This window comes from Seriola aureovittata, chromosome 18 (assembly GCF_021018895.1).
Source record: "Seriola aureovittata isolate HTS-2021-v1 ecotype China chromosome 18, ASM2101889v1, whole genome shotgun sequence".
Lineage (NCBI taxonomy): Eukaryota > Metazoa > Chordata > Actinopteri > Carangiformes > Carangidae > Seriola > Seriola aureovittata.
Window position 1 is genome coordinate 22,706,075 of NC_079381.1, and position 140,934 is coordinate 22,847,008.

At 42.6% G+C, this 140,934-nt stretch overlaps 10 protein-coding genes across 14 annotated transcripts in view; 8 read left to right on the forward strand and 2 right to left on the reverse strand.

Moving 5' to 3' along the window:
• naa25 (N-alpha-acetyltransferase 25, NatB auxiliary subunit) overlaps nt 1-1,918 on the forward strand; it is a 15,784-nt gene extending 13,866 nt beyond the window's left edge. Inside the window, exon 24 of the mRNA XM_056404070.1 lies at nt 1-1,918. This exon is cut by the window's left edge and continues 547 nt beyond it. The gene's annotated coding sequence lies outside the window, so the exon portion shown is untranslated.
• Nucleotides 1,919-3,055: 1,137 nt separating this feature from the next.
• Nucleotides 3,056-16,631, forward strand: brap (BRCA1 associated protein). The gene is made up of 13 exons (XM_056404026.1): nt 3,056-3,403; nt 3,665-3,826; nt 5,123-5,339; nt 5,429-5,618; nt 5,993-6,106; nt 6,393-6,541; nt 7,066-7,141; nt 7,285-7,423; nt 8,789-8,898; nt 8,980-9,069; nt 9,189-9,292; nt 10,207-10,346; nt 13,611-16,631. Exons 1-13 carry the CDS (start codon nt 3,325-3,327, stop codon nt 13,838-13,840), a joined length of 1,800 nt encoding a protein of 599 aa, XP_056260001.1. The 5' UTR covers nt 3,056-3,324; the 3' UTR covers nt 13,841-16,631.
• Nucleotides 16,632-18,335: 1,704 nt separating this feature from the next.
• tor4aa (torsin family 4, member Aa) lies at nt 18,336-25,106 on the forward strand. The gene is given in 4 exon segments (XM_056403494.1): nt 18,336-18,843; nt 20,921-21,230; nt 21,233-21,405; nt 22,831-25,106. Coding segments are annotated over 3 exon segments (1,341 nt in total). The 5' UTR covers nt 18,336-18,843; the 3' UTR covers nt 23,689-25,106.
• A 543-nt stretch (nt 25,107-25,649) lies between these two features.
• Nucleotides 25,650-34,484, reverse strand: zgc:56235 (Voltage-dependent anion-selective channel protein 2-like). The gene is made up of 9 exons (XM_056403495.1): nt 34,338-34,484; nt 32,525-32,595; nt 31,935-31,984; nt 28,901-29,053; nt 28,736-28,788; nt 27,932-28,153; nt 27,330-27,480; nt 27,185-27,242; nt 25,650-27,079 (listed from the first exon to the last, which is right to left on the reverse strand). Exons 2-9 carry the CDS (start codon nt 32,589-32,591, stop codon nt 26,988-26,990), a joined length of 846 nt encoding a protein of 281 aa, XP_056259470.1. The 5' UTR covers nt 32,592-32,595; nt 34,338-34,484; the 3' UTR covers nt 25,650-26,987.
• Nucleotides 34,485-36,185: 1,701 nt separating this feature from the next.
• On the forward strand, nt 36,186-46,128 carry slc25a1b (slc25a1 solute carrier family 25 member 1b). The gene is made up of 9 exons (XM_056404177.1): nt 36,186-36,564; nt 40,621-40,728; nt 41,946-42,045; nt 42,337-42,475; nt 42,706-42,790; nt 42,981-43,085; nt 43,187-43,302; nt 43,392-43,465; nt 44,401-46,128. Exons 1-9 carry the CDS (start codon nt 36,447-36,449, stop codon nt 44,513-44,515), a joined length of 960 nt encoding a protein of 319 aa, XP_056260152.1. The 5' UTR covers nt 36,186-36,446; the 3' UTR covers nt 44,516-46,128.
• Nucleotides 46,129-47,263: 1,135 nt separating this feature from the next.
• pi4kaa (phosphatidylinositol 4-kinase, catalytic, alpha a) lies at nt 47,264-72,040 on the forward strand. Of its 2 annotated transcripts, none has more exons than XM_056403581.1 (54): nt 47,264-47,426; nt 49,672-49,788; nt 49,880-49,973; nt 50,088-50,176; nt 50,847-50,919; nt 51,012-51,274; nt 51,375-51,441; nt 51,529-51,677; nt 51,786-51,851; nt 51,941-52,037; nt 52,137-52,328; nt 52,425-52,525; nt 53,628-53,757; nt 53,841-53,970; nt 54,059-54,154; nt 54,233-54,416; nt 54,876-54,976; nt 55,111-55,279; nt 55,811-55,861; nt 56,060-56,168; nt 56,305-56,441; nt 56,529-56,662; nt 56,750-56,832; nt 56,927-56,997; nt 57,092-57,216; nt 57,318-57,399; nt 58,247-58,330; nt 58,433-58,522; nt 58,631-58,750; nt 59,010-59,102; nt 59,397-59,553; nt 59,643-59,770; nt 59,853-60,011; nt 60,098-60,249; nt 60,339-60,446; nt 60,995-61,215; nt 62,194-62,349; nt 62,648-62,727; nt 62,852-63,051; nt 63,561-63,648; nt 63,737-63,904; nt 63,990-64,043; nt 64,214-64,334; nt 64,898-65,027; nt 65,116-65,186; nt 65,674-65,746; nt 65,835-66,015; nt 66,108-66,212; nt 66,525-66,650; nt 67,079-67,199; nt 67,306-67,465; nt 67,610-67,699; nt 68,449-68,532; nt 68,674-72,040. In XM_056403581.1, exons 1-54 carry the CDS (start codon nt 47,328-47,330, stop codon nt 68,723-68,725), a joined length of 6,381 nt encoding a protein of 2,126 aa, XP_056259556.1. In that variant the 5' UTR covers nt 47,264-47,327; the 3' UTR covers nt 68,726-72,040. The 2 variants fall into 2 exon arrangements, with proteins under 2 accessions (XP_056259556.1, XP_056259557.1); XM_056403582.1 differs by having other exon boundaries at nt 60,995-61,122.
• A 684-nt stretch (nt 72,041-72,724) lies between these two features.
• Nucleotides 72,725-84,166, forward strand: marveld2a (MARVEL domain containing 2a). 3 transcript variants are annotated; one of them, XM_056403704.1, is made up of 9 exons: nt 72,725-72,789; nt 75,434-75,492; nt 76,467-77,435; nt 78,225-78,445; nt 79,380-79,415; nt 79,572-79,732; nt 80,269-80,440; nt 81,355-81,405; nt 82,092-84,166. In XM_056403704.1, exons 3-9 carry the CDS (start codon nt 76,484-76,486, stop codon nt 82,209-82,211), a joined length of 1,713 nt encoding a protein of 570 aa, XP_056259679.1. In that variant the 5' UTR covers nt 72,725-72,789; nt 75,434-75,492; nt 76,467-76,483; the 3' UTR covers nt 82,212-84,166. The 3 variants fall into 3 exon arrangements, with proteins under 3 accessions (XP_056259679.1, XP_056259680.1, XP_056259678.1); XM_056403705.1 differs by having other exon boundaries at nt 72,734-72,789; nt 75,434-75,525; XM_056403703.1 differs by lacking the exon at nt 72,725-72,789 and adding an exon at nt 74,406-74,680.
• Nucleotides 84,167-85,181: 1,015 nt separating this feature from the next.
• On the forward strand, nt 85,182-91,342 carry oclna (occludin a). Its single transcript, XM_056403706.1, has 9 exons — nt 85,182-85,329; nt 86,051-86,153; nt 86,693-87,350; nt 87,452-87,616; nt 89,652-89,782; nt 90,449-90,634; nt 90,777-90,948; nt 91,044-91,085; nt 91,174-91,342. Exons 2-9 carry the CDS (start codon nt 86,104-86,106, stop codon nt 91,270-91,272), a joined length of 1,503 nt encoding a protein of 500 aa, XP_056259681.1. The 5' UTR covers nt 85,182-85,329; nt 86,051-86,103; the 3' UTR covers nt 91,273-91,342.
• Nucleotides 91,343-101,493: 10,151 nt separating this feature from the next.
• On the reverse strand, nt 101,494-108,496 carry ankrd34ba (ankyrin repeat domain 34Ba). Of its 2 annotated transcripts, XR_008830313.1 has the most exons (3): nt 108,228-108,496; nt 102,547-104,334; nt 101,494-102,013 (listed from the first exon to the last, which is right to left on the reverse strand). XR_008830313.1 is itself a non-coding variant. In XM_056403818.1 (2 exons), the coding sequence occupies exon 2, from the start codon at nt 104,284-104,286 to the stop codon at nt 102,706-102,708; it is 1,581 nt and encodes a 526-aa protein (XP_056259793.1). In that variant the 5' UTR covers nt 104,287-104,334; nt 108,228-108,496; the 3' UTR covers nt 101,494-102,705. The 2 variants fall into 2 exon arrangements, 1 of the variants encoding a protein (XP_056259793.1); XM_056403818.1 differs by having other exon boundaries at nt 101,494-104,334.
• Nucleotides 108,497-117,033: 8,537 nt separating this feature from the next.
• rasgrf2a (Ras protein-specific guanine nucleotide-releasing factor 2a) overlaps nt 117,034-140,934 on the forward strand; it is a 31,426-nt gene continuing 7,525 nt past the window's right edge. Inside the window, exons 1-19 of the mRNA XM_056404418.1 lie at nt 117,034-117,898; nt 131,014-131,120; nt 132,188-132,335; nt 132,637-132,726; nt 132,823-133,076; nt 133,156-133,235; nt 134,090-134,283; nt 134,719-134,828; nt 134,945-135,063; nt 135,177-135,340; nt 136,148-136,214; nt 136,295-136,431; nt 136,542-136,624; nt 137,550-137,798; nt 137,960-138,052; nt 138,355-138,863; nt 139,978-140,103; nt 140,186-140,275; nt 140,378-140,484. Of these exons, the coding sequence (XP_056260393.1) occupies nt 117,620-117,898; nt 131,014-131,120; nt 132,188-132,335; nt 132,637-132,726; nt 132,823-133,076; nt 133,156-133,235; nt 134,090-134,283; nt 134,719-134,828; nt 134,945-135,063; nt 135,177-135,340; nt 136,148-136,214; nt 136,295-136,431; nt 136,542-136,624; nt 137,550-137,798; nt 137,960-138,052; nt 138,355-138,863; nt 139,978-140,103; nt 140,186-140,275; nt 140,378-140,484 (3,006 nt within the window). The 5' untranslated portion in view covers nt 117,034-117,619. The remainder of the gene's footprint in view (nt 117,899-131,013; nt 131,121-132,187; nt 132,336-132,636; nt 132,727-132,822; nt 133,077-133,155; nt 133,236-134,089; nt 134,284-134,718; nt 134,829-134,944; nt 135,064-135,176; nt 135,341-136,147; nt 136,215-136,294; nt 136,432-136,541; nt 136,625-137,549; nt 137,799-137,959; nt 138,053-138,354; nt 138,864-139,977; nt 140,104-140,185; nt 140,276-140,377; nt 140,485-140,934) is intronic.

A 140,934-nucleotide genomic window follows, 5' to 3' on the forward strand; every position in this document is an offset into this window, starting at 1 on the left:
TTGTACATAGTAAAGAGCAACTACCACAATTCATTGACTAAATGAGAATATAAGACACAATAAACCACTATACTGTTTGTTGGTCAGTTACGTTTCATCTTTATTCCTCACTTTTGTTTTTGGGTTTTTGTTTTTTTTCCTCCGGTGACTGACAACAATCGAAGTAAAACACAGAGACTCACACACACACGCACACACACACACACACACACACACACTCACACACACACACACACACTTCACTCTGAGGAGGAAAGTTCTTTCAATGTGCTGCTTTTCCAGCTGTTTCTCTCTTTAAAGAGCAAACAGGCACAATTTTCATTAAACTGATGATGCGCTCTGTGGAGACATGGACACCTGGCTACCAGCAGAAAGCCTTCGGATTGAAGTTTCTCATTCAACAATTATTTTTGTCTCGTGTGTGTGTGTTTTTTTTTTTTTTTTTCCTGTGTGTATCTTGTGTGTCGCTTTTGGTATTGAAAGTGAAGCCACCTCTGTAGTCGCAGTATTATAATGAGCAATGTTGGTATGAGTTCAATAACCAGGACATTTTTTTTTTAAAATTTGAATTGTCTGCCACCGTTTCCTTTCCCGTTCCCTTTTCCTCTTTCCTTTCCTTTCCTTTCCTTTCCTTTCCTCTCCCACCAGTAGAAGTGTTGCTTGTGAACACGTCTGTGTGAATGAGGTTGTTCCAGCACAAAGAAGAAAAAATGAATAAATCAGGCATGGATCAAAGAAGCAGAATCCTTTACGACTGGACTGACGATAGATATTTAAGAGACCGTATGTGATTTATTTAAACGTGACTGTTCACCAGATTCCCCCTCGACACACGTGCAACGTCTTAGTAGCAGTGTGATAAATACATCAGTGTGCAACCACTTTATTTCATTCGAGTAAAAAGGAAAAACCCCGATTAGAAATTTGTGTGTGTGTGTGTGTGTGTGTGTGTGTGTGTTTTGACAAAATGACAAATACAAAGGCGCCAATGGACACAATTGGCCGGATGCTAAAGTGTATATTTTGGCACGTGAGTTCTGGTTCAGTCCGGATGATTGAGAGGATTTTGGCGACTTTGACCCAGATCTGATTGTACAGCAGACAGTTATTTTCAGCCAGCGAGCAGTTTTTGTAGGATATTATGTTGGGGGGGGGGGGGGCGGGGGGGGGGGGGCGGCTCTTCCCTTCGGTCGTTAGCAGCTCAAACCCAGAGAGGTGCGTTTCACAGACAGACATTGGACCTAATTGTAAATAAAAGTGGAGGCAGCCTTTTCAAAGAACAGCGTGTGCGAGGACATTAGTGAGTTTTAAGAGCAGCTGCAGTAGATACTATCACATTTGTCCTGTGTTCATGTTTTTTGTCATTCCCACCAACTCTTCCCCCTCTGGGGAAAAGAAAAAAAAAAAAAAAGACTCGTGAACCAAAACAACATCATCAGCTTCAGCGTCTTCTCAGTTTGTGGAAAAAACGATCATCTTCTACTGTTATCAATAACCAGTGAGATATAATGACCCGGAGAGAAAAGGAGGAGATGCTGACAGGTGACTGCCGCCGCTGCAGCTCGTGTGCAGTTGGGTTTTTCTTTTTGTTTTACGGTTTTAACAATTTGGCAGAGCAATGTGAAAATGTGAGGACATGGTGAATCCTCCCCTTCCAGTCAGTCGTGTATATCACATACACATCTGCTAATAAATGCCTTTTTCTTCTTTCTTTCCTTTTTTCTTTTTTTGTTTTTGAATTGTTGAACCCATCTGTTTGAATGGAGAAGATGTCTGTGATCTGACCACATGTGTTGTTGAGGTTCAGAATAATGGTTGACAATCTGGAGTGTCATCTCACCACCCTCTTTTGTTAGAAAATGGAAAACAGAAACACTGGAATGTCAAAGATTTTTTAAATAAAAAAAGGTAAATGTGAGATGTGTCTACCTTTCTTTTCTTTTTCTTTCTTTTCTTAAATCATTAGATAGTTGTTGCTCCCCACAAAGAAATAAAGTTTTGATATCATTTTACTGTAAAAAAAAAAAAAATGTCACCATAATAGTTTTTATAATTGATGGTATGATTAAGTGAAAATACATTGTCATTGAGTGGATAAGATGAACAAGATACGAATGTTTTATTGTATTTTATTATGTGCCTGCAATGCAAAGGTATAATCTGACATGTGCAGACATTGCAGCTGGAGCCGTGTTTAGTGAGGAGGAAGGTGGCGTGGAAGGAGATGATGAAGTCTATGAGACCGTTTCACTCTGACAGCATTTGCAACTGGGCCTTACACTTCAGCATTTCTTTGGTTGCTTTGACAGCACTATTGGCCATATGTCAAATTTTCCATCCTGATCTTCCAAAGGATGCAGGGACCCTCCTCAGGACTAAGACAAAAATACTCAATTCAGGAAAGGGCTGGGGGACAGAACAACTATTTTGGTATTCAAACATAGATGGACTTCCTTTGTTCAAGAGCTCTAGTCTGCAACTGTGGCCCATCCTTGGTTCTGCTGCTGAGTGTTCCCATGAAAGAACCTGTAGTGATCGGCTTGTTCTGTGGACCAAAGAAACCCAGCTCAGCAAAAGAGTTCCTTGGAGATTTTTGTTTCTGAGTTACAACAGCTTGAAAAGGGTTTTGAGTCTGAGGGGAAGAAAATTGAAGCTGATGTTCAGTCATTTGTGACGCACCAGCCAGGTCCTTTGTTAAAAACACAAAGACCCACAATGGTATTGCTTTATTACAGATCTGTTAGAGTGTGTGTGTGTGTGTGTGTGTGTGTGTGTGTGTGTACATGTCTTGCAGTGGTTGTGGGGACACATTTGTGTTTGAAACCAGCAGTGTGAGGTTATTTTGCCCAGTCGTGACAGCTTTAAAAAGGCTCTTTGAGTGACACCTGTTCACGTTCAAAATTTCTACAGGGATTTTTTTTTTTTTTGTATTTTTATTGTACTGTATTTTACATAAACCTGTGTAACGGCTCCCGCAGTACCGGGTTACTTCCTGTAGGTGGCAGCAACACACCTCTGGTTCATGCCCGCTCCTTATTTTTGTGTGTGAAGAAGAGCGTCATAGAGACAGCTGTGAACACACAGTTAGGAGCTAGCTTAAGTCATAGCTAGCTAATGTGGCTTAGCTTTAAGACAGAAAATGTGTTTACGGGCGGCGAAGACAAAAACAGTATGACTAACACGCTGTTGTAACTTAAGGGCTTTTTTCTTCGGCTGGTTAAACTTAGCTAATCAGCGCGTTAGCTGTGTGGACCTGCTTTAGCTTAGCTAACTGTCACCGGGTTGTTTTGTTCTCCGTGAAAGTGGCAGTTTCCGTCATAACACATGAGTGTGTCGCTGGTTGTTATCCGTTTGGAGTTAGCCGACCAGTCTCCCTTTCCACAGGGGTTCCAGTACTCAGCCGGTGAGTCACGTTAACATTATAAAGTCGCTGCTTTTGTGTGGAGTTAGCCGGGCTAAGCTAACCATGATGACAGACACTGATATCTACTGTTAGCCAATTCAGTAGCTATTGAACCAATCTAAACTAGAGCTGCATGACAACACAGGTGTGAGTAAAGGTGTGTCCGTGGTGCTGGGACACTCTATGGTCCAGTTTGTCAGTGAGAGCTCAGAGAAAACCACCGGTCTGACTCTGTTTTTTTTTTTTTTTTTTGTCTTACAGTTGAAGGCATGTCAGAGGAGGAGCTGCAGGACAGAGCTCTGGGTTTAGCCAGACACACTCTCAGTGGAAAGACCGAGCTGGAAAGAGCAGCTGTACTGCACCAACACATTGGCAGCAGAGCCATGGGGGACATGGTTATAGAAACCTTTGAACCCAGCCCAGGTAAGACACACATGTTGCAGGATGCTCTGAAACCAAGCCTTATAGAAAAAAGGGGTGAGGAGCTCAGACATCCAGGGGGAGTGAGGAGCGAAGCCACTGCTTTACGAAAAGAAAGAGGAGCCAGTTGAGGTGGTTCAGGCATCTGATCAGAATCTGATCAGGCTGGAAGGAGACCCCAGGGTAGACCCACAACACACTGGAGAGTTTACAATATCTCATCTTGCTTGTGAAAGCCTCAGGAGCTGGAATTACCAGGAACAAACCGAATATTTTATATGAAATGTAATTAAGATGCAGATATATTTATTTATTGAACTCAACACTAATATACATATAAAACAACGCAAATTTCCTACAGTTCTCCGTGGATGCACCTCATGTCCCTGAGCCAGGAACCACCAGCTCACTGAGCATAACAGCCTGGTTATGTAGGCGTTAAAAGATGAGGTGAACATTTGCAAATTTAATGAAATGATCAAAACGTAAGATATTTAATTTCTGAAGAACATGGCAGTGGTGAGATTTTATCGTCTTCCTGTCCAAAACTTTAATTCCTTGATTATATGATCATAAGAGGGGCGATTGTTGTAGATTATGTTTATGGCACGATAATGTGAAGATGAACACGCACACTGGAGTTTATTTTGTCTCTATTCCATATACACTGCAGTGTTCTTTTTGGCATCTGGTTTTAAGTCTGTCTTTTTAACTAAAATGAGTGTTAGTTTAATCCGCCATTGAAAATAGTCCCCAACAAATGCCCAATTTACACCTGTTTAAGAAACTTTTGCTAAAAACTGCAGCGGTCAGCTGTTTGAGGAGATTACTGAGCCATAGCTGTGTTCTGTGATTTAGTCTGTGTCGTATGTCTCTTCATGTGATCCCACACTGACCCCATGATGTTGGAGCTAGACCGTCTTTTTACGACTCCTTGCTCTTCTCTGAAGATATTTCTCTGTGACTGTTTGTTTGGACTCAGCTGCAGAATGAACCTGCAGCTGATCAGACGCCTCTTTGATTCTCCAGTGTGATAAAGAAGAATCTAAACATCTAAAGTCCCTAAAACTTCAACACGCTGCTGTATTTGTGACAGTACATTTACACTATTTAAGGAAGGAACCAATACATTTGGAGCTGAGAGCCGCAGTGAAGATAGAGAAGTCAAAGTATTGTGAAACTATCACATTGTGGGTTTTGGTGTTTTCATGTCTTTTCAAAGATATGACATATATTACCATGTTTACCCTTTTTAAAGACGAGAATTACAGATGTGAAACTACTGAACTTCTCCTCCAGATAAAGGAGGAGGTGAAGCGGAGCAGACGGAGCAGACCAGTGAACTTCAGGCTGTAAAGACTGAAGCAGACGGTCAGGAGGCTTCACAGGACGACAGTGCAGCGACGGGCGCTGCTCCAGACTCCCCCTCCAAACAGCTCCCAGACCAGATCTCGTTCTTCAGTGGAAACCCCTCTGTGGAGATCATCTATGGCATCATGCACCTCTACAAGACCAAGTGAGCCACACCTCACATGTATATTCATCACTCCAGAAGTCCGCAGCTGCTTTGACGTGGGATGTATATTTGTTTTTCTCTTGTTGCAGCAAAATGACGTCACTGACTGAAGATGTGAGACGCAGCGCCATGGTCTGTATCCTGACTGTCCCGGCGACCATGACCAGCCATGACCTCATGAAGCTCCTCGCGCCGTTTAATGATGTTATGGAGCATATGAAGATCATAAGGGACTCCACTCCGAACCAGTACATGGTGCTGATTAAGTTTTGTACTCAGGTAAGGTCCAACACAACCTCACTGACAAGATTAAAGAAAGAGTGGGTTTATCGTCTGTTCTCAGCATCAGGCGCCAGAGTTTGTCAGAGAGTGAGTTGCACATGATGGAAGTAAAAAACATTTGGTGGTCGTCTTGGCGAGATGAGGAGGAGGAAACTAAATAAATGTGAACTACATAGAATGAGGACCAATGAAGCCCATGGACCAAAAGCTGGATCTGTTACTGAAGGGACCAATTATTCGTTCTTAGATTGACGAGCAGGCTGTGGGATTTCAGCTGTTGTGTTGTATGTGCGGGTTCTTGCCTCTAAAGCTGCTGTAGTTATAACATAACGTGTCATAACGCTGCTGTTTTCCTCCCTGTCTCTGTTTAGGCAGACGCAGACAGTTTCTACACAGCGTGTAATGGCCGCCAGTTCAACTCCATAGAGGACGCAGTGTGCCAACTGGTCTATGTGGAGCGGGCAGAGGTTATAAAGTCTGACGAGGTAATGGCTCCATTATTCTGTCGTTAGATACAGATCACATGATTTATTCTCAAGATGTGATCCGTGTCTTAAACTTACAGTTATCTCTGGTAACAGGTGCATTGTGGGTCCAAAGCAGGTTCCAGTTTCTATATTAATACTAATCAAAATGCATTTTCAGCCAGAGCAAAGGAAGAACTCAGTGGAGTCGATCCTGCAGTGTTTGTTCAGGATTGAAAATCTTTGACCTTTGACCCCACGTAGCACATGGTTTACTTCCTCTAACCCCCCCCCCCCTCCTCCTCAGGGAGCCAGTCTGCCGGTGATGGAGCTGACGGAGCTGCCGAAGTGCACCGTGTGCCTGGAGAGAATGGACGAGTCGGTCAACGGCATCCTCACCACTCTCTGTAACCACAGCTTTCACAGCCAGTGTCTCCAGCGGTGGGAAGATGCCTCGTGAGTTACACAAACACACACACTCACACACACACTTACACACACACACACACACACACACACCCCCGGGATCACCAAGAAACCCTGTGTTTCCTACATACTGTTAAATTCTCCCACGTTATTCTGGCCGCTCCCAGTCATTTACTCTACTTGATATTTGCTTTCTGGAATTACTATCGGCAGAAATATGTGGAGAAAACAGGACTTTAGAGATGAGCCTGATTCTGACCTTATTTTAACAGGAAATGTGACTAAAAATCAGCTCTGACCTTCATCTGTGACACTCTTTGTATCCGTGTGATGTTCAGTTTAAAAATAAGACTGATCTACAACCACGTAGCTAAAGGGACCTCCTCACTAATGACAGTCACATGCTGCGTCACCTGATTCTCCGTCCACTGGTTATTTCTCCAGGCTTCACGTCATGTGTTGTTTGTTTTTGTCCTCCTCCTCCTCACATGTGTTCTGACAAAGGACGAGCGCGCACACGTGTGACAATAGAGAGATGTGTGCTCTGTTTCCAGGTGTCCCGTGTGCAGGTACTGCCAAACACCAGAGCCGGTTGAAGAGAACAAGTGCTTCGAGTGTGGCGTGCAGGAGGTAAGTGACATCAGTCTCTGTCTGCTGGTCGTCTGTGGATTCACTTTTCATTTTGTAAAGTTCAGTTTAAACTCTCGTCACACTTTTGCTGTTCTCTCTCTCTCTCTCCTTCTCTCTCTCTCTCTCTCTCTCTCTCTCTGCAGAACCTGTGGATTTGTTTGATCTGCGGCCACATCGGTTGCGGCCGCTACGTCAGCCGGCATGCCTACAAGCACTTTGAGGAAACGCAGCACACCTACGCAATGCAGCTCACCAACCACCGTGTGTGGGACTACGCAGGAGGTATGAATCTGTTTTAGATTAGTACCTCTTCACAATAAGACTTAATCTGTACTGTTAAACCTCATATCTCATTAGTTACTGAGTTTTCTTTGTTTTCTCCATCATCCAGTGTTTATTAATGAGTTATTATTATTTATAACTAGTAAAAGGAGCCTTCTAGTAACTCATTAATAAATGCTGAGGTGTTTTACACTTCACAATAAGGCTCCTTTTAACAGTTATAAATGGTAGTAATTTGTTAGTCAGATTAAAAAACTGCTATAACTTGTTTATCATTGTTTTTATTTATAAAGTGTTAACAGTGAATTTATAACCTAATTATAAACCATTTGTAAATCCTTTATAAGGGTCGTTTTATTGTAAAGTTTTACCAAAAAATCACATTGTGATTATTTTCGACAGATGTTTTAATATAATTCATGATGAATTTTTTTTTCCTTTCATTTTCACTGGAAAAAAATATATAAAAATGATGATGATGTAATTTTTGTTGAGGTCTGTACCAAACAAACATATGACCTGTAGACCTGGGCGTCTCTGTAGCAACACTATAGTTCATTTATGGTCTGTATTGACCCTGTGATAGTTAATTACAAGATTACAGTTGTTACTGAGAATTTATAGCTGTTATTGTTGCTTTAAGCAACTGTGGCCACTAGAGGGCAGAAAGATACCAACAACAAAAAAAGGCAGAGACAGTCTAGTGAACTATAACCTGACACAGCTGCTGTGGCTAACCTGTTAGCAAGCTGTTGTCTACTAGCACATCCAGCAGACACAGTCAGCAGTAAATCAGTCTCACCTCTTGATTCGTTCTGGAGCTTCGATAATATCAGACGATCTTGATGAACAGATGGAGACGCTGAGCTGTCATGGATTTGATTCCCATTAGGACTTTAATAATAATAATAATAATAATAATAATAATGATAATTGCAGCTCAAAGTGCTTCACAGAAGAATTAAAATCAAAAACATTGGTAATAGCAGAAGAAACAAGGGGCAATATAACCTAATAAATAAAAGGGCAATAAAACAATATTAAAAACAGTTTTAAAAAACAGAAAAAGAATAAAAGGAATAAAAACTATATCAAGTAAAAGCAAAGTATAGTTAATATAAAGCAAGATCATAAAAATAGACAGAAGCTGCTCGTCTGATTTGTGCTGGACTGTGTTGAAGGACTCGTCCGTGTTTCAAGATGAGATTCAAAGTTGATTGCATAAAAAAAAAAAAAAAAAAACAGCAACACAATTAACCTATTTTTAAAATGCCAGTTAAATTTCAGTTGATTGATTGATGTTTGTGGAGTGTTTTAAGACGCTGACTCAGCTGCCCGTGTCTGATCTGCTGCGTGTCACGGTAGATAACTACGTGCATCGGCTGGTGGCCAGTAAGACTGATGGGAAGATGGTGCAGTATGAATGTGAGGGAGACATATGTCAAGCTGAGAAAATTGATGCACTCCAACTAGAGGTGAGTATTTTCCTCCTCGTTGCTTTCGTTTGCTGGGTCAACACCGAACCGCTGTGACTAACGCTCCGTGTGTGTGTGCAGTACTCGTACCTGCTGACGAGTCAGCTGGAGTCTCAGAGGATTTACTGGGAGAATAAGATCGTTCACCTGGAGAAGGAGACGGCCGAGGAGGTACCGACTGACAGCACATTAACCAGCTGATTTCATCTCGTCATGTCATCCTGTGCACACATGTGTTTCCTCTGACTTTTCCGTGTGTGTGTGTGTGTGTGTGTGTGTGTTCCCCTCAGATAAACAACATGAAGGCGAAATTTAAAGAAACCTTGGAGCGCTGTGATAACTTGGAGCAGCGGTTGGGAGAAATAACCAAAGAGAAGCAGGTCATGGAGAAAAAGTAGGTGCCGACCGACGTTACATCTTCCGTGTAGGTTTGTGAGCATGTTGTGGGTTCATCGGTAAACCACCGAGTGAGCAATATTCTTCCTTCCAGGAAATGTAACACCCCTTCCTCTGCATTATGAATTACGTTTGTTAACAATGACTCGGTAAAACTTACTGAGTAAGTCATTCCAGTGAAAACTACAGACAGAAAACCAGTCACTTACATCTTTTCTTGCTACGAGAAGCCGAAATGTCTGTGAAGAAATTGGATGTGTTGTGCTGCAATTTCTGATTAAGCCACATGCAAAATTTACATTTACAAATTTATGCTTCATTTACCTGATGTAAAAAAACAAACACCTAAACAGTAACAGAAAAGTTGTGGTAAGAAACTAAGAAAATTAACGTCGGACTATACCTGCAAACGTTAATGAGTTTTGTTTTTAATAATGATAATTAACTTTATTTGTGAGGCACCAAAAGAGGAGGGAGGGTCGTCCCCGTGGCTGATGGTTAGGGTTCGGCCGGATCCTTGACTGTGCATGCAGAAATCATCATCTTAATTCCCAGTATTCAACACTGTTACAGACCGGTGCATCATTTCAGAATCACTGCAGCTTTTTAACTGGGACGGCGAAGCACAGGTCCTCAAGTGACATAAAACAATATCTCATAAAAACAATATAAAACAATTATAAAACACAGTCACAGCCACTAAAGTCGCATTATTACCAGTCAGACACCTAAACATCTAAAACCTTAGCACAGCGCTGTGTCCAGCAGTCGTAATGTTCAGCCTGGTTCACCACACCGACGTTATTAGTTCCACCTGTTCTCGTCCTGTTGTGACGAGTCCAAATACCTCCTGTCAAAACGGAAAGTTACGGTTCTGGTGAAATCACGGCTCCATTGTGTTTGTGTGTTGAGGTACACTCAGCTTAACGGCCGAGTGGTGAAGCTGAGCCAGGAGCTGAAGGAGGAGCAGGAGATGAACCGCTGTCTGAGAGCCAATCAGACGCAGCTGCAGTCCCAGCTGGCGGAGGAGGAGCGCAAAGGAAAAGAGAGCGGTGAGTGTGTGTGTGTGTGTGTGTGTGTGTGGGGGGGGGGGGGGGGGTTGTACAGCTGTACAGCTTTCATGATGACAGAGTCATGTGTTCTCAGGGATCTGATCCTGGTTCCTGTCCAGGTTGATCCTGTCGATCACAACATGAATCTGACATAAATAACAAGTGTAGAAATCTGACGCAGCGCACCTCCAACACCTCCAACACCTCCCGCACCTCCAACACCTCCACCACCTCCCGCACCTCCAACACCTCCAACACCTCCCACACCTTACGTAATCCAAACGCTCACGATTCATAACTAATAACGTTTGATTATCAGAGGCTGCGACTCCTGAATTGAACGTGACGTGATCAGTCGCATCGTTTTTCCCTCCACACGTTGCACAGCTTATTTTCAAACAACCTTCGGTGGAGTTCATACTGCAGAGAGCACTTCACTCCAGACCACAGATGAGTTCCATTTTGTGCCGTCATGAAGTTACTGATCGATTTTTGACATTGATCAGAGAACAGCTGATTTGACCCGCTGCAGCTGACGTTTGGCTTTATAACTGCCGACTGTCGGCGCCGGCTAAACACGAGAAGCTGCTGCTGAAAGTTTTTGTACAGAACAGCAGAAGTTTGTTAATGTAAGAGTTTAACAAAATATGTGAATGAAGGAAGGAAGGAAGGAAGGAAGGAAGGAAGGAAGGAAGGAGGGAGGGAGGGAGGGAGGGAGGGAGGGAGGGAGGGAGCTAGGGAGCTACTTCACATCAATGACAAAAACTGCTGGTTAGGTAACAAGCAATGCAGCCGAGATACCGCTCCTCTACTCGGGACATTTCCTGTCTCAATCAGCTCGTCTGTCGCTGGTTTCCAATCAGCTGCTCATTGACACGTTTGTGTCACCTATTGTTGCTGACGCCAAACAAATAGGTCGCCACACTGAAGGATCCACAACAACAGGAAGAATGGGCCACAGTAACGTGCACAATGCTTTGGAAACATGTCGATACTGCCAAAGAGAAAAGAGCCTGAAGCTGGAAGGGTCGGGTCCCGCAGTTAGAGAGTAGTTCCTCATTCAGACAGTAACATTTGCAAATCATAAACAAATTGCAGCTCCACAGAACGCCGTGTCTGTAGCTGAGAGAAGTGACTTTCTGCAGGTAAACAGGAACTGCATGGAGGGTTATACAGCTGTTTATACAGGAGGCGGACAGAATAAAAGAAACACGAAAACAAGATCATGAAGTTGTGAGAGGAGCCTTTGAATCGGCTTCAGTCCATTAATCCTGTCGCTTAATCAACAAAACCCCAGTTTCTCTAATTGTGTGTGTGTGTGTGTGTGTGTGTCTGTGTGTTTAAAACGTGGTGAAGCTCTGCGTGTTTCCATCACCACTTGGCCTGAGGGCGACGTAAATGTCAGGTTTGAGTTTTGAATGGAAATCCTGCGTCTGCAGTTTAGACATACCTGTATTTTCCCTGAGCTTCAGTCGGCTCCGAGGATGAGGATTGTCTAAACAGACTGGTGCATGTGCGCTGTGTTTATGTGGAAGAAACACACACACCCACACACACACACACACACACACATACTGTACCATTTCCCTTGTTTTGATAAGAGGGGTTTGAAAGTTTAACCCCCAGCCTTTGCAGAAATGTTAGAAGATTAATTTCTAAATTTACTGTCGGAGCAGAAGCGAAGCAGCTTATAATTAGCGCTGGTTTCCTGTTGTTCACATCAACATGAACTCGACTGATCTAATTGAAAGCGACTGTAGGTTGAGGCGAGCGATGTTATGGTTACACTCATGGGTCAGACATTTTTCAGCTCGAGTCAACACGACGAGCGATTAATCATTGTTGTTTGTATCACGTTGACTGTAAAGAAAAGGAAGTGATTCTCCAGATGTTTTTGTTTCTTTAAAGCCGGTTTTTATTTTGTGCATCATTCGACACTCGGAGCTCAGAAACGTCCGGTTCTCATTTGTCACCAGCTTCACAGTTCTCGCACGTTTTTCCTCACAGTTCAGCTTCTTATTATTTGAATCCAGGGAGCTTTTCTTGGCCGAGGGACAGCGATTCTTTTGTCTAGATGTTTGGGTTTTGAGGCTGATGCTGATATTTGAGAGGAGAAGAAACATTTCTAATTCACTGTTGATCCTTGTTAAAGAAAACAAAAAGACAAACAGACGTCATGAACCAACAGTGTTGTTAAAGCCCCGAGATGTCTCAGTCTAACGTGTTAGCAGGGTTTCACGTTGCTTATCAGCTGACACACGCGCCGATATTTATCCTATCAGTGATTAGCTTCAATCTGTCAATGATCTCAGCCGGACACAGACTCCGACACGGCGGCTTCAGCGGCCTCTGGTTTTCTGTGGTGTTGAGTATTTTTGTGTAAGTTCTCAGAGTTTGCATCACTTGGAGTGTTTCACCATCTCGGGTGTTGCTACACAGAAGCAGAAGAAGTACAACTTTATCATGTGTGTTTCTGTGTCTCTGCAGCCGTGGTGACGCCTTCTCTGTCGGTGTAGATCCACCGGCCGATCATAGCTGTCTAAAAACAAAATCAAGCAGTGCGTTAGAAACTCTACACCAGCTCGGTCATGAGATGGATGATTTCATATTTCACAGTTTCACACCTTTTTGATATTTATGTTGTATAGGTTTCCTCAGGCTTTGTGCAGCTTATCTCATGTCTAAATGTTTATCTCAGGCTGTTGCATAGACAGGAAATTGACACAGCTGTGTAGAGGCACGACCCGGAGGCCGGCAGGATGGGTTGTACAAATTCTGTAAAATTTCAAGCAAGTTTTTAGAAGCTGAGGGAGCCGACTGCATCCGTCAGTAACTGGGTGATTTTTCTTTATGAGGCATTAAAGCGGCTGGAATCGATGCGTGGAAACAGTGAGTGGTCGTGATGAACCGACGGAGAATCATCAGCTGAACCTGCAGCTCAGCCTCACGGCGCTTTACAGGGAGTTTCAGCTCATGGTTCATCTGTCCGGACACAACGTGACTGTTCTGGTCACTGCTGTAAAACCTCTGAAAACTTCCTGCTCAGCAGCAAACAGCAGACACTCAGTCAGAGAGCAGCTGAACACAGTGCAGCATTTAGCAGCTAAAGAGACAGAGATTTCCCTCAGGAGCTGGTGGAGACCAAACACAGAGCTCAGAGAGAGGGAGCAGTGGCTGAGGTTCATCAGGTGACACAAACACACAACGTCATCGTTAACTCTACTTCTTTATAATATATCATACACGTGTTTGTTTGGTCTATAGGAGACCGTAAGGACGAGACGATAGGAGAACTGCAGGAGCAGCTCAGAGACGTCATGTTTTATCTGGAGACGCAGCAGCAGATCGAACACCTTCCTCCGGAGGCTCGCAGCGAGATCCAGGAAGGACAGATCAACATCGCAGCCAGCCCGGCGGACGGCGCTCTGGGCTCGGCGGGGGCGGGCCCTTCCTCCGGCAGAGGCAGGAGAGGCCGCGGCAGGAAGAGGAAGTAGGCGGCGTTTAAAGTCTGCAGGAAAGCACTAGAAAACTACGGCCACCTCTCGGTGTGGGCACATGTCCACGGCCGTTCATTGATTAACATGTGTCTGCTTGTTCGTGGTTCACCAGAAAGCTCTCGGAGGACAAACGAAGACTTGACATTTCACACTCGACTTGTTGAAGAGTAAACAGTGCTGATATTTACCTGCTCAGTTTTACACCTTTTAACTTAATGTCGCTCCTACGAGAGGAGAGAAGTGGATTTCTCACTCATTAAAGACACGACGACCCTTTGTGGTTCCCAAACATATTCAACATCTACGTGATTATAAATATATTCTGCTGTTTCCACATTTGAAGAGTATCTATTTTGGTCATAATTGTTATTTATCTGATCAGAATTGATCATTTGTGCCCAGTCTGACTCCGTGTGATGGTTGTTGTTAACAAAGTCTGTTCGCCATCTTTATATTTCCTCTTTTTACATGTGAGCGCTGGGCAGAGAGAAGCTGGGAGGTTAATGAGTTTTGCTTTGTGTAAAGTTTTGTTTTGTTTTTCCCAGAATCCTTTTAGGCTCATCTCATTTTTTTTTGTTTTTTTTTTGTGTCTGTGCTTAAGTAAAATGCTGAATTTTTTGTTTTTGTTCTTTTCAACATCATTTTTAATAGTTTCCATTGAAAACTACTCAGGATGTCAAAGGTTGAAGAGATGGAGGAGAAACGTGGATTTGCCATGTGGCGTTTTACTTTTCAGTGCAGTTTACTCGACCCTGGAAAGTCCAGGAGCAGAAGCTGGTGCTCACTGCCAGGAAGCTTTGTTAGGTGGTAAAAAAAAAAAAAAAAGGTAAATATACTTCCTGTTCCTCCTAAGTCAGTGATTCCCAACCAGGGGAGAGTCAACCGCAGGGAGTGCTACAGCCAGGAAGTATCTGAGAGGACAGTGGAGTAAAAAGTTCACGCATTTGTGAATAGGAGGAAGAAAAACACCCAATTTGAATTGTAAATGTGTTTGAAGCTGATCTTAGAATACGAATCATCAAAATGACCAATAAACTATCGGCTTTGATGAGGCTGACTGCACAGGACACGCCCCCTACACACCTCAGTTGTAACACCTGAACGCAACCGGCTGCAATTAGGTTTTTGTGAAAACTCTCAATAAGTTGTTTAAGTTCTGCTCTTCAGCGTCAGTCTGAGGTTCTTGTACTTGAATATTTTTTTGCTGCGTTTCAGTGAAAATACGTCGTTCCTCTCACTCCATTACATTCACTAATTCATTCATTAACAGTTGTCGTTACTTTACAGATTACATACAGTTTACATACAAAATATACACTCAGTGGCCTTTTTATTAGGTACACCTGTACAATGTTGAGTTGTTTTTATCTTGATCACTGAGGTTCACAGCTGCTGATGCTGTTGTACTGGACTGGATTATAATCAGGTGTTTTCTAATGTGGATGTAAAGGACCAAAAAACAACAACACCACCATCTTTAACTGTGACCTCTGTAATAATTTACACATTTACACATAAACTTATGGCGGAGCTGTTGTGTGGAATTACATTACACTGCACAGGTGTACCTAATAAAGTGACCACTGAGTTGTACGTTCACTTTTTCTCTATACGTGACACATGCTTATAGCTAGAGCTGCAACAATTGGTCAATTAATCAATTAGTAACTTGACAAAATCACGCATTAATTGTTCTTGTTAATTGAATCATTTTTTTTAAGTAAAAAAAATAATAATCTGAACATTTTCTTGTCTGAACGTCTCACATGTAAAAACTTCTGTTGCAATGATCCTAAACTGAATATTTAGTGAGACGAACAGAGACCACAGTTGTAAATGTTCTCTGATCTTTCGCTTTTGCTCCTGAAACCTTCGTACTCTCTCTCTGACTTGTGATGGTTCTGTTTTGAGGTTGTGGTGTTGTTAATCATAAATAATGAACGGATGTTTCGGTTGAAAGGTTATTCCCCGCTGTGTGAGGTGTGAACCTGCACATCTGTCCTGTGTACAAAGCACCGGCCTCGCAACTTATTTAGAAAACACTGGCGTGACCTCTGACCTTGAAGATACGACCCTTTGTGAAGGAGGGGAGGAAGTGAGCGAAGGGTCGGCGTGTAGACGAAGCAGCATGTCACGTGATGAAGTGGCTCTGTTCACTCCTTTTAAAGTATTTTGTGCTTTTATTTTTTATTTTTTTTTTGTTAGTTTAACATTTCAAATAGCATGTAAAAGCTTTAGATGGATCCGAAAGGCCTTAATTAAGATGTACGGTGTTGAATGTTAAATAACTTGGCTCAAAAGACCAGTTCCACTCCAGAGGTAGAATTTGCAAGAGGTTCTTTTAGCTTGAAGAGATGCTAAACATCTGGGCACATGTGCTTATTAGCTAAAAGTTAGAGAATCACTCGCTCTGTTTCCAGTCGTTATGATGTGCTGAGCTAATAATCTCCAGGATGAAGCTTCGTATTTAACGTGCAGACATGAGAGTTTTTAGCGAGAAAGCTCATGAGCAGATTTCCCCGAATGATGAACTACTTGGTAAAGAGGACGGTGGGAGGGAGCTGAAGTTTATATCCAACGTGCCAGAGAGCAGCTGTCACTTTATACTACCTGGAAAGAACTGATTTGTAGTTTCTTAGTGTAGTTTGTACTGTTACACTGCCTACATCAATAAACAAGAAAAAGAAGATGTGGCTTGTGTCTGAGAACACGTGTGTACATGTGTTTTGGTCATAGTACTGCTCAGTTTTCATGCTCCAGAATTCAATAAAATGTTTTCTAAAAGTTGTTTAAATTACTCTGTAGTTTAATAGTTGAACTGATGAGGTGTAAAAGTGAAACGGATGCAAATCACATTGTGGTTTAGAGACGTACTAGCTGTGGGAAACAGACTTAACACCCCGTGCATCAAGCTAGGATGAATTAATTCCTTTCTGCAGCGTCAGCGTGCAGCTTTCATCATCGCTGTAGCGGTTCAGACAACTGAGGCCTGATTTACTTTTTACCGCCGGTAACAAGCGTGTTGTCATACATGACTAATTCCTCCTCTCCTCACTACAACATTAACAGTTTACTTCCAGCAGCTCGTTCAAAGTAAACTGTGTTGGGGGGGAACTGCACCTTCCCCTCCAGACAGCTCTGACAAATACACTGAAAGATGAGAAAAAGTTCAGGCCTCCTTTTTTGACACAATCTGATAACTGCCTTTTCACACCATCTACTCACAGTAACTCTTCTCTGAAGCATTACTCACTGTGATCTGCAAACCGTAACCAGACGGTCAGGTTTTATGAATGTGACGGTCCCTTAAAACCAAATACTAGGTGAAGTTATCAGCTCAAGCATGCATGATACAGAAAGCTTTATTTTTAGATGTGTCATCGCAGGCAAATCGTACCTTATGCAAACATAATACCACACCTCTGTTTTCTATTTATATCGAAGGCACGGCCCTTTAATGTCTGTACACCCACTCAATCATACGGCTGCAATTTCCAGTCTATTTATTTCTATGGATGAATCGTTTTCTTCATAAAAAGCTGATCACAATCTCCAGCAGCCTAAAGTGACGTATTTCAAATGCTTTTTTTGCCCAAAATCATCAGTTTACTATCATATTAGACAGAAAGGGACATTTTTTGGTATTTTTTGCTTGGAAAATGACTAAAATGATGAATTGATCAACAAAATAGTTTCTCATTCATTTTCCTTTTTGGTATTTTTAAACACATTTTTTTTTCCTCCAATCAAAGACCCACCTTCTCAATTCTGTCACGTTTCAACCAGTAAATGGCACCAATTCAATGTTTTCACTCTAGTTTTTTAGAGTCCATTATTTAAGTAAAGACACCAATACAACAATATAGAAATACTAAATTACAACGGAAAGTAAGGTACATCTGCTAAATAAATGTAGTGGAGTAAAAGGATGATGTAGTGTAAAGTATCTAAAATTGGATTAAATTTTGTGACATGCACTTACTCATGTTGTTGAGTAAAACTGTTCAAATTAAAATTAAATAGCTACAGCAGGATAGCTTAGCCAGGAAGCTACAACGTTTAACCTTATCTTAGCATGAACAACATAATCTACTAGCATCATCTAAAGCTCACTAATCAACATGTTATATAACAGTCCAGTACATAACCCCCCCCCCCCCCCCCCCCCGGAAAATAGTTAACTGTTGTTTTTTATTTCTTTTTTTTTTGCATTCAATATATTATAAATGTATATAACATGCTAGCTAGCTATTTCCTTCGGCTCCCAGTCTTGATGCTAACCTAAGCTAGCTGTATGCTAGCTTTAGCTTCATGTGTAGCAACATGAGAGTGGGATCAATCTTCTAACTAACTCTAATGAATAAGCAGTTATTTTATTAACTACTCCTTTAAATGCATTAGGTTAATTACATAATGTAGTCTGAAGATGCATCAGCACATTTTTGTTTTTTGTTTTTTGTTTTGTTTATTTTGCGATAAGCTGCGATAAGTCGTGTTTCCTGTGTGGTGATAAGTGACACACAAACACTTTTTGGACCCTGAGAAACTTCCAGCAGTGTTACAGCGTTAGCACAGATCAAAGGAATGTGGCGTTAAACGCAAAACATTTTTTCTTTTATTTTCTTTTAAAGTTTGGATTTTATTTCCACCTGTTAAGATGATGAAAAAGAAAAACACTGTTAAGTGCCTGAAGAGATGGTGTAAACTCTCTAGCTGTTGAATGAACCCAGGGTTAAATAATGTGTCACACCCTTTAAAAAAAAAACAAAAGGCAGCAGAAACTGGAAACGAAGAATGAGAGAATTAAAGAGGAGGAAAGAGGAGGAGCCTGCAGATGGTTGAGCACAGGGTTTGGAGGTAAGATAGACAGATAGGAGGGCTCTTCCTGAGTAGAGCGGCCGGCTGTGTGGAGCTCTTCTCTGCTGACTCTGCTCCTGAACTATGGACTAAACCTGCACAAGAGTCCTTCCTCTACTCAAAGATTTGAGCCACGTTTCAAGGTAAGCAAACTCTCTGTTCCCCTTGCATGTCTTTTATCTTCACCTCTCAGTTTTCAGTCACATTTTTCTCCCTCTCTCATTGCTTTACATACACTGCTTTGGTTCCTGTCAGTACCTGTCTCTGATCTGTGTGAAACATCAGTGAAACTCCAACAAAAAAAAAAAAGAAAAGAAGACAACATTTGTAGAAAGCCGCTGACCTCCACCTTGTGTGTTATCTGTGTGTTTTCAGCCCAGTACGTGCATGTTGGTGCAGGTTCACTGACCAGGGATTTCTGTTTAACATCAAAGTGTTAAAGTGCTGTAAAATGCCTGGTATGCAGCTGATCCTCTCAGGTCTCTGTGGTCTCTTTCCTATGAAAAGACAACAGAGAGGCAGATAAAGCGCTGATACCGTCTTCCTCTCTCCCCCCTGTGTGCTGCGCTGAATTCTTGTGTGCTGAAGTCAAAGAGGAAAAAAAAGGGGGTTTGACAGACATATTCTGCAACTTTACCAGAAGTGACGGCGTTTCTGTGCCAAGAGTAATTTTGAACTCTGATGTCAGGCTCACACTGCAAACACATAGCTCAGTTTTCACTGGAATAAGTGCTGTTACTTCCTCCCCTGCTGTGCCAGGAACAGAAATACATTTACTATAAGATAGGTTTCTCGTTGAGCAGTAAGTACTGAATGTGTTGTGTATGTAGCACATTGTTCTTCTTGACCTGACCACCACTGGGTGTAACTGATAGTTCCTCCTTTTCAGTAAAACCCCCCGCCCAAAAAAACAGAAACTCACCCTGTGTGCTGTTGAACGCCAAGACAAGAGTGTTGTATAACTCTGCAGACTGACCCTGTTTCTGCAAACTGACTTGATTAATGTGAATTTTTAATTATTGAAGATACATTATCTGAGGTGTTTCAATCAGAAACCACAACTGTTATTTAAAATAATTTAAGGGAATTTTTGCAAAGTGTATTGTAAGATTATGTAACATGTAAATGCTCGTGATATTATTAAGATATTATGCACAGGACCAGCTCTTCCCTCTTTCTGCAGGAACATTTATAGACGACATATTTTTGGCTTGATTTGAATATCATGTTTGAGGGAAACAGCAGCTCTGTAGATGGAAAAGTGTCAGTGTGGAAGTACAGCAGCAGTAGCTCATCACATGACGGTATAAAAGATTAAATAATAAGATTTCTACTGATAGAACAAAAAAGAGACACTTATCAAAAGCAATCTGAGCTGCGATCTTATCAGGGATTTGTTTGGAAGCGGCCTCGGCTGCAGGTATCTCTCACACACGGCCTTTGTCTGGAATCACTTTCCAAACATCTGTAAATTATATGCAGCTGTCAGTTGCTTGGATCCCAAAATTTACACAAAGCTGCGCTGTCTCTGATCCCACGACTTGATAGTATGATGAAGCGATCTGGATCCTGCCGTCAGTCGGTGGTTACCGCCGCTGCCTCGGGGCGAAAGCTGCAGATGTTGAGGAACAGAGAGATAGCAGAAAGGAAGCATGGTGAGAGTTGTAAAACTTTTATTGTGTTCGGCTGCCAACAGTCAAACTCCTTGTCTTGCTATTTACATTAAAAATAAATATGTTTAGCATAAAGACTGGAAACAGTGGGAAACAGCTGTCAAAACCAAATGTCAAAAATCTGTTTACTAGCACCTTTAAAGTTAACTAATTAACACATTATACAACAACTTCAAACAGCCACTTAAGATTCAGTCAGATTTAAAACTACAATGTGTTGACGACCAAAAACATTCATGCCTACATTTCCCATAAGCCCAAGCTGAGAAACCATGGTGATGCCCCTTGAAGAATTTTCTCAAACTTAACAAAGCTCCTTTTTTTCTACGGTGAATCTCGGCCTCTTTCAGCTCGTTGTTTTGGTTTCCCGTCCTGCAGAATTCGCTCTCATCCTCCATGTTTCCTGCAGCAGGCGGCTGTTTTCTGAAGTTGGCGGCGCTTCAAAGATTGTGTTGCTTTCCTGCAGAGTCAGGTTATTTTCTCTGTGGGTCGGTGACACCTTTTACATGCGAGTAGTTGTAAAGAGTCCTCTTCTCTCTCCCTGCAGATGAGTGACCAGGACAGCAGCTCCTCTGCCTCTCAAACAGAGGGAGAGATGGAGGGAGAGATGGAGGGGGAGATGGAGGGGGAGATGGAGGGGGAGATGGAGGGGGAAGGAGACAGAGATGACAACCAGAGGGACAGTACGGTCCACAGTCTGTCCTCCTTCTCCTCCTCTCTGCGCGCCGTCATACGCATCAAACAGAAGTACCAGGCCCTGAAGAAGCGGCGGCAGGAGATGGCGCTCGGGCTGGACGGAGCGGTGACCTTCTCAGGGGCTCCGGCGCGAACCAGCCCCAAAATCTTCACCTTCGACGCCCTCACCCCTTCCTCCATCCCCGCCCTGTCGTCCTCCGTCCTCAGAGGAAAAAGAGGAGGAAGAGGAGGCGGGTGATGTTTCCCAACGGAGGGCAGCGGAGAGTCCCGCCGAAGCAGGAGCAGAGCCGAGCCAAATATTGCCTGTACCTGCTCTGTGCCATCGTCTTCCTGCAGGTGAAGTGTGTGAAATATCTGCAGACGGTCACGACCAGGCAGCCGTGACGGTTAAAGAGTAACTTTGAACAGCAGGTTTAAAAGCAGAGCTCTGATGCCCTCTATGGTTCAAAGCCTGTTTCCACTTTGCTGAGTGATTGTCCTGAAAGCTCCGATATATCTGACTTTCCAGTTACAGTTACATGATGTAAATCTTCCCAATCTCTACCATCCATCCCACATGACATGAATACCCCCCCTCCCCCACCCCTCCGGTGATGTCATCGTGTACTGACACGCCTTGGAGTACACTTCTACATCACAGCATTAAGGCAAGAAGTTAAATCAGCAAAAACAAGATATTTAGAGGGTGTTAAGTGACTCTTTAAAACATTTTGCACAACTCTTCTTCAATATTTGATTCTTTATTCACCAAATATCTTCTGCTATTTTGTCTTTATGACAGTAATATATGAGGTTATTTTATCACCATTTCACTATATGCAATATTTTTTTCAAAAAAAAGGGTTAGACTTTGTGATCCCGACTTCTCCCTTTAGAGCCACTAAGGATGAATTTTGTAGTTTTGAGTGAAATGTCTCAACGATCATTGGATGGATTGCCATAAAACTTTGCACACTCATTCATGTTTCCCTCGCAGGATGAATTCTTATAACTTTGGCTGCAGGAGTCGGTTTTATCCTCAGCTCCTGTGTGACAGAAGTACGCAGGGTCTACATGCTCGGTCATGTCAGACTTCATGCGGGATGGAAGTATATCTTTCTGTTTAACCCTCAGGTGGATCATTAACTCTCACCCTGAGGTGCCACTCTGTCCAGGGGCCTGACCCGGCCATGATACTTGCTTTGATGCCACGTGCATCACACAGCAAAATCCTTTATTCAGCATCTTCAAACACAAACATTTGAAATGGATCTGAGTGTATTTCCTGTTGTAGTCTGATAACGTCTGCAGCTGAGTGGAAATACACTTGGACTGGAGCCGTTTCCTCTGAACACTACGTTTCCAAAGAAAAGAGAAGGTCTGCACAGACGACACGGTGCATTAGTAGAGACAACCAATAAACAAGTGGACTCCAAAATGTTTTATTTGTTTATTCATCAAGTGTCCGAAATCCATAACATTTACAAATTAACATATTAATTCTAAGCAGCTTCTGAAGACGTAACATGTTGTGAGCACGTTAAAGACGAGCTGTTGGTGTCTGTTCCAGCGCCATCAGTCGGTCTCTCTGAGCTGAAGCTCAATATGAACTAAAACAACTGAGGTCTTCAAACCAGATTTCAGATTTCTGATAAATTCACAATTAATCAAACGATGTAGATTCAGATGATGCGGAGGGAACCTGGTGGCTTCCAGAGCCCCCGGAGGTCTGGGCGGTAATAAAGCTGCTCTTCTTAACACGTGTCACTCGTCTGTTTCCAGGTGTACAACGCCATCGAGAACCTAGACGACCACGTGCTCAGATACGACCTGGAGGGGCTGGAGAAGACGCTGAGGAGGGAGGTGTTTGGACAGCAGGGGGCGGTGGAGGGTCTGCTGTCCCACCTGAAGGACTACCTGTCCACCTATGTCCACAACAAGCCCCTGGTGGTTTCCCTGCACGGCCCCAGCGGCGTGGGCAAGAGCCACCTGGGACGCCTCCTGGCGGGACACTTCCGCTCCGTGGTGGGGGAGACGCTGGTGCTGCAGTACTACGTCCTGCACCACTGCCCCCAGGAGGCCGACGCCCTGCAGTGCGCCCGCGAGCTCTCCGCTCTCATCTCGGGGATGGTGGAACGCGCCGAGGAGGAGGAGAAGATCCCGCTCTTCATCTTCGACGAGGCCGAGCACATGCACGACGAGATCCTGGACGCGCTGTGGCAGCTGGTGGCCTCCAAACAGTCCAACGAATACCTGAACGCTATCTACCTGTTCCTGAGCAACCTGGGCCACGCGCACATCACCAAACATATGCTACACAACTCCTCGAGTATTTCTATGACGATGACGGCGTCCGGTCGTCATAGTAATCTCGTCAAAGAGCTGACTCCGATATTACGCAGCACTCTGAAGAAGCTTCACTCGCTGTGGACGGAGGCGGACATCTTACCTCTGGGCCTTCTGGAGAAAGGTCACGTGATGGAGTGCTTCCTGGATGAAATGACTCGAGAGGGGTTCTACCCGGATCATACCAACATAGAGCGGCTCGCAGGGGAGATTGAATATTACCCCGCTGTGGGGGGGCACGAGTATTCCCAGACAGGCTGCAAGCAAGTGGTGGCGAAGGTCAACCTGCTGTGACCTGCTGCGAGGGAAACGTTTGTGGCGCTTCACGTTCCTCAAAGCGCACGAAGAAACAGAGCGACAGAAGTGAGGGAGGTTACGAAACTTGAACGGCACAACTCGGAGCCAAACGTGTGAAGAGAAGCGAGAAAAAGAGGAACAGCTTGTTCTCACAGCAGCGAGGGCGTCCGGCTCTGCTGCACCATGAAAACGGACGGACTACAAACATTTTATTTTTTTATTAAAAGGCCGGTTCAGACGGTTCAACATCCTCACTCACTCTGGTCGAATCTGTCCACGCAGAAGGTTTTCATTTTATTTATCCGGGTTTCAGATTTCTGCCTCCACCCATATGATTCATTTCCACTGGGACTTTTTCTTCAGTGTATTTCACATGAAAACTGTCGACAGTCAGGTGTTCGTATTCCTGGGGACTGAAACATATCAGCAGTAACTGGATGGACTGAAGCGAAACTTTGTTCAGACCTTCGTGTTCCCCTGAGGATGAATCCCACTGACTCTCAAGTCAAATTTATCACTTATATCTGGTGAAATAAAAACATATCTGCTTGATGTATTGCCACAACACTTGGTTCAGACGTTCATGATCCCCTGACGATGAACCCTGCGTAATGAAGCGATCCTCTCGTGCAACCATCAGGTCAAACTGCAGCGATTTAAATAATGTCATTATTCCAGCTTTGCAAATGAGGATCCGTGGAGTGGAGGCAGAAATCTCCAAAGACAGATATTTAAAAATGGCTGGATACAACTAGAGATGATTGAAGACATTTGTTTATTTGGGATTTGGGTGAACTGACCCTTTAACTATGTCTCAGTTACTGTATTGGCAGCTCAACCAGACATGAATACTGATGGAAACAGCAAACAGTGAAGGACACGTTATACTGGTTATTGTGTGGTATAAAGGAGAAAAACAGGAACCTGATATACAAGGCTTTAGGGGATGAGTAATATTCATTCATTAATATATAACAGGAAGTTCAGGTATTTATAATACATCATTTATTAAGAAGTCCTTTTTTTCCCTGTTCTACTGTGAATGCAGCGTGACTTTTATTAATGCAAGTCAAAATCTGCAACTTATGAACCTGTGGATTCACTTCAATAGACAGAACTGCAGTGACCTGCAGGTGAAAAGCAGCTCGTAGCTTCTCATCAGACGGAAGCAGGAAGCGTCTTCTTCTCTTCGCCCGAGAACATGTGCTCACTGTGTGTGGTTTATTTATCCAAGAAGGATGTTGTTTGCATCGATGTACTCTATGTTCAGATATGACAGACTGGCGCGAGCATCAAGGTTTCATTCTTAACAGGTGGATATGTTAATGTCCCGTTTTCATGTCAGTCCAAATATTTCTAATATGAACTGAAATGTGTAGTAAGTGCCTTGAAATTAAAGACTCCATTTAAACGTGGCTGAGAGATTTTTTCTTGATTCAGATTCTTAAACTGCTTTTTTGATTTGACAAAAAATTTAAGGAATAGTTCAGCATTTTGGGAAAAACAATTACTAAGAAAACAGTCCCACACATAAGCCCCCACCTTTGTTCTTTGTACAGATGCATGTATATGATTTAATTAGTGTTAATTAATGAGCTTCAGAGGAGCTGGTTGCTGGATATTCGTTCCCTTTGGACAGAGCCAGGCTAGCAGTTTCCCCCCGTTTCCAGTCTTTATGCTAAGCTAAGCTAACTGTCCACACCTACATGTTCACTGTACAGGTGAGAGTGTGTCACTCCTCTCATCTCACTCTCCACAAGAAAGTAAAAACTAAGCATATTTCCCAAAAGTGTCCAACTGTTGTTTTAACTGTATCTCAGTTTTCTCTCTGCACAGAACTCCAGCTGCTGAGGAAGACCTTAAGATGTGGTTAAAGCTCCAGAAAAAAGGCTCGTAAGTGTGGCAGTTTCTACCTTCCCACTTTATTTGGATGAGAAAAGAATTACAACTTTCACACATTGTTTTTAATAGTTTTTTTTATTATTAGAATTCCCTTAGTTAACATTGGAAAAACAATGAGGTACTGTGTCTATGTGACAAAGAAAAATGAGCCTTATAACGGTGATAACATAAGAAGATGGAAAACACAGTTTGATGTATGATAACCAAAAAAGAAAAAGGAAACAGGAAGGTCATGTGGGACACAACAGCTTCTGACTTTATCCTATCAAGCGTTAAGACTGGAATCACTCGGAGGACGATCAGCTGTGGTTTTATGTTCGGATCTGAGGAGCGGAGCCCTGACAGCAACGAGTGCAGTCCTCCAGCAACATGAGGAAACAGCTGTCCGCCAAGTTAAGACAACCGGTGCCGCTGAACTGCCGCGATATCTACGAGAGGGTACAGACACATGCGAGACAGCCTCCGCTGTCTTAGCGACCGCCGTGCCGACGCAGATAGATGAAAGCAATATTGTAGAAATGCAAAACTAACTACACAAGCTTACCAGAAGATTCCACCACATTGATTTCACCTACCGAAACGAGAGGTCACAGAGGGCTTAAAGATCAGGTCGGGGGCATCTGAACTCAACAGACTTTCATTGTTCCCGTAAAGCAATGCAAGTTTTGAATATCCTTCATTCAGTCCGTGCAGAAATCGAGTCTTTGCCTCCAAACTTTAGATATTTCAGTCATATGTTCATGAAATGTGCTGTATCAAAACCTTTTTATGGATTAAACAGTCCACAAATCTCAACAAACCATAATAAAACAAAAAAGAGAAAAACAGACACTCAGCACCTTTTTAACCAAGCAAAGAAGCTTTCAGCTCTGCATTCAGGTTTTCATCCTTACATGCTTTTTTTTTTTGTTTGTTTGTTTTTTAATAGTTTATTTTTGTTTTTAAGGAAGGAAGGAACAACTGAACACGGAAGCCTTAATGAGCTACACACGTACACCGACGCCTACTTCATCCAGGACCGACAGGGAAATAAATAGTGTCACTTCCGTAACCATAGAAACGGTAATAATCCACAACTACGCACCGCCAGCTTCAGGATCGACCTCACAACTCCTCTCGGGGGGGGGGGGGGGGGGGGGGGGGGGGGGGGGGGGCGTTTAAGCATGAAGCTGAGACTCGACTATCACTGTCAGAAATGCTCATGAAACGTGAAAACAGAGGGAGGGAGTGTGAGGGAGAGTCCAGAGAGGAGGAGCTACATGATGGTGGTGGACTGGGGCAGCAAAGTGTGTGTTTGTGTGTGTGTGTGTGTGTGTGTGAGGAGGGGGGGCAGAGGAGTGTGTGGTGATGTGATTCTGGGCTCTTCTTCGTTGGTGGCTCTTGACTTCTCCTCTTTATGCCTCCAGCTCGAAACCCATGCCGACTTTGTGTCCGCCGGCGTTGAAGTTCTTCCCGTCGATCAGGGCTGAGAGAGTAACCTTAACACCTGCAGACACACAGCGCAGGTCATATAAACATCTGTACAGTATGACAAAGATTTCATGATGTAAGTAAGGCATAAAAACTTGTCTGTGTGGGGAGGGGAGCATACCTGGCCGGAGGCTCTGGGTGTAGCCGACTCCGATCAGACTGGCATTGTTCACTTTGGCCTGCGGGGGTGAAACAAGAGAAGATGAAATGCAGCAGCAGAATGTGTTTGCGAGAATGTGCCTGAACGACAGAGCCGGAGAACTCACAGACAGAGAGGCGTCTTTGTCCAGCTTGTATTTGGCAGCGATGCCGAAGCGAGTGTTGTTGCTGCCGGCGGTCCAGGCCAGAGTGACCGCCGTCTCCAGCTCGTCGTTCACCTTCTGGTAGATAGAGCCGCCGAACTCGGTCCCATCGTTACTGAGAGAGAGAAGACACGGATTCAGAGCCTGGATTACTAACCTGAGAAAGTGGGCCCCAAAAACCCCCAAGTTTACTCTGTATCATTTGGGTCTACACAGCTTAATTAACTTCAGCCATGGTAGAGATCTATACAGCATGCACCTCTGCTGATCTGCTGCACCTAAAGCTGCAGACCCTTCACTGTTGTGACAGAGGGTCGTTTAACCTGAGCAGACTCTTTATCAAAGAAACAGATGTAGCAGGAAACACATGCAACCCGGGCTTTCAGTCCCTCACATGAGATGAATTCCAAAAACACTGGATCCTACATTGTCTGTTGGATAACCTCTCCCTGCCTGGTTCACGTCCAAGTCTTTCAGATTCCTCCACAGCCACATCAGAGATTCATGCAGCTGTTTTCCACAGGTTGAAACTTTTATTCAAAATGCAATGTCACTGGAGGACTCACACGTTGGTGTGCAGCTGGAAGTCTCCAGCCCTGTATCCGAGAGCGAAGTTGTTCTGGGCCAGTTTGGACTTGGCCGTGTCGAAGGCCATCTGGTAGCCGGCCAGCCAGCCCTCGTAGCCCAGCACGGCGGCGGCGTGGATGATGGGACCCTCGAAGTCCACGTCACAGCCCAGGTTCACGAAGTCGCGCTTGTAGCCCGTCTTCAGCTTCCCGCTCTTCTTACTGAAAAATAGGTTCAGGTTCGATCATCTACAATCCTCTAACGTTAAAGAAGAAGTGATGATGTTGTGTATAAACTATTCTGTGTGAATCCAAAGTCTGATACATCCTGATTAATCCACCGTCAGATGCTGTTTGTTTGATATAAACTACAGTGATCAGCTGTTTTCTGAAAATGAATTCGCCCAGTTTGTAAAGACCGTCAGCAGGAATCAATGAGCCTGAGGCCACAAACAGCAGAAACTGCTGAGAGAAAGACTAACACACTTCTGGACTGAGCTTCATCCTTTAATGGGCGAGGAGAAATAAATCTCGGTTCACATCGAAGGAGGTAAAAGTGAAGGAGGTTGTAAATGTTATGAAAGCGATTTCAAAAGGAGAAAACTCTCTAACTCCTCTGAGCTCCGTCTCACAATAGCGGCTAATTACTAACCGAACGGAGACGGGCAGGAAAAACTAGTCAGTGCTGTTACTTCAGTGTTCTCCAACCACCGGGCCTGACCCACAGTTTACACAGATTACATATCACTGTATCATGTGACCTCGCAGTATCTCTCTCATTCACACAAAGAAACGTGGTCTCACCCTGTGTTCGGTACAAAAGACGTGTCCAGGGCCACCTTCAGTCCTTGAGCCAGCTGTAGGTGAAGTTAACACCGTGTGTCAACAGGGACAGACTTAAACAATGCAGTTTTATCAGTGTGAACACTGTTACCACACACACACACACACACACACACACACACACACCTGGTCCTCCACAGTGACTTCAGTGGCCAGTGTGTTGTCTGTGTTCCACTTCTGGTTGAAGCTCAGGCCCAGCTCCTTCATCTTGTATTTGGTCTCCAGGCTCCCCGAGGCCTTCCCTGTGTCTGTGTTACTGGAGCCAGATGTGTTGAACTCCTGGCAGCGGGACGAGAGGGACACGGCGTCAGAGCACCGGCAGTCAGACAGACACAGGAAACGACAAACTGAGTGACTGACGGACAGACGGCGAGAACATGTGAAGCGGTAACAGAGAGTTTGTTTATAGAGAATCCAAAAATAAATGAGAGCGACACTTTAAAGACGGAGAGAAGGAGGTAAGAGCGGTGCAGACTACGACTGACACCAAACTGAATTATTCATGAACTGTGCAGGAATAAAATAAGGTTAGACGTTAAACAATAAACCAGACAGCCCTCGACATTAATCCATGCAAGACACCAGTGACATGAGACAGAAAACAAACTGATGAATCTGATCATGATACAACTAAAGCAGCGTCTTAAATTTCACTACGACAGAGTTAAAAACACTGATGAGGCTGCAGCCGTCATGTATCTGCCTGACGTGAGCATTAACCCTCACAGACATACAGCTGCAGTGATTTGTGTTAACGCTTTTTAGCTTTCAATATATACACATTATATTATTATATATACAGTCAATAAGTAACAAGACATTTCAGAACAGAAATGCCAAAGACGTGAAATGTTTTGTTTATTTTTAGATCATTCTTGGGGCCTTTTTTTTTAGCTTTTTAGAGAGAGAGAGAGAGAGAGAGAGAGAGAGAGAGAGAGAGAGAGAGAGAGAGAGAGAGAGAGAGAGAGAGAGAGAGAGAGAGAGAGAGAGAGAGAGAGAGAGAGAGAGAGAGAGAGAGAGAGAGAGAGAGAGAGAGAGAGAGAGAGAGAGAGAGAGAGAGAGAGAGAGAATCAAAATGTTTTAACTGTCTAATAGTTATTGGTATTAGCCTGAACAATACAGTGTTGTTCAGGCTATAATTAACTAGAGTTGCAATAATTGAATTACAATAAATCTGCATCTGTTAACTATCAGCAACTGATTCTTAATCTTCTTTAATAAACTTTATTTCTTTGTGTTTTGACTGTAGTTCAGACAAAACACATCTGAAGAACTATTTGATATTTTACAGATCAAACCGTCAATCAATTAACTGAGAAAATAATCAACAAATCAATCAATAATGACATTAATTGTGTCTACTGAGAACAGGCCTGGAAGACGACGCAGCACATGAATCCTCTAAAGCTAAAGTCCGGCGTTCCCCTGTGGCCGGGACGTGAGAGCGCCACGTCCGGTCAGTGACCTTTGTTCCATGTCATTCCTCATCTTTCTTTCTCACCCTTCATTTCCTGTCATCTCTTCACTGTGTCTCTCCAATATTAACGTAATAAAAATGCCCCAAAGATACCAGGACACTGTTCAAATCAAATTGTTTATTCACAGAAAAATAAATAGGAAATGAGAAGCAAAGTGACGACAGTCTAACCCGTCACTCAGTAAAATATAAATTCAATTTAATGAGGCGTTAATGACAGAAATGTCAGAGCAGCTATTTTAAGTAGTAACTAAGAAAATAATTCTAATGTGGAGAGATGTGGAGGTCATCATAGCGAAATATGTCCAAGCATTATTTTAAAAAAATCAGGAGGCTGTACATCTCAAATAATCATGCTAACATGCTAACATGCTAATATGTTAATGTTGTTCACTGTGTCGGTTTAGTGTGTTAGCATGCTAGCTTTTGATGATGATGGGAATGTCATTAGTTTTGCAGGTTTCTGATCATAAACCAAAGTATCGGACAAATTAAATGATGGTGCAAAATGAAAGGTCAAAGGATCAATGTTCATTGTCTGAGAACCACAAATGTCTGAATCAAAGTTTGTGCCAAATCTATCCAGCAAATTTCAATATATTTCACTATATAAGTGACAAATTTGATCAATTTTAACTAGATAAAATGATAAATTGGGAAGTCAATTTTCACAACCCATGAATTTTTTGTCAAGATATTTCAATGACAAACTAAAGTCAACCTCAAGGTGGCGCAAGAGGACAAGCCGGAGGATCTCCAAAGTCATAAAGACACATTATTCATCATTGATCATCAGTCCTTCATGTTTCCTCCAGGGACCTTGAATATTTGTTGTAAATTTAATGGCAAAGCATCTGATAGTTGCTGAGATGTTCTGGACTTTTATTCTGACCAAACAAGATTTTAGGAAACAGCACTGAGCATTTTTCACTATTTTCTGACTGACTTATTGAGACATTAATTGGCAGATTAATTGATAATGAAATGGTTGCCCTAAACTAAAGACGACTTGCAAACTGACTAAACGAAAAGGAAATGAAAATCACAAGAGGTTCGATGTGACAGAACATGGAAACAAAATCATTAATATTCATGCCGTGTGAATAATTATCACAAAGACAAAAAGAAAAACAACAACAGACCATGAAACCAACAGAAGAACAATGAGTGAGTGACGATGTGAAGAAACAGAGGACAGAAAACTAAATGAAAATGATCTTTTTTTCCAAAATCACACAGACAATCAGAGCTGACGGCTCCGACACCGATCTTACCATCTACATTAGAGCGCGAGCGGTCCGGGACAGAGGGCAGCAGCATGGAGACAGAGCAGGGGTTAGGAAAGGCAGGTAGAGAGACAGACAGGCCACTAACTCACACACACACACACACACACCTGTCGGCCTGTCATGTTTCTCTAGAACAGAGCACAGGTCGAGCCAAGCGCGTCTGCATCAGCCACTGGTCCACCTGGAAACCTTCAAGCTCCAGGGTCACAGCAGCAGTTCAGTTATTGCAATTACAAAAGGACAATGTAATGTAAGATGTGTATCGGTGTGACGTTGAATGAGGGGTAGAGACTGCAGCAGGAAAACCAGGGGGGAGATGGACTCTGCAGGAAGCAGCCGGAGAATGACAATAAAACAACAACAACAACAACAACAACAAAGAGAGAGTTCTTACCACTCCACTCTGCGATTTGGTCTTGAGGTCCAGCTTCACCACACCGAAGCCTGGAGGATTTCAGAAGACAGAGTCGTGTGTTAAACGTAAAGAAGCGCAAGATAAGTCCAAAGAGATTCAGTTAATTATCACAGGAGACAACAAGGTCCTGCATTAAACAATTAATCGATCCTCAAATTAGCTGCCAATTAACTTTCTGTCGATCAACTGATGGATCAATCGACTAATGACTGTCTCCTGGTGTATTAGGCGCCTGTGGGCAGAACTGATTTACTGCACTAATTGATTTTTATATACATTTTTGCATTAATGTGATAATCTAAAGGGAGTCTTATCGTAACTCATTAATAAAAATTACTATAAGGTTCCTTTTTTTACCAGTTAGAAATGGTAGTAACTCATTAGTAACATTAACAAGTAATAAGCATTAACTCGTCATATTTTCATGAATCTGCTCATATTATCTGCAAACTGAATAAGAGTCTTTCAGCTGGTCACACTGAAAAAACAGATGTGAAAAGATTCCGTGTTTCAGGAATTCTCAACAGTTAATAATTCCCACCTGGGGCTAAAATAAAGGCAGCACTCACCATAACCCTTGCTGAAGATATCCTTGGCGGACTTGCCCAGGTCTGAGTATGAAGGAGGGACAGCCATTGTGCTGCAGAAGATAAAGTCAGCCGTGTGATTATATGAACCTTTCTGTTTCAGCCACAAGTCACTGAGCAAATTCAACAGCAGACTGAGCGACGCGGTTTCTCTTTTCTACGCTCAGGTTGTCTGCAGTGTTCACCAGGTTAAAACTAAGGCTTTTTCAAACCTTTTTTAATACCATAGATAATTTAATTTAATACCTTTTTCGTGGTCAAACAGGTCAAAGAATGAGGGAAAACCAGTGCGAAAAAACAAGGCCTACAATTATTCATTAAGAACATGAATTTATACACATTTATATCACATTTTTGTCAGCACTTTCCAGGTTTCTTATAATTAATCAATTAATGTGACCTTCATTCATATAAGCAACAGAAAATTGAGGTATGGATTAACCAGTTATAAAAAAAAAAAATCAATTTGAGTTGATTTTTAAAGTGTTAAAGCTAACACTGAGCCTCCTAGCTTCTGTAGCAACAGCATCTGATCAGAAGACTGATGAAGAGAGTATAAGATCTGCCTGCAGCTCACAACCACATACATAAGTACAAAATTAGAACTAATGTTGTTGAATACAGCAGGAGAGAAAAATATTCAAGACTTTTTAATAAACTCTAACTGAAATCGATGCTTTTCAAGACTTTTCAAGGCCTGCAGAGACCGTGCGCACAGCTGCTGGAATGATTTAGCACTACAGCAACACCCTGTCACTATAATTATTGAGTCATGCATGATAGTTACCACACCATTAGCTGATCCCGAATGAAGGCTGTAAGTAGTTTACAGAAACATTTAAATCTTTGTGGTTTTGTCACATGTCCAAACAATGCAATAGCTGTCATATGGTTGAACTGTGAGCTTGCAGCAGAAAGGGAACAAGCTGTTCCTGTAGAGGCAGCATGGGAAGCTAACAACAAATGGGCTCTGCATCCGGCTTCAACAAGAAGCTAACGGTGCACATAAAAAGTCAAGAATGAAATGAGTCCTAAAATGTAAAAAAAAAAAAGAAAAAAAAAAGCACATTTAGAGCCCAGATGTGCACAGAGGTGTAAGAAACAGCTGATCAGGTGGATGTTAAAGCAGCAGAACAAAAGGCATCTCCTGTCCTGTGGTCAACACATCTCAAGGTTGTAAAGAAAAAAGGGGGCCCAGCACCTCACCACAGAGGCAGACCAGTGCTGCTAAAGCAAAACCACACTCTTATTTTAAATGTTTTCCAGCTGGATTAGACTAATGACCAGTGTGTAACAAGAGAGCTTGGTGCTACATGCATCTCTGCAGGGACAAAGGACAGCAGATGGGCCAGTGAAAGAGCTGTGGGGAGGGGTGACAGCTAGCTAGCTGCTGCCTCAGCTGCAGGGGCAAGAACAGGAGACAGACACTGACTCGTTAATGTTCATAGTAACGTTACTTTGTCCTGCCCTACCCCCCCCCCCCACTAAAACACAACCCCCCTCACATCCATTCAGCTAGCCACAAAGCGACCTACTAAAGTCGCTAAATGCGTTAGCTAGCATTACAGTTGTGAATCTCTGCACTATCACACAGGAAACCTATCATCCAGGGATTAAACTGTGCATTACCAGGCTAAACATCATTACATAACACAGCTACCGTCAGCTAAATCTCCCCTACGTGCTAGGTGTGTGGCTAACCTTGAAAAGAAACGATATCAAATGCGCATTTTACGTTAAACTCTGTGTTGCGCTGTGTTTTGAGGCTAACTAGCACTGCTAATTTCTTTCTTACCGGTGCAAAGGTGTTTGCAAGGTGGGAACTGCAGAGGGTGGAGTGTCCCTGGCGTGGTGCTGCTCCGTGGGATGACAGCTAGCCTAGCTTAGCACTGTCTATAACGGGGGGACAGGGCACAATGAAGGAGACATATGGAGCATGCGCGGTGGCGATGGGAAAAAAAGCGAACAAAGAGTCAATGCGGAAGCAAGAGTTTCATCCCCCCAAACACAACGTGCCTGGTTTTTTCTTTACCCCAGCTGTTTTCACAGGACAAAGAAGTGTTGGTGCACAAATTATACAGGGGTTGTAAACTGTAATTAATGGCTTTATTCATAGTTTTTCTGGTTATGTTTATTCCAGTAGCCATTTTGCCTATCTGTAAAGTTGCTTTGTGTCGTTTTGTGGCCATTCTGCCTGTTTTGTCGTGATCTTGTCTCTTTGTAATTGCTTTGCATTTTCTTGAGGTCATTTTCAATGTATTTGTGGTCATTTTGCATATTTCACTAGTCATTTTGCATCTTTTTGCCTATCTTTGTTGTTGTTTTGCATCTTTTTGTAGTTGTTTTGCATATTTTTATGGTCCTTTTCAGCGTTTTTGTGGTCATTTTGTATATTTCACTAGTCATTTTGCATCATTTTGAATCTCTTTAAAATTGCTTTGTGTGTTTTTGTGGCCTTTCTGCCTATTTTGTCGTGGTTTTGTGTCTCTTTGTGGTCATTTTATGTTGCCCCAGGACCCTTACCCAGTAGATCAATTTAGTAATCCAGCTATGCTTATAGATCAAATCATAATCCAATTTAAAAAATACAAATTTTTCAGAAAATCATCCTTTGTGACTGATGTATTATGATAAATTACATTATAATACTGATGCATTAACACTTCAGCAACATTTTACTGTTGTAGCTGCTCCAGGTGGAGCTGCTTTTAACTACTTCATATACAGTCAGATATTTTAGGTCAGTGGTTCCCAACATGGAGGTCAGGCCCCTTCAAAGAGCTAAATCTTAAGGGTCATATGATGATTAATTGGAGAAAAAACAAAGTTCTGATACAGAAATATAGGAGAGTTTTACTTCTTTGGGCTTCAAATAAATGTATTAAATTAAGCTATCTGAGAAATTTAAAGTGGAAATTTCTCTTTCATGGAATAATCCCAACCTCAGTTAGACACTGTTTGTTTTTGTGAGTGGTCACAAGCCAAAAAGACGCTGGAAACACTGGTTTAATCTTTAACATATGATTTATTATTTTTTATTTGTATTTATAAACTAATGTTTTTTTTTTTTATTTATTTAAAAGTTAAATCTCAAAAGTAACTAAAGCCTTAAGTTGTTAAATAAATATTATATGCTAAAAAAAATCTTGCACATAAAAAAGCTCCTGGAAGTGTAAAGCCCCCACCCATCTTCACCTGCTATTAAAATGAAATTCAACTCTATACTAAGTCCCTGAAATTATTGAAATCCAAACCTTTATGTATTACTAAAAATAACTTCCCTAATGAAGTGCCTTAATATGCAAGTTTTTATTCATTTGATAATTTTCTAATAGTTATTTTATGATTTACTGTGTTTAATTTATTTTAATGTTGTAAAAGGTAAAAGCATAAAAAGTAAATGTAAACTGGTTGCGAACAGCGCCCCCTAAAGACCATGTGTCGCATTTAAAGTGGGCAGGAAAGTTTCAATGAGCAACCGGCGAATGAGAGGCCTGTGTCGGCGTCGAGCAGAGAATCCCTCCGGTCCTCCTTAAATGTTTGTGAAAAACATGGCGCTTTCCGCGTCGGGGAGGAGGAGGAGGAGTGTTGCACCCTGCCCCGCCCTGAATGAACACTGACTCGACGCTATTAGCCTGTATGTGTGTGTGTGTGTGTGTGTGTGTGTGTGTGATGGTGATAACTTCACTGTCAAAACTACACACGCATTGTCAAGTCCAGATCAGCACCAAAAGTCCAATGGTCAGCGCCGCCCGCTCGGTCTTTGAATGCATCACGACTCCTGCTGCACAGAGCTCCCGGACTGCATGAGGGCTTGAAGGCTGACTGGGTTTGCGGCAACTGAGCACGTCCGTATTGACCGAAAAAAAGAAAAGAAAAAAAGTTTGGCCAGTGTATCGCAGTCATGTCAGGACAACCAAGCTTCGTGAACCCGTTCCACAGACCCCGGTGTTTGGCCGCTGCTGCTGCGGCTCCGGCGGGGAAAGCCAAGCTCACGCACCCCGGCAAGGCGATTCTGGCAGGTAAGAAAGTTTCTACGGAACTTGTGCAGCTTCTTTTCTTTCTTTTTTTTTTTACCTACAGAGGCGGCTGTTAAAAGTTGTTTACAAGTTTTGAGCAGTATCTGCAGATGGGATCACAGGCCGTGGCTGCAGCACTGTTCTGTATTGTTGCACTTATCTTACATGCACACGGAAGGAGCTGCGTGCACTGCAGGCAGGACAAAGTGGGCTAGATGTAGTGCACCATGAAGGGCTTGTCTGAAAGGCTGGCTGTCTGCAGGCCCTGCAAAGCCTTGAGTCCAGTTTCCTCTAAAAGAAAAAGCCTTGAAAAGGTATTAAAAAGTGTGAAATGTTGTTTACTATATGAAAATGTGATAAATAAAACCATGCACTTGGCTGTATCCTCCCCACTGGTTCTCATTGATATCTTTCATACTATATAAGTTTGAAATGGGGATTAAATTTCATGGTATGTGTTTGACCTGCAGGAATTTCAACAAAATCTTGTGGCACCAAGGAAAATGTTTTAATTTCAGACCAGATTTAGGCACAAACGTATCAAGTTTTTTCCTCCCAGGTCTGCCAGGACAGATAATCTGAGTCTACAGTAGCAAAGCTTGGCTTAGAGTTGGAGGACGGACAGTCTGGTATGTCCTGGGATTTGCAGACTAAATGCATATGAAAGATATTATGCTCTGCTTCATGGTTCAACGTCGCCTATAAAGTCACAGGGAATCCTGTTGCAGCGCAGAAAATGCTTTAAATTTAAAACCAGATTACTGGCTGAACTCGTCATGTTTGGACAGTCTGGTTCGTCCTAGGACTTGAAGCCTGTAACTCAGACCTCCTGGTTGAAATGAACTCTGACTGCTGCCCCGTCTCATTAGTCAATCAGTGACAGATGCTCAAACTTCACACAGAGCTCAGGGTGTACCACAGGGCGATCCCTACTGATAACACTGCAAGAAAGAGCCGAGCCACAACATGGCTCAATCTACCGTTTGTTCATTTTTGAAGATTAGAAATTCAAAAGCAAAGTTTTTATTTTACGTATATAACCGTTATCAGTGTGGTCAGTGTTTTCTGTTGACCTAGTGACCTTAGGGTGTGTGTGCTCGGAGGCCTCGGCCTCCCGGTTCAGCGTCATGAGCCACGATGACAAAGCACATTGCTCCGTCAGCCCCTTACACACACATTCACCTGTGTTACAGCAAGTTCAGTTCAGGAGCAAAAGGGGGCACAAACGGTCACGATGGTTCTCCCCGCTAAACTCTAACACAGAGTATAGTAAGAATGACGAGCCAAAACGAGCTCACTGTCACTGCATGAAATCAATCCTGATGAGAGGTGTGAGCGAACAGGATGACGAGGCAGCTGTGAGCAAGTCACAGGAGAACAGTGAGATCACATGCCGAGGATTTAAACCACTAATCCCCCCTGAATCAGACAGCACTGATATTATAGTGCGGGTAAAAATCATCTCTAATGCACATTAACGTCTCATTAACACGCTGTTTTTTTACACTTGGTTGTATAAACAAATGAGATATAATGTGTTTCTTAATGAGCTTTAGACGTTTATGATTATGTTACCTTCAGACGGAGCCAGGCTAACGGTTTCCCCCTGTTTCCAGTCTTTATGCTAAGCTAAGCTAAGCTAACCAGCTCCTGTAGTTTAAGACACTCTTCTCATCTAACTCTTGGCGAGATGCCAAAATGCCAAATTCCTTTTTAAAAAAGTGGGACATTAAAAGTAGAACTTGATCAACATTAGATATTAACAGAAGAAGTGAATGATTACACTTCCCTTCTTAGTGTCAGAGCGGGCCTGAGTGCTTTTTACATGTGTTTTATCTTGAATATTTGAGATAAATGTAAAGATTACATGTTTGATGCAGGTGTGTTTATAAACAAAATGACATGACAGGTCTTTCCCTGCGTTCATGTGGTGTCGGAATAATCTGAAAAATTAGTTTCAGACTGGGAAAATTCACCTGAACGCCCCTCAAGTCGGTGAGTAGCCGGGTTGTGATGTCGTATATGCAAAAACATGGCGGGTGACAGTGAGTATTTGGTTGATGGTGAGAAAGTTTTCATTAATGGTGCAAATTCACGTCTTGCATATCAATTGTTTTTGCTAAAATTCAATTTCTAATATGTTGTTAGCTTGTTACCGTTAGCTGCTGTCCACATAGAGCGACTGAGAGAAGTTATTTATTAGCAGTCACCCTGATGATAAGTAACACAAACACTGCAAACAGCTTTAAACGTCTTCTTTGTGGCGTCCATGTTGTTTCCACATTCTGACTTCAAAGCGCATGAACACACCGAAGTCAGGCTGACCGACGCCATCCCGAGGGGCAGTGAATGCAGCAATTTTTCCTGGCAGACACCCTGACTGTGCCACAGCAGGAGAAGCACAGGTGGAAGCGGTGACATTAACGGTGTAGCCGTGATTAATGTCATCACACCTGAGTTTCTCCTCCTAATATAAAGCTGTTTTTCCACCTGCTTCCATTTGTAAAGAAGTGTGTGTCAGTGCCGCAACTATCTGTAAAGAAACAGGTCGTACATGAACACCTGACAGTCGGCCCCTCTTCCCCCACTCACTTTAAAAAAATACCTTGTTCAAGTCTGCGTACATGTTGGACTCGATAAACTGGTTCTGTATCTTTTTCCAGCTTGAGTATCCGGACGTAAAGCAGGTACACAGACGCCTGTGTGCAGAAGATGTGGATGATGATGTGGCCATTGTTTCTGATTCAAGCCTAATTAGTAGGTTCAGCTACAGCTGTAAAACCAAAGCCTCTAACCAAAATAAATGCCTGGGTGTGTCATAACCAGCACTGTCCGATCCCCAGGCCGAAAACACATGTGATGTTTCAGTGAAAACAGTGATTTGTCGGTCTGTAATCTTGTGACTGTGCGTGCACGCTCAGCTTGACTTGCTTGTCTAAATGGAGTCGAGAAGCAGTGGTGTGTTTGATTTCTCTGCATGACGTGCCAGTAGAAAGAGTGCATGTTGAAGGCAGCAACAAAGAGCCCTTTTTTTTTAAAATGTGAGACTGAATTGAAGCTCTTTACTTTTTCAGTCTTCAGTTTTTATTTTTTTAACATTCACTTGCTTCTCCAGGCCTGAATAAGCCAGGTTCACTGAACACAGGGACCTTTTGAGTTAAAGCACATGGATTCCAGTGGGGCAGAAACTTGTTCTACACTTACTACACTTTAATGACAGAAAGCTCCGGTTTCCTTCACTTCACCGTACGCTCTGCAAACTTGTCACGTGTCGCACAGCAGAGGGATCAGACCACCATCTGAATGCTTCTGTGTGTTGTTGTTACGGCAATGTGGTAAACTCTATGTGCTCTGGAGGCTACACACCCCCTTGACTTGGATCGGGGCCTGAAGGGGGGAGTATCTGTGGGCAGAATCGCACTGTATCAGCCGAGCCAATCAGCCGCCGGCTGCCTGTTTGCTGTTGAACGGCAGATGTGTGACAGCCAGTGTTTTAAGGTGGAGCTGCTCTGTGCTGTCGCTGAAACTGTGCAGCAAACACGAGTGCAACAGTCATATACAGCTTCCTCTGGTGGCTGCTAACGTGCACCTTGTTGATAGGAAAACTGAAAACACCTTAAACTGTATTTTACCACCCACAATATTTTTGCAAAATTAATTTTAAAATATTTCTTGCATCTGTTTTTTGTGTGTATTTTTTTAAAGCATGTTGTGTAGCATCTTTTTGTGTTAAATTTGCTTTATAAATACAGTTTCATTATTATCATTATGAGAAAGTCTGCATGATTATTGTGGCATTATCTTAAAAGGAAATGATTGTGAGTCAAGAAAAGCATATAATTTTATATTCTCATGAAGTATATGAGAACCTAACATTTCAAACAGTGGAGATTGTGAATATTATTCATTCAGGAAGTTTATTATATAACGAAAAACTAGATTTTTCCCATCAGTAATTTGTTGACCGCAGGTGTTTGGTGTGTTTGTTTGTGGCGCTTGTTTCTTGCCTCCTTTGTTAAAATCACTCTGAGCTTAAAGGAGAGTTTTCTGTTATTTCAGGTGGGATCGCAGGAGGCATCGAGATCTGCATCACCTTCCCCACAGAGTACGTGAAAACGCAGCTGCAGCTCGACGAAAAGGCAAATCCTCCCAAATACAAAGGCATCAGTGAGTAATCTAACACCGCTGGACTCCAGCAGAGCCTCTTAACATGTTGTTTATCTGGAGCTGTCGATCATAGAGACAAAAATATCCATAAAGGAAACACATTTAATGGCGCTCTTGAGGAGAGTTAGATTAAAAAAAAAAAAATCAGTGTCATTCTTAGGCTTGTTTGTTAAATATGAAGTTACAGGAGACAGTTAGCTTAGCATAAACTGTCGGCCTTGCTCTGAACAAAGGTTTAAAAAAAAGAAAAGAAAAGAAGACGCTTTAAATCATGTGTATAAATGTCAGTTTGTAGTTTCCTGGGTCGTTCTGCGGCGGACTAGTCCTTGGCCAGGTGTAGTGACTCTCTGCTGAATGTACCTGGCTAGGTGTTTCCATCTGCTTCCAGCCTTTATGCTAAGCTAAGCTAACTGTCTTCCGGACAGACATGAGACTGATCTTCTCAGTGACAACTACTCTTCTAAATGTGATCATTCTTATCATCATCATCATCATCATCTTCTTACTTATTTTGTAGGTTCGACCAAACATTACCAAGTGCAGCTTTCCCCTATTAGAATATGAATATCTTAATGTTTGAACTATGTCATACAACTGTTGTTTTTATATTGCGATTTTTCCTTTTTCTTTTTTTGAGTGTCTGACTTTGTCGTTTTACCCCTTTCAAATACTTTATAAATATATTATAGTTATATAAATACAATTTCATCATCAGGAACTGGTTATTGATTAATGATTTGTGTTCACTGAACTGACGTCTAAGGTCTAAAGTGTCAGCACTACAGAGTTCATCAGCTACGTATTTTTAGCTGATTAATAATCCATTGTAGGCCGGGGTGTTGCGATGTTGCAGATTTGAGTGCAAACATGAGCAGATGTTTATTTGCGCAGTAAGTTGGCCTCTGTTATCTGTCCAATGAGAGCTTGTGAACTTTGGCACAGACCATGTTTGTCTGTGGAAACTCAGTATGAAGGGCTGTTGTTTCTGGCTGCAACAGACACTATTCTCAACAACTAACAGTTACAGCAGCAGTATTATAACAATGCAGCTGCTGATGAGGTGAACTGACTAAGCTTTTCTTGGCTGCAGCGCTGCAGGTTTTTCATACCAAAGCAAGAAATCACTGTTTAAGCTGCCTACCTCCCTCTTTGTCATCTTTGATGTTTCTTCTTCTGTCACTCATCCCTCTCCCTGTTTTCCTGTCTTTCTCCTGCAGCTGACTGTGTGAAGCAGACGGTGAACAGTCATGGGGTGAGGGGTCTTTACAGAGGCCTGAGCTCACTGCTGTACGGCTCCATACCTAAAGCAGCCGTCAGGTACACGTGCGAACACAATCACACATGATATGACGTATGACAAGATCGGATCGTGCATTATATTATTTCCAATATATCTCGTACCACTTCCCAACAAGTCGTTTAATTTGAATATATATTCGTCTTGAATTGTTATTTATACAAAACAAGTAAATTATAATCATCAGATTGTGCTCTATTTTCCATCACAGATTTATTGAAAAAAAGAAAAAATAATTTGATGATAAAAATATTTCGTAATTGATTTTGTCATTGCTTAATACATTTTCTTTTCTCCGTTAATCTCTGCAGATTTGGGGTGTTTGAGTTCCTCAGTAATAAGATGCGTGATGAGAGCGGGAAACTGGACAGTAAGCGAGGGTTCCTCTGTGGCCTGGGGGCCGGAGTTGCAGAAGCTGTGGTTGTTGTCTGTCCTATGGAGACAGTTAAGGTAAAAAAAAAAACAAACAGTTACTTACCTCATTAGTTCTCCTTTCACTCATCCAGTCCTCCTCACGCCCAAACAAAATATGTGTGAGGAGTTTTTGTTACTCAGAGCATGACTGTTTGCAAAACCTGGCGTGCCTCAGATTTCCAGGGCTTCTGCGCTCGTCTTCCATCCTGACTCTTTGACACTTTGGCTTGTAGAATTTATCAATCACTGTCTTCGTGTCATTTTAGGTCAAATTCATCCATGATCAGACATCAGCAAACCCCAAGTACAGGGGATTTTTCCATGGGGTGAGGGAGATCATTCGAACTGAAGGTAAGGAGGTTATGCGTTATACTGCCACCTACTGTTCCATCTCCATGAAAGGAAATTAGATTTCAAGTTATATGAGTCATCACATCCATTATGTAGAGGATAATATTCTTCCTCCTGAAAGGTCCATTAATCTAAGTGCTGTGACAGTTTTACTTTTGATAGATCACTGATAACACTGATGTTCCCCCAGGACTGAAGGGGACGTACCAGGGCCTCACAGCCACTGTACTGAAGCAAGGCTCCAACCAGGCCATCCGCTTCTATGTCATGACTTCACTGAGGAACTGGTACAAAGGTGCGTGACTGAACTAATCTCTAATCAACACATGAAACCAAAAATACAACCAAAAGAATCATCTTTTATTTTTTATTTTTTGTTTTTTTTTTAATACAAAGGTGATGACCCCAACAAAGCCATTAACCCTCTGTTAACTGGACTGTTTGGAGCTGTGGCTGGTGCTGCCAGTGTGTTTGGAAACACTCCGCTGGACGTCATAAAAACCAGGATGCAGGTCAGTTGAAGAACATGTTCATCATGTCTTCTAATCTCATAATTCAACCCCGAGCACAGTGACCAACACGTATGTGTTTTATTCAACAGGGTCTCGAAGCTCACAAGTACAAAAGCACAATGGACTGCGCCGTCAAGATCATGAAGCACGAGGGACCAATGGCGTAAGTTCATATTCAGGGTGGATGTGATGTATGGAAAATGAAGTAATTGCCCGATGTCTCCGAAAACAGTTTGATGATAATGACAGTTGGATTTGGCTTCATACTGTGAAAGGTTCTCACTCTTGACACATTGATAATTCAGCAATAATTTGAACTTTTGAAACGGCAGGTAACAAGAGACCAGAATGCGTCTTTATTCGTTTTGACGAGTATGAATTAAAGCAATAGTTTGACCTCTGTTCGATCACGCTGAGACGATCTATAGGACTCTCATGTTAGGACCATTTATTATGATATGATGTTTAAAACTGATTTTTAGACCAACGTTACCATGGTAACAATCAATGACACCTGCGCAACAACAAACAGGAAAACCTGGCTCATCATTTGTGGTTTGCTAACATAGTGTAGAGATGTAGAGAGCAAAGAGAAGAGAACGTTTTTTTTTTTTTTCAAATCGGATTTTGCTTTTTATTGTTTCACTCTTTGCTGATTTTCCAAAGTAAAACGTCCTTTTAACTGTAGAATTCTTCCAAAAGACAAACATTTTCTGCTGAGGTAAATGGAGCTCAGCAGTTCGGTCATTTTTTTTTTTCATACTGAAAAAAGTCTTAATTTACCCAGAATTCATTGTAGAGCAGTCTGGCTGTAGGTAGTGGTAGGTAGTTGAGAACTAAACTAGTTCATCAATGGATGAATTCAGACATCTATCTGAAGTCTGACTGTTTGTTATATCCTGGTCTAAGTCAAAGTCTGTCTTTGTGAACCTGGCCCCAGTTCTTGGGGTACCACTGCTGTGGAGTGCCTCAAGGTACCGTCCTGGGGCCACTTATATTCTCCCTCCATTTGGCCATTTAAGTCATAAACCTGCTTTTTCACAACAAATTGATGTCACTTCATTCAGCATATTCACTCTCTCTCTTTGTTCCACTCAGGTTCTACAAAGGTACTGTTCCTCGGCTGGGTCGGGTGTGTATGGACGTGGCCATAGTCTTCATAATCTACGAGGAGGTCGTGAAGGTCCTGAACGTAGTTTGGAAGACGGACTGAAATGGGACCAGCCCCGGTGCTACACAAGCAGGAGTTTTAGGACAGGCCATCCACATTACAAACCAGGCCGGGTCCTAAACCAGTCTCCTTAAACACTGCTTCTAGGTTCTAATATCTACCTCCAAGTGATTTTCAGAAAGAAAGAAAGGGACTGGTATGTTCTTGATTTTTATTTATAACTATTAGAAGTGGAAGTATTATCTGCATGAAAAAAGCTCCGGATTGCAGAGTCAGTGCTTACACTTGATCTTTTTTTCTTAAATTCCAGAAGGGGGAAGTTCCTTAAGAGCTCAGGGAAAGGAACAGGGCATTTATTTACATCTGTTTAACTAGAGAAATGGGAACAACGTCAGCACAAAGAAGTGTGTCTCACCTGCAGCTCTTTGAGTTATATTCAGTTATATTAAAGCTGTATGTTCTTAATCAAAAAGACACCAATACCCAACCCAACATAATGTGATTCAGACTTTATAAACAAAAAAATTATACTTGAAAATGAGAGATTTTACAAGAGATCAAATTTTTAAAGCCCTCTTTACATGCAAGTATTTTTCCTTCTTTTAAAAGACTGTTCAAAATCATTATTTCATTCAGTGCCTGGTGGAATAATTAATATTCAGATATCACATGCTGCAGAGGTTTAAGTACATTAAGAACTTAATGCCTCAAGTCACGATAATCAAATTAATCAACATCGTAGGAGCCATAGAGATGCGATTATGCATACATTGCATATGTACTCAATTTATTTAGAAATGCACATTTCCACAAAATGGGGGGCTGAGGTTGCGTAAAGAGGGTTCACTTTTAAGTTGCAGAGATGTTTTAATCAATTAACTTACTAGACTTATGCTATAAAAAAGTGCCTATGTATTATATGATTCATTTTGAGATCTTTTGAGATTAAGAATGATTGAATGTTGTACGTACTTAGTCACTACAGATTGTTTTTAAAAATGTACTCAGTTGCACATACTGCACTGGTGCCTGATGTTTAATTCTAGGCAACATCTGAGATGTTCATATCTTCTCAAATCATCGTAACTGTTAGTAGGAATTTTTTGCTTCTAAATTTTTAATTGCCTTCAATGCATAGAGATGCCTGTTTGAGAAGTGCCATTAATAGTGCCTTCCATCTCATTCCATGGAGGATGAGTGGGGTAGGATAGCTTTTATTGCAGATTTTCAGGTTCTGTTTTTTTTTTTTTTAATTTTTAACTATGTATTATTAATTGCCTTTACTTTTTACATCAACTGACAACCCAATGTGCCAACTGCTGCTCAGAAATATAATGCCATGTTATAGACTGGAAGTTTGTAGTTTATGAGTCTTGACATGTTTACATGCAGTGCAATTAATTTTTCATTTTTATTTTTTGCTCATCACACGGTCTTTGTGTAGAATACACAATGTTTACTTTGAGCTCCCTTTTCCATCTTCATGTTAAACTGGGCCCTGCATACGTATAGAATTATGTCATAGATATTTAAATATCTGTGGAGTTTTCATAATGTCAACTGAAAGTTTTCCTGTAGCTAAACACAGTATTGTGCCTTCAGTCTAATTAATTCTAATATTGTATGCTCACAAATAAACTCTGGATCAGACTGTTCACATTGTTGTGTTCATTTCAGCAGTAGTAGAAAAGTACATTTACTTATGGATTACACGTAAGTACAGATTTGAGGTACTTGTACTCTCATGCTGCTTTGTACTTCTACTTTACTACATTTCAGATGTGAATATTTCAGTTTTTACTCCACAACACTTATTTGCACTTTGCAAGTTGCAGCACTTATTACTGTACAAATTAAGATTTTTTTTAATACAAAACATGAAGAGCTTAGAAAATATCATACTGTGTTAAATTTGATTTAAACTACCCAATAGTATTCACAAGTAGAGCTGAAACCATTGGTTGATTGATAGACAATTTTTTAGTAATCTTGGAGTTTTGACTGTTGATTGAGAAAACAAACATTGACTGTCACTGTAGAGTCAGGTTATTGTGCAGCATACTTCACAATCAATTATTTGATAAAAAATAATCAGAAGACTAATCAATAATAAACATTATATTATTGCATGAATAATAATTTAATGATGTAACACTATAACGGATGCAGGAGATTTTCCTGCACTACTTTTACTTTTGATACTTTAAGTACATTTTCCTGATTATACTTGCATATGTTAGTAACATTTTCAGTGCGGAACTACAGAGTGGTATTAATACTTTTACTTAAGTTAAGAATCTGAATACTTCTTCCATCACTGCATTTCAACCATCATCCTTTTTTCTCAAACTTGTAAATTCTTGGCTGAGTGTGAACAATAATAAAAACATCCTCCTACTTATGGCCAAGTGTAAAAGTCACTTTCAAGCAACATCATATCTGCATAGAGAAGGAATAGCCAATCAGAGATAAATATCTGCTAATTGTACTTAAAAAAAATCCTTATTCCTTATTCAGTGGTATCTTATTCTGAAAGAACATTTATAAATATACATGTATTAGTTAATTTTATCTATGTGAAATGTATAAATACTTGGGAATGATTAACATTTATTCAATTTACTATATGTATAATGCCAAATACTGATGAAAGTTTGAAATTTCATAAAATGGACACTGGTCTCATTTATTCTGATTATAGTATTTGCTGTTTTTAGCATTTTTGCGTCGTGACCTTGCTTCGCGCCTTTGGGACTCTGCGCTTGCCGTAGTTGTCAGTGCGGACCGGACTCCTCCTCAGGACGAATGAAAGATGTCTGTGTTTGTACAGCAGCATTAGGGCATCTTTAAAAACATGTCTGTCAATGGAGAAGGAAACAGAGGATTTTACTTCAACACCGTCCTGTCTTTGGCTCGGTCGTTGGCGGCTCACCGGCAGGCACCGTTAGAAAAGGTAACGTTACAGTTACACGGCTAACGGCTAACGGCGGTAACGAGCTAATACCTGTCAAACTGTCCGAGACACCGAGGCCCGTCTGTAACTTCGCTTTTCTTCCCGTGGGATCTCTGTTACACATCCGAAAACACAGTAAACATGTCGTTTGTCGTGTCCGTGTTTTGATTGACGTTTTCATTTTGTGATTTAACAGCGAACTCGCGCCAACAGAGATCTGTATCTGACTTCGAAGCTTTGCTAACGTCGGCTAACGTTAGCTGTTTTGAACCTGTACTTAATCTTCCCCTAGGTTAACGTTAAAGACTTTAAAGGAAGAAAAGCCGCCACATCATTTCTACATTTCCCCTTTGAAATGATTGTGTTTTTCTCTCTTGTTAGCTCTTTGACTGTCATTCAGACGGGACGGCGTAGGGAACAGTGGCTAATGCAAACTTTGTTGTTGTCTGTTCATTTTCATATTAACACAAGCTGGAAAACTCAAATCTTCATTATGTGTTATTCTTTATTATGACAAAGAGGTGCTACAGTCCTCTGTCATTCAATTCTCAGCCACCCAACACTATATTATAGAGCTGCAACACTTAGTCCATTAGTTGATCAACAGAAAATTAATCTCAAATGATTTGTTAATCTATTAATCCATTTTTATTTCAAGCAAAAATGCCACAGTTTAGTAATACAGTGTAAGTGCTAGAATGCGCTGCCTTTCTTGGTCTAATCAATTATTTCCTTGATGCATCAATTTATCATTTGATCTTAAAGATTCTTAGAGGCTGGAGCAAGATCATGTTTGGCATTTGTGCTTCAAAAAGATAATCAAACAGTTAATCCATTATCAATATTGTTTTCTATCGATTAACTAATTGATAAATAAAGTAACTGTTGCAGCTATAATGGGAATATTTTGCTGCCTGGGGACTCATAAATCCCATGATCACTGTGTGCTAGTTGCTTTTTTTGTAATTAAACTAAAGTAAAACATTAACTGTGCCCTGCATTATTATGTAATGTTGTAGCCCTGTGTCAAAATCTAGTTCTAACACCTTTATTATTTTTTGTTGATATTATTCTCACACTGGTGCATTTTACTAAATAAAGCTGTTTCTCATTAAATGATCACAAACTAAGTTACATACAGAAAACCTTTGGGCCAGGCATAGTGTGGAATAAAGCTGCCGTCTGTACTGTGCTGTGTGCACTGTGTTTGCTGGGAACTACAAAGTAATTAATTAATCTGGCCATGACAAAGGGAAGGTTAAACTCTGTATCACCATCATAATTTAGAGAAATGAGGGAAGTTTTATCTTCTGAAAAACCTCTGAAGTGCAATCAAAAGTTGAACTGACCAGAGAAGACACCCACTGAGATTGAAAATGGGGAAATGTTAAACAGGAAGTTTGTCGTATGATGAAAGTGCTGTGATAGCAATAATGCAATGAGCAGGCAGCACATTGCATTCATGTGTAAATGGCATTTGTCAGTTTGTGGAACCTGTAAGATTAAGTGACCAGTCTCGTTAGTAGTTGGTATGAGCACACATTAAATATAGCGTCAGCCATCTCTTTGACCTACATGAGACTGCAGCTAACGATAATTTTCATTATCGATTACTCTGCTGGTTAATTTCCAGATTAATTCCTTGATTGTTTTGTCTTTGTAATTGTAAGAAAATAGAGGAAATACCTATTATAGTTGCCCAGAACCTCTGAGAGACATTGTTAAAGTGCCAGCTGATTGTACTTTTGAAGAGGGAAAACTATTGTATTTTATTACTGTTTTGGTACGGAGAAACATAACGGTGTTTGACGTGATCATTTGAAATTGAGTGTTGATACTTTTCCACTGTGATCAGAATAGGTCAGAAAATGTCCTTCATGGCCCCTTATCCTGCATAATTATCATCATCCTGCATTATTAAAAGAATCTCAGATAAAACATGTAGGGACTGTGGTCTCACTCTCTCTTTTTAAATGGTTGTTAATCCCTCTCTGAGCTCACGTCTGGCCCTTTAGCATTAGGCTAATTAATGCCAGAGGCAGGATTTTGGCTCGATTCCTGAAGCCCATTTAGGCCGACAAAATCATTATTGCTAATGGAAGTAGACATGAATGATGAGTCTTTTTAATCCCAGTGGGCAGGTAAATTCTGTACCACTGAAACAGATCGTATTATCTAAATAGAGGCATTAAAGATAAAGCTTTCAGCACATCTGAGTTGTGAACCACGTGTCGTCCTCCCACAGGTCCAGAAGCTACAATGCATGTGCCCTGTGGACTTCAGAGGAGTCTTCCAGCTGGATGAGAGGAGGAGAGATGCTGTCATTGCACTGGGCATTTTCCTAGTAGAGTCAAACCTGCAGGTAAACATCATACCTGCTCACCTCTTCACTTTGTGGTACTTTTATTTCTGAGGCTGGTTATTTCTTTGGTAACCCTCCGCTTGTGTTGCAGCACAAAGATGCTATCGTCCCTTACCTTCTCGGGTTGCTTAAAGGGATTCCTAAAGTTCAGTGGATTGAAGAAAGCTCAGAACGCAAATGTAGAGGTAAAGATACACCTGTGATGATATTAAATGTATAATCCTCAGCTGTGCAGCAATGTGTTTTAATATCATTGATCGTGCAGTTCAATGACGTTAGGTGAACTTCCTGTCTTGCAGAAGCCCTTCCTGTTGCGGAGAACTTCAGCTTTTGTCTCGTAACGCTGCTCTCAGATGTCGCTCAGCGTGATGAGACCTTACGAGGACAGGTGTGTGTTTGCATCACCGTGTGATCGAGTTAGATATTAGGCTCGTTTGTGATGAACCAGGCCTGAGCTGAATCCATCACCGCACATTACAACTTTTCCCTTTTTCATTTTATCAGTCTTATTGAAAAGGTTTCCTCTGTTAACAGAAACACTGCTCTGTGGTTGATGACAACTAAATGAATATACAACAGATGTTCCAGATAGAATCGCAGAGCGGGACCTGTGTTTATTTCCTGTAGGAGACAAAAGGTTTGATAAGAATTGCGACATGAGAATTTTAAGAGTTAGCGCTGAACAGCAGCTGCACAGACTGACATTAAGCCCAGACGGTCTTAATTATGTCTGTATGTATGACCTGTATCCCTGCTTTTCCTCTCAGCATTACATGTGTAACTGAGAATATTTTTATTTTGGGATGTGAAGGAGTTTGTGGTGGACAGGATCCGTCTTTTCCTATCACACAGAACGTCATTAAAACAACTTCACCTTTGTGATGGATTCAAAGCCAGACGGATTAATAATGAATGACATTTATTGAGTATCTCAGATGTTTATGTGACTTTCTGTATATCCTGGAAGAAGTCATCCACCTGCTCTTGTCCATGTTCCAGTATCTTGCTGATGTGGGTGGTGATATGTGCATTTTTATGTGATGATCTAACATTGACAGATCCTGGAGGCGGTCATGGACATTATGCAGGTGCTGCAAGATATCTGCAAGGATCCAGAGGCTCACGATAAAGGTACCAACATAACAAACACTAAATCTTCCTCTGTATGTTTCTCAGCTGTTATTGGTTTAGATATATTCTACTTTCTGTGTTTCTCCCTGCAGAATACCTGTGCAGGTACACTGTTCCCACGCTGCTCGGCGTCGCCCGAGCGTTTGGCCGATACAGCAACACCGACGAGTCTCTTCTGTCCAAGCTGTTCCCTCGACCGGTCGCTCCTGTGCTGCCTTCAGGCGACGACAGCGACGCCTCCCGCCGGAGGTCCTTCAACGACTTCCGTTCCATCCTGCCGAGCTCTTTGCTCTCGGTGTTTCAGGGAGACACTCTGAGACGCAAAGGCTCCTCCGTGTCCAGCGTGTCACAACAGGTATTAATAGTTAAACAGCACAAGATGACAAACATAATGACCTGTGGTGAAGCGGAGGAAGCAGAGCCACATGTTTCCACGTTTTTCCTTTTGTTTTTAGGCCAGTCCAGAGAGAGGAGGCCTGACCCCCAGCTTGCCTGCTGATCCCTCTGCACAGTACTTTGAAGGTAAGTGCATTAGCAGGAGCAGCTGAGCCCGTTGGCCTTTCAGGAAACATTAACGACTTGCTGAAGAACACGCTCTCCCCCCTTCAGGCTCATACCTCCCCGACGGCAGCGCAGTGGACCCTGACTACTACTTCTCCACCATCAGCTCCAGCTTCTCTGTCTCGCCTCTTTTCACCGGGAGCAGCTCTGGAGAGTTTCACGTCCCTCTGGATATGCTCAGACAGCTCCTCCACATGGTCAGCCGTAACCACAGCGACACAATAAATACATCCAAACACATACATGTAGTTAGCGTGTATGGAAAGAACATGCATGAAAAAACATTTACCTCTTTCTCTTGATAGGTTGAACAATTTGTGTCTGAGACGTTTTTGAAATCACTGGATGACGCCTTGGCAGAACTTATCGAGGTATTACTCTGAAATCACTGCAGATGTTTCTCTGTTCTTTTTTTTTTTTACACATCTGGTTCATTAATAGTTTGTTTCATCATCGGCAGCTGAATCCTGGATTTCATCTGTACTACAAAACCTTCAGTGACCCTCTGTATGTAGCCATATTCAAAATGCTGAGAGACACCCTGTACAATTTGAAAGGTAAAGAATCCAGTTTCTCTTTATTATTATTATTATTATTATTATTCCGAAATTTTAAAGCCAGTAAAGAAATAACAATGTATTTTCTGCGTTCACCAGACCTGCAGACGGACTACGTGAAGGAGGTTCACGACTTTGTGCTGGAGCAGTTCAGCAGCAGCCAGTCGGAGCTGCAGAGGATCCTGCACGACGTGGAGTACCTCCAGAGCGAGCTGAGCCCGCTCAAGCTGCGCTGCCAGGCCAACGCTGCCTGTGTGGACCTCATGGTGTGGGCTGTCACCGAGGAGCAGGGTGAGCCTGTGGTTCATTCAGACAGGAAGTGATGCATGTTAGGAGTCATCTCTGCAAAGTCTCTCTGTTTTCTCCCCCAAAAAATGTTTTCACCAGGAGCTGAAAACCTTTGCACCAAACTGTCAGAGAAGCTGCAGTCGAAGACGTCCAGCAAAGTCATCATCGCTCACATGCCCCTCCTCATCTGCTGCTTACAGGTAACAGTTTGCTGCTCGTGTTGCCAGCTTCACTTTTAAGAGCTACCTAAAAAAATTAAAGTTATATGATCACATGTGTGGCTGAACTGAAAACTGACAGCACAGATAAAGAGTAGTTGAGCTCTCTTTGAGTTTCTATTAATCAGGCCTGGGTTGCAACAATCTCTTGGCTAACTAGTAGTCATTTGTTTAATGGGTAGAAATGTAGGCTGCCACTTTTTTCAAATGAATCTGTCAGTGTTATTCATTACCTGTACGATGGAGAAACAAGACTAAGGACTCTATTTTCACAGTCCAAAGCATGCAGTCTAAAGCGTGTGGCATTTAGGGCGTGTCCATATCACTTCTGCTATTTTAAAGACAGAAAAATCAGTTGCTGCTCCAGGCACATGGTTCAAAGGAAGTTTCTTAATTATCCCTGGGAGTGTTTTGGGCGTAACATGCTATAAACAAATCACAGTGCCAGCTCCTATTCCCTTTAAAAGCCAGGTGTCTCTGCAGCTTTCTCTGTTTCACACAGAGTTAGATTCTATTTGTGGTGTGTTGATTAAATATTGTGACTGACCAGTGAGTCCAGTCCTGATAAACACACACACACAGCAGCTGTGTGCAACCTGAGGGGAAAGGAAAAGCTGAGAATCAATGCACTGCAGACTGCAACAACACAAATCATTAGACGTCTTTTATGTTTTATTATAAGTGTAATCACATTTTCGGTTCATTATGAATCTGTGGTGGACACATTTAGTCTTTGTGATGAGTGGGAAACACTGGCACGTACATAACAGGCACGATGGGCTCCGCCTGTGTGGGCACATATTACTCTCTTGATAATGCTCCTTAAACTAACAGAGGAAAAACCTGCAACACTCACCTCAGACCAGGTTTCTGCTGGTCAACCGCTCGCCACTGCCTCAAGATAGCAATGCACCAACAATGTGCCTGTCCACACCTCATTCTAAGGGCGCACAGACGGGTGCAAGTGTATTTGCTATTTGAGCAATGTGAACGCTGGGCGGGAAATTGACAACTGTGTCGGTCTGAAACTGGCGAAGACACTTGCATTTCACGGGGGACTCACAAAGTCTGTGTTTGTGTCCAGGGTTTGGGTCGTTTGTGTGAGCGCTTCCCTGTGGTGGCTCATTCCGTCACCATGTCACTGAGAGACTTCTTGGTGGTGCCCTCTCCTGTTTTGGTGAAGCTGTACAAATACCACAGCCAGAACACTCCAGGTAACAGCACAACACTCAACTCCAGTCTTTTATTTTATTTTATTCCACTTCCACATTTTCTTACAAATGAATTATTTTCCAAGGTGGTGGTGAGATAAAGATCCACGTGACGAACGAACACTCCCAGTCAACGCTCAGCACCAATTCTAGCAAGAAGAGCCAGCCCTCCATGTACGAGCAGCTGCGGGACATCTCCATAGACAACATCTGCAGGTGAACGCAGCCGCCGACACACCTGTGCAGCATACGCACACGCTAGTATCAACACAGCCATAACTCCAGCCTCTCCGTCTGCCCTCAGGTGCCTGAAAGCAGGACTGACTATGGATAACGTCATCGTGGAGGCTTTTCTCGCCAGTCTCTCCAACCGTCTCTACATCTATCAGGAAAATGACAAGTGAGTCCAGCTTCCTGTCACACCGAGTCTGAGGAGAATGAAAAGTTATTTACACTCTCCCCTCTCTCCCCCAAAAAGGGATGCCCACCTGATCCCTGACCACACCATCAGAGCTTTGGGTCACATTTCTGTGGCCTTGCGGGACACCCCCAGAGTGATGGAGCCCATCCTCCAGATCCTGCAGCAGAAGTTCTGTCAGCCTCCCTCCCAGCTCGATGTCCTCATCATAGACCAGCTGGGCTGCATGGTCATCACAGGCAATGTGAGTTTTTATTTAACTTCTCTATTGTTCATTAAAACTGTGTCAGTTCATTTAATCACTTGTTTTTGAGGCTTTATGTTTTCTGTTGTCCGTCACATTCTTGTGACGCCTTGAGGGAACTTCTTAGGATTTGGCACAAACATTGAGTTGGACTATAGGATCAACTTATTAGAATTTGGTGGTCAAAGGTCAAGGTCACTGTGACCTCACAAATCACGTTTTTGGCCATAAATCACAAATTCAATCACAATTTAGCTCAAATGTCTGTGATGACATGTTATATCCAAAAGGCCAGAGGTCAACTTCACTTTGACATCATAATGTTCTGCAAAAACACTTCCTGCTGTTATTCAACGCTATAACTCAGGATTTTGACCATATTTCCTGCAACTTGGCTGATTGTCGGCGGAAACAACCACGAGGCGGTGATTGTAGTTTTTCTTTTTTCTTTCACCTCAGCAATACATCTACCAGGAGGTGTGGAATCTGTTCCAGCAGATCAGTGTCAAGGCCAGCTCCATGGTGTACTCTACCAAAGACTACAAGGACCATGGATACAGGTGAGCAGCACCTTCTTCTAGAGTTGTTGACTACATGAGAAAAGTGTGAGAGCGTGTTCCTGCTCACAGACGAGCGTCATTCCCAGTTGTGTCCTGAACATTGAGTAAGTGAACGTTCCCTCCTCTCCGTACAGACACTGCTCCTTGGCTGTGATAAACGCTCTGGGCAACATAGCAGCGAACGTTCAGGCCGAGCAGATGGTCGACGAGCTGCTGGTCAATCTGCTGGAGCTTTTTGTTCAGCTGGGCTTAGAGGGGAAGAGAGCCAGTGAGAGAGCCTCAGACAAAGGTCCAGCTCTGAAGGTATGACACACACACACACACATACACACACACACACACACACACACACACACACACATGCACATAGTTACTATAGATACAGTAGTGATGCAGCTGCACTGTTGGGACATGTGGGTACTGCAGAAAGAACCACAGCAATGTAGTCCAGTAAAAAGTTTGTCCTGGTTTTACTTTTGCCGCAGTGCAGAGAAACATCAACCAAACTAATACATGCAAGTGCACATTCCAGATATAATATCTTGTAGCTTTCTGTATTTTCAACCTTTTTCTTCATCAACCTCCTGCTTTCTTGTTAAGATCCATTCAATCAGCAAATCACTTAATAAGAGATTACCGTACACTGACTTCTTAGAGCTCACGCTTTCCTATGCTGAGGGTTTACTGAAGAATGTTTTTTATAGGTTTAAAGTCATTTTGTGTGTTTTCTTCATGTAGAAAAAGATTAAAACAAACTGAGAGGTGCGACCGATGGCCTGAATGTGTCAGTAGAGGTCTAACTCAGCTCTGCCTCTCTCTCCTTTGTCTCTCCAGGCTTCGAGCAGTGCTGGAAACCTCGGTGTCCTCATTCCAGTTATTGCAGTGGTAATTAGTTTGGATGTTCACGACATTTTCAGTTTGGCTTTACCTACATAAATAACAAGATTTAGTCTGTTAACGTGTCTTTTTGTTTGGGCCAGTGAAAGCAAATATAAGAAATATAAATGAAGATGTACAAATGCTAGTTAAGTTTTTATCCACTGAGATCTGTTCTCTCTCTTCTTCTTCTTCTTCTGCTGTTAGCTGACTAGGAGGTTGCCACCAATTAAGGAAGCAAAGCCACGTCTGCAGAAGCTCTTCAGGGACTTCTGGCTCTACTCTGTCGTCATGGGATTTGCAGTGGAGGGTTCAGGTAGAAAGAGCTTGCTCGCTGATAATCTGTCCCTTTCTGTTTCCACTGCACCCCCCCCCCCCACCCCCACTTCTGAAAATTCTAATGCGTCATACTCGGTCGTAACATCACGATCTGTCGCTGTTGACGTCCTCAGGTCTGTGGCCGGAGGAGTGGTACGAAGGAGTCTGTGAGATTGCCACCAAATCACCGCTGCTCACGTTTCCCAGTGGAGAACCTTTACGCTCAGAGCTGCAGTACAACTCTGCACTGAAGAACGACACTGTCACCCCGGTACGAGAACACACTCACCTGCATGCACAAACACACACACACGATACATGTTCTGACACTGGTCTATGGTTGATTGCTGAACTTTAGGCGGAGCTGAATGACCTGCGCAGCACCATCATCAACCTGCTGGATCCTCCTCCTGAGGTGGCCGCTCTCATCAACAAGCTGGACTTCGCCATGTCCACGTATCTGCTGTCCGTTTACAGACTGGAGTACATGAGGTAATCCGACATGATGACGCACACATCGCCTCATGTGCTCGACTGCGTTCGGTGATTCTAACCTTTATTCTGTCGTGTTTCTGTCAGGATGCTGCGTTCTCTGGACTCTGATCGCTTCCAGGTCATGTTTCGATACTTTGAAGACAGAGCAATACAGAAAGATAAATCTGGTGAGCTGAAGAAAACAATAAAGATGTGAACCTTTTCTAAAAGACAAAAACAAAACAAAAGCTGTTGGATTAATCTTGAATCAATTCCCTCCAGGCATGATGCAGTGTGTGATCGCCGTCAGTGACAAGGTCTTCGAGGTCTTCCTGCAGATGATGGCTGAAAAAGTAAGAGAGATGTTTCCACTTGAGAAGAACTCGGCACACGTCTGACCCTGTGTTTCATTACCCGGCGTATCCTAATTAAATGTCATATTTTCAGCCAAAAACCAAAGGCCACGAGGAGGAGCTGGAACGCCACGCTCAGTTCCTCCTGGTCAACTTCAACCACATCCACAAGAGGATCCGCAGAGTGGCTGACAAATACTTGTCCGGCTTGGCTGAAACGTGAGAGTTATTCATTAACTCATTAACTCTCATTTATATACTCTTTAAAATGCAGGTTCATACCCAGTGAAGTCAACGTCAGTGTTTCTCTCGCTCCTCAGCTTCCCCCATTTGTTGTGGAGCGGCCGTGTGCTGAAGACCATGTTGGACATCCTGCAGACGCTGTCCCTCTCGCTCAGCGCAGTAAGTCTTCGTCATTCACACTGTCCCAGCCTTCCTCAAACAGGAAATTAGTTAAAATATCATGTTTTTAAATTCAGTGTTTCTCAAGTGACCACAAAGCCCAGTAGTGAGTATTGTACATGTGTTGTTTTCAATATTCAATCAGACTTTATTTGCAGTGTTGTTGGACTACAGTTTACGTTTTGTGATTTACCTCAACAATGATCAGCGTGACATTAGAAAGGAAACGTGGATGAAGCTAACGGTTAGCCTGCACTGGGACTGTGCTAAACGTCACCAGTTATCAGCCTGTTAACTATCAAACACGGACAACAGACACAATCACAGACAGATGGTTCAAGACCGGGTCGATTTTTAAAAGAAAATCAAATGAAACCTTCGACATAACGGTGCGTTTGATGACATCCGACCAGTGTTTATCCGTCGATGCTACACAAATAGCACCACCTGCTGTTGAGCAGTGTGTGAGGTGCAGGGGTCGTCGATAATTGAAACTCTGCGCCAGGTCAGGGACGACCCCAATACCAGAGCGGTTAGGGCGCACACTACATGATACTACAGGTTTGACTCTCTCTTTATGCTGCAGTCTTTCTCCTACTCTCGATCTACTCCTGTCCAATGAAGGTATTAAAACGCCCCAAACAGAAAACCTCCGGCCCAGGTGACCCACAGCACGACTGAAGGAGTTTGGCCTATTGGTTTAGGGGATGTGTCGGGGAGTTAGTTCGTCTTTGGGTCGGAAAAAGTTTGAGAAACTGCATTATTCAAAACTGTAACACCTTTCTTTCATCCTGTCTTTACATGTGTGTACCATGACATTAATAGTGACGTTTGTGTTGCATTGCAGGACATTCATAAAGATCAACCTTACTACGACATCCCAGACACGCCGTACAGGATCACAGTCCCGGATACATATGAAGCCAGAGAGGTAATGTTGTTTCTCACAGACCTCAGATATCAGAGTGTGAAAATAAATGTGAGAAAAGTGCTTGTTTCACATGTACAGTATTTATCCTGTCTTTAATTGCAGAGCATTGTGAAGGATTTCGCTGCTCGCTGCGGGGAGATCCTGAAAGAGGCGATGAAGTGGGCTCCGTCCGTCACCAAATCCCACCTGCAGGTAACATTTAGCACCAAACCTTCACATGTGGAGCTCAGATGATAAATAAACACGGTGGCGGCTTTAATGTGGTTTTAACTCGCCGTACGTCATGCAATGTTTTTCCAGGAGTATCTGAACAAACATCAGATCTGGGTGTCGGGTCTCTCCCAGCACACGGGCCTCGCCATGGCCACAGAGAGCATCCTGCACTTCGCCGGTTACAACAGACAGAGCACGACTCTGGGGGTGAGACACCAACTGAGTTTTCATCCACTAAAACCTGTTGATGCTTTCGTTTGTCGGCAGCGATAGACTGAGATTTTATTTTGTTTCATGTATTTATGTTGAAGCCGAAAGAAATTTGAGACGGTTCATGAGCAGAGCATTATGGGAGTTATTTGCCGAAGAGGTTGTGATATAGAGCCAGAATACATAGAGAAGATACCATTTCTATCTGTTGTCATTATTCCTACGCTTCATTTTACTTCTTCCTGTTCACCTTTAGTCCACTCAGCTGACTGAGAGACCGGCCTGTGTGAAGAAGGACTACTCCAACTTCATGGCCTCCCTCAACCTCAGGAACAGATACGCCGGAGAGGTAAAACCACCTGATCATAGCGGTTACCGTGGTTACCCTCGCCCTCTCTTTCATACAGCAGAATTCAAATCAGTTTTTCTCTTTTACATAGTTTTCTCAAAGTAAACATAAATACTGTATTTATATTTATATTTAATAAATGTTTGTGAAATGAAAACTGTCAGTAAACTACTGTAAATGAACGAAATGATAAGTGTGGCTGCTGAAGAACAGCTGCTGTGGACTTTAACTCTAAGCTTGATAGAAAATAAATATAATTTTCTGCTGCTCATGTCTCGGGTCTTTTGTCTGCAGGTTTCAGGAATGATCCACTTCGCCCAGGCCGTCCGAGGACAGTCCGATCTGAGCCGGCTGATGATCAAGCAGATGGGAGAAGCTTTGGACTCGGCGCAGCCCGAGGCCTTCACCGAGGCCATGTTCAAACTGGCGGCTTTGCTCATCAGCAGCAAAGGTTTGACTCTTACTGTTGACACACATGATTATATCTTAGACCAAATTCAGGCTGCGAACTTGTCGTGTGACTGCTGCCATCCTCCTTAGACTGTGATCCTCAGCTGCTGCACCACCTCTGCTGGTCTCCTCTCAAGATGTTCACAGAGCACGGCATGGAAACAGCCATTGCATGCTGGGAGTGGTTGCTGGCAGCACGTGTTGGAGTTGAAGTACCGGTACGTAGTTATATATTACTTTTGTTAAATTCTTCTTCTTGCATTTGTGTTGTAAACGTACCGTCTGTCTGACTGTTCCTAGTTCATGCGGGAGATGGCGGGGGCGTGGCAGATGACCGTGGAGCTGAAGATGGGGTTGTTCTCGGACGCTCAGGTGGAGGCCGATCCTCTGGCGGCATCGGAGGAAAGTCAGCCCATCCCCTGCCCTCCAGATGTTACCCCTCACCACATATGGATCGAGGTCAGACGCACGTTACGCCGCCGGGGGTTGTAACCGCCTTCTCCGCTGTCACTAACCGCCTCTTTTATCTGCCTCCTCTCCTCCAGTTTCTAGTCCAGAGGTTTGAGATCGCCAAGTACTCCAGCGCCGATCAAGTGGAGATCTTTTGCAGTTTACTTCAGCGCTCGCTGTCTCTCAACGTGGGCGGGGCTAATAGTAGCCTCAACCGCCACGTAGCTGCTATAGGACCTCGTTTCAGGTACGCAGAGTTGATGTCAGTTTTGTGAATCTAATAATAAAAGGTTGAATGACTGTGTGTTTGTAATGAGTGTGTTCCTCTGTCTCCAGGCTGCTGACTCTGGGTCTGGCTCTGCTCCACTCTGACGTCGTCACCAATGCGACTGTGAGGAACGTGCTCCGAGAGAAGATCTACTCCACAGCCTTTGATTACTTCAGGTGCTCACACACACACACACACACACACACACACACACACACTCATTACGGTGCGACATGCATGTCATTCATTTGTGTGCTATTTTTTACAGCGAGGCCACAAATATTTTAGTCTTTAAAATGTCTGAAAATACAGACGAATGTCCGAGGATGACGTCTTCATATCGCTTATATCGTCCAAACAACATCCAAACCTAAAGAGAATGAATTCACAACAGTAGAAATCAGAGCAGGAAACCCTCATATATTAAGTGATTAAATATTCACCAGAATTACCAGTAAATTTATTTGCACCAGTTAAATATCTTGTTGCTGTCCAGTGAAAAAATGGGTTTTTCTGAGTCTTAATGAACAATTTAAAAATCCACTGGATTATCAGAAAGACTAATATCGTTCTTCTTAGATCATAAATAGTCGACATTTTGGAGACAGACTTCGACAGTCTGAATCTTTTCAGTTCAAACCTTTAATGTCTCACAGAGAAATGTGAACTACACAAAGAGATAATATAAACAACAATCTAAACTCTCCGTTTTCTGTCTCTGCAGCGTCTCTCCAAAGTTTCCCACCCAAGGTGACAAGCGTCTCCGCGAGGACATCAGCATCATCATCCGTTTCTACGCCAGCATCCTGTCCGACAAGAAGTACCTGGCAGCGTGCCACTTGGTCCCACCCGGTGAGCTTGGTACTACCCCAGCCCCGAGCACGCTCTCTGCCGGGATATTCGGATCGCTTATCGTGTCCAGCACTTCTCCGATATCTATCTTAAGTAAGCCTAAAGCGGTGGAGCTCGGACTGCACCGCAGCAGGGGCATGCTTTTACGCCTGACAAATTTGACGTTTTTCAACCTCGCCGCGCTGCTGATAGATCCTGGCGTCTACCTGTCATATCGATCTAGATTCCCTTTATGTTTTTCTGCCTTCTTCTCTCGGTCACTCACTTTCTTTTCTCTCACTTTTACACTTATCTCTTCCTCTTTCTTTTACTCTTTCAAGCATTTTGCTCGTTTTTTCTACCACAAACAACCTGTTTTTTTTTTTACCTTTTTAATGTTTAGCAGCCGTGAGGAAAAGCGCAAATTTGTCAGCCAGCGTTAAGATGCATGATTATTCATCATGTCAGCCCACCTGTCTGCCCCTCTCCTCGACTGATCAATTTGGTTTCAAAAGAAGAAACTACAAAGTGAAAAATGTTTTTTCTTCCACCCCAGAAAATCCTCTCCTCCTCATTCCCGACGTCCCAGAGAAAAGACATGGTCTCATTCTCATACACATCGAACTGCTTCAGGTAGACGAGTCCTCTAACCGCAGATCCTGGATCAGATTAATCGACTCCTGCCCCCCCTCCCTCCGCCCACCTGCGCATTAACAAGAGAAAATAATATCTGACCCAGTATCAGTGGTTCAAGGCAACTTCTACCTACATGTAAATCCCACACTGGATTTCCCTGCAAATGCATGACCATCACAGCAGCAGAGGACTAACTGAAACAGCTCATCTCGCTCTCCAGACACTCCCTCATCATCGATCACATGTTTTTCACTGTTGACAAGTCATGATATTGATCCTGTGAAAGAAACTTGACCTGTGTTCGAATTTACCATGTGAAACAAAATGCAGATTTTTGACTGAGACAAGTTGTGCAAGTTGAAATGTGTGATAGAGAATACAATTAGTGAGAGAGAGAGAGAGGAAGAGAGAGAGAGAGATTGTTTGTGTGTACTGAATGTATTTGTATGTGGACAGATAATCAGGACCCGTCCTTGAACAGTCTGTCAGTGATGAACGCTGCTGACCTCAGGAGCAACATGGACTCCAGCTCTCGCTCCCAGCAGAGCAGCCAGGGATGGATCAACACCTACCCGCTGTCCAGTGGCATGTCCACCACGTCCAAGAAATCAGGTCCAGCTTTTTCTCAATACAGACGATTCTTAATTTGATTTTGGAAAGTTGAACCTGGAAACTTCACAAATAACAACAACACGACGCTCAGCTTGCAGCTGGGCTCGGATGGTTTTACTTTTAAAGTCACTGTAAACGATCTCAACTCAAAGGTTCAGTTAAAGCTGCGATATTTGTCTGGAGCTATTGAACAAATTAGCAAATTTTTATTTGACGTGGGTTTCCGGCACATAACTTTTGTGTCTTAAAACTTCAGCTGACAGTTGTTTTAACTTTCTTTTACCTCTTCTCCACGTAGGCACGTCCAAGAAGAGCAACAGAGGGACGCAGCTTCACAAATACTACATGAAGCGCAGGACTCTGCTGCTGGCCTTACTGGTGAGTTTCTGAGAACGTCGTCGTCTGGTTCTGAATCCGACTCCCGACGCCTGATCGTCACCATTCTCCTCTCTCTCTCTCTCTCTCTCTCTCTCTCTCTCTCTGTCTCTCTGTGTCTTTCCAGGCCAGCGAGATCGAACGGCTGACCACGTGGTACAACCCGCTGTCCACCCAGGAGCTGGCCATCGCCACAGAGCAGTCAGTGGAGACCAGCATCGCCAACTGGAGATCCAAATACATCAGTCTCACCGAGAAACAGTGGAAGGACAACGTCAACCTGGCCTGGAGCATCGCACCATACCTGGCCATGCAGCTACCCACAAGGTTTTCACCCTCTCTCTCTCTCTCTCTCTCTCTCTCTCTCTCTCTCTCTCTCTCTCTCTCTCTCTCTATATGTAACATGAGGAAAGAAGAAGTAACACAGATGCACAATGAGAACTGAATTCAACAACAATAAAACTTTTCACTTCATTACACTCGGGGGGTTTTTGTTGCTGTGACCGGAAGCTGCTGTTGCTGCCTGGGAGAGGAAGATAAATGACTATCTTCAGAACTTGATAGTAGAAGCTGAAACCTTTGTGATCTAAAGCTAAACAATGAATAATTCGTTAGCATTCAAAAACTGCAGCTCCTTTCCTCTTTATACACGTTTTACTATTTTGCGTAAATGTGATTTTCTTTCTTCTGGAGTTACGGTTTTTCTTTGGCTTTCTGTTGCCACTTTAACTGAATGTAAACACAGCTTTTATTTGTTGTAAGAAAACTCCATATGGTGCGTTTAATGGCAAAAAAAATGTCTCATGTTGTTGATTCTTTACTTGTTTGTTCTCCAGGTTTAAGAATGACGCCATCGTCGCTGAGGTGACCAGGCTGGTGAGGCTGGACCCCGGAGCAGTCAGCGATGTGCCCGAGGCCGTCAAGGTAAAAATCACTTTCTTCTGGTGAGGCTCGGCTGTTAAACGTTGGAAACCTGTGAATAAACAAAAGTTTTATTTTACTGTTCCACCAGTTCCTGGTGACGTGGCACACCATCGACGCCGACTCCCCTGAGCTCAGCCACATCCTGTGCTGGGCCCCGGCCGACCCGCCCACCGGTCTGTCCTACTTCAGCAGCATGTACCCTCCTCATCCTCTCACTGCTCAGTACGGGGTGAAGGTGCTGCGCTCCTTTCCTCCGGTGAGTCACACACAGGTGGAAGTTTGTCTTTTTTCCTTTTGTGCTGCAGAAACTTTTTATATTAATCATGTTCTTTCTCTCGTAGGATGCCATCTTGTTCTACATTCCTCAAATTGTACAGGCTCTCCGTTACGATAAGGTAAACATTAAGAGCTCTGCCTTCACAGGCTGAAAGAAAATAGCTTGCTGTAATTTGTGATAAGCTGTAAGATCTACTGCAGGAATAGGAACTCTTGTGATAATAGTTTAATCGTCATTTATGAAGTAAAGTCGCAGTGGTGACGGACTCCGTCTCTCTGTCCTGCTCAGATGGGTTACGTGAGAGAGTACATCCTGTGGGCGGCGCAGAAGTCTCAGCTCCTCGCCCACCAGTTCATCTGGAACATGAAAACCAACATTTTCATGGACGAGGAGGGACACCACAAAGACCGTGAGTAGAGACTGGACGTCAGAGCGAAGGCCGGCTGATGGCAGAGCTCCTGGTGTAAGGATGCAGCTGTGGTCCAATAGAGGCGTGTCTACGTCTTATTAACACGATCCACAGAACCGTAAAGGCTCGAGTTTAACCTTGAAATTCCTTCATAACAGTAAAAGTTTTGTCTTTTTTCACTGAAAACAGTAAAAGTCTGGCGTCAGCACGCTGTAAAAGATCATTTCACACTCCCTGATGCAAAATAACAAGCATCAAACAGTTCAGTATTAATGCCATTATATATTTTACACCCCAAAGATTTTGTACTCATTCGACAGTAATTATTTATATTTGTTGTTATTGAAATGTAAGATTGCAGATTGATGCATTAATTATTCATTCAGTCATTCCACGTGTGCATTAATCACTCATCTGGCTAACAGCTGCGTATTTCTTGTTATTCTCTGATATATTTTCCTGTTAGTGTGTAATTAGATTATTCTGCCTGATGGGAAAACGCTTATCAGGCCTAATTAAATCATATTAAGTGGATGTAATCACACTTGCTGGTTCCTCGTTAGCGGACATCGGGGAGCTGCTGGAGCAGATGGTGGAGGAGATCACAGGCTCTCTGTCGGGTCCGGCCAAAGACTTCTACCAGAGGGAGTTCGACTTCTTCAACAAGATCACCAACGTGTCCGCCATCATCAAGTACGGTCACTTTGCGAGCGTCTCTCTAAAAGGAAGATGAGACGTTTGACTGCGATTTAAAGCCCTGATGTGTTTTTCTGTTTTTCAGGCCGGTTCCAAAGGGAGAGGAGAGAAAAAGAGCCTGTCTCAAAGCTCTGTCAGATATCAAAGTCCAGCCAGGTAACGCGCTGTTCCACCACAGCTCTGGATGAATGATTATAAAGAAGCAACCTGTAACTGAGCTACAGGTCGAGTCTTTTTCAAAATAGAAAGAAGAAAAAGGGACAAAGAAAAAGCAGAAAACTTAAGCAGATTATGTGACTAATAAAGACAACAACATGTTCTCTTAGGTTCTGTTAATTAACATCTGGCTGCTACAAGAAAACCTGTTACTGAGCCCAAACTCTTTATTATTATTTCCAGAAAATTCCCTTTATCAGTTCAGTTCTTCTTTCAGTTACTCACATTACTTAAACAAATGATCTGTGTCGAGATATAAAAGATATTTTCCCTTCACAGATTCAAAAAGTTGTTCCATACGGAGAGTGGTTGTTTTTTTTCCTCTGTCTGATTTTCTCCTTCGTGTAAAAACACTGAAGGTATTTAAGTTTGAACACGTGAAAATTTGCTGCTGTGAAACTAAAAATGCTCTGGTGTGTTTCTGCAGGCTGTTACCTGCCGAGTAACCCTGAAGCTATCGTGCTGGACATTGACTACAAATCTGGAACGCCCATGCAGAGGTAACGTCAGATTTGAGCTCATGCTTCATGTCTGTTTCACACCCTGTGTCCTCCACCTCACGGGTGTGTGTGTGTCCTGTCGTCACAGTGCCGCCAAGGCGCCCTACCTGGCCAAGTTCAAGGTGAAACGCTGCGGCGTGAGCGAACTGGAGAGGGAGGGTCTCCGCTGCCCCTCAGACTCTCTGGAGGACGGAGAGGAGAATCCGGACGGATCACGCAGGGTTTGCTGGCAGGCCGCCATCTTTAAAGTGGGAGATGACTGCAGACAGGTATCCCTAACCTTCCTCACATTTACTGGAACGTGTCAGTGAGGAGGGGTAATTAAATATCTGACCCTCCTGCGTTTCCCTCCTCCCTCCAGGATATGCTCGCTCTGCAGATCATTGGGCTTTTTAAGAATATCTTCCAGCTGGTCGGCCTGGATCTGTTCGTCTTCCCATACAGAGTGGTGGCCACTGCACCCGGGGTAAGACTCATTAAAACACACCTCTACTTTTTATTTACCAGCTCTATTGTTGAGATAAAGGGACATGGAGACACTTACATCAGGGTAGGAGGGGGCACCCAAAATGCCTCAGTAATAGAGGACATTCACATGGACAGTTTGGGTGTAAATTTCTTTCAATAAATGGATTAAACATGAGTCTGATCGCTCATGTGGTTTGTTTGTTGTGTCCCCATATCTGAACAATTACACTGGTAAAACTTTGACAATGAGGTAAAAACTAAACGTTGTTCTGATAATCAGGTTTTCATGAACTGATCTTCTTCTCCTCAGTGCGGCGTGATTGAGTGCATCCCAGACTGTAAGTCCCGAGACCAGCTCGGCAGACAGACGGACTTCGGGATGTACGATTACTTCCGCAACCAGTACGGCGACGAATCCACCCTCGCCTTCCAGAAGGTGCAGAGTTTTTATCCACCGGCTGTCGCCCTTTTATTTATGATTGTCTGAGGATCCGCTGGAAAGTGTCAAAGCACAGAATAAAACACAAAGCGCATAAAAACATTTTATAAATACAAATAGAAGTGAGTAATAAAAAGTTTAAAATGTAAAGCCTAATTAAGAATTATAAATCATGAAATTCTGTTTTTATACGTCTTACTTTTGATTCATGGGAGTCAAAACAGAGAACCAGAGAGCAGCAGCTTTTCCGTTTGACGAGGAGAGAAGAACTGATTCAGCAAAAGATCTATAAAACTGTGTTGGCATGAAACAAAACCTGGCTGCTGCATGTTCTTACATGATGTTATAACTGTTAAATATCCAGTCACTTATAAACAGCAGCAGCAGAGTTTCAGTCGATCGTGTCGTCTCCTTTCTTTCTGCAGGCTCGGTATAACTTCATCCGCAGCATGGCCGCCTACAGCCTCCTGCTGTTCCTGCTGCAGATCAAAGACAGACACAACGGCAACATCATGCTGGACAGCAAGGGCCACCTCATCCACATCGGTACAGCGTGCTATAGACTCATATCCGTCAGCAGCTCAGTGAGGAGGTGTGACACCCAGCAGTGGCGATTGTGTGTGTTTACATGTCTCCCTCTTGCTTCCTCCAGACTTTGGCTTCATGTTTGAGAGCTCTCCCGGCGGGAACCTTGGCTGGGAGCCGGACATCAAGCTGACGGATGAGATGGTGATGATCATGGGAGGAAAGATGGAGGCCACCCCTTTCAAATGGTTCATGGAGATGTGCGTCAGAGGATACCTGGCTGTGCGGTAAGAAACCAGAACTCTGTTGTCGGGGTAAAGAGTCCGAAGACGTTGAGTTTTGAAGATTAAAGTCAAAGGAAACAGTTTTATATCGTTTAACCTTGTCGTCCCTCATTTGTTTTGACTGTTCACTTCTTCCTGCTCAAACAGACCCTACATGGATGCAGTGGTTTCCCTAGTGACCCTCATGCTGGACACTGGACTGCCATGCTTCAGAGGACAAACCATTAAACTCCTCAAGTAAGTTCATGCAGGAGGAAATCTGTGTGTCAGCAATGTGGCATTTTCACTTTTATAGAACAGCTGATGGTGGAAAAACAAAGAAATGGAGGAGGGGTATGACGTTCAACAAGGGGCCTTGGCGGGAATTGAACCGGGGTGTTTAGGTTATATGGTACGCACCGTAACCATTCAGTGAATAGGAACAAGTGCTCAAAATCTGAGAAGCACCAGAAAAGTCTGTTTGCTTAAGCTTCTGTATGTGGCAACTAATATCATAGTTCTACGCTCAAATCTGCTTTTATTTGTGGGAATTTTAAGGTGTTTTTCAACAATGGATGGAAAAACTACCAGTAACCAACACAGCTAATCCTCCGAGCAGTTTAACATCTTTCAGCTCATTGTTTTGGTTTTACAGACCTGAACTTTACTTACCGCCATTTTCAACCTGCAGATGTTTTTCACTATAAAACCCCTGAGCACTTCCTGCGCAGCACCAAACAGGTGCTAACAAAAGTTAGCAACTAGCTGGTGAACGCTGCGGAGCATTTAGCGGCTAAAGACGGATATTTTTCTAAGTGGCCAGAAACATGACTGAAAATAAACAATAGTCCTGCTCCGTCACGTTCTCTGCTGTGGGTGTAAAAAAACGACTGTTTGCTAAAATGTTCACCACCAAAAAAAAAACAAACTTGTACCACTGCCCCCAAGTGGCCGGAAAATCACTGCAACTTTAAATATTAATGTGTTATTTTTTGTTTTTTAATCAGAGGACGGTTTAATCCACAAATGAGTGAGAAAGAAGCAGCAGCGTTCATCATCAAAATCATCCAAAGTTGTTTCCTCAGTAGCAGGTGAGAAACATGTAACGCGACACTAACATCATGCAGAAACACCAACACGGTTATGAGCTATTATAACGTTATAAACGCCGTTGTGACGTACGTAGACATGAGGTTCTCACTCACAGATTTTAACCGACTTGTTTTCTACAGGAGCAAAACGTACGACATGCTGCAGTATTACCAGAACCAAATCCCTTACTGAGGATCTGCTGCACGTCCAACACACACGTCTCTACACAAGCAATGCAAACCTCCTTTTTAGGTGATTTTAATACGGTGGTGGATGCACCTTTTACGGAGGGCCCCGGGCTGATCTGTTTATCAATCTGCTCCCTGCGAGACAGACAATAATGTGGCACTTTGATCCGTGTTCTCCAATTTTACTGTAAGTTGTCAGATTTTATAATGTACATCTGAGTTTTAAAGTAGTTCTTTGTTTGACTTGAGAGTAAAGAACAATGTTATGACTTTAACCAAAAGAGGTATTTGAATCACCCTTTAAGTATTTTCTTCTTGATGCTGTTATTTGTTACTCAGCAAACATGAACTAAACTGTCACACTAGAGGAAGACGGCCATAACAGGAGCCATATTTATAGTGTTTGTCAAAGCAGCTGTTAAAATCATTGTTATCATTTTGTTACTATGCTGTCCTCCACTTTTATGCACTTTATAGTATTTCATTAATGTCACCTGCCTATGATCAAGTGGCAATAGACAACTTTTCCCCATGTAGCGTTAATGTTGACGCTGCTGTCGCGAAGCAGAACATCGTTCGTTTCACCACTGCGCACAACCAGGAAGTGTGTTGTTTGTTTAGATTATCAGACGCACAATTAATATTTTGTTTCTGGTTGCTAGCGGTAGCGTTAGCAACATGGCCGCCGGTATCTCTAAAAGGAATCTCTCGAAAAAGGAATAATCCCAGATCTCAGTGCTGCCAATTTCTTAAATCCTGGAGCTTTCTCTTTATAGTCGGATTGGCTACAGGGAGCGGGACAAAGCCCGGTGGACCAGTGGACAGGAACATATCAGTCCCAGCACGTCCGAGTCAGTCCAAGGTCCAGTGTCAAGCTCCCTCTTCGTCTTCTTTGCTCCTTTTCTCACCGTCCACTGTTTCCTATACCTGGATAAAGCTTCCAGTAGCTAACGGGGCAGAACAAACGCACTGTTATCCTCTTCCTGTTTTGGTTGCGCAGTGGCAGACTTTCCTCGATCTTTTCTTCTTCATTTTTTCTACAAAAGCTGAATTACATAATGAAATAGAGGCTTATAGGAAAAAAGCAGATGGTGTCATTATTCTGTACGTTTACTTCATAAGGATAAATTCAAATAAAAAAAGTCGTCTATTGCCACTTTTATACAGAGATTAAAACAATGTGCAGTTTAATCAACTGATAAATGAAATTCCAGTAGTTTTGATTTAGTAGAAGACAAACCAGTGTTGTCAAATAGATCAAAGATCAATGCAGGAATCAATCAGCATTTAATCCAATAGTAGTGCTTAGAAATGTAGAAAGGTATTTAGAGAATCAAAGGTAATGATGCTGTAGTATTTACTGTAGAATCACACATCAAGATCACGGCTGTTTTGTCTGTGATTTATGTGCAACTTGTAGAATTACATGTGAAGAGCATAATTATCAGAAGATTTTAAAAACTTTAAACTTTGATGTTTATCTTCAAAGTCAGTCGTGTCACAACTTCCTCGTCTCAGCTTTTAGGTCACATCTCTTAAACAGGAACTCCAGGAACTTAGCAACCCGTAACTTGAGCCTCCAAAAGAACCGGTGAGGCTTTTAATGCCGCAGGTTCCCGCCTTGTGTTTCCGCTGCGTTTTACAAACCGAGGAGAGACACCAGGAAACAATTCAAATGCTGTAATGTAGTGTCATGTGTTTGGCAGGCGAGTGCAGGTGTGGGACAGACTACAGTGGAGTAGGGAGAGTTATGCTAAGTAGCAGGAGCAGGCTGCAGAGGTCTGGTAAGAACACTTCTTTCTAACTCCACACCTCCAGATTTTTTTACCTTTCAAAATTTGTAGTCAGATTCTCGCAGCTCCCTCTGGACACACTACAGGCTTTATACAACTTTTTAAATCTTTAAATGAATCTTTTATTCCAAACAGGACTTTCTGAATCTGCTCCCACCAGCGCAGTCGCCTGTGCTTTTTACTGCCGGCCTGTTTCTGAGCTTCCTGCGGCCGCCGAGAGCTCAGCGCACCGCGACTAAAGAAAACACATGCAAATACACAAACGTGCTGCAAGTTCAGAAAAACTTCCTCATCCATCTGACAAACACATGCGCTGCACATTCACACAACACAACGGACGAGTTTCCAGGAGACACTGAAAAGCGATTGAACCTGGCTGAGACTTGTTGCTCGATGTTGTTCAACACTAACGTCGTGTTGTGTGAATTTGCAGCGAATGTGTTTGTCAGATTGATGAAGATGTTTTTCTGAGCTCGCTGCGCGTTTGTTTTAAGTTGCAGTGTTTTGAGCTCTCGGGGCCACCGTAGGAGCTCCCCTTCAATAATTGCACTTGCATTCCTTCCCTCATGGGTTTCTAGACCTTGGATTTACTATCAGCTCCTGAGCTGCGCTGACGTTTTTCAGCTGCAGAGCGGAGAAGTTACGTGTCGTTAAGTTCCTGTTGTGGGAAAAAAGAGCAGAAGGAAGGAGGGTAGAGCAGCTCCACACCACAGCCTGCATGTCTCAAACACTAAGTGAGATGTACAGTGTTTTCGTCCTGTGTCAGAATACAGGTGTTGTACATGTATACAAGCCCTTCACTGTGTGTTTGTTAGTGTGTGTGTGTGTGTGTGTGTATAACCCTGTTTGGAAACATTCCTCTGCGAGTGTGTGAGGTAAATCAAACCTCTTGTTGGGGGTTTTTGTTGGATGATCTTACAGATGATGATGATTATACCTGAAAAAAAAAAAAAAAAAAAAAAAAAAAAAAAGCCATTTCTCTTCCCCTCGGTGGAAACACAACTGTAGTAATACTTGACAAAAGAGAACTCTAACTTTATGCAATATATTCATGTGTATCGATGCTGTATCTGTGTGTCGTGTTCAACAGATGAAATTTGTTCTATGATTCATTCCATCCCGATCGTTGTGCGTCACGTGTTTTTACGTTGCAGCTGTGACTTCCTGTCGTTACACACAAAGTATTGAAACATACAGACGAACAATGTTTAAATGTCATTGCTGCGATCGGCTCATGACGAAGCCAGTTTTAATGCAGTTGATTTTATGGTTTGAGTTGCTGTTATTTTTAAATCTGTTAGTCATCCTTTATGTCCACTGCTTCCTGTGAACCAGAGGTGTTGGTCACTGTGTAATCTATATGCTGTGTGTGTGTGTGTGTGTGTGTGTGTGTGTGTGTGTGTGGTTTTTGTTGGTATTTGCTCAGTTTGTGGCGACATCATTTGCCAGTTCCAATGAAAATCACATCTGTTATTTTGACCATACGTGAAAACTCATCATTTCCAGATTAAATGTGTGTAACATTTCATCAGTTTCAAGCTGCTTCTGTGTTTTCTTTCATTCTTTAAAATCTTTTTTTTTAGCAGGAAACATGAAAGAATAACCCTGGTTATCATCTGGGTTAACTCAGACTGACCTGGAGAAAATTCTTAAATATTCTGTGCAGACATTAGACACATGAAAAATACTCTACATTGAATAATAATTTATTGTTGTTCATTTCAAAAGTTGAACTGCTGGACACAGGATGTCTCCTACTTCACCAAAAACACTAAAAAGTTCATTTATATGTTATATATTTATAACTTCTTTCATAGTTTATATGTTTATATGTAAATATTATTGATTTCTAGGTAATGGAAGAAGTATTCTAGGTAAAACTAGCAAAATTTAATTTAAAAAAATTACTCAAATTCCAAATCTTCATATGAAAATGGGTAAAAAAAAAGAAAAGAAAAGTACATTCTATCTATCTATCTATCTATCTATCTATCTATCTATCTATCTATCTATCTATCTATCTATCTGTCTGTCTATCTATCTATCTATCTATCTATCTATCTATCATCTCAGGTGTCAGGTGATGAATTAGTCAGAGTATCAGTTTGCAGCCTCCTCAGGTGAGAAGCAGTTGCTCTGAGCCTTTGCGAACAGGTACACTGCGCCTCTGTCTGGGTGACGTCAGAGGGATGGGCAGGTCACGTGATCGTGTCCGAGGGGGGAAACCTGTTAGTGAAATGGGAGAGAGGGAGTCGGGGAGAAGGAAGCGAACAAGGTAAGCCAGCCCGCAGACTTTATTTACATCCAGTGTTTGACGAATCGTGGATTTTATTTTTTTAATTTTTTTAAACGTGAAGTTTTTGTGTCGAAAAGTTGGCGGTAAACGTGACGTTACGTGAGGTTCCTCGAGAAAGAGTTGAACCTGTTCAACCGTCGCTGTGATCGGACCTAACCAGTAAAAACAGACGACATGTTGGGAAGTAAATTTAATTAAAAAAAAAACACCTGCAGTGAACAACATGGAGAAAGATAATGAGTTTAAATAGAGTCAGAATAAAGTGTTTAGTTGAGTGTGTGTGTGACCGAGTCCTCTGGCTGTGTGCCCGCGGAGGCAGAAGCTCCACAGGTCTGTTATTAGGCCCAGAGCTGGATACAGCTTTACTCACGTATTGTACCTTTAATATTATTTCAGTGGTGTGTTGACTTTTTAAAAAAACTCTTCACATAGTCAGCACGACAACATTTAAAGGTCCCATCTAGTCTAAAGGTAGATATCCATGTGTAGATTGATTATAGATCAGGTGTAGGTTCTATATTAATACTGTGAAAGTATCAAAGCCTCAGTCCACAGAGAAATGCACACAGCCTGTATTCAGAAACTGAGCCTTAAAACCAGCCGTCAGGACTTCTGGAACTTTGTGATGTCACAACAAAGCAGTCACCAAGCCCCGCCCACCTGGACCCACCATCCAAACCTTTACAGGATTTGGTTTCTCTGAGTTTTTACCTGAAATCTGCTTTATTTTTATTGGATCACTCAGAAAACAGTCAGCCAATCAGAAGAGAGGCTCAGAGCCTCCTCTCTTCTGATTGGCTCACCGACCTGTTATTACTAGAGCTCCAGAGAGAAGCCTGAGAGAGGAGATGTAAAACTACACTGAGACGGTTTTTGGTTCTTAAAACCACAAATATACCTTCTTCTGGATCAGCACTTCAAAATAAAACACAGGGAAAGTTTAAAATATGGGACCTTTTAACTGTGAATCACTTTTAATATATTCTACAGGCACAGTCTGCTACAGCTGCATCTAACAATAAATTAAACAAAATGCATAAACTCCTAATTGGGTCACACAACACTGAGGCCTGTTTTCATTCCTTAATAACTGGTGACAGGTGAGGCTGAATCCAGAATCCAGGGCTGAATAATTAATCTCATAATCAATCTATATTTGAAATCTCTATATTCAAATCTTAGGAGCTGCAATTTTTTCATATCAGTATAAATGAGGCATTGTGCTACAGAGACGTCCCGACCTACAAATCATACTCACACCTGTCTCTCCCAGTAACAGACTGGTTTACAGCCCGTCCCGCACAGGAAAGTTTATGACCAGCAGACACATGATCAGACCGATCCCTCGTGGACACGGTTAAAGTCTGGACACATCTGTAGACGTTTGTCAGGGCGGATCAGGCCGCAGACAGACTCTCTCCCAGGTGACCTGAAGGCGTCACGCGGACCGAGGAGTCGTTCTCGTCCTATATTGTTGTGAATATTGTGAAGAAGCTTTGTCACGTCATCGTATCAGAGCTGAGATATTTCTAGAGTCTGATATTATTGTAACAGAGCAGTTTCCTGATAATACGAGTAGGCGTCTGTTTTTCTGACTCAGCGTGATGATGTCATAAATAAAGAGTCTGAAGTCCCCCTCGGTGTGAGCTGCTATCCTGGTGTGAACTGTTCCTGAAGCAGTGAAATCACACACACACACACACGTACGACTTCTTGTTTTTGTAGTTTGAGAAGATCAGACTCGTCGTTTGACTTTTTGTCCTCCAAGCTCGTGGCTCAGGAGTCGTCAGCGCCGTGCGGCACCGTGCAAACAGCTGATTAGTAACAAACGATTAGAGATTAGATGATTATTCAACTGACAGAAAATCAGGTAATCCATGAAGTGATTCAGTTTGATCTGAGGATTTGCTCCTTTGCTAAAATAATATTCTTAAATGTCTTTTGAATTCCTCATTAGTGAAGGATTTTTTATTGTTTGGCTTGTTCCTTTTTTAACTATCTACTTATTATTTTCATGATTAATCAATTAATTATTTGGCCAATAAAACATCAGAAAATGGTGAAACTTTGGTGATTAAGCAATTGTCAAAACTTGTTAATTTTCTGTTGGTCCACTAATCAATTAATTGACAAAGTGTTTTAAGTTCTAGTTAGTTCTGCAATGATTAGTCGATTGATCGATCAAAAATAAATCAGCAACTGATTTGGTTAATTCGGTTCTGTTTATTATTAGTTAACGTTTCTATTCTATTAAATTGTTTATGTTTTGTAGGTTAAAAACCTTCCGGCACTTTGGCCATTGTGCTTGAAAAATAAAATAGATCCAGACAAACTGACATTCTCACCTCAGGAGCTGTTTTGTAGCTGTTCTGGAGCTCTCCATCATATCACATGATCTTCATCAGCAGATGAAATATGCTCAGGTGTCTGGAAGCTGTAGATCTTCGTTTTCTCTCCGTGCACTTTAACGACTTCTCGTCCGTGTTGGCTCAACAGTGGCGAGTCAAGAGTTTAAATCATGACCGTGAAAAGAAAGATTTCAGGCCGCTGCAGTTTAGAGGATCCACTTCATCTTCTCTCTTAAGTCTCAAACCTTTTTTGTTTTCTCTCTTTTCTTTTTCAGGTGATTCCCTGGAACAGTGCACGTTCATAGCAGGTTTGCATTCTCACCTGCAAGCCAATGTAAGTCGTGTTGAGTGACTGCGTGTGAAAGAGGTATTCAAGCATTGCTCATATTATTATTATTTTTTTTAAACCTCTCGAGATCAAATCCTCTTAAAGAAACGGGGTCTAAGGGGTTGACGGGATGTTAAGAAAAGTATTTTTGTGTCAGTCGAACTTCCCCTGAATGCAACACGTGAGCTGTTATTACGGCGACGGGGGAAATTCGACCTGCGGCACAAGAATGCGTTCTTGACTCGGCTTGCATGGAGGACGGTGGGATAACATCTTCACTCATGAGCTCCGGGTGACGGCTGTTTTTCTCTGGTGACCTCAGGTTTCTGGAGTAAGACGACTTTGCATGAATGTCGGTCTGAATGTCTTAATTTGAATTTCACATCAGTCTGGGACGTGTTTTTTTTAATCTTTTGGCTCCTTCCTTTTTCCTATTTCCTCTTTGCCCACTCAGCTCTGTCAATGATTTGAATTGATGATAATAATATTTTAGCTGACAGAGAATTAATCAGCAGACTCTGAGAACTTTGGTGTTTCCTGTCGCTTTAACGATCAACCGATCAATCAATCAACCTTTATTTGTACATACAAAGAGCTTCAGTAAAACAGCTGAAAATAAAAGAGGACAAATTAAATTATAAAGCTGACAATGAGATACAATAACATTCATTTAAAAAGCTATAATAACATTAGCAAACAAATTAATAATAAAGTAATAGATAAAAACAATAAATTGATACAATTAAATAAATTAAATTAAGTTTGTTTAAACTGATGATCTTGATTTTTAAGAAGCTGAAACCAGAAAATATTTTGCATTTCTTCTTTAAAAATGACTTTAATGATTAAACAATTATCTGTAATCCTTATATAGTAAGTAGCTAACAATACTGTGTGTGTGTGTGTGTGTGTGTGTGTGTGTGTGTGTGTGTGTGTGTGTGTGTGTGTGTGTGTGTGTGTGTGTGTGTGCGCGCTCTCAGGGACCATCACTATCCTCATGTCCTATGGAGGAGGCTTCAACGGACGCACTGAGCGAGTCCGCCAGGCGCCCCACTATGACCAGGTGCCACGAGGCTCCTTATCCCGAGAAGACTCCTACGATCTGCAGCCGCTGAGAGAGCAGAGGGCGCCTCACCTCGCTCAGAGCGCCGACCCCCTCCCGCCTCCGCCTCTGCCGGACCAGCCTCCCGTGGGGCCCGAGTTCGATCCCAGCGGCAGCGAGGGCGACACCGACCCGGACCACGACCCGGCCATCGACATCAAACCGGTCCACCGCTTCATCCCGGACTCCTGGAAGAACTTCTTCAGAGGAAGCAACCGCAGCAGTAACCAGCCGTGGTCCATGACCTCCTCCTCGTACAACAACAACAACAGCACCACCGAGGGCGTGCGCTGCTCGCCGCCCCAGTCCCCCTCTGTTCCCGGGTCGTACCGGGACCCCTATGGCGGCTCAGGCGGCAGCTACAACTCCAGGAAGGAGCTTCTGGAAGTTCACGATGCCCAAGAATCTGTGTCGGGCCGCACCTACCGCACAGGCCTGACCTACAGCGAGCGGGTGGAGGAATACCATCAGCGCTACGGCTACATGAAGTCCTGGGGGGGGCTGCTCAGGATTCTGGGCTGCGTGGAGCTGCTGCTGGGGGCGGCCGTGTTCGCCTGCGTCTGCGCCTACATCCACAAAGACAACGAGTGGTTCAACAGTTTTGGATACTCGTCTCCTGGAGGAGGATACGGAGGTTTGTACGGTGGCAACTATGGCGGGAGCTACTACACGGGCCCCAAGACGCCGTTTGTGCTGGTGGTGGCAGGACTGGCCTGGGTGGTGACTGTGATTGTTTTAGTGCTGGGGATGACCATGTACTACCGCACCATCCTGCTGGACTCCTCCTGGTGGCCTCTGACGGAGTTTACCATTAACCTGGCTCTGGCGGTGCTCTACATGGCAGCAGGTGGGTAACAGCTGGACACACAAACCTTTTCTTTGGGCTGCAGCAGGCGATTACTTTCATTATTGATTACCTCTGCTAAGGAGGTTAGATATCTTCAGCAGGATCACACAAAACGTAATGAAGCGATTTGCACTGAACTTAGTGGAGGGATGGAGGATGTGTCAGAGAAGAACCTGTTAAAATTTAGGGATAATCTGGATCATTTACCTTGAATTTGACTTTTGTTTCTTCAAAGCTCCGTTCTAACTATAATTATAATTTCCCCACACACCAAAGTGACATCTTGAAATGTCTTATTTTGACCGACCAACAGTCCAAAGTTTTCTCTCTTTAGATGATCAAAATGATATTTTGATCATCTAAAGTTTTGTATTCGTTTTGTGGAGTAATCATTTACACAAAGAGGGAATTTGAACATCTGCAACATGCTGTTTATTCTCTGTGTTCGTTTTATTTTATTTTATATTGTTTGTGGCACTACGGAGAAGCACTACATTTCCTGGCGTAACTGTGCAATAACAAATAAAGACATTCTATTCAATTCTACTCTGAAGCCTCATTGTCTTCACAGGATGAGGACTGAGATTCGTCTCTCGTCACTTATATGAAACTGATTTGGGATCGTGTCTCTTCAGGGCCTGAGAACTTTCTGATAGTTGAAATACTTTAGTATTTCTTCCACCTCTGCTGGAAAGAGCAGCTGCTGTGTTTTAATAATGTTTCAGTTCTCTGAGCAGCACCAACAAATGTTTCTGATCCATTCTGGCGTGTTTGGTGTTTGTTCACCAGGCATCGTCTATGTCCGTGACACGACCCGCGGAGGGCTCTGCTCCTACCCGGTCTTCAACAACGGCATCAACGGGGCGTTCTGCAGGACAGAGGCGGGCCAGACCGCCGCCATTATCTTTCTGTTCGTCACCATGGTCGTTTATCTGATCGGAGCGCTCGTGTGTCTGAAGCTGTGGAGGCACGAAGCCGCACGCAGATACCAGGAGCGGTACGGCCAGGAGGTAAGATCTGGGGCTCGGGATTCCTCGGATTCACTCAGGAATTCTTTACACACACACACACACACACACACACACACACACACACACACACACACACACTGCAATGCAACAGAAACCACATCATTTGCACACAGGCTCACAGCTGTGGTGTAGTGAGTAGGTGAAGTCTGTGAATCCATGTGTGTGTGTGTGTGTGTGTGTGTGCTGCAGGGAAATGAGGTGTACACACAGGTTAGTTTTAACTACGGACTTGTTAGATTGTGTTTTGACCTCTTAAAGGAATAGTTCACTAGTATGAGAAATATGTGTATGTGGTTTCTTGCTGAGAACAGCTTCAGCTCAGCGTCACACAAAGACTGGAAACAGGAGGGAACGGTTCGCCCCGCTTGCTGTTTCCTCCTGTTTCCAGTCTTTGTGTGACGCTAACCGGCGAATGACATTGATCTTTCTTACCCAACTCTCCACGTGGCAAGACGAAGCTTCTGGCCCAACATCTGCCTGGGTCCTCGGCCCCGAGTCTGGCCGATATACTTCCACATCTGGACCGATTCCTCCTGTGATGACAGCCAGGGAGATTTTCTGTGTGTGTGTGCCAGCGTTGATCCAGATGTGGAAGTAGCACCCGACAGTCATGCTGTATGTGGGCCGGACTTGGGCCGAGGAACCTGGGCGCACATTGAGCCAGAAGAAGAACGATATGTGGCCCAAGTGTTCACCTGAAGAAAACGGTGAACTGTTCCTTTAAGAGACCAAAACTGAACACTGAACTGTGTATCACTAAGACTAGCCCAGAGTGTTAGCTTGTCTTAGCATATCTTAGTCTTTATGCTAAGATGCTAAGCTTAGCATCTTAACTTCTGGGTCTTCTGTGTGAAGCTGCATCTAATTATTAGTTATCAGTGGGATAATGTTTGTCTTTGTTCTTTGTGCACAGATGCAGCCGTCCGGGATGCGAGCTGCACATTCACTGGTAAGAATCCTGCAAAGAAAAAATAACCTAACGCAGAGCAACACGTCCAAACTGGTGACAGCATGAAGGCTGCAGCTCGTTCCTCTGTGTTCAGAAGCTCAATCTCCACATTTACTTTGACCCGGTTTGTGTTTCTCTGTTGTCGTGTGTCCGCAGGATTTTGTAGCTCCCGCTCCCAAAACTGCGGACCAGGTGGAGGGCTCCTCCCTCGTCCTGGTCAAAGCTCCTCCTCCTAAAGCAGTTCCAGCAAAGATCCTGCAGGGAGCCATACCGTCAGGACACATTCCTAAACCTGTCGTTGTGCCCGACTATATTGCGTAAGTGATGCAAAGAAAAACTTTCTTTAGCAGATTACATTTTGTTAAAATCTAGAGTTACAAACTGGGAGGAGCAGCTGGTTTTTATTTCCTGTTCAGAGCTTCACATACTGTTTGTACAAGACACAATCACTCTGATACAATAAAACCCAAAGGCACAATAAAAGACGCAGGTAGATAAAGACAGACAGGTGAGAACAAGGTGACAACAGGTGACAGCAGGTTTCAAATTACACAGACACTGAGGGCAGAGCCGAGTGCTAACGAACCATTTCTTTAAAGAAGTCTAAATTGTGAAGGAAACTAGGACTGCTAATAATGATTATTTTCATTATTGATAAATCCACCGATTATTTTCTTGTTTGATTGATCAGCTGTTTGTCTATAAAATGTCAGAAAATGATGAAAAACCAGCAGGTTATAACTGTCAGAAGAAACCAGAACAAATACACACCTGAGGAGCTGGAGCCAGATCATTTCAAATGACTCTAAATGATTGACTGTTGATCGACTAATTGATCCCCCCCACAATGCAGGAAGTACCCGACCATTCGGACCGACGAGGAGCGGGACCAGTACCGGGCCGTGTTTAACGACCAGTACGCAGAGTACAAAGAGATCCACTCGGAGGTGCAGGTGACCCTCAAGAAGTTTGATGAGATGGACGCCATGATGCGCAGTCTGCCGCAGCACCCGACCAGCCAGATGGTGAGTGTTCTCTCACACACACACACACACACACACACACACACACACACACACACACACACACACACACACACACACACACGTAGAACCTCAGTGTTGGTTTCTATCTGTTCTTCATCTTTTCTCTTTCACTCTCTCCACACTGAAGTCTCGTTTCTCTGAATCAAAGCTGCGTGAAAGTTATTCTCCTTTGTGCTTTTTCAGGTTTTATATTTAGCTTTCACCTTTTATTTCCAGATATGTCGATGCTGTTTAAATTCAAATTTTAACTCCATCAAACTTTTGACACGTAAGGATCAGTTTTCCAGGCACCAGTGTTCTTTAGTGCTGTGATATTTATTTTGTTCCTGTGATATATATTCTCTTCTGAGGAAAACACTTTTATTTCCACTCCACTTCAAATCAGCACATGCTGCTTTCAGCTGCTTGAACCTGATTCAAGTAAAAACCAAACACCGCCTGATGAATACATGTTTCACAGAGCGTGTTGGGGCTGAACCCAGTAAGCAGCCATTAAAATAGTCTTCCAGCTGTTTCCATGAAAGTTTCTGCAGATTCATCTTTCCCACACGATGCGTCCTAACGACTTTAGTGATAATCAGATGTTTCCTCCTGTTGTTATTTTGAACCAACCCACATGTTTGGGTTCATGTGAGCGCTGAGGAAGCATTGTGATTGCGTGTCTGAGATTCTGCACCCAGCCTTTTTTTTTGTTGTGCCTCATTTCCTCATCCTTCTAACTTCCTCTGTTTGCACTTCCTGATCGCCGCTCTACTTCCTCTCCACCCTCAAATTCCTTCTGTGCTCTGAGTCCGGAGCGCCGACGCTTCACAGCAGCTGATTTTCAAGCTTGTTTAAAGGTCGTGTGACGTAAGTTCAACACGTTGTCCCTCTCTCTCTCTCTCTTTCTCTAGGAGGTTGAACGCATCAGCAGAATCCTTCAGGATTACCAGAAGAAGAAAAATGTGAGCTGATTGTCATCTCCATATTTTCCAGATACTTTCTGTAGCAGTGTTTTGTTTTTCTTACCGCTCATGTTCCAGGTTCTGTATTATCTCTTCAAACATGGACATCTGTTCCCCACAGAACCTTAAAGGGATAGTTTGGGTTTTTTGAGGTGGGGTTGTGTGAGGTAGCAGGGCGTTCCCCCGTCAGGAGACCTGACCCGGGGGCGGGGGCAGAGCGGCAGAGCGCTGTGTTGCTGTGGGCGGGGCCACCAGAAAAAACATGTGTTAGACACTTGTAAAAAAACGCCCAACGAAACAATCCGATTCCCGTTTAAATGAAGCTTCATGTAAAATATTTTCCTTTGGCACTGCATTTTTTTTTAACCGCTGAACTACTGCGGCGTACGAATACGGAAGTGCAGCATTTTTTAAAAATGCAGTGCCAAAGGAAAGTGCCGTTTTCACGGGAAGATAAATCGCTGAAAAGAGTTTTTACTGGCGACTCCTTTCAGTGGAGAACAATGGAGCGCTGGAGTCTATCAGGTTTCAGATGCACGCAAATCATATGTCAGTAGGATCAATACATTCATTATCACCCAGTGTGTAATAGCCGTCATATAAGAAACTGCTCCAGCAGCTGAAATGACGGTAAATGATCATTAAAGTCTGAACCCTGAGTTTTTCTTCTTCTTCTTCTTCTCCAGGACCCGACGTTCCTGGAGAAGAAGGAGCGCTGCGAGTACCTGAAGAGCAAACTGTCTCACATCAAACAGAAGATCCAGGAATACGACAAAGTCATGGAGTGGAACGACGGCTACAGCTAAACCTCCGAGGCGCCTCCACCCCGACAAAGACAGAACTAAGAACTGATGCTGACGGAGAAAATAACATTTTAACTGGAAACACTGGAAACGAAACCAGACCACAGGAGCGCCGGGGGGGGGGGGGTCAGTCTGGGAGTAAAACATTTATCAGCAGTTCTGTTTGTATGTGTTTGTTAAAACCCACAAGTAGAAGCAGAAGGGTTGAATGTTTTATGCTTTTTTGGGAAATTCACCGGAGGGTTGATCAGTCTTAACTCTCTCAGCAAAGACCTCCGAGCTGCTGCACGCACCTCTACAGCTCACAGGTAACAGGTTATACATTGTTCTGGAGTAGAAATGACAGTTAGCCATTTGACTGGGTTTAATATGCCGGATTATTTTCTTTATAATCCTCCATTAAACATCAAACTCTCATTTTTTTATTCGTCTGCGTCGGCGACAGTCGGAGCCGGAGGCAGATTGTTTTCAGGTTGTCCGTCCCGTTTCTCATGGACGTGATCTCAGTAACACCTTGACACAAGTTTTTCAGATTTGGCACAAACATTCACTAGGAGTCAAGGATGAACTGATTCGATTTTGGTGGTCAAAGGTCAAAGGTCAAGGTCGCAGTGACCTCACGACACACAGTTTTGGCCTCTTGAATGTGGTATCTTAAGACCACCTTGAGGAAATTTAGATTTGGCACAAACATTCACTCGGACTCAAAGATGAAGTGATTGGATTTTGTCACGGTTCAAGGTCACGGTGACCTCATGTTCTTATGAATGTGATATGTATCGGGAACGCCACTGTGACCTCACAAAACATGTTTATACTCACAAGTTCAGACACTGATTATAACACAGTTTAACTCAATTCACTATTAGGATGAAAATGAAGTGATGACGTTTTATATCCAAATGGTCAAAGGTCACGGTGATGTCATAATGTTCTGTAAAAACACTTGTGGCCAGTATTCAACGCTGTAACTCAGGAAGGAGCGATTGTGACTGTATTTCTAGTTACACTAAAGTTTTTGTACGGATCAAACAGACAATGTGATGGTGAGCTTTAGAGGTGCTTGTAGGCAGCTTGCGCTAGCTGTTTCCCTTGGTTTACAGTCTTTGTGCTAAGCTAAGCTAACAGTCTCCTGGCTGCTGACAGATATGAGAGCGGTATTGGTCTCAGACTCATGGATCCCACTGTGTGTGTATATAATGTGTGTGTGTGTGTGTGTGTGTGTGTGTGTGTGTGTGTGTGTTTGATACTGTGACTGTAATTGTAGTTTAACCACTTCATTTCCCAAACGACTGGAATCCGACGTGAATGTTTGCGTGAAGAGATGGGAGATGTTGTCAGATGGAAGAAGGGACAGAGAGGAAATATAAAATATGCTGCATTATTCCTGTCCAGGTTTACCTCCTCCTCCCTGCAGGTCCGCCCACCTGTCTGTCAGTCTCCGTGTTTGTCAGCTGTCTAAATAAATTTCCCAACTTCCCAGCCTGACATGAAAACCACTGCTTGTCCCGATAAATCCCGTCTGAGCTGCTGTGAGGATTGTTTTAATTTTTATATGTAACTGAATTTGGAAATATACATGATACATGTCCTATTGTGACTTTGTCCCTCCATTTCATAGATTAAACATTTTGTACTTTGTCAATTAAATACCCTCAGTGCCTAAACATCTCCATTTGACCTTCTTTCATACTGTAAAACACTGAACCCTCAAATGCCGTCATAAGATGTGTATTTCTCTTACGTTAGCAGGTAGAACTGTAAATATTCTGCTGTAAATGTCCACATACTTTCATAATTGAAGTGATTACTTGGTGCTTTCTGTCCTCAGATTACAGTTCTGCTCATCCACCGAGTCTCTGCTGCTTTTCCATCAGCAGGTCGATTCTTCTTGAAGAGAGACCTCTGTGCTCTGTAAGCTAAGCTAAATAAATAAACTGTCTAAATAATTAACATAATTCATAACTGTTACTGGTTTTTTTCTTCTGATAGCCCTCGACTGATTGGGAATAAATTTCCAACAAACGCTGGAATTATTTTAGCTCCTTAAATTGAATTTAAAACACGCAACCTTTACTTTGAAGTCGAGCTGTTTCTGTTCCCGGCTCTGACGCTTTGATGCACTGATTGAATTGCACGTCTTCATTCAGTGGGATGTAGAGGATCAGGGATGTCACAGGAAAAGTAGTAGATCATTTCCTTTCATTTCATATTTTAAAAGGCATTAAAAACAGGAATTGTAAAAAGAATTTATAAATGGGCGATTAATTCATCAATAAATACTTAAGATTTAAAAAAGGATTCACAAAAACGTCATAAAACACTCAAACCATTTATAAATACACTAATTTATGAATTAATAATAGAATTTGACACTCTGGGTCTTCAGAGCTGGTAAAACACTGAACAGTCCCATCATGGAGAGGATAAAGGAGAAGCTCAATGACGACGCTAATCGATTAGCTGATAGGAAAAAGAAATGGAAATTGAAAATTTTTAAAATGCCTTTCCAAATACTTTTTCAAATTCTATTATTTATTCATGAATTAATTAATATATTTCTAAATGGTTTATCCAATCAGAGTTTTATACTGTTTTTGTAAAGTTATTTTTGAATTTTAAGTATTTATCGATGAATTTATGGTTCACTTATAAATTCTTTTTAAAACTCTGTTTTTATTGCCTATAAAAATATTAAAATGAGGAAATGCTTTATTGCTCTTCCCGTGACATCCTGATCCTCCATACAGCAGAATGACACTTCATGTCTGCTCTTCATTCACTGAAGCTTTTTCTTTTTTATTTAAATTGGACATTTTACAAACAATCAGATATCAGCTCTTAAATAAAGGAAACATTTAAAAACAAAAAAGAGATGAAAATATATGTTTTTCTTTTAATTCACTGAAGCATTTCGAGCTCATTTCCATGAGGATTGAAGCAGCGACTTCCTGTCTTGTTTTATTGGGTAATGTGACACCTGTGCGTAAGGGGCGGGGCTACGTTGACCCGAGAGCCGAGCTCGTCTAGGTGTGGCCTGGATTGTTTTTATCAGCTGCAGCAGTTTCAGTCGAGACGTTTCAGGTGAGACGCAGAGGAGAGGAGTCACGCAGAGCGACAGGTGAGTGTCGACGTCAGGTTGTGGGATTAAGAACAAAAAAGTCTTTTTAAATCTCTAATAACTTGTTACCTGTAGCTACAACAGACAGGTGTGTTGTTACTGCGCGCGGCTTTAAGTCAATGATCTCAGCAGCATCTCTGCTGCTGCGCTGTTCAGATGTTGAGGAAAAACAGTTGGAAATTAAGGATTATTATAAATGAAACAGCTACAAGTGGCTGCATTTGTTCCCTGCCTCCGAAACATTTGTGTTTTTATAGTTTTATTGATAAAAATATGAAGTTAATTGATGTTTCAGACACAGTTGCTGCGCCTGTCGTTGGAAATGGCCGCTTAAATTCACACAATACGTTGTTATAGTTGCAGAATTCCAAAATAAAAGCTTAAATGTTCAGTCGATTCATTGATTTGGTAATTGACAGAAAGATAATCAGTTATAATCTAATTTGAAGCAAAAATGCCCAAAAAATCCCAAGTTTGAGCTTCTCAAATGTGAGATATTTTTGTTCTCATGTCATATTAAACTAAATATCTTTATATTTTGAAGGGCTCTTTGACAAAACATCCATTTGATCAGGAATTTGTAATTGTTTTCTGATATTGTACAAACCAATTGATTAATCAAGAAAAAATAACCATCAGATTAGTTGATAAGCAAGATCAATCATCAGTTACAGCCCTGTTTCAGATATGTGTTATTACATAACTCTGTCCTTTATTATAGAAATCTTCCTGCAGAAACTCTTCGCGGGACAGCACCCAGAGGATCCAGCAGTCATGTCCTCCAGGCCCAACGGGAGTCCGCCTCCCTACGAGTCGGACGGATAGTGAGTCTCTTTCAGTGACAAACAGTAAACCTTCCTTTACGTCTGTGTATGAGCATCCTGCGTACGGAAGCTCAGAAAGGCCACAATCATGTGAATCATTAAACATCTAAAGCTGAAAGTGAAATAACATTAATAAATGTGGTGGAAAATTCCTGCCCTGGAAATATAAGTTTTATGATGAAAAAACTTTCCACCTTAACTTTCAAATCTTTTCTACCTTAAATTACGTGACTGACCGAGATCTGATAGATTCAATTTAGACACAATTTGTTGATTTATTTTATTTTTAAATCCAGCTGTTCAAGTCAATTTTGAGTTTTGGTTTGAAATTAAAAGTTTTTAAAATATTTTGGTTTCAAATATAGATTCAGACATGTTTTTTTTTGGTTTTTTATATATATATTACATTAGGTGTTTGTTTTCTTACAAGATTAAAATCCTAATCGTCTTTCTTTGCCTCCATTTTGCTCTCAGGCCGATTTTCTGCTTTAGCCATGAACATCAGGTGTTTACTGTTTGTGTTTGTTCTTCATCGACAGTAACGGCCCCCCCCAGCCCGCCTACTCTTATTACCCAGATGACGAGTTCCAGCATTTCTACCGCTGGACGTCTCCGCCAGGCATCCTCAAAATCATGGCCATCATAGTCATCGTGCTGTGCGTCGCCATATTTGCTTGCGTTGCCTCCACCTTGGCGTGGGACTCTCAGGGAGCCATGTCTGGCTTTGGGGGTATTGGGGGAGGGTATGGTGGGGGCGGGTATGGCGGGGGCGTGTATGGCGGCGGCGGGTACGGCACCTTTGGAGGCGGCGCGTACGGAGCTGGAAGCAACTACGGCTACGGTGGAATCGGAGGGAACTACAACGACCCCCGATCAGGCAAAGGGTTCATCATCGCCATGGCAGCCATCATCTTCATCGCCTGCCTGGTCATCTTCATCATCATCGTGTCCCACCAGGGCCTATCAGAGAGCAGGAGGTTCTACCTAGCAGTGGTGATCATCTGCGCCTTCCTAGCGCTGCTAATGCTAATAGCCTCCATAGTGTACCTGATGGCGGTGAACCCCATGGCGCAGTCGTCCGGGTCGGTCTACGCCAACCAGATCGCCGGCCTGTGCGCCCAGTACCAACAACCACAGCCCTCAGGAGTGTTTGTCAACCAGTACCTGTACCACTACTGTGTGGTGGAGCCTCAAGAGGTGAACACACACACACACACACACACACACACACACACACACACACTTCCTTTGAGGATTCGTTCTGTCTGTGACCCAGAGTGTGTCGTGTCTGATTTCAGGCCATCGCCGTGGTGTTCGGCTTCCTGGTCGCCATCGCCCTCATCATCATGCTCGTCTTCGCTCTGAAGACTCGACAGAAAATCAGAAACTACGGAAAGAGCAACATTTTGTGGAGGAGAGTGAAGGTGATCGAGGAGGCGCCGCCTCAGGACGTGGAGGCGTGGGTGAGTGACGGATATTTTTTTTATAAGTGTGAAGATTTTCTGTTTTTCTCTGTTTCATATTATTTTAAACTGAATATTTTTCAACCGTTGAACAAACAAAACGCGACTTTTAAAGACTTCGCGTCGGACCGTCGGGGCAGTTTTTCATTAAATTAAATTAAACTAAACTAAATTATTTTTACAATGATTCATCTACAGATTATTTTTTTAATTAATCAATTAACTTATAAAATGTTATAAAATGTTGACAATGTGCCTGACAATTTCCTACAGCTGAATAATAGTAAATATATTGTAAGAGGAAATATTTGGCACTTAATAATTGGTTTAAACGGTTTATATAGCTGCAACGATTAGTCAATTAACTGATTAGTCGACCGACAGCAGCTGTTTTATAACTGAATAATCAATTTTAAAGAAAGAATGAAGAATTCGATGCGTTTTTTGTCACAGAAAACTGAATATTTGTGGGTTTCAGGCTGTTGATCAGACAGAATAAGATATCTGAAATGATAACAGGCACTTTTCACTATTTTGTGGCATTTTATAGAGAAAATGATTCATTGATTAATCAAAAATAATAATCTACAGATTCATCGATAATGAAAACAACAACATTAGTTGCAGCCTGAAGCTGTAATTGAGTGAGAATAGTTGCCAATTGATTTAATGTCAATAGACTCATTGATGAAGCGGCTCTGTGTTCACTCTCATGAGGTGATCCTAAAACTGTGTCGGCCGAAGTCGCACAACCAGTTTAGTAGAAGTCCCTTGTTTGTCGGCGGGGGAGGGGAAGTGTGGTGCAACCGGCTCCTTCTCTCTAGTGCGCTTGGTTTCAAGGTGTGGCGTGTGCACAGGTGACAGTTTCAATCCGGCGCTGACATGTCGTAAAGTGGGATGAACGGCCGGGCTCAGAGCCGTCACTGTGTTCAGGTAGTCAAAACTATAAATTCATGATGAGTCACGGCGTATGAAGCTGAATCCAGAGGTGTTTCGCAGCATCTCTCACACCTGAGGTAAGCAGAGATGAGTGGGTGAGTCATGAGGTCTGAGGTCGCGATGACATTCAGCTCGGCCGTGTCCTTGCAGCTGGAGAGGAAGAACGGGTCGGACAGGTCGTCTGAAGCAGTTCGCTGACATGCAACACCACGACAGCAACATGACACCGGGACCCAGAGGTTTTACTCCGCTGCAGCTTGTGGGAACCCGCCTGAAAGTGCTGAGGCAGCCTGCAGCACATACATGCTTACACAGTGTTGTTGTGGGGCCGTGCACAGGGTGCAGCTCGCTGACATTCAGGGGACAAGTCCACGCAGGCTCGTCATACCAGAGATGGCAGAGACCCAACGAAGACACCCGTCAAACTGTCATTACTGAAACAACACTGTTGTTTTTACTCTACATTATTTGCAGTGGCTTGATTTGAGCGCAGCAACGTTTTATATAAAGATCATATTTCTCATGTGGTAGAAAAATCTTTACATTTTAGAGCTTCAACTAATGATTATGTTCATTAATAATCAATCGTTTCTGCTCAGAAAAAATGAAAAATGTTATAATTTCCCATAGTCCGAGGTGCAGGTGTCACATGACTTATTTTGTTTGAGCAACAGTGAAAAACCAAAAGATATTAAATAAACTGTGGTATGAAAAAGAAAAGTATCAAATCCTCACATCAGCTGGAACCAACATTTAGAAGATATATTTGTGCTTTCAAGAACCAAAAACCATCTCAGTGTAGTTTTCCAGGTGGGCGGGGCTTGGTGACTGCTTTGTTGTGACATCACAAAGTTCCAGAAGTCCTGACGGCTGGTTTTAAGGCTCAGTTTCTGAATACAGGCTGTGTGCATTTCTCTGTGGACTGAGGCTTTGATACTTTCACAGTATTAATATAGAAGCTAGAGCTGATCTATAATCACACTACACATGGACACAGACCTTTACACTGGAGGAGCTTTAAGTGCTGTCATACTATAATAAAGATATGTATGTATGTATGCATGTTGCTAATGTGTGCCGTTGTTTTCTGGTGAAGGTGAACAATGTGTCCGTCCCCCCTGAGGAGCTGCCGATGGCGGACTACCCTGAGAAGCTGAGGGGCTCCAGGACTTACCTGGATGATGAAAGCACCAACTATGACAAACCCCCCTACAGCTACTCCCCACAGTGAGTCTCCTGCCCGAGAGTCTGACAACAGTCAGAACACAGGCTGAAATAAAAAGCTCTATATTCTTCATTCACCACCAATCAATACATTCAAACTTTTATTTCATTTCTAAATTAACACCTGATTTTTATTTTTTCTTTCTTTGGTTTTGGGGGAAAATAGATAAATAATTGTTAAGAAATAAATGAAAAGGGGGAAATTAAACAGTTAAAAACTAAATAAATACATTTACATCGGAAAATCCAAATAAAACAATTCAGCACAAAATTTAAATAAAATAAAATCAGGAAAAAAAAAACGACCTACGACAGTTTCAGAAAATCAGTTTCGGCTCCGATCGAAACGACACAGCTGTTTACGTTCCTGCAGCTTCATGAATCACCTCGGCTGCAAAACTGAAACTATGTGAAACATGTGAAATATGTTTGTGCTGAGAAGGAAACGAGAGAGAGACAATAAAACCTGAGAGAAACAGGAAGTGGCTCACCTGTGGACTCATCCAGGATTAATGGCCAGACCATAAATCAGCTTGTGTTTTACTTCCTCCTCCATCAGAACAAAGTTACTGAAGAGCGGAGACATTTAAACAGACGCCGTGTTTCACTGGATGATTAAATAAAGGAATTTAATTGAATATAGTTAATGAATTGTCCCTTGTCCCACAGGCCTCCGGTGGAAAACAACATGCCTTTGCAGAACGGCGTTCCCTACAGCAATAACTCGGAGGCGGCCAGCTCGGCAGGACGGCCCAAGAAGAGACGCCCGGCTCGACCGCGACGCGCCGACGGACAGGACTACGACACCGACTACTACTCGTCAGGAGACGAGCTGGACGACAACGACTTTGACAGGTACAAAGACAATGAAGAGACAGACGTGGTGGAAATATTCAATGCAACAAACTGTGTGAAAACAAAATCCTACATTAAAATAAGTGAAACACAATCTGGCAGTTTAGTAAACGTCCCCTCTCTCCTCTGTTTCCCACCTCAGTGAATTTCCTCCGATTGCAAACGAGCAGGAGCGCAACGACTACAAGCGCGAATTCGACCGCGACCACCTGGAGTACAAAGACCTGCAGGCGGAGCTGGACGCCATCAACAAGAATCTGTCAGAGGTCGACCGCGAGCTGGACGAGCTGGAGGAGGGAAGCCCACAGTACCTGGTGAGAGATTCACGGGAAGTATTTCTTCAGATAATTCAGATGAAACGAAGCTTGTGTATCTGTCACTGATGTTGACTCGTGTCTCTCTTCGACAGGACGCCTTGGATGAGTACAACAGGATAAAGAACCTTAAAAAGGTGAGTTTGGTCCTAAAATGGATCTTAAAAACTTCCACAAGGCAGATCTTAATAATAACGTCTTCTTATCTCTCCACCGTCCTCGCAGTCTGCCGATTACCAGATGAAGAAGCGCAGGAGTAAATACCTGAAGTCCAAACTGAACCACATCAAGAAGATGGTGAGCGACTACGACCGCATGGCCTGAACAAACGTGCGAGGATCTCACGCCTGTCCCAGACGGGACAGAGGGGACTAAACTGGGTTTGGCAGTTTGGGGCGGGGGGGTGGGATGGGGGGGGGGGGTTTCTGACCACACGGAGCTGTGCTGGTCGACGTCGAACACAGAAGCCGCCTGACACCTGGAACAGCTGGACACGATTTGCTGTCTCGCTCGACGCCGTTGTTTGTATTAACATCACCTGACGCAGATGCTGTTGTACGTCTTTATTGGACCTGATATGATGTAAATATAATGGTCTAGTAGACTGTGGAGTAAATACGAACTGTTGGTTTTTAATAGCTCTTACTGTCTTTTAATCCTCATTTTTAATTCTTCTCATTTTTTTTTAATCAGCAGTGTAAACATGTAAATACGTGGGAAACGCTTGTTTTTAATGTTTCTATCAGTTTATGGAAGTAAATTGACAGTGTGTTGTTAAATGCTTCGTGATGTACTCTGACAATGATTTGTGAAGTTTTTATTAGAATAAATTCATTTATTAAACATTTTTACTGTTGTTACTCACAGTCTGAAAACACTGATCTTGGCAACAGAAACATCCTGTAGTTTATCTGTTCGTTTTTAACCGACAGTAATATTGTTTTCTAACAGATGTTTTCCAGCTTCTTCACAGGTTGAGATGTTGAAAGATAAAAATGACTGTTTTTGTTACAGTGAACATGAATCAACTACAAATTCAACTTTTAAAACTATGAACACACGGTGACACCTGTGCAGCGGTCATGTGACACTACACATTCCTGCCAGTAGGTTACACTATCCCTCTGATCCAAAGGTGGCAGTAATGAACCAACAAAAGCAGAGAAGAAGAAGAAGCAGTCGCGTCATGGAGGCATAGACTGTCAACTCCAGGTGTAGAACATGAAGCCAAGGGGTCGGGCAAGATGGCGACCGCGACAGACACGTTTTTATACTGCTGAGCGGTGTTTCGGATTTCTATCCCTTACTTTCAACATTTGACTCTTAATATGTTGCACTAAGTATCATGAACAGAGTATTAACAATCTCTCAGCCTCTTAAAATACTGTCTCTTTGCTGAACTAATTTTCTTTTTTGCCGACCGAACCGCATCACTGCTTTGCTAATAACAGCTACTTCGTGGATCCTCAACTTTCATCAACATGAAGCCGATTGAACAAGGGGCGAAACGTAAAGAAAAGGAGCCTACTGTCCAGAGAGAAGGTATGATTTTTGGAGTGCCTTTAAATGCTCACTCTACACCGGCAAGCTCTTCAGCTACCAGTGCATCTGCTGCAGCTACTTCGGCTAACACTGAGCACAACTACGCTTCCTCTGGGACACATGCTAGTTACCATGATGCTGATCTCGTGCCCCTACCTGAATCTGCCCCGGATACACCCTGTAAGCCGGACAAAAAAAAGCAAAGAGCAGAGATATCTTTAGCAGACTTGCAAAACAACATTGTTGCCGCTATTAATGTGCGTGCAGATAATCTGGAAGGCATGATCACCAAAAATGCAGTAAGCATTGAAGCCCTGAAAAAGTCCATTGATTTCGCCTTTGCAGAAGTTGAGTCACTTAAGACTGATATGAAAGAGGTCAAAATTGCTAATGAAAAACATGACCAGCAAATAACAGAACTGCAACTTAAGCTTAATGAAGCTGAAAGATATGGACGGAGATGGAACCTCAGACTCCATGGTGTCCCAGAAAGTAACCCAGAAGATATCAAGGCCAAGGTTATCAACATCTGTTGTGCTGTGGTTCCTGACTCTCAGCAGAAAATCTCAGCTGACATTGACATCGTCCACCGCCTGGGAAGAAACCAAGGGACAACAAACAGGCCCAGGACAACTATTATCCGCTTCACAAACAGATCTACGAGAGACCTTCTGTGGAGGACGGCCAAAAAGAGTGAATACCTCAAAAACAACAAACTGAAGTTCGCTGAAGATCTGACGGCTGATGACAAAGCAATACGAAACAAACTGTGGCCTGTGATTGAAGCCGCAAGGAAAGAACAAAAGAAGGCACATTTTGCAGGTACCCGTGTCATCATCGATGGAAAGGAGGTACGTCCTGAACAACTTCATCGGCTCCAGATGGACAAATAATTTGCTGGGTGACACGATACCGTCTCTGGCTTGATTCTGCGACATGAATGATGGTGAGGATTCTTCTGAGGAGTGGAGGGAGGAAAAAGAAAGAGAGACCCTAATTATACATATCTACAAGGAGGTGCATTGATTTATCGTTATCCTTTTTCCTGGATTATATATTTTTTGGTTTTTTAAAAAAAAAAAAGTATTTATTTTGTTAACCTATTTTATTTGTTATTTGGCCTCCTAGTTATTGACTTTCTGGTCACTTGACTCTTTATTGCACTCTGCTCTAAATACTATTCATGTGATTCGGCAGACTACATACTTCTGAAGATTTAAATTTAAGTTGAAGGTGATACGTTATAAACTACATTATTATTATAGCAATGGGAAACAAAAAAGACAGTAGTGGATAAAAAAAAAAAAAAAAAAGTTTTTTGTTTTTTTTTCTAATATTTGAGAAATATTTTGTACACTTATTTTTCCCTCCTTCTCAAATCTATGAAGCCACTTTTTACTGATATTATCTACCTCACAAGGAGATTGTTTAACATTATATTATACAATTCTATTATTTTCTGTTAAGGGATAGAAATTACTCTATTTTCTTCTAGTACTTGAGATTTTCTACTTGTTCTAGTACTTCTTTGTTACATTGTCTCTTTCAGTTTTTTCTCTTAACGCCAGGGGGTTGAGACAGAATGTCAAACGAAAAGCTTTATTTCTTTTTGCAAAACAACAAAAAACTGATTTTTCTTTTTTTCAAGAGACACATTCAGTTAAAAATGATACTCAATTATGGAAAGCACAGTGGGGTAATGATGTTTGGTTATCGCATGGCACAGAAAGAGCAGCAGGTACTGCTACTTTGAAGAATTCCTTTACTGGGGCCATTTTACACTCTGACGGTGATCCTAAAGGTCATTTTTTTATTTTGGTTATTAACATCAATGATACTGTAATCTTGCTAGTTAACTTGTATGGGTACAACTTGAAATGTGAAAATGATATATTACTTGATGTTTTAGAATCCCGTTTTTTGCTTTGGCTTTCTAAATATCCAAACGCAATGATAATGATGGGCGGGGACTTCAATATTGCTCTGGATGGTCTTCAAGATAAATGGCCTCCAAGAACCAATTATTCTTTAGCTTCTAATTTGAAACAATTTATGAATAAATTCAATTTAAGTGATGTATGGAGACAGAAAAATCCTGATGTGAACTCATACACTTGGAGCAACAAAGCATGTACTAGATTATCACGCATAGACTTTTGGTTGGTTTCTAACAGTTTTGATAGTAATGTTATTAATGTCAATGTCCTCACTACTCCTTTAACAGACCACAAAGCAATTTCAATACAAGTCTCTCTAAGTCCCAGTATTCCCCGTAAAGGTTCATATTGGAAACTGAACAGCTCCATTCTAAAACACGATGCCGTATCTAAAACTGTCCACTCATTAATTGAACGCTTTTGGCTTAAATCTTTATTTGAAAAAAAATTTAGTAGTAATTGGGAGCTGTTGAAGTTTGAGCTGTCAAAATTCTTAAGAGCATATGGAAGTTCGGTCGCTAAAGCTAAAAAAGTTGAAGAAGAAAATTTAATCTCAGAAATAACGTCAATAACTGAAAAAGCACCTGGAAATTTATCTGAAAGTGAACATCAACACTTAATCAACCTGCAAAACAAATTGGATGACATCTATAAGCTGAAAGCTGAAGGGGCCTTTGTGAGGAGTAGGAGAAAATGGTTGGAGGAAGGGGAGCAGAACTCTGCTTATTTTTTTCGACTTGAAAAATCTCGTGCCAAAAATAACACAATACAAAAATTAAACATTGATGGAGACATTACAGATGACCCTCAAAAAATAGCTAAATATTGTTCAGATTTTTATACTAAACTCTATGAATCAAAGTATAATGAGGAACCAACCTGTCAATTTTTGGGATCTCTTACAGAAAGTAAATTAATCAACACTGAATTTAAAGAATCTTGTGACGAACCACTTTCACTGCAAGAAATTATTTCTGCTATTGAAAACCTCAAGCCTAATAAGTCTCCAGGCACAGATGGTTTTACCTCTGAGTTCTATAAAGCTTTCTCCGAACAACTTGCACCCTTCCTCCATGGTCTTTTTATAGAATGTATAGACAAGGAATCCCTTCCTCCTACTCTGACCCAAGGTCTCATAACTTTAATACCAAAACCAAAAAAAGATTTACTCCTTATTGATAACTGGCGTCCAATTTGCTTACTTAATAATGATTATAAGATATTTGCATTGATATTTGCTAAAAGATTAAAAGCTGTATTGGACCACATAATTGACGAGACTCAATCCGGTTTTATGAAAAACAGACATATCTCCAACAATATCAGATTAGTACTTGACTTAATTGATTATTCAGATTTATGCTCTGATGACAGTTTCATCCTTTTTTTAGATTTTTACAAGGCGTTCGACACAATTGAACATAAATTCATATTTCATGCTCTGGAGAAGTTTGGCTTTGGCTCGTATTTTAGCAGTGCCATCAAGACTATGTATACAAATGGAAACTGTTCAATCAAATTGCATGCTGGTACTTCTCCTCGTTTCTTTCTTAAACGCGGGGTCAGGCAGGGATGCCCCATATCGCCTTATCTTTTTCTAATCTGTACTCAGCTACTCACTGACTATATAAAGCTTAGTCCAGTTAAAGGTATCTCAATTGCGGGCAATGAAGTTATCATCAGCCAGCTGGCTGATGATACAACATTATTTTTGCGAGATCTGTCTCAGATACCTTTATCTATTGATCTGATAAATACTTTTTCTGCTGCGTCTGGACTTTGCTTGAATATAAAGAAATGTGAATTGCTTGCTCTCAAACAATGTGACATCCCTTCTATTTGTAATATACCAGTAAAAGACACTGTCACTTATTTAGGAATCAACATCTCTAAAGATAGAGAATCCAGATGCAGTTTGAATTTTGACTTGATTATTGACAAAACCCAGAAGAAATTGAACCAATGGCTACAGAGAGATTTATCATTGAAAGGTAGAATTTTACTAACCAAAGCTGAAGGAATATCCCGACTTACATATGCTGCTTTGTCTCTTGATGTTAACAAAAGGGTCTCAAAAGATATTGACAAGATGTTGTTTAATTTTATATGGAGAAACAAAACCCACTATATTAAAAAATCAGTAATCATGAACTCATATGATAAGGGTGGCCTCAACTTTTTGGACTTTTATACCTTAAATAATACTTTCAAAATAAATTGGCTAAAACAATTCATTAAAAACCCTTTTTCAATATGGAACTTCATACCAAATTTTATTTTTTCTAAATTAGGAGGCTTAAATTTCTTTTTGCTATGTAATTATGATGTTGAAAAAATCCCCTCAAAATTATCTTACTTTCATAAACAGATGCTTCTTTCCTGGTCTTTGATTTACAAACATAACTTTTCCCCACACAGATATTACATATGGAACAATAAAGACATCGTATACAGAAAAAAATCTTTATTTTACCCCGTTTGGTTTTCTCACGACATACTGTTAGTTCGTCAGTTGTTTAATCAAGATGGATCACTAATGTCATATGAAGAATTTATTTCGAAATATAGCATCTTAATCCCTATTAATGAATTTAATACTGTTATAAATGCAATCCCTGATGGGGTAATTATTTTATTAAAAAATACAGCAGGACACAATCCAACTTTAATACAGACTGATCCATCCAAACTTGAAATTGGTCAAATTTGTTTTTCATCAATACGAAATAATAATCATCGTATACGTTCTTTATTTCAAAAAGATGTCGTATCAATTCCTTATGTGGTATCTTATTGGAACTCCTTTATTAATAACCTTAATTGGAAAAAAATTTGGAATTTGTCAGCTAAATTTTTGATAAACAATAAAGCGAAAGAAGTATCCTTTAAATTGATTCATAGATTTTACCCAACAAAAATGTTTCTACAACGATTCAAAAGAGATATTGATGTTAATTGCTCTTTTTGTGAAGGACACCCTGAGGATATTTTTCATTTATTCTGGTCTTGCCCCTTTTCCACCAAATTATGGATGGATATTTGTGATTTAATTTCTACTTGTATTTTACCACACTTTTCCTTTTGCTTTGAACATGTATTGTTTGGCTTCATTGACTATCCACCAACAAAAAAAGGACATTTTTATGTAATTAATCTGATCATATATTTGGCAAAATGGCATATCCATAAATGCAGATACACTGCCCAAAAACCACTCTTTTCTATTTTTAACAATGAGGTCAAACAATATTTAAAAACCATTAATTACTCCACTAATAAGAAAGCTATTAAAACTATTTCCATGTGTGCTCTCTTTGATATATTTTTGTAATACCTCTGTAATATTCTATTTCTTTTATATGTTTGTAACCCCCTGGAGATTTGTATTGTTTTGTATGTCTCAATAAACTTGTAAAAAAAAAAAAAAAAAAAAAAAAAAAAAAAAAAAAAACATGAAGCCAATCCGGAAGTGCCTTAAACTTGCATTCTAATAAAAAAGGTGAATTTAATCGACGTTAATCTAATGACGTTTGGTTTGTGTTTCTCCACATGTGACCCAGTTTACGTGATCTGCGTCAGTGTAATGCGCAGCGTTAATATTAGTTAATACATTGTCCATTAAGACGTCGTGATAGTTCAAGTTAAGATAACGTGACATATAAAAAATGTGTAGACAAATATTTGTCATATATAGTTTCCATTCATCTGGTTGTGGAGAAGGGAGACTGCATGGACTTAGTTCTCTGATGTGCTGTGATGATGATGATGATGCTAGAAAACCTCCCAGTTCATCTTCCTCTGATGAAATGACAGACTAACTGTTGATGAGTTAGTTTATTATTCTCTGTCTTCAGTATTCACAGGTTCAGTTTCTAACCTCCAACTTCATCAACATGTGATGGTAGCAACACTTTTAAGATCAGAATTTATAAATATTAAACTGTGATTAAGTGATGGATCATCTCTAGCACTGCCACCACCTCCACAGGTGAAAGTATTTACCAATTAACATCAGCATGTTTTTTTGATCCTTCATTGTCAGTGGCGCGTCAAGTCTGACCTCACGCCTGATTTCCACCGGCAACGTCAGCGCCGCGGTCACCGCAGCCAAACGCTGCCACTCTAATCAATGTAAATATTTCCACCGGAAGCGCCGCGACGCGTCTCAGCAGCGGCTCACCGCGCCGCAGCAGCGGCTCACCGCGCCGCAGCAGCGGCTCACCGCGCCGCAGCAGCGGCTCACCGCGCCGCAGCAACGTTCCCGTTGCTAAATTGCGTCAAGCTCAACAGAGTAGATCGCACCAGACAGGAAGTCAGGCACAGTATCAAAGTAAAACTTCCGCCCCCTTTCAAAATAAAACACAACACACGTCATCTAACTTCATATCAACATTACTTCATGAACGTTACCAGTGTTACCAGGGCAACGGTCAATTGATCAGAGTGGCGACATCAAAAGCTGTCGCCACTCCGTTAATATCAACAGCTCTGCACTGTATCAAGAGCAACGATCTCGCGTACGTTCCGTATTCTCGCGTGAATACGGCTGGCTCTCAAGGCAGCGCTGCGCTGCCGTAACACGTCCGGTGGGGATTGACGTGAGGACGGAGCACAACCGCGACGCTGATGTTCCGCAGCGCTGACGGCCCCGGTGGAAATCCAGGGTTAGTCCCACGAAGAAGAACAACTTCCGGCACAGCTTGAAGTTAGCATCACAGAGACACAGGAATGACTGAACCTCCTAAAAGACGATATTCATCTGCATCCCGAAGGACCGCTCCCGACAAGAAACCACGTTCAACGGCAAAGAAAAGAAGCGACACGAGTAAATCTCGATGTGGCTTCCCGCCGCTGGAGAAGCTGCTGAGAGGAAAGAGATGCGGTTTGATGCCGAGCTCGCAACTTTCCTGTTAGCCTGGTGAGTAGCATCACTGTTAGCTCTCTAGCTAAAAGTATAATCAGTGCAATGACTGACAAACCGTACCGACAAACATTTCAGGTGGTGATATTATTGTTGTGGACAGATGTTTTAGCGGTTAGTAGGATTGTGTCTGTTGGTCTCGGCTGTTGTGCAGCTAGTGACGTCAGTAACTTTAGGCTCATCTTGTAACTGACTGTAACGTGAGATTGTATGGAGCCAGTAGACCGAGTGAATACACATCGATCGGTTCACCATGTTGTAACCACTTAACATTACTGTCAGGAGATCAGCCATGATTGAAAGTTCACTAGGTCTTTACATTTCTCCGGAGATTTCAGCATCCCTCTGTCTTCATCAGGACCTGAGCCAGTACAGATGCAATACCGCCTCTCTTTTGCACATCCCCTAATCAATACCTTTTGCACATCTTGTCCAGCAGGAGTTTTGTCATTCTAAAACACTTTTGTTGCTGCTTCACCACTAATTGTGTGTGTGTATGTGTATTTATGTGTGTGTGTGTATATATATATATATCTTCTACAAATTCTTCACATTTATCATTTGTTCAGATTTATTCATAATGTCTTGTTATTATTACAGTATATGCTAAATGAGGTTAAAATGGATGATTGGTGCGTCTTTTATGTTCTGAAGTCTTTAGACTGCTTCAAAAACATTTCATAGTCAAAAGAGCAGCTGCTTATGTCCTTATTTTTCCTTTTGTTTTCATAGGGACGGCAGAATCCACCTCGGGCCAGAACCACACGTTGCCCAGCAAGAAATGGTAAGTCATGCACATTACTCCACCCCATACATGTATATAGGCTCAAATTAGGGTCAAAATGACTGAGCTTGTAAAGTGACCTTAACAAATAATTCCAATGTTTGTAGTTATAAGACAACATTTGTTAACCAGTAAAATAAATCTGCTTGACAAATTCAAGTTTCTGTATGTGGAAAAACTCTTCATGAACTACAAAATGAGTTAAAACGATTGTTCATTTCTGTTAACAGTTTGTGTAATTGCATTTCCACACAGATCATAGTGTAACATTTAAGATGAGTTAAAATGATATTCTGTTTATTACATTTAAGTTGTCGTCATATCAAATGTATCAGAAAACATTGTGGATGTGATTATTAATATTTGGCTTGAAAACAATTAAAATACTTGTTTGGAAACTTGCTGTGTCTGATTTGTTGTAAAGGAACTTATAACGATGGAGTAATGAGGAACTGCTCAGTAACAACTGTTTATCACTTCATTGACCAAAGCTCTAGAAATAGTAAACTACCATGTAAATGAAGGTTTAACATCGCCTGCTTTATGCTGAGAGATGTGTGTTAGTTAGCAGGAGATGTTTTTAAAAACAAAACTGTTGTTGGCTGATCCAGAGGAGGCTCCACTGTTGGAGGACGTCTCTTTGTATTCAGGACATATGGAGACACAGAGGCGCCACCTCAGCTGCATTCAGGACCCACCAGGTGTGCTTTATGTACCTAGGCTCAAAATGATTTTGAGCTTGTAAAGTAATGTTCACAAATAATTCCAATATTTGTAGTTGTAAATCAACCTTTTGTAAACCTGTAAAATAAATCTGCACGAGAAATTCAAGTTTGTGCATGTGAAAACAAATTGTGCTTGTGGCAAAGAGATTTGTGTTTGTTGAAAGTCTGAATCAAAACTCAACAAACGATCAGTGTTTTGATTCACACTGACATTTTTAGACGTCTGTTTTTCATTTACCTCTCAACACGCATTTTTCAAGAATTAATTTGTTGATTCCAACAGAATTTAACACATATGTCAAATAGGATAAAAATGATGAGGTGGTGACGATTTATATCCAAAAGGTCAAGGGGTCAGCTTCAATGTGACACCATAATATTCTGAGGAAAAACTTATCGAACCATATTTCACATCACAGATATTCTGTGCGGTGTGTGTGTGTGTGTGTGTGTGTAAGCAGCCGTGTTTTAGCATTAGTCGCTTCTCTGCAGCAACGTCCACGTTTTGAAGCTTTGTCCACTGTCATGGCAACAACCCTTAATCACATTTATAGTCCACACGTTTGAAGACGTATCTATGGAGTTTGTTGTATGAGTGAGTAAGTTCATTGAGAGAAATACAGCAGAACAACAAAGTCAAGTTAAATCAGTTTTATTTACATATATTGTATCCCTATATCACAAATCAGAAAATACACTTAACACCTTTTTATTAAATTCCTTCAGTCTTCACTACATATATTATTATGAGTCTGGACAGACATGGACGTAAACTGCAGCTTGACTGGTTGGAGGCGAACAACCGTGAGGCAATAACGTTTTAATTTAGTGATGAATGAACAGTGAACGTGTCACAGTGTTTTAGGGACAGACAGTTTGGACTTTATTCTGAGGACGTGATTCTGATCTTGTCTCAACGTTAGTGTGCTCTGATATAAGGTTGTGTCACCTTCCCTTTAGCTCTATTTTGTTTTCCAGAATAAAAATAAAAAGCTAAACCCACCTGTCCTACACTAAACAGCAGACAGACAAAGTTAGTGACAATACATGATGAAGAAAAGCTGGTGAAACTGAGCCTAAAGGAGTAAAACAAGACTCCAGATGTTGTTAATGTTGCTCCAGAGTCTGCGGGATGAGTTGTTTCCTCACACGTTTGCTGTAAAAACATAAAGTGATCAGCGTCAGTGTTGTGTTTTCAGCAAAAATGAATTAATACAGGTCTAAAGCTACAATAATCAACTTTTTTTTTTTTTTTTACATAAGCAATGGATCAAATGATCATGTGTAAGTGAAGCAAATACACTAGAATTATCACCAGACCCCAGATGAGTTTTTATGTTATTATTTACCCTCTTTCAGCTCATTGTTTTGGTTTTGAACCTGCAAATTTCACCCTGTTTGCCTCAATAAAACCTGATGTATGCTACTAAACAGAGGACAGACACAGTTAGCAACCAGCTGGTGAACGCTGTCTTTTTTCTCAGACATTTGCAAAGAACCAAACGAAGCTAAGACGGCAGTTGATATTGGATTTCCAGATGTTGCACAGAATCTTTTTTTTTTTTTTTTTAAGGTGGAAATTTGTGTTTAGATGTTTTCATCTTGTTCCGCTGTTAAACAAACTGAAGCTACGTGCACAGGGACACCACACAGCACACTGAGGCAGAGGACGGGAACTACAGTACGTACTGCATGTTGTTACATCCGTTGGGATTTTTTTTGTTTGTTTTTCTTGTACAGTAAATCCTCTTTGGTTTCCCTCGTTTGAGTTTCACTACACAGACGACGTCACGTGGCAACACATTTCACATTAAAACACATTGATGAACAGTTTCCGGCGCCCGGATCTCAGGCTGTGGTTTTGAACTGTTCGGTCTGCATCGAGTGTCTCCTCAGCAGCATCCTCCTCGTCAGCTCCTTGGGGTGTCCAGGAGGAGCCGAGGGGAGGAAATGTTTTAGGCCGGTCTCTTTCTCAGAGAAACCACCTCCGGCACTGGAGTTGTAAACATTAAGGACGGGAGCGTTGGTGGAGCTGAGGGTCAGAGGTGGCAGAGACCTCGGCCTGGCTTGGGAGTTGTGGTCCAACAAGAAGGCACCGGACCCTCTGCGCTCGTACCCAGACAGCACTCTCCTGTTCGGGCCCGACTCCCTGGAGCCCAGGGTGCTGGAGCAACGTAAGGGGGCCAGCTTCTTGCCGTCTATTGGGCCTCTTGCTCTCTGCTCCCCCGGGAGGGTTTGCATGTCCAAAGCGAGCTGGGGGTCAGAGCTGTAGATGTCGGCGCCCAGCTTGCGCCTCTGGATGATGCTGTGAAGGCTTGACGAGGCCATGCTGTGAAGAGGAGTAACATGGTTTTTGCCACCAGACAGGAAGGAGGAAGAGGAGGAGGAGGCGATGGAGTCTGTTCCGAGGTTTTCAGAATGGAGGTTAGGATGGGAGGCAGAGTGGGACGAAAGGAGACCTGGTAGAGATATCTTCTGTCCTGCGTGTTTGGCACAATCATTCTTGCCGGCTCCCTCGACCCCTTTATCCATCGGCAATCGTCCTTCGTACCATTTGAAGCCGTCCAGTTTGGGAACTCTGAAAGAAAGGTCCTCAGTTTGGTTGAAGTCTTGTCCATTTTGTGAAGACGGCAGAGAGGAAGGGATCTTCAGCCAGGGCTCAGAGTTCAGTCTCAGGAGGGGCTGCTGCAGTCTGTTCGCCGCTGCTTGGCTGAGCCCTCGCAACCGTGACGGGGAACATGGATGGGAGCTTACGCCACAGGACTGGCCTTCTTTAAAGGAGAAGATGGACTTTGGGGGACATAAGGAGGAGGAGGTGCACTGGGGGGAGGTGATGAGCTGGATATCCGAGGGAGATGCAGGAGCTGCCGATGTGATTTTGTCCGTCTGATCGAGAGGCCCGAGGGGAGACATGCTGAGGTACTGCTTGGCTTGCAGTTTCCCACATGGGAGTTTGTCAGTGTTTATGATGATCACCTCCTTCCCTTTGGCCTTGCATGTGTCAAGCAACAGCTTCAGGACCGTCCAGTCTCCAGCCATGACGGCGTAGACCAGCGCTGACGTCCCGGACTGATCCTCCAGGCTAATGTCCGCTCCACTGCCCAGGAGCAGAGACACCACCTCGGGGCCGGCGTGCTCCTGGCAGGCGTGCATCAGCGCAGAGCGACCCTCCTTATCCTGGATGTCGGGGTCCGCTCCTTTCTCCAGAAGGAACTGGACCAGTTTGACCCGGCTGGCGCTCTGGGCGTCAACATGCTGGGTCCTGCAGGCCACCATCAGCGGTGTCTGGCCTTGGCTGTCGCTCTCGTTGATGTAAGCGCCCCCCTCCAGGAGCAGCCGTGTGAGTCGCAGGCGACGGAGGAAGACTGCTCTCAGTAAGGGGTTTCCTGAGTCCATCGCTACCCCAGAATTACAGCCCTCTCCCTCCATCGCTCTTGGTCCCAGCCGGTGGCTTTGGAGATGTAGTAGGACGGGTTTCTGTGGAAAACAACAAAACATTTTTAAAGAATCACGCAGATGTACATCAGCTGCACACAAGCCATTTTCATTTGTGAAATTTCTGAAGCCTGCACACACGCATTCATCATTTTCATTCTTGTTTTGTTTTGTCCTCTGTTGCCATTTGGTGGTACTACGGCTTTTACTTGGCTGGACTTGTTGGCGAAGGGAAGCCAGAGTCTCTAAAGACTAATAATAATGTCACTGATGATGATGCTGATGATAAAAACAGGACAAACTGAATAATAATTAAAAGACTTGAAGAACAAGCTGGAGCACATTAGAGAAAGAAGTAATGGGCGTGGCAGCTGAGGATGTTTGTTTAGTGCAAGTGCTGACAACATGCTACAAGCCTAGCATGTTAGTTAGCTTACATCTTTAGCATGTGTGTGGCCATGTAAAGCCTGGTCATTAGCTTAGCATGTGCTCGTCGATGTTGACTGTCTCCATTGATGATGGGTAGAGATTAGCTAGCACAAGTAGCATGTTGCATATGAGTGACTGATATTAGCCAGAGTTAGCTTGTCTATGGTTAAAAGCCCTGAATCTTTTATAAAGTTCAATAATATAACTTAGACTCGATGTCATTTCCTCTCAGTCTCTCGAACTGGATTTGATAAATCAACAGAGCTGTTTTAGCGACGGGGGAAATATCAACGTCTACATGTCGCCTGACAACTCGCTCGACACGAAACATGCGATGGTTTAATTTTCGGCCCCCAAAGTTCAATGTCTGGCTCCAAATCCTAACAGCCATTCCTAACCATGAACCCGATCCCCTTTTTAATCTCTTTCCTTTTTTTCCTCTTATTTATTTATTGATCATATTGTTGTAGTGATTCTTTGCACGTACAGAACACATACACATGCATGGATTTCTGCACCGTAACACCCCCACCTTGCAATTCTGCCTCACCCTGTTTTTAATGTGAAACTTGTGTCACTGTATTCATGCCCTGTCATGTCTGTCTATGTTGAATCCCCTGTTATTTTCTCCTGCTTCACCCCTATAGAATAAGTAGGTGATTCAACAGCCCCTTGGTTTCAAACTGATGAGATATACTGCACACAGGTAGTTTGGGCTTTAGAAAGGCAGAACACATAAAGCTTTGTCTTTGTTTCTTGCAGATAGGATCCATTCAACAGTTGTTTTACATGCACTCTTCCTCTGCAGCACCAGCCACTTTCTATCAGCCGTTGTGCTGTTTGTCCTTGGTTCTCTCCACTAGAGCAGATAAGGTGGCAGCTACCAACGTCTCAGACAGTAACATAACATTTTCCTGTATGAGTCACAGTCCACAAAACTGAAACACGGCAACGATTTACATCTGTGCAACAAAGAAATGATTTTGTGTTTGCATGTGATGAAGTAGCAACAGACTGAACAGCAAGAAGCATCTTGTGTGATAGTCATAATGAGATTTGTCTTAATTTGTTAAAGTTTTTTTTTAAATGGTTAGTCTCAGGGAAAGACGTGTGAGAGAAAGAAATGTCAGGTAGGTAGAAAAATTAAGACTTAACGATAAAATAACAGCAATAATCAGTGTCCAGTTTGTGCTAAATAAACCAGACACTTGTTAAAACCTAAGATACAGTATGTTTGACTATGCATGATGAAATGCATCACATACTCCGTGTCTATATGTTAGTTCAGATGTATATAGATATAGATGTTTATGTGCACATAATGGTCAGTATTATAGCACGTGTTGCTATTAGCAATGCTACAGTTTCTGCTTTATGTTTCTTCTCCGGCACGTTTGATTTCATGAGGTTAAAGGGAAGATATGGTGAAATTTTCTATTTTTCTTTTTGTCAATGAATCGAATGAGAAATATCGTCTGTTTATCCAAAGCCTGATGCGTTTTATTCTTCCAGAGCTCCTTTATTCCAAACTATTGAAAACACATCAGTGAGTCTCAGTGCCGCACTGGGTGACATGTTCCTTCATCACCATGAACACACACGCTGTTGTTTATTTTTACTCTTTCCCCCCACACACCGTCCTGCTGCCCCGAATACTCACAAGAACAATGAATGTGGATTAATTTGCCGCTGAAAATAGTCCCCAACCATCGATCTATTACCCCCTTAAAAAATAAGACAACACATCACTATGACATCAGACTTTACACACCCCCTCTGGAGACACAATACAACTGTTTTTACAAGCCGAGGAGCACAACCCATAATGAAGCCAGCTGTCGTGTAAAATCAGTAGAATAAGTAAGTCAGTACAGCGAGATGATTCCACCGTGTGGCTCTGAAACTCCCAGGATCGTGTCCTGCAGCGTGATGAGGTACAACCAGTTCAGATGCGCTGGATATGTAAGAAGCAGACGACATGTTTTCTGTCCCGTGCTTCATGATGCTGCTGCTCGTTCAGCCGGCAGCCACACATGTCGGAGACAGAACACCACCTGCTGCACCGCGTTTAACAGCTGAGGTGGAGGTGGTGTACCTTCAATAATGATCTTTCTGTTCTTGTTGTCGTCTCACCGAATCACTTTGTCACAGAGCTCTGCAGGTTTCTGTCTGTTACCTGTCTGATATCTTGAAGTCAGCTGATCCACCAACATCTCAACAGCTATTGGATGTTTTGCCGAGAAGTTTTGTCCAGATATTCACGTTCTCCCGATGATGAACCCTTACGACTTCAGTGACCCCCTGACGTTTCCTGTGGCGCCACCATGAGGTTGAAGTATGTGATTTTTAGTAAAATATGTTGTCAACTGTCGGATGGATTGGCATGAAATTTTCTTTTCATGTATTCATGTTTCCCTGAGGATGAATTGTCGCATCTTCGGTGACTCTGACTTCTCACGTAGCGCCATCATCAGGTTAAAATTTCACTTTGTCTGATACTTTGGTTTGTGACCAATTACCTGCAAGACTAATGGCATTCCCATCAGCCTCAGCTGCACCCTGTGTTTAGCATGCTAACGCACCAAACTAAGATGGTGAACTGGGTAAACATTATACCTGCTGAGCACGTTAGCATGCTGATGCTAGCTCAAAGCGTCACAGAGCTGCTAGCACTGCTGCAGACTGTTTCCCTCTTCAAGAAATTAAATAGTGAAAGTAAAGTGCATGTGTTTCAGAATTGCACATATGTATGTGTTTACTTTCCACTTCTGATTTTGGTCACTCCTAATGTTTTGGCTCTGGTGGATTCATTCAGATTGATGTCACACCTCTAATCAGCTCTGGACCTTTCTGTTTTAGCTCTGTTGTACATGAAGACACATGACAGTCAAGGAATCATTTGAGCAGCCAATCATCCAACTGTACTTGGCTCAGGACCCCCCTGAAACTGTGGTGAAACTGAAAGTCTGCACTGTTTTCCCCTCAAACCAGAGTCCTAATACTTAAAAACTGCACTGCACCTTCACTACATGTGTGTATTGTGCAGGATGTTGCAGTGTTTTCTTTCCACCCTGCAGATTGTTGCAGATGGAGGATGTAACGCACCTGAACAGGCTTATACCTCAACACTCATCCCTTACAAGAGCCCACTAACAATCTGTGTGTGTGTGCATGTGTGTGTTTGTGTGTGTATGTGTGTGTGTGTGAACATATTCTCATTACCAGCATGTGTGCATGTGTGCACGGTGCACATGTCAGAGCCGCTCTCGAAGCACACAATGAGCACGTTAAGAAGTGACACATTTGAGTCAGAAATGATTGAACGCAGCATTACGCAACATGGAAAAATATTAAATCTGCAACCACCACAAAGCTCAACATCATCCTTACGTTCAGTTTCCCACAGTTACCGACCAGATTCCCTCAAGAGAAAAAAAAAATTAAGTTGCAAACTTTGAAGAAATATAGATGATAATTTCTCAGCTGTATGTGTGTGGATCACTCACCAGCCTTCAGTCAGGATCAGTCCTCTCTGGCGGACATCCACTCTCCTGTAGCTGAGCTGCGACTGACGTCCTCTGTGACCAGGCAGTGCTGTGTGTGTGTGTGTGTGTGTGTGTGTGTGTGTGTGTGTGTGTGTGTGTGTGTGTGTGTGTGTGTGTGTGTGTGTGTGTGTGTGTGAGAGTGAGTCAGTGAGAGACAGCAATCCAGAGGAGACAGGAGCTGCAGCGGTCAAGGTCTCTCACACTGGACAAAGTGTGATGCGAGAGACACAGGTTTGTTGTCAGGAAATGGTTAAATCATCGCAGCAGCAGCAGCAGCTCAGGAGAGAGTTACACTGAGAGGGAGAACAGGAAAGGTTGGCAGAAACCAACGCGTAAGGTGAAGCACTATGGCAACCCAGCGCCACGGCCGCCTCTGATTTGTCTTTTCATTAAAGGAGTTCCGACTCAGCGAAAAAAAGCCCGTTAATGGTGAAACCGCCTCACGGCACTCTTCTTTAGTTATGTGCAAGAAAGGGAAAATAATTTTGTCCACCTTATCAATGACATCTCCATGACAACCATCAAGGAGGCCGAATGACGGCACATGTTGTAATTGTGCTAGAGGAACTGCTCTTTGTGTCTGTGTGGGAGTGTGTGCGCACCTGTGCAGGAATAAGAGCCTGTGCATACGCTTTACATGCACAACATATTTCTTATATTGTAGAATAAAAGTCTAAAGAGGGGAGGATGTCTCCTTAACTGACTGATGTGTTGTGGATGTGACCAAAGACAGGATGATAGGAGGAGAAGAAGAAGAAACACTGGTTCCTGTTTGTGGCTTTTAACAATACAAACATCAACTTACGTGAATGTATTCGACGTGAAATGTGATTTTTAAAGAGTCTTTATATGAAACAGCGGGAGTCTCCTCTGCTCAGACCGTTACTAACCCAGCTGTTGATGGTCCACACTGTGGTCCAGGGTTTCCATCACTTTGCTGTAGCCATAGAAACGCCTGTGAATCCACAGCGCAGTTAGTGGCTCCACCACAAGATGTCAGCACCGGACAGCGTTTCTTTTTTACCTTGACGTCTGATCGTTTGGATTGAAGAGACAACAAACTATGATGTCATTCCTCATAAGACATTTCATAGAATTATATCTGAGTAATCAAAATGGATGATTGATGGATTACAGGAGGGATTTTTTTGTCGACAGTACAAGGAAATATCCCGCTGTTTTGGATTGATGGAATCAAATTTAAGTATACCTTAAATTTAAATACAGTTTTAATTTAATGGCTCAGATCTGAGGGAGTCAAATCCACAGATCCTGATCCCTCTGGTCAACATCTATGGATATCTCAACAGTTACTGGAGGGATTTGGATTAAATGTTCAGAAATTCACTGTCGACTCTGGATGAATCCCAACAACTCTGTGATCCCTTAACTTTTCATCAGGTCAAATTTTTTTACCTTGTTTTATGACCAAATAACCTGCAAAACAAAATGACATGCTCATAAGCATCATCTGAATTTTGTGTTTAGTGCTAAATGTTAAATGTTAGCATGCTAATATGCTAAACTAAGATGCATTAGATAGATAGATAGATAGATAGATAGATAGATAGATAACTTTATTAATTCCCAAATTAAAGTGCCATAGCAGTTTAGTTAAAAGACAATAAAATACAAAAACAAAAGAGTAAAATACACAAGATTCAATTAAACAATACGAATTTGAGGTAGATAAATATAAATAAAAAAGTATGTTCTTATGGAAAGTGGGAAAGGTGAGAGTGCAAGGGTGTTTGGATGAACCGTAGCATCCTGTTCATATGCTAACAATGTCAGATGCACAGTAGATGAGATTAAATGTTCAGCCTCAGAGAGATGCGAGCTTGGCTGCAGAGTCAGTTGTTTCTCCCTGAGCTGAAACATTTCATCTGATTTAATTTAATTTATCTTTTTTTTCATGTCGGTTCATTTGATTTACACAGAGGAAAAATTGAGACGAGTGAACTTTATCCGATCCTCTGAGTGAAGAGTTGGGTGGAAGTCTGAAGGTCTGAGTCAGATGAAACGAGTTTTCAATGTCACATTCAAGGTTTTTGGAAGCAGCTGCTTCGTTTTGTTTGTAACATTATGAAACGAGTAACAAAGACAGTTCGTTCCTCTGTGATATAGAAAAACAAAACTGCAGCTCAGCTCATCTCCGCACAGTGTTTGAGTTCAGGATGTGATGTGCAGCAGTGAAACAGGCGGCCATTACCTGCTCTGATGGAAACCACCACTGTGAACAAGTACTCTCAGCTGGAAACAGGAGACACCCACGGGACTGTATGTTTAGCCATCATGACTAACCAGCACCTGCTTGATCGCCCTCTTAGGTAGAGAGCACACTCTGAGGTTTTGTTTTTAGACATCTACCAGGCGTTGACCTGAACTGCAGCTCTGACTCTCCCTTTTTACACATTAACACCATTTGGCATCAAACTCTTCATTTGAGAAGCACGGCCATTCCTTTCTTTATTAAGATCTGAAAGCAGAGACACAACGTTGACGTGTAGACGGATGTCAGCTGAACTCCTGCAAGCGTGAGAGAGGGAAAGAGTTTGACGATCAATATATAGACGACGCTCGGTCGATCAGTTCTACCTTCATGTGTAATACTTTTCACAGGTTGTCATTATTTCAAGGTTCTGGAAATTACTACAAATACTTCAGTGTTGCAGACAAACAAAACAAAGATCCTGCTTGATATTGCACTTCAGTAGAAACTTAAGTAGATTATTTATTTGCAAACTTTCTTTCTTTGACATTTAGAATTCTGTAACTTATTTCTTCTGAAAAGTTCTGCATGTGTGTTGTTTATTTGAACCTGCAGAAACATTTCTTTAAGATGAAATGTTGAACTTTCCACATCCAGCAACATGATCGATCATCTGGAGGTGTGAAAAATCTCCAGTCCAGTGTTCCCTCTCTGTCTTTGAGCTCTGTGTTTGGTCTCCACCAGCTCCTGAGGGAAACATCTGGCTCTTCAGCTGCTGAACGCTCCAGCGTGTTCGCCAGCTGTTCTCTGGCTGCGTCTGTCGGCTGCTCGCTGCTGAGCAGGTGGAGGACGGAAAACAACGATCCGAAAGTCTCTAAAATGCTCCGTAAGTCACACGTTTCAGCTACAATTTCATTCATTAGATCTATAGTAAGTAGAAGTTCCAGCTGCTTTAATGATGAAAATAATGACGAACCTAAATATATTCGAATGTGTTTGTATTAACTCTTCGTTTCCTGGTTGTCCGTCGTACCGTCTCATTCTCGTTAACGCGATATCTCAGTAACGCCTTCAGGGAATATCTTCAAATTTTTGCAGAAACATTCACTTGGACTCAAGGATGAACCAATTCGATCTTGGTGGTCAAAGGTCAAGCTCACTCTTTCACACAGTAATTGTGGCAAACTTTCACACGGATGGTTAATATTGATTCTGGATAAACGGATGTGATCTGAAACTAGTCCGAGTGTCGGAGGCAGAAAATCACGAGGAGGCGATTCTAGTTTTTGTTTTGTTTTCAAGCTGCTGCTTTGACGGATTTTTCTATTTTTGAAAAAGAAGTGAAACAGGAAAACAAAGCTGCGTCTGCTCAGAGATGTGTCTCTGTTCTGAGCAAAAATAGCCCTTAAATAACCACAACTATATTTGCAGACCACTTCACTGAAGCTCTGCGCCGTTGTGAACGAGCTGTGGGGTTTTTTTTTTTTTGCCCGGTTCCACAGAGGTTCTCTCCCAAAAATAACACGGCCGAGCATCGGCTCACGTCACACGTAACAGATGCAGAAGCAGCTGTGGATTTCCTACAGCCCGTAAAGAGATCTACTGCGTCACGTCAGATCGTCTAATAAAAACTGTATTTCGGAGAAAAGGAAAAGTAGATCATGATCAGTAATGTTTGGTGATTTGTGTGTGTGGCGGTCATAGTGGCAGGCGCACGGTAATAGTAATCCTCTATAATCCTTTGCTGGCTATATCTACAGATGAGAGCACTGTTGTTAAAGCCCCTTATGTCCCACACAGGACGACCCGCCTCGCACTGTCGCTGGACCATCATCAAGTAAAACTGTTCGTGCTCGTACCCCAACAGATTAAAGTAGAAACTATTTAAAAATGCAACTTTTTCTTTTATATTATTTGTTTATTTAATGATTTAACTGCAAATAGCTTTTGCTTTTTTTATTTTTTATTATCAGTCTCCCCTCATAACCCCTTCTTTTGAGTTTTTATTCATGTATTTATTTACTTTTGGCTAAATTTTTTAAATTTATTTGATTAAAAATAAATAAATAAAAAATGAATGTTATTCACTGTGGCAGTTTAAATATGGATGCAGCTTGGAATTAAACTGAAATCTGGGGAAACACTGCACACAAGTTTACTAAAGTGAACATTACCTGCGCTCCTCCTTTAAGCTATTTTATTTTATATTTGTATATTAACCACAGAAAGGTTTTGCTCATGGTGATGAACTGAAAAGGAATCCGGAGTCTAGGAAGGAGGAGAATTTAGAATGAGAGAATCTTGATGACGTTCTCGTCCCTTTATGATGTGTCACACTGTGGGTGTGATCAGGGATCCACCGGGGACTAAATATTCAGTCTCTTCGACGACACAGGAGCCATCAGGTATCACACGAGGAGTTTGAAGACGACTTCAGATATTATGACACAGTCGGAGGAAAACACGGAGCCCGGTGATCCGTCCATCTCCGGATGTCAGACTGCAGCCGAGACAAACTACGACACCCGCCTCAGGCAGTTTGTCGCCCGGCTGACGAGGAGACTTCTGACCAAGTGTCACATCCTGGACATTTGGACAGAAGAGGACTGTGTCAACTACACCGAGGACCTGGTGAACCAGACGATGCCGGGGCTGACGGTGAGCGAGGGTTTCCGCCCGGACCTCAGAGACGTGAAGAAGGTCTGCAGGGCCGTGGTCAGAGACCTGAAGAGAACGTACGGCGGCATGCGCAAACTGGAGACCGTGGTGTTGTCACAGCATCCGGCTGTGGACGCCGCCATTGTCCAGAGTTTGCAAGACCACATCAAGGAGCACTTTGCTCTGCCTGCAGGCGAGGACGACTCCATGAGATGGGACGATTTCTTCTCCCGTATCGCAATATACGTCGCCGTCAATGTCATCTTGATAATAATCTTTGCATAAACCTCTGACAGCATTCACAGCAATAAAATAACTTGTTGAGTTATATTGTTAATATCTTAATGAACTTCCTCTTCAATTAGAGCTGTGGTACACACACATTTTACTATCATCCCAATGTGAGAAGGAGCGGTTTTTAATGTTTAAAAAAACAAAGCATCAGACAGAAATTATTATCCAGAATAGAGTATTTTTTGCTTCCTGATTCAGGGTGAAAGGAGTTGAAGTTGGTTTTAGCAGGGCAGTTGTGCTAACTTGATGCTAGCTGCTGAGAAGAATCACCTGAATAAGTTTTAAAAACACACATTTACCCACCGGAGCGTCTCAGTCGGAGGCTCCGACACCAACAGAAACACCCACCCGGCTGCTGTCATATATGATAAAAAACAAATTAAAATTAGAGAGTAACAGCAGTAAAAGTACTGGAGCTTTAACTGTAATAAAAGATGGAGTAAAGCCCCTCTGAGGGGCGGCAGCTGAGGTGAGTGCACGGATTCTGTTCTCTCCTTCAGGCTGTTGAAACTGAGCAGCGTGAGTCTGATGCCCGGCTGTGATGCAACGTGTGCGTGTCCTTGCCCTCTCCTTTAACCTCGGAGGGATTGTTTCTGTCTGTGCTGCCCCCCCCTCCCCCCCCCCCCCCTCATGCAGCTCCGCTCATCATATTAAGCTGCAATGAGACTTTTTCATTTGTCAGCATTGCCACCGTTTGCCCGTGGACGCAGGGGTCAGATATGGCTTTTAAAGCTTTGGAGCTGATCAGATGTGACAGGACGAGGTCAATCGAGGGCTTGCTCATCAAAAACTTTATAGTAGCCCGTTTACCTACAAAATGCTGAATTGCAGCAATGCTTTTTACATTTAGCATCAGTGTTTTTAAAGCTCTCACTTTCTACAATATGCTGACTTGGTTTGGGAGAGAATGTTTGTTTATGACAAATTAACTGTGGTTTACATTTAGTTACGTGGTGGGAAAGATTAAAACACAAACATTGATTGCAGATTTGGGACATTAGCAAACTTAGCATGTTAGCATGCTGACTTTAAAGGAGCTATTTGTAAGTGTTTGCCAGTGCTACATAGCTAACGTTAGCATCAACAGCTGTTTACTTACCAGACTAGAAGAACCGTTGTGAGTTCAGTTGCTAACCGTCTCGTCTCTTTCCGATACCGAGTCACTGTAACGTCGTGTGTGTCCTGAACAAGTAGCTGCTCAGAGGACGTATGGCTGAAGCTCTTGGCAAGACTGCTAAGTCCAGGAAATGACAAACTGTGATTGGCAGTTTCACTATTTTCTAAACATGCAACTGAATCCTTGAAAAAAAAATGAATGAATAGATTAATCAGTAATATTCAGTTGCAACCAACTTCTTATTCAAAATGTAAATGGGAAAATTAAATCAGCTGGTCTTTTTTCTGGGTCAAACACACTGTATCTGTGCCGTGTTTCATGTGCATCTGAACGTGTGTGTGTGTGTGTGTGTGTGTGTGTGTGTGTGTGTGTGTGTGTGTGTGTGTGTGCAGAAGAGGTTCAGGATGAAGGTGGGGGTAGGAGCTGACGTCCCATCCCAGTCAGTCCTGTTCTAACGTCCCAGCGGGCACAGAGCTGCACCAGCGTGGGATGGTTATCGCCTCGTCGGCCCGGCCCGTGTGGGCGGCGCCGTATCTGCTGCAGCGGTAAAGAAGCGCTCCTGTCTTTGTCACATTATCACACCATAGAATAAAAATCTCAGCAGGTCACTGCAGAGTAGAGCAGGGTTAGACTTCATCACAGTAAACTGACACTAAGCTGCCTAACAGATTAGACTGGCACGGCCTGTGTGTTATATTGTGTCTTTTGATGCTGCTCATCGGCGTGGAAGTGTGAGAGCGACTGTGATACCACTGTTATCTGTTACAGGATGTTCAGAGGCTGTTAAAGTGTCGCATGTTTCTGACCAGGGCCGCAGCTGGACCTTGACCTGACCCCGTGACTGATGGGTGGATGCGTGGTGGACCTCACAGGAAGACTCTCCCTCCCCACTGCACAACTTCCTCCAATCAGCCGCCACACTGTGTACAGTATGTGTATAGAAGTGAAAGGCAGAGTCTGTGGCAGCTTAGCACCAAAACACACACACACAAAACATCTGTCTCCATGCATTTACACACACACACACGCACACACACACACACACACACACACACACACACACACACACACTGTCCACTAAAGCACTACAACATCTGTTTGTGCTTTCAGGCTGAAGGAGAGTTTCAAAACAAACACAATCTTCTGAAGCATATCACTAATTTACAGAAATAGAAACTTCTGCTTTTGTCAAGGTCTGAAGTGTGTGTGTGTGTGTGTGTGTGTGTGTGTGTGTGTGTGTGTGTGTGTGTGTGTGTGTGTCTGTGTGCATGTGTGTACTCGTATGGCTAGCTCTATGAGGACCACTTTGAGTTTTAGACAGTCCTCACTTTCTGACAAAGGGCTGTTTGAGGGTTATGACTTGAGTTTCAGGTTGAGGTGAGGGGCTGCATTATGTCCATGTATTTGTACGAGTGTGTGTGTGTGTGTGTGTGTGTTTGTGTGCAGACTGAGTGATTCTAAAATTAGCCAGGAGACCAATTGGATGTTGAAATGCGACTCAGTGTTTCTCTGTCTGGGTCAGTTGGGGACAAAATCCAAACAAATCAAGTGAATATTTTCCTTCTTCGCACAAAATTCCCTCGTTGTGTTTCAGCAGACAGAGTTTTCAGACAGAAAACAAACAGGAAGTGGTGCACGAAAAAGACTGTAACTCTATGAGAGACACCCACTGGATCTGCCTGACCCCGACTGCTGCTGAGGATTCATGTTAATTAGCTTTGGTCAAACCCACAGAACAAGGACTGTGGATTTCATCCCCCATCGCTTACTGTCGTGCAGGGGGCGGAGCCAGACATTGTTAACACTCGGGCGCAGCCCAAACTTAAGGGGCCGAAAATAAAACCATGACGTTTTGCGACAAGCCTGAAGGCTCCGCTAGTTGTCGGGCGACCTGTAGATGGCGATGTCTCTCCAGAAGCTAAAAGAGCTCAGCTGATTAAAATGTCAAACTTTACAGCAGAAATAAACATGTTTAAAACCTGGTACAAAAACAGTTTTGGTCTCTAAATCTAATTTCGTGTTTATATAACTCACCTGTTTACATTTTATTAAGGACTAAAGTTATCTATAATCGAGGGCGTGGCAGGTGGGGTCACACACTGCCAAGATGGCGACGGCGAAGCAGCTCAGTCTGAGCTTCAAAACCGCTCTCCGGAAACCTGTGGGTGACGTCACAGAGGCGACATCCACCTTTCTACTTCCTGCAGAATACCTGAAGAACAGTGTGCAGTTTTAAAAGCAAACACTGATCTGATTTATCTTCATCAAACTTCAGTTAATTGACAAATGATTGAAAAACTATTTGTGGGATTGTTTTTGTTTTAGTTGATTTCTTTGTTTCCAGTTTGGACAGAAAAACAGAAACATTAAAATGAGTTTACAGCAGATTATAACGAACCCGCCGGGTGTGACACCGTGCTTCAACTTCTGGCCCCCCCTTCACGCAGCTCCTGTGCACCTGCGCTCTGGGGGGTGGGGAGGTGTGTTTCTATGCGCTCGTGCGCTCGCCTCGCAGACAGCAGCGCGCGGCTGCAGCGACCTGTCTCTTTAAGTTGGTGTCAAAGCCGATTACCGCTGATCTCCGTCGTGGTTCTGCTTTCACCGTCTGTTCCCGGAGTCTATTTTGGTTTGGCGTCGCTGCCGGTACGAGAAGCTTCCTCCTTCTCCTCTGTGTTTTCTTTTTTTTTTTTTTTCTTGAGCGCGCGGTAACTGAAAAGTTTGGAGCTCGGGCACGCGGGGAGGTGCGGTTGTTCTCTGCGGCTCCGCTCGTGAGGAGAGCCCCGCATGAAAGCCCCTCATTCCGGCGAGCTGCTGCGGGTGATGTGCGCTGCTCCGCGGACACTCCAACTTTTTATACCATGGTAAGCCTGGATTACCTTTCCCCTGCACACGGACATATTCACCGCTTTCTCCTCGGTATCCTTCCGCTAAATATAACGGAGCAGACGCGGGAGATGTGATGTGATGTGATGCCGCTGGGGACCGTTTGAAGTTGGCACCAAAATATTAATAATACTAGTAATAATAATAATAATAATAAAAACCCGCACATTACTCCGGGGTGAACGTAAAATGCAGAAGAGCGTGCGGTACAATGAGGGCCACGCTCTGTATCTGTCGGTGGTTGCGCGTAAAGAGGGCACCAAGCGCGGCTTCCTGAGCAAGAAGACCACGGAGAACAGCCGCTGGACCGAGAAGTACTTCGCCCTCTACCAGAACGTGCTCTTCTACTTCGAGAACGACCAGAGCACCAGGCCCTCCGGTATTTACCTGCTGGAGGGATGCACCTGCGAGCGGGCACCGGCTCCCAAGGTCTCCGCCATCAGCAAGGAGCCCATGGAGAAACAGCAGGTGAGTCCTGCTGCACTGTGCCGGGCTTTCAGGTCCTTTACTGAGGGGGGAGTCAAAGTACTTCAATACAAGTAAAAGTACTAAAATACTACCTGTAAAATGTGCTTAAAATAGTTATTTCACATATATTTGTATTTTTTCTTCATATAAACAAGAAGAAAAGTAAAAAAAACTAAACTAAAACAAGTTGATTGACATTAAAAATAAGTTTATATGTTCTTACAGCTTATTTTAAAGACTCTAAACTAAATTAAAATTACACAAAAAGCTGATTTTGAGCACTGAACTCAAACTGTTTATTTTAAATGTAAAAAACTAAAGAAGCAGAAAGTGAAGCACATTAACATTTCACTGAAGTAAGTACTTTCCACCACTGATACTGGGAGAGACCTGAAGCAGCAGAGGAGGAACAAACCAGTTCACCCAGTTAAAGGTTTACTGGTTTAGAGTATCAGCTACAGTGTTGAAAAATAATATGTCATGTTTTCACCTTTTTTATTAAAGAAATAGCTTCATTTTGTTTTTTTTAGCACCTTTTATCCCACATGCATTTTATCCTTTTTTCTCAGCAACATTATCGGTCTGACGTGTGATTTTGTCAAATTAATTCAAAGTATAAAAGCTGCCAGGACGTTTATAAAAATGATTTAATATTTAGTGAGAATCACAAATTAAATCTAATTATAAAACAGTTCAGTGTTGAATAAAATATTTTTTTCACTTTTTATAGAAACAAACCTGCAGTAAAAATAGAGATAAAACTATAATACAATCTGCTTTCATGTCAAGTGATTTTATCCCGACTGGTTTTTGTGCCGTGGTTTCTCTGCTCGTCTCTCTGTGCTTCAGCTGAGGGAGAAGCTGCTTTATAATAAATGTCATTCACCACACACACACACACACACACACACACACACACACACACGCACACACACACACACACACACACACAGATATAGTATCAGTAGCATCAGTATTTACGCTCCCTCTTCACCCTGAGCTCTGTGTGTGTGTGTGTGTGTGTGTGTGTGTGTGTGTGTGTGTGTGTGACAGAATGATCTCAACTCAAGTAGATCGGCATCTGATCATCACTTTCATCGTCAATTAGTCTGCAGATTATTTCCTTTATTAATTCTTTGGTCTTTAAAATGTCGGGAAAATCGTTCCCAGAGCTCAGTGTCTGATCAGCTTCTAGATGTTAATATAAAAACCTCCAGCTCACTGTCACAGAAGATGCCAGTAGTCGATCAATCGATTCATTGACCGACAGAAAATTTGATTGGCAACTATTTTAATACTAGTTTAATCCTGTGAGTCAAACAAACACTAATCCTTCTCTGAGTATTATCAGTTCTTCTCTGTTGTATGTTTATTGCAAAAGTGAATATCTTAAATTTTCCCTGTTCATTTAAAGATGCTGTTTTGACATCGATGGTTATTTGCAGCCGTCAGTGGATTTAGTTTAAACGGACGGAGAAACTTCATGTTCACGTTTTGCAGTAGAAGATATCGACAGGAACACGGTCTCTTCCTCTGTAACGTCACAGACTCTGTAGCGTGTGGAAAACAACACGTCGGCTTTACAGACTCTAACAAAACAGGAACTATTGATGATTTTATTGTAAACAGAATCAGTCTGATGAAAAGTGTTTGTTCTTTGAGATGCTAATGCTAATTTTAAATGACCCATATTCCTGTTCTTCGCTGCTGCGGGATATGAAGATGTTTCCTCCTCATCAGCAGCTGTCGTCATGTAGATTATTATTTCATTAATGTGGGTTTTTCTTCCACACACTCGGCTGCTTCTTCACGTTTGGACTCGGTTTGTTTCTATGTCTTTTTGTTTTTTGTTTTTTGTTTTTTTTTAGATTCAAGCTGGATTATATGAGTTAAATCTAATCGTCTCATCATCGCTCAGGTAATCTGTCACGCCTCGCTGGACGCACGCCGCCTGTGACACCCTGACCCAGTCATGACTTCGCATGCCGTGTTTACAGGGCGCAGAGGAGCAGACATGTTGGAGTGTGACGTTTGTTCTCTTCTTCTTCTCAGTGTTATTGTCACTTAGGGGCTGTAGGAAAATTATTAGGGGCGAGAGGTTTTCAGGAAAAGTAGGAAGCGGAGGAGAATCTTTTAATTTATTCTTAACCTGCAGGTTTGTGTTATTTCTGCTTCCCGTGAGAAATGAATGGTGTAAAGAAGATATCAAATAGGATTGGATCAATCTTTCTTAGTTCTCCTCTGTGACCCGCCCGTTTCCTGTTAGCTCACTGGCTTCACGCTTCAGACCGTCCACAACGTTCCCACACTGAAATAAATATCAGACCGCCATGTGTGATTACGTCACAGTGCTGCGTGTCATTCACAATATTTCTTCAGTTACATGTTGTTATATTTTTATGTTGTTTTTTTTATTCTGTGCTGGAGAAAAAACCCTCCGACACAACAGATCAACAGGCTGCAGACAAACGAGGACAGGAAGCTGCGCAGAATATTAGGGATGCCCCGATTTTTGCCGCCGATACCGATATATGAGCGAGATCGGCCGATACCGATCATTTTTGACATGCGCCACAGATGGCGTACGTTATGTCAGACTCACACACTTTACAAAAGTTCAGCATGACCAACACGTTTTGTTTCAGCCGCCTGTCGTGTGCCGGCGCAGTGAAGGTGGGAGGCGGGACACAGTGACGCTCAGACACCAGAGTATTAACCACACATGTCGGTTCTAAGGTGATCGGTGACTAGAAGCTTTGATTCTGATCAACTGATCACGTATTTTGAAAATCGACCGGCCGTGATTCAGGGACAGAATATTACAGGAACACTTGGTCGTAATGATGTAAAGAAAGAAACAAAAGATGAAGCTCTTGAGGGAGAAAGGGAGCAGGAGAGCGAGGTGTAATGCGACAGTAAAAAAGGGAAATAAATGAATAAATAATGAGAATATATCTGACTCACCTGGAGGTTGCTGCAGCACCGTCACCGCCGCCTCGGTGTAGAACCAGCTGAGTTCTGACGCATCAACAAACAGCTGTCAGTGAAAACTTCACAAACTCCCCAGTGACTTTGTTGCAGTGAACTCACTTATTATTAATCAGTTATTATTTGCTTTTACTTGAAGACTTTAATTTAGGGAAGTGGCGGCTTGTCTTGTGTTGGAGCTCGTGTTGCGTCCCACTGTCCTCCTCTTAGCAACCGACCAGGCTTTGCTCTGATTTGACGGGACAAAAATTCACAAAGCAAAAACATCAATTTTAAACAGCTGACAGTCGACAGCAGCCGCCGTCTCATCGGCAGAGTCCGTTGCCTTTGTAAATTCCTCCTCCCCGTCAACACCTGCGTCCGTTCTCACGCTGCTCGTCTGCAGAGTTTCCAGTTAGAAAAGAACCAGGAGTTCAACCTTTTACTCCGAAAAACAAACTACATCATGATATTCCTGCTGTGTTTTCATTACTCAGCCGCAACAGAGAAGTAATTCTACAGCTCCAGGCCTTTTTAAAACACAGGTTTCCTCATGTAGTAGAGAAGAGACGGCGTGTGTTGTGTCGCTGGATGTTCACCTGACGCGTCACCTGTGAGCGGCAGGAGGATGCAGGATGCTGCGATCTCTTATTTTACACCTGAACAGAGCCGTGTGTTCGAGCTCCGGGTCGCAGGTCCAGAGACACGACCCTTGATCTGAAGATGTGACGATGTGACAGCGGAGAGCTGCGCCTTCGGGCTTCTGGGAGATATTTGTGTCGTCATGGTGCCACACGTAGAGAGCGGGAATCGCTTTGTCTGAGCTTCCTGTCGTTATCAGGCCTCATGTGATCACAGCTGATTCATGCACTTCTGTCTGTTCGAACGCAGCTTTAACTTTGATCTGAGCTACGCACCTGTAAACGCACCTGAAGCATCAACTAAGACAAAGGTCAGGAGGGTTCGTACAACGTGTCATCACAAGAGGAAGTGTTTATAGCGTTGCCCTCAGCTGTTCACATGAGAGTGTGAGAGAGAAATAACTGTGTAAAGAATGAAAAAAGATGATGATGATGATGATGTGACTCTTTCTACCTTTTTATCCTGTGATTTGAATATTGCACTTGACCACATTATGATTTTGATTATAAATCGATTAATTGTGCAGCTGTATCATCAACTAATCTGCCAGTTACTTTCTTGATTAATCTATTTATTATTATTAGTTCTGTAACAAAGTATCGTCGTCACGTCTTGTTTTATCCGAACCAACCGTGCAAAAGACTTTCAGTTTATTTTAATGTTAGACGAAGAAAATCAACAAATTATTCCAAGAAAGCTGATTATTTAGAATCTGGAATTAATCAATCGATTTATTATCAAAATAATTGCAGATTCATTTTTTTAGTCGTTGCAGCTCTGGATGACATTTAAAAAAAAAAAAATCTTTATTTATGTAGAAGAGAAAAACAAATCCAACAGAAACAAATCTACATAAATAATATAAGTATTGATAAATAAATAGAAATAAGTGAGTAGCAACGGGACACACATAGAAATAACCTTCTTCAGAGCTTCTCCGTGTCATGGGGAAATGTAAAGCAGATCAATATTCTTCAGAGAGGGGTCCCAGGTTCATGTGTTTACACCATGTTTTACATCCGTGTCAGTGACGTCGCAGACTGACAGTAACAAGACGCCGTCGCCGTCTGATCTCCTGATGACGGCTGCTCCACACGAGGCCGAGGCTTTTCCACGGAGCGACGTTAAACTGTTGAATTTATATGTAGCTTTATTTTGAAAAGTACCATCTGAACTCACTTTGTGTCCTTCCAGTTTTTCTTTTTTAAATATTCCACTAGCTACATTTAAGTTCGTCTAAAATTTCAAGTAAAATCAAAAACGCTTGTTACTGGTTGATTTTGTAGTGAAATGTTTTAGAGCTATAAAATCCACGAAGCTTCTTCTGGTCGTCACGGTTCAGGGAGGCAGAGCGTCACGTTGTCACTCATCCTCAGGCTAAATTTACTTTCGCTCCGGGGGCAGGTGTTTCACGCAGCCCGAGTGAGACGACACCTGATTGGATGAAAAAAAAAAATTCTTGGTCTTCGCTTGGAGTTTTTCAAACATGGCGGCGGGTATCGAAACAGAAACAGCTGGTTTAAAGCTGCACTTAACAATATGTTTGCTGAGGCGTGTGTGTGTGTGTGTGTGTGTGTGTGTGTGTGTGTGTGTGTGTGTGTGTGTGTGTGTGTCCCGAGACGTGAGGATGCAGGTGTCCTGAGAACAACAGGAAGTGAGTTATTGTAGTTTGTCTCTGGTTTACTCGTCCATTCATCTCTATTTCATAATTCAGTCAAATGCGAATCGCAAATAAACTTAAATCTGCTCAGAAACTTCGGCTGCACGTCCTGCAGAGAAACAAACTCATATTGCGATGTGCGATTTCAGTTTTCAGGAATTTCTGTTTGATTTTCAAACAACATTTTAACAGATTTTACCTTCATGAAAAACAAACAAACTGCAGCTCCTCAGTCGGGATATTCCACTTGGCCATGTTACGATTTCAATTATATTTTTGATTAATTGTTATTGTAAACTGATACAGAAAACCCTCCTCATAACTCCAGACCTGAAGCACCGTCAGGTTTCCTTCAGTGTGGCAGTGATCCGGTGACGGTTGTCTGTACATCCATCAGTTCACTGCACACACGGTCCTGGACCTGTATCACGCTCAGCGAGGCGGCGGCGGCGGCGGCGGCTCGTGATGAAGAGCGGCTCGTCCACTGATCAGAAGCTTCCTCCAGTCTGCGTTTTTAGGTTTTTAGGAAATGATTTCTCGACCTTGAGAGAGAAGACGATGGTTTGTGTTTGTGTTTGCGTTGCAACGCTGTTGTTGGTGTCTTATTAATTAATTATGCGGTTAATCGCGTCACTAACCAGTACACAGATGCCACTGCATGTATGCAGATGCAGATGCAGATGTTGCTACTCTCCAGAAGTTTCTCTGTCGTCGGTGACAGACGCTGCCTGGATGATAGTTTGTTTGCTCCCTCCCCCTCAGGTGGATCAGTCTAAGACGACGAGTTATTAGATATTAACTCGTCTGTTGTGATTTCTGCCTAACGAGCTGGAAACTTTGTGATCCGAGCTAAAAGCTCGTCTGACTCATTGTTTTTGTGCACTAATCTGTGTCATTGTGTTTTATAGTTTACAACAGGAAGTCACATTTACACTATAGTCGAAAAAAAGCTCCTTTTCCAGTCTGATTTCTGAACTCACTGTTTCTCTGTTGTTCAGATCTGCTCACGTCTCTGCGGGGAACAGCCTCAGCTCACTTAATGTTATAGTCAGTAATTATTTTATGACCAATTTGAAGATTGAATCCCATTGAGACGAGTCATGTGACCTGCGGCCTCTGGCTCACTCATCTCCTCCAATCACTCCCTCCTTATTCTGTCTCGTCTTGAGTTAATTTATTTGTTTTATTTAGAAAGATCTAAGTAGCTTTTATTATTATTATTATTATTATATTATTATTATCATGTGCAGAGCTGGGTGGATGTCAGATACTTAAACCTGCAGTAATTTGTTTTATTCTTTGGACACAGAACAAGTTGTGAACAAACTTATCGACACATTATCACCTCCTCACATCAGTGTCGTCAAACAGTCGCCCGTTTACACATCCAGCGTTTACTTGACGTCCTGTTTCAGGCGACCGGACTAATCTAATATTGACTCTTCTTTTAGCTTCAGTTTACTCTCCAACAACTGTGGAATATAAATGATGTGACTGTTGAACTGGCAGCTAAATGCTCCGCTGTGTTCAGTGCTGCTCCACAAGCTTGATGAGACTGAACCTAAACATTAAAGGTCCATATTTCACACTTTTCTGGTGTTTTACTTGATGTTTTGAAAGTTTTAATATATCAGTAAGAATTTTAGCACTTCCTGTCCTGAAGTCTTAGTCTCAGGTTTTTTGAATGTGTTTTTGGTCAAACGGCTGAAATGAGCTCTGTGGTTAACACAAACAATATTATTCTACAACATAAAATACACCAGTAAATACCCCAGTCCTGATTTCTTTCAGCTTTCATGTGACTAAAGGACGTTAAACATTGTCACGTTGAACATGAAAACCGATCTACTCACCAGTCCACCTTTACAGCCTCGTTAACTCACCAGTCCACCTTTACAGCCTCTCTGTGTTTAAACAAACTGTTCCTAACTCTGTCAGAGGAAAAGGCTTTTGTAGAAGAATCAAACTACAAGTTGCAGTTTAGTGGCGGTGACGTTGAAGTCATGTGACCGTGGTGTCGTTGGTTTATAGCTTAGCATTAGCTTTTTACTTCTGCTGATTGTATTTAGGCTTCAAACATCGTAAAGTGCTGAAGATTATCCTGCAGAGATCAGGTCAACGCTCAGAGAAAACCAAATCCTGCAAGGTTTGGATGGTGGGTGCAGGTGGGCGGGGCTTGGTGACTGCTTTGTTGTGACATCACAAAGTTCCAGAAGTCCTGACGGCTGGTTTTAAGGCTCAGTTTCTGAATACAGGCTGTGTGCATTTCTCTGTGGACTGAGGCTTTGATACTTTCACAGTATTAATATAGAAGCTAGAGCTGATCTATAATCACACTACACATGGACACAGACCTTTACACTGGAGAAAAAAACTTTTATTATGTCAGCCTGGTTGTTTTATTTTGAAGGGCTGGGTCAGACGTGATGATTTTTTAAAATGTATTTATTTATTTTTCCTCTGCCCACCTTTGCTTTATGCTAATGTTACTGCCCACTTTAGGCTACTCACCCGTGCACCACCTGACTGGTGTGTTTCCATGGCGACGAGGGTTGACAGTTGAAGTGGCTCGTGCACTGTGACGCGTGCAGTAAATTGGATAGGCGGCGGCGGAAAAACAAGGAGATGTGAAGGGCGGGGGGGGGGGGGTCTGAAAGTGTTCGTACAGTCACATGGAAACAGTCAGTGAGGAAGAGGAAGATGGTTGTTATAATGAATGTGTGAATTATATGTGACACGTGTAAATATATATATATGTTCGGGTGCTTGACTCAGCTGCAGAAAGACGCACAGAGAGGAGAACCAGGAAGCTCCGGTGCTGCAGTTAACGCAGATAAAAACCAAAGATTTAAAGTGTGAATGAGCGACTGTGACGACGTCTGTGTTTTTGTATTTGTGAGTTTGTATCTTACATGTGGCGCTGCTCTGGGACGCTGCTGTGCTCGACTAAGAATAGCATCCTTGCTGGTCCTTTAGCCTGCAGTCACTGTCTGAATACCAAGTCAACACAACACACACACACACACACACACACACACACTCTACTACACACTGCTGGTACCTGTGCTATTTGTAGCCCACCTTTTTTACTGTACTCTGAGTGGACCTGTGTGTTCGCCTTGTCTCTCTCTCTCTGTCGGTGCATCGAGACAAATCATTTCGTTTCTTCTGTCTGTGCGTCAGGACTGATGATGGCTAAGGTGCCGAAATGTCCCGAAGCCACATGGATATTTTAAATCCTGTGGACACTGCAGTTGCTCTGTGTGTGTGTGTGTGTTTGTCTTTTTCACAAATGATCAGGTGAAGGTGCGTCGTGAAGCAGCGCTACGTGCGTTACTTTCCTGTCAAGTTACATTAGAATAACACAAGGAGTGAAACATTCACATCCAAAGCTAAACGGCCATGAGTCAGGACAGTGAGCTGCAGTGACAGCTGATGTGTCTCTTGCACGGGAGAATAAAAGCAGAAATCAAACATTTAGATGAACATAAATTTACAAAACAAATGCAAATAAAAGATGAAGATAAAATCTTGAAATGTTGAAGAAAGGCGACAAAATGAATTTAAAACTTCAACAATACAGGAAATACAGTTCAGTTATATCTCGTCTTGTTGATCCAGGTTTGAACAGTTTTTTAGCAAAAGAGAATCTGCAAAAGAAAATTGTGAGTTGATGCACGTTTTTTCATCCGCTGCTGTTAATGTGAATATTAAGAGTTGGATTAACAGCTGTTAACTCTCCAGTCTGAGCCATTAAACCATCACAGAGGAGGGAGCAACGAGACGACGTCACTATAAAAACTCGATAAACTTCAAAACAAATGTAAGAAACAGGATGAAAATCTGAGGTTTCTGTTTCTCCTCACTGCTCCGCACAGATCCAATGTTTTCGTCTCTTGATCACATGATCATTTATTCTCTAAATCTGTGTCCATCTCATGTTACTACTTTTATTCCACCTTCGCCTTCACCTTTTGCAATACATTTTTTTTAATTTTCAGCATTTCTGCAGAAGAATTCACATGAAATGAAATGACACGAGCAGGAAACCGATCATTTAAACTTGGACAAAAAAAGTGTCCGGGATGTTAAAGAATCCATAAAATCATGATGATGATACCAACAAAGCTCAGTAGCACAGCTGAGTGGGTTTGTTCGGGCCCAGGACGTCAGGTTCTGGGTCCTGCAGGTCGTTTCATGTCGAAGGTGAAGCTGAGTCTCAGACTCTCTCAGCTGCCTGCGAACTGCAGCTCTCATATTTGTGTCTGTGCCAGACAGATGAACTGATTTCTGTGACTGGACGCAGCGATGCTGGGTGCAGGGCAAGGCTTAAAGCTCTCTCCCTCTGTCTGTCTGTCTGACTGTCTGTCTGACTGTCTGTCTGTCTCTCTCTCTCTCTCTCTCGCTCTCTCATTGTTATGTTATCCTCTAGCTTAAAGCAGGCTTGTGGCTGGGGAAGCCGCATTAGCAATGCAAGGAGCTGAACAAGCCTTGATGGTTATGTAAACCCCCCCCAACACACACACACACACACACACACACACACACACACACACACACACACAAGCCCTTAAGCCTCTCTCTGGTCCATAGCCGACACACGCTAGCAAGTGTCTCTCACCCGCTTATCGTTACATCATTACTATACAGGCCTACTTTCCTCCCCGTGGCAGCGTCACGGCGGAGGAGTGTACCGTCACATGTGATAATGTAAAGATGCAGCAGGACGCTGTGGTTTCACTTTAATAACAAAAACTACTAAAATATAAAAAATATCCTCGTCAGCTGACGGAAAGACCGAGACGCTGTCAACTTTCTGTCAAAGTTTAAAGTCAAGTAAACGTGTCGTTCATCTTCCCTTTCTGTTTAAAAATACATCAGTGTCATATTTAGATCAGTGCAGCTGAAATGTGGAAAGAGTGATGGTTGTTTATCCTCTGCAGTGAAGTGGGTCTGTTTTTTTAGAGCAAATATTACGTAACGTTTTTCTAATGTTACTAATTCTGTCTGTGCTTATTTATTATTAGACTGTCAGACTGTGAAATGTGTGAGACATCAGGGCTGCAACTCAAGATCGTTTTCGTTATCACTTTACCTGTGTTCACCTGTCCGTTATTTTCTCACTTAATAGTGAAAAATGTTTCTAATAGTTTCCCAGAGTCGAGGTGACGACTTCAATCATGTGTGACAAAGAAAAAGCATCAAATCCTCATATTTGAGAAGCTGGAAACAGCAAATAAAAAACAGCAAATGACCAAAAAGATTATTTAATTACCGAAATAATTGCATCAACTAATCAATTAACAGACTAATAACTGCAGCTTTAGTTCTCTATAAGCCTCCTCCACGCTCCCTAAAATAAATATGTCATATAATCAGATCAGTGTAGTTTTAATTTTCCAGTTTAGTTAAAAATATTTTAAGCGTTATACTTAAAATGTCTCAGTTATTGTTTCTTTAGATTGTGGTGATGAAAAAATTACACAATGAAAATACTTATTCCATTAGCGATAAATTACCTCTTAAAGGGCCAGTGTGTAGGATTTATGGGGATTTGATATAATGATATAAAATTCATCATTTTGTTTTTATTAGTGTAAAATCACCTGAAACTAAGAGATATTGTGTTTTCATGAACCCAGAGCGGACAAACTGAAGGCCACCGTAGATTCTCCTGCACGTTTGGAAAGGGAGGGGTGAGGGGAGGGGCATCCAGTTGGGTGCAGTCTGCAACCTGACCACTAGGTGCCGCTAGATCTTGCACACCGGCCCTTTAAGATGTTGCCATTATAAAAATAAACTGTATTAATAACTCATATATATCAGTCTAAAATCAGTTACAGTAACCTGGTGAATCCAACTCTCCAGGTTTCCTCTTATTTAACTCGGCCTCAGTCCTCCTCGCCTGTGATTGGCTAGTTTAGCGACATGTGACTTAGAACCAGGAAGTGTTGTTGTTGTTTGTGAAGCGGATGAAGTTTGGAGAAGCTTGGACAGTTAATCCGTCTCCATCCGGCTGTTTCTTTTAGAGCAGAGAAACACGCTGTTCGTTGTAATCACTTCCTCACAATTTACTCCGGTGTCTTGGGTTTTAGAGAAACTAACCTCCAAACTCTTTGTATGTGGACGACAGGCTTCACTTTCACTGTAATCCGTGCAGCCGTCAGTTAATGAATTCTCAAAACAAATGAAACACGGTTGAAATCGGTTGAAAACACGAGTCTGGATGAGAAAAACTGACATTGTTTTGCTTCTGCTGCGGGAATGTGTTCATGCATAAACACATGGAAATCAAGTGTGTGTGTGTGTGTGTGTGTGTGTGTGTGTGTGTGTGTGTGTGTGTGTGTGTGTGTGTGTGTGTGTGTGTGTGTGTGTGTTGTACTGTATGTACTGTCTGAATTATGCATACCCTGATTAAAATGTCCCAGTAACCCTGAAGAGGAGAGGTGGTTACAGGAAGTGGGTGTATGTATGATTGAAAATATAAATATTGCAGCAGGTGATATTAATTATTTGTGTTTTGTTTTTTAAGAAATCATTAAAGTGTCGCTGAAAAAAAACCAATAAAACAGTAAATTCAGCATCATATGAAAAGTTTGAAATCACTGATCTGTCATTGACAGTAACTTGACGTTTGTGATCTTGTTCCTGTGTTTTCATCTTATTGAAGCTCAAATATAAAACACTTCTGAACTCTGCGTCCTGAGATCCGTCCTCTGTCTCGCAGACATAAATTTAGAAATCTTTCATCTCCTCTCTGTGCTATTTTCAGTTACAATTCTTCCAGAGAAAAAGTCGGTGATCTTACGTCGTCTCTGACCCTCGACTCTCAGATTCTCTCGCCGCTTTTTGTCGCAGCATCTTACGTAAGAAGTAGAGCGCACCGTGTGCATGAATTCTTTTACCTTGAAATGTCAGAAGAGTAAAAACCAAACCGACCGGAGACTTGTCAGACCCGCTTATGTACAGTAAGTCACTTAATTAGATCATTGATGTTGCTGTGGCGACGCTGGGGGGGGGGGTCGTCTAATGTGCTGTGACACGGTGGCTCGTCGCTGTTGATGTGTTTTGACAGAGTGGCAGGACTCGGTGCTGTGAAAGACAGGCTGGTCATCGAAGTTATAACCCGGAGGCGACATGGCGCTCGTGGATGACACGACCCATTTCATAGAGCTGCAGGGACGATCCTGAACGCACCTCTGCAAATACACACATTTTTATTTATACACATTTCTTTTCTTTCATCAAAAGCCTTGTTCCAGGTCAGTGTGTTCACCGACCTGCAGAGTCTTTACGTTTCCTGAGCAGTGAAGGATCTGGCTACGTGCTCATTTCTTTGATGCTTTTCATGCAATAACCTGTTAAATAAAGTTAAAAAGTGTCCTGAAAGTTCAGACCTCAGCTGACTTATCCTGACAATAACTAAACCCCAAAGTTTTGATCTGCACACACAGATCTGTAAAGATAAAGTAACTGTAGAAGCCAGTGGAGTAATGGAGCGTGGTGTGGAGATCAGAGCATCATATTGTTTCTGCAGCTCAGCTCAGGTTGGAGGTTGATGCTCCTGTGAGTCGGTGTTTGTGGCTTCCAGATGATCTCGGTGTTTACGTTTGGTGATGCAGATGTTTAAGTGTCTGCTGATGAGATGAAACGTGACAGATGTGGCTCTGTCGAGTGTCACTCTCACCTTCACTTTCCCTTTGATAAACCAGGCTGCCGTGTCCGTCCTGGATCTACATCAGAGTGTGTTTACAATGTACGACATCCTGTATGAAGTGACCTCTGACCTGAGCAAATAAAATGAAATCCACCTCTGATTGTTTTCTCTGTGTTTTCTGGAACGCAGCACTACTTCCTGGTCATTTTCGGCCACGAGGGACAGAAACCCCTGGAGCTGCGGACGGAGGAGGAGCCGGACTGTAACGAGTGGGTGGAGTGTATCACGCAGGCCAGGTGAGATTTCACTGCTGCTTTTCTGGAGCACATCCTCTCAAATACTGCACTTTAAACACAGGTGTGAGGTACTTGCACTGCTCTACAGTTTGGAGGGAAATGTTGTAATCTTTTATCCAACAGCTGCAGTTGCTACAGATTTAGATTTTACATTAAAAACAACAACATGGATAAAATCTAAAATACATTAAATCGAAAAGATTAATTCACTGTCTGTGTGTGACCCCAAAGAGGTGAGATTATTCAATAATCATCCACAAAATGACTTGTGTGTATGACCCTCAGCTACATCAGTATCTAATGATGATGTCATGACCTCTTTTACTTTTGTCACTTTAAGGACATTTTACTGTTTGCTGCAGTTTTATTGCAGTATTTTGGAAGAGGGACTTTTACTTTGTAGTAAAGACTTTTCCACATTGTAATAATTGTGCTTTTACTTCAGCAAAGGATCTGACTAGTTGTTAATTTCATCTCTGTTAATACACCCCAGTTGCTTTTCATGCATTAAGCTCTTTAAGTTTCCCACATAACAAACAGCAATTTTGTGCTTTTATTCTGAAATTTAAGCTGGTTGTTAAAAAAATAACTCCTCTACTTTCTGCTTTTGCACATTTGACACAACTGCTGTGTTTGTGTGTGTGTGTGTGTGTGTGTGTGTGTGTGTGTGTGTGTGTGTGTGTGTGTGTGTGTGTGTGTGTGTATGTGGACGTGTTCTGCTCGCAGCGGTTCACATTTAGGTCACACTGGTGCTGTATTGCTACACTGATTACATCACAGACTTGATCTCGCCACTCGACCTCTGTTACTCTCGGCTCTCTCCCCTCTCGGGCTCTTTCCTATTTTTATCTTCAGATTCAGTGAAAAAAAAGATGATGCACCTCAAACCGCCTGTTTGTTTTTGCACCGCCACACGTTCCTGTACGTCCGCGTCATGTGAGGTTGTTTGCCTTTCAGTTCGTATCTAACGTGAACTGTCAGATGAAGTTCAGTGTGCACGTTAAATCACATCCCTCGCCCACATGTCTTCAGCCGCCGTGCCTGTCTCTCTCCCATGCTGCCTTTAGTTACTCTGACATCATCATCGAGCGTGAGATCCTGATGCAGAAGTACATCCACCTGGTCCAGATCATGGAGACCGAGAAGATCGCGGCCAATCAGCTTCGCACTCAGCTGGAGGACCAGGACACTGAGATTGAGAGGCTGAAAGCCGAGGTATGCATGAGTGCGTCCACATCTGCGTGCGCATGCATACATAAATCCACCTACTGCATGTGCACAGACACTCAGCGGATCAAAGCATGCAAATGACATCTGGCATGATGGGAAAACACTGGAGTTTAGAGCCCGTGTTTGTCTTAAATGAAAGCGCAGCGGGGCTCCAGCCACTCCACGACTCTTACTTCCTTATCATGCGATGAGATATTTGTTGTTTTCAGCCTCTAAAGTGATGTCATGAATATTTTACTTCACTCTGTGCTGATGTGTGTTCACATGGAGACTGTTGTTATGCCAGATTGTGGTGCTGAACAAAGCCAAGGAAAGGATGCAGCCTCACCAGAACAACCAAGAGGAGGAAGACCCCGATATTAAGAAGATCAAAAAGGTCAGTTATTGATATCACGTAAAAAATAATAAGAAGAAGAGAAACCAAATAAAAAAAAAACAGTGAGAGACGAGAAGTTTCTCTGTGGCTGTGCAGGTGCAAAGTTTCATGCGCGGCTGGCTGTGCCGAAGGAAGTGGAAGATCATTGTGCAGGACTACATCTGTTCCCCCCACGCCGAGAGCATGAGGAAGAGGAACCAGATCGTCTTCAACATGGTGGAGGCGGAGACCGAGTACGTCCACCAGCTGTCCATCCTGGTCAACTGCTTCCTCAGGCCGCTGCGCATGGCCGCCAGTTCCAAGAAACCTCCCATCAGCCACGACGACGTCAGCAGCATCTTCCTCAACAGGTGCAGTGGGCTTTTCACTTTTATTTTGAAAATATTTCATCATGTTCAGAGTGATTTAAAACCAGTTCTTCCTATTTAGCGAGACCATCATGTTCCTGCACGAGATCTTCCACCAGGGTCTGAAGGCCCGGATCGCCAACTGGCCCACACTGGTCCTGGGTGAGTGCTTACAGATCACATTTATATTTATATTTATTTATATTCATATTTTTATTTTTATTTTTATTTTTATTTATTATTTTATTTATTTATTTTTATTTTTATTTATTTTTTAATTTAATTTAATTTTTTAATTTAAAATTTTTATTTTTATTTTTTTTTATTCTAATTTTAATTTTATTTAATTTTATTTTTTTTATTTTTTTATTTTTTTTTATAGCACCATTCAGACTCGAGGCAATTCAAAGTGCTTTACAGAAGCATGGAAATACATTAAAAAGAGAACATTAAGATGCATTTAAAAGCAATAAAGACAAATTTGAATAAATAAAAACAAAAATATCTAAATAATTTGCATCAAGATTGAGTAAAATGTAAAATGTGGGAAAGGGAGGTAGTGACATGTTTTAGTCCATTTAATTACAATTTGCATGTGTATCATGTTACTGCAAAATTTTAGATTGATATCAGCAGTAAAAACTATTTGAAAAAGCACATTTCACATGTTTATCACACGTTTCCTGCACATGTGAAAATTATATTTTATTTATAATATCACTGTGAAACATGTGACGTGTTCACTTTTAGGTAAATGTGATTTTTCTGATTTTACACGACACAGAAAAAGTCTCGTCAGCACCTGCATCGATGTTCGATGATTTTGACTTTTTATTTTGCATAATTTCTTCCACCTACTCACCTGTTTACCAGGTGTGTGTGAGACACTTTCACATGTGAGAATATTCCCATAATCGAGGCACATGCACAATTAAATACAACAATAACAGACAAAGTTCTTACTGTGATGGATTTGTGATTAAAAACTGTGTCGTGTTTTCTGTTCCGCCCCCCAGCCGACCTGTTCGACATCCTCCTGCCCATGCTGAACATCTACCAGGAGTTTGTGCGTAACCACCAGTACAGTCTGCAGGTCCTGGCCAACTGCAAGCAGAACAGAGACTTCGACAAGCTGCTCAAACAGTACGAGTCCAACGCGGCGTGTGAAGGCCGGATGCTGGAGACGTTCCTCACGTACCCCATGTTCCAGGTAGAACGCACTGCACTTAGTTTCTCAGTAAATTCCTTTTGTTTTCCTCTTCTTATGGAGGGATGTGTTTATTATAATTCAGGTGTTATTCACCTTCTGCAACAGTGGAGTACAAGCTGCTTAAAAAGTACCAAACTACAGTACTTGAGTAAATAAATAATACTAATAATACTCACTTTCCACCAATGTAAAGTAAAATTTAAAGAAATTATCAGTTAATTGTGAAAATGAAATAAAAAAATGGTCCGAAACAACTGCCCTGAGGTACTCCACATCTTGAAAGAACATCATCACAATCTTATTCATGAAATATATTTAGACACGTTTCCTGCTAATCTGTGTGTAATATATATGTGCGTGTGTGTGTGTGTGTGTGTGTGTGTGTGTGTGTGTGTGTGTGTGTGTGTGTGACAATGTGTTTTGTCTGCGTCTCAGATCCCACGTTACATCATCACCCTCCACGAGCTGCTGGCTCACACACCTCACGAACATGTGGAGCGCAAAAGTCTGGAGTTCGCCAAATCCAAACTGGAGGAGCTGTCCAAGTGAGTGTGAGCACATGTCACAGATATATGACGGGATGGACGGTGACAGTGGTGATGATGATGATGATGATGATGATGATGATGATGATGATGATGATGATTGGTCGTGTTGTCAGGATGATGCATGATGAAGTGAGCGACACAGAGAACATCAGGAAGAATCTGGCCATAGAGAGGATGATCGTAGAGGGATGTGACATCCTGTTAGACACCAGCCAGACCTTCGTCAGACAAGGTGAGACTCCTCCTCCTCCTCCTCCTCCTCCACAACACATCACTTTGTCCCTGACCTCCATCACTTCTCTCTCTCTCTCTCTCTCTCTCACTCTCTCTCTCTGCGGGGGCCAGGCTCTCTCATCCAGCTGCCGTCCAGCAGCGAGCGGGGCGTGCTCAGTAAGGTCCGCCTGGGCTCCCTCTCTCTGAGGAAGGAGGGGGAGAGGCAGTGCTTCCTGTTCACCAAGCACTTCCTCATCTGTACCAGAACATCTGGAGGGAAGCTTCACCTGCTCAAGGTCGGCCTCACCTGTCCGCAGATGTTCACGACTCTTCTTCATCATTTAAGATTAATTTACATAATTGTTAATTGATTTATAGACAGTTCATGGAAATGAATATATAAAGATGTATTTAATGTTAATAATACAGGTTTTCCTACAGCACATTACTTCAATTAATGTTTGTTATGGTTCGGATTTTATAGGCTGCATTTTTATTTATTTCATATCACAAATATGATATATTGATGTTGAATATTTGTATGTTTTAATAGTTAGTCCAGTGACGTTTGCTGTCAGAAAAACAAAATTTTAAACTCTAAAATATTAATTTCAGTATCTCTGTATAGTTTGGGTTCAGTTACTGATTTTTGCAGAAGTATTGATCGGTTTCTAAGTGATCACTGACACTGAAACTATTACATTGTAATTTACAGATGTCCCCTAAACGCCTCACTTGCGGACACACAGTAGATGCTAGCTCCTGCACATCATCATCAGGGGCCCCGAGCATTTGCCTGGTTTGCCTCTCCTGACCTCTGCACATAGAGCAATGCATGTTGGGTAAAGAAGTCATCAAACAATAGAAAGTTGAAGCGACTTCTCAGTGAGTTTCAGTGATTAGTCGATTAATCGATCAGTCAACTGACAGAAAATGATAACGATCAATCATTAAAGTCCTTTTCAAGCATAAATACGAAAACACTTCCTGGTTTGAGTTTCTACAGAATGAGAATCTGGTGACTTAAGAACATAATTTAAAACAGTGACCTCGTCCTCTCAGGTGTTAAATCTCACCTGTTCTTTATCTTTCATCCCCAACAGCAAGGAGGGACGCTGTCTCTGATCGAGTGCACGCTGATCGAAGAGCTGGACGCCAGCGACGAGGACTGTGAGTGTCTTTACACTGAGTCACGTCCGGTCTCAGTTTACCTGCGCTCTGTGGTAGTTTACCTGTGTTTGTGTTCGTAGACAACGCCGCGGGTCAAGGCTTCAACCACCTGGAGTTTAAAATCGTGGTGGAGCCTCCTGACGGTCAGTCCTTCTCCGTCGTCCTCTTGGCTCCCTCCCGCCAGGAGAAGGCAGCGTGGACCAGCGACATCAGCCAGGTGAGACTGCGGTTGTGTTACAGCTGCTGGATCCGAGGCTCAGGGTGAAGATGGATTTAAACTGTGGGATTAAAGAGAAGGGACTGAAGTCTCATGTGTCTGTGTCTCAGTGCATCGATAACATCCGGTGTAACGGCCTGATGACCAGCGTGTTCGAGGAGAACTCCAAAGTTTCTGTGCCGCACATGATCAAGTAAGAAAAGAGGATTTCTCATAATCTTACATTATATTTATATTATATTTATATTATATGTTATATTTTTATCAATATATAGAAAAGGAGGATTTCAAACTGCATCTTTATCTATCTCGAATCATACAATTAAAATATAGTGTGTATGGATGGCATCTTTACCCAACATGCATTTCACCATGTGTCAGTGATCACTTAGAAACCAATCAATACTTCTGCAGTAATCAGTAACTGAACCCAAATCCATACTGAAATGAATTTTAGAATTTAAAAACTTTGATAATGAGTTTTTATTATAAAACACAATCAAACATTTCTGACAGGAAACATCACTGAACTGTAAAATAAGAAACAAATATTCAACAAAAATACATTTATATTTGTAATAAAAAATAAAAATGCAGCCTATAAAATATGTGCTATAATGAACATTAATTGAAGTTGCGTTCGCTGCAGAATAACCTGCATTATTGATGTTAAATACATATTTATATATTGATTTATCTTTTATTTACTGGAATCTTTTTGTTTCTGTCCCTGTGACGCTACAAGAATTTATTTATTATTTTATTATTTTTTATTCCATGAAAAGACGAAAAACAATAAATCCACAGTCTGTGTATTAAAGTCTGGTGTGTCTTATTGCTCTGGACCACAGAGCTCCAACAAATGATTAAAAACACCCTGAACACACACACACACACACACACACACCGTCCTGCTGCAACAAATACAGAGGCAAACGTGGATCAATCCGCCGCTGAAAATAGTCCCCAACAAACATTTGATAAAAACCACAGTGAGCAGCGTTTTTTTAAATCAAACTATAGATTTTGTGACGTGTTTTTAAAGGAGGAAGTGATTCGGTCTTTTCATGTGATTTGTCAACAACAATAAACCAACTCGTGGTGTTTCCCTCCTGGAGGTCGGACGCCCGGCTGCACAAAGATGACGTCGACATCTGCTTCAGCAAGACGCTCAACTCCTGCAAGGTGCCACAGATCCGATACGCCAGCGTGGAGCGTCTGCTGGAGCGACTGACGGACCTGCGCTTCCTCTCCATTGACTTCCTCAACACCTTCCTCCACACCTACAGGATCTTCACCACCGCCGCCGTGGTCATCGACAAGCTGGCCGACATCTACAAGAAGCCGTTCACCTCCATCCCCGTCAGGTACGCGCCACAGTCGTCCTCGTCGTCCCTCCTCCTTCCTCTCATACGTCGTATCATTCACTCCATCTTTTCATTTCTACATTTTCTCCTCCTCTTCATCTGCAACACTCCTCCTCCTCCTCCTCCTCCTCCTCCTCCTCCTCTTCCTCTCACTGTCCCAGGATCGAGCAACATTCATGTGACCGTCTGTCCATCATGTCCCTGTGTCCTGACTACAGTCTGAAGATCACTCAGCTGGCTCTGGACCAGTCCAAGTAAAAACCATCAGCAGGACCTGATTCTCCAACATGTGTCAGAGCCTGAGCTGTGGATTAACTCTTCTTCTTCCTCTGCTTCTTCCTCTGCTTCTTCTTCTTCTTCCTCTTCTTCTTCTTTTTCTTCTTCGGCTTCTTCTTTTTCTTCTTCTTCTTCTTCTGCTTCTGCTTCTTCTTCTTCTTCTTCTTCTTCTGCTTCTTCTTCTTCTTCTTCTGCTTCTTCTTCTTCTTCTGCTTCTGATTCTTCTTCTCCTTCTTCTGCTGCTTCTGCTTCCTCGTCTTCTTCTACTCCTCCTCCTCAGGTCCCTGGAGCTCTTCTTCGCCACCAACCAGGGCGCGTGGGCGACGGATCCCTTGAACAACAAATCCCCGAGACTCTGCCGCAAGTTCTCCTCTCCCCCTCCCCTCTCCATCCCCCCCCGCACCTCCTCCCCCGTCCACTGCCGCAAGCTCTCCCTCAGTTCCCCGATCAGTGCGAAAGCAGGAGCCTTGGACCTGTCCACCACCCCCTCCTCCTCTGCGGCCAACTCCCCCACCTCCAGCCACAGCCCCTCCATCCCCTCTCCTCCCCCCGGCTCGACCAGGCCGCCCTCCGGCTTTTCCTCCCCTCCGCCCACCGCCACGCGCTCTCCCAGCCTCCCCCAGGCCTCTGGGGTTTCCTCGCCGCCCCCCATCTCCACCAAGGCCCCGCTGGACCTCAGCCGCGGTCCCAGCTCCCCGGAGCTGAGCCCAGCTGCAGCGGAGGACGTCAGCGGCGAGCTGCCGCGCATCGACGCCTTCTGTGGGAAGCTGAGGCGAAGCATCCGCAGGGGTACGTAGCTGGAGCACAGACGCATGTGAATCACACTCTGTCAGTCCCGTATGAACATCAGCACACACACACACACACACACACACACACACACTCTGATGTTGTGTGATGAAGTTGTGGTTTAAAAACAGGGTTAAATATCTCGTCTGTCTTCTGAACGTCAGTGACTCAAACTGCTGCTGCATCATTGTTTTATCTCTGTACTTGAGTCCGACGCGTCGCTCGGCCCAAACACACACAGAACCGGGTCACCGTGACCCGACGGAGGAATAACGGTGCTCTCAGATTCACCATCCGGCTTCAGCTGAGAGTCTGTTCGCTGTGAAAACAGCAGCGGAGCACGAGGTCAGAAAATCTCTGACAACAAACTGCAGAGGTTTGAACGTCACGCTGTTGATTATTTCCTGATAATTAAATAGAAGCAAGAGATCGGAATAAATTATATTCAGACATAAGTTTGTAGTTTCCTGCTGTTGGGTCTTTACACGACGGGAGAGGATTTAATGAAACAACATTTATGTGTAGACTCTAGTATTTAGTTCTGATGATGATGATGTTTTTGTTCCTCATGACTCCTGACTGGATTTAAAGAGAGTGAATCTATATTTATGGATCTGGGATTTCCATCAGTTCTTGATTGAGTCACAAACATAAAACAGCTGCTCTGATGTTTCTGCTGAGGCGAAACTACGACGGTGCGTCGCTTTAAATGTTGCTGCAGCAAGGGATTGTGGGACGCTATTTTCTCTTTTTCTTTTCGTAAAGGAAGCTGCGGTGTTTCCTCTGCTGGAGGAGGTCAGGTAGGAGGCGCTGAAGCTCCTCCCCCTCGGCTCCGATCGTGATCAGACGCTTCAGCTCGTTTCTCTCAGTTTGAACCTTCCTGAGAAAAAAAGACACCAACACAAAGCAGACGCACTGCATGTTGGGTAAAGCGGCCGTCCACAAAGCAGAAACCCCTTCTGTGTTGGTTATAAAATTGATTGATTGTCTTGTTACATCGTGTGTGTGTGTGTGTGTGTGTGTGTGTGTGTGTGTGTGTGTGTGTGTGTGTGTGTGTGTGTATCCATGGTGTATAATTCTGATGAATACAGATGTTGCACTGTTTCTCTAACAGCTGTTTTAGAGTCAGTGTCTCTGGACAAGTTCCTCCCTGAATCACCTGCCAGTAGCGAGCCGAGCGACATGTCGCCCTGTCGCTCGCCATCGACGCCGCGGCATCTCCGCTACCGACAGTCAGGAGGTAACACACACACACACACACACACAGTGCAGGCACGTGCTGCTGCTGCTTCTCTGTTTTTAATGTCTCTCGTTCCTCGCAGTCACATCAGGTGAGAACTCTCGCTGTACGATGTCACCGGCCTCAGCCTTCGCCATCGCCACCGCCGCTGCCGGGCACAGCAGCTCCCAGGGTGAGCACAGCAAGCCATGAAGGTCAAAAGACACAAAGCCGGGAGGGAGGGAGGTGCTGTGTGGGAAGGTGTTTTCTAATCTTTACATTTTTTTCCTCCCAGGTTTCAGTAACTCGGAAAAAACCTGTGACAAAGAGTTCATCATCCGCAGAGCTGCGACCAACAGAGTCCTCAACGTGCTGCGACACTGGGTCTCCAAACACTCCCAGGTGAGTCCACAGGCGTGTGTGGTCAGGTGTCAGAGTGATGTCGTGTGTGTGTGTGTGTCTCTGGTCCCTGGTGGAGGTGCCCCCCCCCCCACCAGGACGCTGCAGAAAGGTCGACCTCCTCCCTGGGGAAGCTGCTGAAAGGACGATCGTTTTCATTTAACGTTACATAAGAAGTTATTTTTGCCCGTGGTCGTTCGTCACCTGAAAAGTGAACAGTTAATCACCTGCTCGTATTGATGAACAGGGATCAGTGATGAGAGCTGAAGAGTTAAACACCTGTGAAAACCTGTGTGGTGATGAAACGAACACAGGACTGTGGAAAGTCAAGGAAAAGTAAATGTCATTAATACTTAAACAGCTGGTTGTTCAGTTATTAATTGTGCACATGTCAGTGTCGAGGTGTGTGAAGCCACAGGAGGAGCTGGTGTGTACACACCTGTAAATGTCCTC

Excerpts from the sequence above, each read along its gene's own strand:
- brap (XM_056404026.1), top strand. The coding sequence starts at position 3,325 with ATGAGTGTGTCGCTGGTTGTTATCCGTTTGGAGTTAGCCGACCAGTCT. Across the intron at positions 5,340-5,428 it reads ATGCACCTCTACAAGACCAA|CAAAATGACGTCACTGACTG; the intron begins GTGAGCCACACC and ends CTCTTGTTGCAG. Across the intron at positions 6,107-6,392 it reads AGGTTATAAAGTCTGACGAG|GGAGCCAGTCTGCCGGTGAT; the intron begins GTAATGGCTCCA and ends CCTCCTCCTCAG.
- ankrd34ba (XM_056403818.1), bottom strand. The coding sequence starts at position 104,286 with ATGGAGGGAGAGGGCTGTAATTCTGGGGTAGCGATGGACTCAGGAAAC.
- slc25a1b (XM_056404177.1), top strand. The coding sequence starts at position 36,447 with ATGTCAGGACAACCAAGCTTCGTGAACCCGTTCCACAGACCCCGGTGT. Across the intron at positions 42,476-42,705 it reads GTCCTATGGAGACAGTTAAG|GTCAAATTCATCCATGATCA; the intron begins GTAAAAAAAAAA and ends GTGTCATTTTAG. Across the intron at positions 42,791-42,980 it reads GGAGATCATTCGAACTGAAG|GACTGAAGGGGACGTACCAG; the intron begins GTAAGGAGGTTA and ends ATGTTCCCCCAG.
- oclna (XM_056403706.1), top strand. The coding sequence starts at position 86,104 with ATGTCCTCCAGGCCCAACGGGAGTCCGCCTCCCTACGAGTCGGACGGA. Across the intron at positions 86,154-86,692 it reads CCCTACGAGTCGGACGGATA|TAACGGCCCCCCCCAGCCCG; the intron begins GTGAGTCTCTTT and ends CTTCATCGACAG. Across the intron at positions 90,949-91,043 it reads AGGGAAGCCCACAGTACCTG|GACGCCTTGGATGAGTACAA; the intron begins GTGAGAGATTCA and ends TCTCTTCGACAG.
- pi4kaa (XM_056403581.1), top strand. The coding sequence starts at position 47,328 with ATGTCTGTCAATGGAGAAGGAAACAGAGGATTTTACTTCAACACCGTC. Across the intron at positions 54,155-54,232 it reads ATCTATCAGGAAAATGACAA|GGATGCCCACCTGATCCCTG; the intron begins GTGAGTCCAGCT and ends TCCCCCAAAAAG. Across the intron at positions 55,862-56,059 it reads TCATTCCAGTTATTGCAGTG|CTGACTAGGAGGTTGCCACC; the intron begins GTAATTAGTTTG and ends TTCTGCTGTTAG.
- zgc:56235 (XM_056403495.1), bottom strand. The coding sequence starts at position 32,591 with ATGGCTGTCCCTCCTTCATACTCAGACCTGGGCAAGTCCGCCAAGGAT. Across the intron at positions 28,789-28,900 it reads AAGTCACTGTGGAGGACCAG|CTGGCTCAAGGACTGAAGGT; the intron begins GTGTGTGTGTGT and ends CTTCACCTACAG. Across the intron at positions 27,080-27,184 it reads CACCCAGAGCCTCCGGCCAG|GTGTTAAGGTTACTCTCTCA; the intron begins GTATGCTCCCCT and ends GTGTGTCTGCAG.
- marveld2a (XM_056403704.1), top strand. The coding sequence starts at position 76,484 with ATGTCCTATGGAGGAGGCTTCAACGGACGCACTGAGCGAGTCCGCCAG. Across the intron at positions 77,436-78,224 it reads GGTGCTCTACATGGCAGCAG|GCATCGTCTATGTCCGTGAC; the intron begins GTGGGTAACAGC and ends TTTGTTCACCAG. Across the intron at positions 79,733-80,268 it reads GTTGTGCCCGACTATATTGC|GAAGTACCCGACCATTCGGA; the intron begins GTAAGTGATGCA and ends CCCACAATGCAG.